The following is a 139,377-nucleotide window of genomic DNA, read 5'->3' as shown; positions in this document are numbered from 1 at the left end:
AGATTTCAATGAGTGAAATACAACTTGAGGTGCTTCTCACTACAATACGTGTACACACACAGATACATAAGCACACATTTTCTGCTGCAGGGATGGGTGTCATCGCCATGCGCTCGTTCATCACCAGCTATGGCTGCAGGTGTCTGCCGATGATAGTACACCTGCAGGCCTTTAATAACCGGTCGCCCCATTGGTTTGTGACATTCAAGCCATCAATTTCCAGAGATATCGCCGCGGTGACAGCGAGGGCTGTTTCATGCCAGAGAGTGTCGTCATTCCACATCTGGAGGGATGATGTGGCGACCGGGGCTTCTCTAACAACCTGAGTGACATCGTGGTTGTTTAGCCCACCAACGACACAGGATCAATTTCATATTTACAGTGTTTTTGCAGATACCTTGAATAATACTTAGAGAGTGGGGTATGGTCTATGTTTGAAAATGCAGGTGGCAGTGATGGGCAGCAGGTGGGGATAATGAACTAACCTGATCTCATCTGAATAATAATGTTTGAAGATGCTTATGAATCATATGATATCATAGCTTGTGACCAAAGGTAAAAACAAATTGACTTATGTGAATTCAGCAGCTCATTGGGCATGCTTACGTCACAACAGCCAGGCTACCAACTGTTTGAGGCTGTAATGACACAAAGCCTTGCTTTGAGCTAAATGCTAAAATCCCTTTGCTACTGTAACAGGCTGTTTTTTGTACTCTTGGGCTTCAGCTGAGGCTGATAGGAATGTATTTTGTACTTTAGGTATTTGGTTGCAATTCACAATTAATGGACAAAGGGACCGCATGATGGTTCATCGCGACTCACATGTTCAGCCGCATGTTGGTGCCAGGAGACCTCCAAAGTCATCTTCTCAGCAGCATGGAGGTCAATATCCTCCGAAATGGGGGGGGGGGGGTACACATCGGTTTATGAAGGGAAATATTTTACAAACTGCAAGCGCTTGTAGACTGGATTTGTGGACTTGTAGAATAACTTGCCTCCTCAATGTACATCAAACCTCACCAGATTGATGGATTTAACTTTGAAATGTACAAAATTTCCATTGTTTGAACATTGTTGCAAAGATTTGGTAATAATCTAAATACACAAGTCAGATAAATGTGTAGCAAAGGTTGAGTCGTTTATTATACTCGTAATTATTCTCTGTAGAAATGTATAATGTAATACTTAATAATTTGCTAATACCAGCTGATATTCATGCCACATATGAATAATGTGAGTACCGGCACGTGAACCACAAACTCATCATGGGGGGACGTTGTTGTTGAGATTGAGCACTGAACCAAAGTGGTATACCATGCAACAGTCAGTGCAATCCAGTGCAAAGGACTCCAATTCACAGCCATCTCCACTGAATGCTTCGATGTCGGTGTCTGTAATGGTTGAAAAGGCTTCCACGCATCTTTTGTAATTTGCCACAGATTGACTGGTAAGACAAACAGCAGCCATTGGCTGTCATTCAACCATTCGAAAATCCCTTCAAAATTTGTCTTTTATAATTCTTTAACAGCAGTAAGAATCTGCCCCATTTCAATACACCGCTGAAGAAACAACAACAGTGCTGCCTGTGAAGGTGGAGCAACAAATACCTGCTGTACGTGTTCCTCCACTGGAACTAATGAATTAAAAGTAATTTAATGGCGCTGTGCACATAACAGACAGGAATAGATGCAGGAATTTCCCGTGCAAGGAGCAAGTGGTGAATATCATGTAGAAAATATGTAAGCGAAAAAGGAACATACTTAAGTAGCTTTATATCAAATCAAATCTAATCATACTCTCTGTCTGTGTCTGGACTCAAAATAAGTCTTGTGTATTTCTTGTTTATATGTTTTCCTGTTTATGAGTGGTGCACAGCTTTATTTCCCACTGTTAAAAACAGCACATTTTGACACAGCTGAAACAAAACCACAGGTGAGTGCTTTGCCATGCAGTACAATTTTATTACAAAAAGGGCTTTATACAAATCGAACTGCAAAATGACAATGAATACTTGTACCCATCGTGCATCATCCGTCAAAAATAATCAGAAGGCAACATTCATTTTAGCACCATTCTTTTTCAAGAATGTTGACCATGAGCCCATGAATAGCATAACAACAATAATATCTTCATGATGACAGATATTGAACATAAGGCTAAATATGTAAATAACTGCAGTTCCACCAAACACAAAAGGACACATTAAGATTTATTTAGCAACAATAAACAAAAGAAAATGAAAAAGAATGAAAGAAGAGTCCAGTGAATCTTTGCAATTTGAATATCATAACATCATTATGACTGTGTTCATCATATTTTCCATACACATTTATGTCTGTGTCTTTGGATTGAAGACATGACCAGCTGGAGCTGTTGCTTTAAATAAAATTGTAAAAAAAAACAAAAAACAGTTTGCAGTCAAACGATTGATACACTTGTCACTTTACAATCCTGCTGGGATCAGTTGTTGAAACAGAAATCTTCCACATTGTTGAGTTTGATCGTCTGGAGCTCCTGGCTGTCCAGTAGCCGGTAGCTGAACGACACGCGGTTGACGAAGGCCCCGCTGGACACCATCCTCACCACGGTGTTATCGCAGCCAACCTTCATGTGAGCTGCAGGAGGGTGGAGAAGAAATAGCAAAAGTCTTAGTTCAACCAGTGGCTTTGTCTTATGACAGATGGAGAAGAAAAAAAAAGGAGACCGGGGGGTACTCACTGGGACCAGTGAAGGAAATGCAGAAGTCAGTGATGGGCAGCAGCTTTGACGTGTCGATGCCACTTCCTCCCAGCAACTGCACAGAATCTCCAGCCTCTGCACATCTTGGCGTGGATCTCTGTGAAGACCAGCACGTGGCTCATTCAATTCATCACAACGACTGACGCGGATTGAGTTTGTATGTGTGTGAGTCTTTGAGGAAAAACACAGCCGAACACAATAAATTTAACATAAATAGTGAAATAGTGACAATCCTGTCAGTGAAACTGCGTTTTGGACATTTCAACACCATATCGGACGGTGTGAGGAAGAGACACACATCCAATGCTTTCGTGTGTTTGTATCCAGTCGCCTTGAAAACCTTTTTGACATCCTATTATGCCCCCTTTGCTTTTCATTTTTTCATAATCAGCCTCTGAATAAAAGAACCCTTCTTTTACACTTGACAGGCAACTTCGTGTGAATAGTCACTGTGCACCACAGAGAACACCCTCATTGGTCATGTGTTAAAAAGTATGAGATGACGCAAGCTTTTTTTTCTTTTTGCAGGGGAAAGCAAAAGCAGCTTGATTTTTTCTTGGAAAACTGTTCTGAAGGAGCGAGAAGGTGGCGCCAGTGCGATGTTCCGCTTCGACCTCTTCAACTCAACCATTCCAACAACAAACAAAAAAATGTTCTCCTCCAGCCTGCATTAACCAACCTGCAACACTGAAATTGTCGGATTTTGAGTTAATATGATGAATAGCAAACAGCTGCCTTTTTAATTCTCCGAGGGTCGGTCAATATGAGCCACTTTGACATTTTACATGCAGTCTTCTGAGCCATTGTTGATATGACATATTGATTTTTTTTTTCCATACAGATATGAGGTTTTGCTGCTGTTTTGTTTACTCACCCGTTCATAAAGCATCAAAAGAATTACATAACCTTTCACGCAGTGACTTAAAACACATGCGGGGGCGTGAATTAAGGGGCAGTGATAAAAATGGGCGTTAATCACATGCAACAACTGTGCTCAACATTTGGCTTTAAAGGGTCACGTCACTCAAATCACAACAATAGTTTTCAAAGCAAAAATCAGTAGATATTGATATGTAACTCAGGCATTGTTCCCCGAAAGACATATTGCTGTTGTGCTTCCCCCCCCCCCATTATGTGGGGAGTGGTGGCAAAACCTTGAGAAGAAGAAAAAACATTGGCGAGGAGAAGAAAAACCAGAGCGCTGAGGCGACACTTTACGCAGATGCGCAGTGATTCCGTTCACCTTGGGGAAGTTGATGGTGTGTCCCAGGCTGAACTCTGAGATGTCGATCTCCACCGGATAGATGATGGAGAAGCTGCAGTTTCGGTGCTGCTGCGGGATCACCATTGTGAAACTGCCCTCTGGTGACTGCGAGATGACATTACAGGCTGCAAAGAGTACAAGGAGGGACGTCACAGGCAGGGTCTCCTCGCAAGGATGGGCACACACACACACACACACAAAGTCAGACTCTAGCAAAGCCTGTCAAACTTCCTTTGGGCATATTCACTTGTGAAAGTGTTTGCATTACAGGTTTTTTATACTGGCTTCACATTTCACAGAATTCAAATCTGGTACTTAAAGAGTAAAAAAAAAAAGATCAATTCATTCTAACAAATCACTGCACACCAATCATTTGCTCATGGTCCCAGATCCAGGAACTGTCCCCCGTTGGTGCACTTGATGACTAAAGCGCCCTGCCGGCCTCGTGTTGTCACCACAAACACCTACATTGGTGTGCCATGTATATGTATCCTGACCGTTTCCCCTGTGGTCATGACAAGTGTACTCACGGAAGGGGTTGACGTGTCTCCTGACGGTCAGGGTGAAGCTGCTGCCGGCGCTGTGGATGCGGAAGAAGACCATGGCCACGTTCTGAGAGGAGCGCACGCTTCTCCTCGGCGATCCCGAGTCGCAGTAATCCACGTAGCGCTCGTGCAGGGCCAGAGGGTGATCCTGCGAGCTGGGGAACTTGTCCCCCTTCATCACCCAGCCGTCAAACACCTGCACGGCACACATGGACAGGGAGAATCGGGGCGGTGGCGGGTCAGCTGCGGTCGAGGATGACTTTCTGCGAGGTTCTGTTTGGAGCGGTAAGGACTGATCTTGCTCCGATCTGAACTCGACATGTTTAGCATGTGGAGGAGGAGGGCTCTACGGCGGGGTCACCTTAAGCGAGTTGGTGTACATGCAACTGCTTTACATTTTGAAGGAGCTTTTTGCCTAATCAGGCTTAGTCAAGCAAGTCAACTGACCCCAGTGTGCTCATGAAAACCACCTGTACCAGAAAAAAACATACAAGTCACATCTTGACAACTATATGACGGAGCAAATAAGTTTCTGTGAAGCAGGAGATGCATGTTTGGAGCGGCAGAGGCTTTGTTACCGTGACAAAGTCCCCCGCCCCGCAGTCGACGTCCACACGGTCGTACTCCACGCTGATCACCTCGCTGGGCTCGGCCACGAGGAAAGCAGCGCAGCTGAGCTGAGGACGCTCCGCCGTGAAGGTGAACTGACCCTCCACCGCCACCATGTCCAGGCAACCTGAGGGGCACATTCACATCGCAAGAGACCTTTGATCGTGTTAATAACTGTTTATTACAGGGATAGTTTGCGCTTCTTTTTTTAATTCCAATGCCAGTTCAGCTTACTGAGAGTGGAATGAAATGAAATTGAGAATGAGTATGAAATAGTGTACACGTCTCTTTTTATATTCTATTTTAAATCGTGCACTGATTTGGATTTAGAGAGTGAATGTGAGGGATGAATACATGCAAATTTGTATTCTTTTTTTTTTAATAATCTCTAAAAGCTGCAGAATCATGTGTTACAGTATTGCAGGATACAGCCTGTATACACATATTTCATATGACTTACGCAGAGGTCGGCGGTAAATTAACTCCTCGGGTATTTCTCTCTTGAGTTCCGAGTTGAAAAATGAATACAGTTCATCTTTGGAGATGTCGTTGGGCTGCAGAGGGAGAAGGAGGAGGAGGAGGAGAAGAAGAAGTGTGTGCAAAGTTAAACGGCAGCTCCTCAACTGTGAACAACAGCCGATCCAAAGTGTGCCAGAGTGTGGCCCGACTCTTACCTCGATGTATCTGGCGTCTCCCTTGAGGACGGACAGACTCAACAGCAGGAAGAAGAGCTGCTCTCGGAAAGTGCGCTCCATTACGCGCAGCACTGTCTGGAATTGGCGCACCTGCAGCGGAGGGAGTCTGAGCTGCTCTGCGAGAGCGGCCGCTGCTTTTTATAGGGCCAACTTCTGCTACGAGCCACTGACATGGTCACTGTCACCCGTCGTGGACTCCCCCCCCCCCCCCCCCACACACCCCCTCCTCAACCCCTCCCGTACCCGGCCAATTGCGTGGCTGTGACGAGAGCAAGGATGGACAAGTTGACGCACGCACACAAACACAGAGAGAGAGAGAGAGAGAGAGGGGGAGAGAGAAGATACCAGCTGATGCCAGAAGATGCTAAATCAAAGGTCATCTCTCTCTCTCTCTCAGCAGCGAAAATCGTTGAATGACTGATCTATATAGTGTGAACTTATAGTAATGTAACCACTCACTCTTTTGATTGGATATTGATTGATTAAATCCAGTGGAGCTATTCAATGTCACCATATAAAGACCTAATACGGTAAATACTAATAATCACAACGATGGTCTTTCATGTGAAATGATCCAGAAACCTTCCTTTCTTTCAGCACTGATCTCAGTAGAACACACACACACACACACACACACACACACACACACACACACACGCACACACACGCACACACACACACACACACACACTTAAAGTGCAATTTTTCATTTAATTTCAAAGGAGTGCAATTACCAACTTTGCAATATTTACTCTCCATTATGTTTACTAATCTGTATATAGTATTTATATTTTATATTTTGTACACACCAATTTCTTTTTTTATATTCTGCCATCCGGCTGTAACAACCCAAATTTCCCCGCTTGTGGGACGAATAAAGGATTATCTTATCTGATCTTATCTTATCTTCATCTTCAGATGAAGATCATGTGATATCAAAAGCTGGACCTTTCACAAAGACCTGTTCATTGCAACAGTGCCCATGCTGTTTATTCATTAAACAAGGAGTTTGTTGTAAAATGATCACATTATGAAAACATATAAAAAATCTGTAGGTTGATCCTGAATGTTAATGCAATTAAAATCCACTGATCTTGCAGTGAAACAAGTTTACAACAGAGAAAGAATAATAATAAAAAAATCCAATACTCTTTCAAAGTTGTTATAATTAGAATAAGCATGGCCAACAGGGGTTAAAGGTCAAGGTAGCATTTATTGTCATTACTCTCAATCTACTTTCATTGCAGTGCTCATCACCAGTGGAATTACATTGCTTCCCGTCAGGGCTGCAGAGTACATAACATGCAAAGAAGGAGAAGACCCTGCAAAAAGGAAAAACACTGAGGTTCAATTCGTTTAGTTAAGTTTATTTATTTCACCCAAAATAACGAATTACCTCAAAGCCACTAACAATATGCACAACATACAACAATATCTAGATTGCTAGAGAGTAGACCCTTGATTCGGATAAGGAATAAAAATCCCCACGAAAAAACCTTCAACAAAAAAAATAAAAAGACACCTGAGGACACCTCAGGAGAGCGCACATCCAAATGTCACTGTAAACAGCAATACCAACAGAACAAGTTCATCATGGAGAAGCAAGAACATGAATCTGGGAAGATGTCGAGCCATGTCGAGACAGGACCTGAGCCACATACAGAACACGACCTCCGCGCTATCATTAAAATGTTGACATATAATAATTATAACAAGTGGACAGACTATACGCAGAGGCATAAAGGATAGTAGTCACAGAGAGAGCGTGAGAGAGAAGGAGAGACAAGACCAAGCAACGCAAATACATGTCCTGCAGTATAGGTGGTGCAGAGTTTCCAGTTCAGCCGCAGGGTACGGAGGAAACTCGAACAGCTGCAGTAAATCCATCTAAATATGACGAGAGCACATAGGTGCAGATGAGAGAGAGGAGAGGAGTGTGCGTGCTTATGTGGGATGGACATGGAGGGAGATGACCCTGTCTGGGTTCAGGTCAATGTTCCTGTCGAATCTGCTTTGTCTGTCTGAAAGGAAAACTGGATGATGGGATGTTCATGTTGACACAACAGCAACATCCTCAACTCATGTTGTAATGTATAAATTATATAAATAACATAAATGTTCATGTATAAATCACCCACTGTGATTTATACAGCGTTCACGTCACACCCGCTCACTTTTATACTCTATTATACTCTCACACCTGCCCTGTGTGACGTGGCCCTAACAAACCCTGGAGCCCTCAGCACAGTAGTCTGGCTTTTGGGGATTTTTGGGGGGTAGAGTGGGAGAGGACGCATGTCCGAAACTAGGGAGAACTACAAACCAACCATTTGCAGTTTATGAAAAATTGTGTCTCTTGTATCCAGGACAGGTTAATATGAAAGGTGAACCATAAACGGTCTGCAAAAATCCAAATTAGGCCATTCATTCATTCATTCATCGTCTACCGCTTTATCCATTTAAGGGTCGCGGGGGGTCGCTGGAGCCAATCCCAGCTAACATTGAGCGAGAGGCGGGGTACACCCTGGACAGGACGCCAGCCTATCACAGGGCCACACACAGAGACGGACAACCATTCACTCTCACATTCACACCTACGGTCAATTTAGAGTTTCCAATGAACCTAACCCCATTCTGCATGTCTTTGGACTGTGGGAGGAAGCCGGAGAACCCGGAGAGAACCCACACATACACGGGGAGAACATGCAAACTCCACACAGAAAGGCCCTGGTTGAACCGGGAGTCGAACCCAGAACCTTCTTGCTGTGAGGCGAAGGTGCTAACCACTACACCACCGTGCAGCCCAAATTAGGCCATGATAATCAAAATGGTCCGTGACAAATTCTGCACAAAATCAGTACTTGGTTATGAACCAGACCCAATAAAGCATAATTTACCCCATCAGGCAAAATAGACATTGTAATTACGTCCTGTTCTTCTTTTTTAAAACTACATTCCCACATCTGTGAAGCATAATTTGCTTTGCTTTTTTTTTTTTACCAATTAACATTCAAACTAAATGAGGGAGATACTGGATTGATGAAAAGTTCCAAGGTTGCATCCGTAGACTTTTCGGAGAGTCAAGGACGCGGCGTACCCGTCCTCCATGCGTCTGGGCTCAGGCCCTGAGGTCTGCAGGTGCCTCAGGCTGCTGAAAAGGTCAAGTCCATTTAAAAATGCAGAAAATTGGGCCTCGGTGTAATCCACACACACACACACACACACACACACACATGCACACGCAAACACACACACACACACACACACACACACACACTGAGGAGTGGTACAGAATAACGTCTCCAAGATAAGCAATGTGTCCCCACGAAAATATAAACTTCATGAATCAGAGCTTGGAAAATGCATTAAGATGTTTGTATATGGCTAGAAGGCAAATGGGAAATTATGATGAAGGTTTATTTTTGATTTAGTATGAATCCTTCAGCTGCTTGCAGTTTCTTCTGGAAAGATTGAATATTTTAAAAGCCTAACGTTGAACCCCCCCGAGTAGAAAATGATTACATGGTAAGTCTTTAACCACAATCTCCATGCTATGATATGTAAGTTCCTTTGACAGCACTTCTTTTTTTTTTCAGGAAATTTTCGGCAAAAAACAAAAAAAGTTCATACTCCAGTCATAAGCTTGAAACCTATTGGAACTGCACTGCAAAAAAAAACAAAAAACTTGCAGTGTTCACTCCTGGCCAGCCGCTGTGCCAATTTGGTGAGATTGTTCGCAGATTGTCGGTTTTGGGAACTTACAAAAATTGGGACGTCAAACTCCTTGAGTGCAAGAGGAGGAGGCGTGATTTCATGTGCTGCTTGACGATCCTGTCCCTGTTCACAATCTATTTAAATCAAAAAGAAACATTCAAGACCAACATTGTGGTCTGTAGTGTATCCTGCAGGAAGACTGAAAGATTCCCAGGTCCTTTTCAGTATGTTTCTGCATATTCTGTTTCATTTTTGATCCAGGGTGGCCACTGGATGTGGTTCCCAGCCGACTGCAACCTTCCAGCCGTCCTCCGCAAAAGAGCTAGCGCCACATCTCAAGCCTCCAAAGAGTAATTGTCCTTTGCATTTCACAAACGTCATCAAGGACAAACAGTCCTGAGAAGAAGGAAAACCTTACAAACTGATTGCCCAATCACATGTCTGACCTTTGACCGACCTCTGACATGAACGCGAAGCCATTGGATCTAAGATGTTTGCGAGCAGTTTAGGATGTAGGACTCACTCACCAGGACAGAGCCATAAGGGGCCCCAGATAGAGAATCCTGATAATGTGTCAGACATGTCATCTGTTCAGCCTGCTGAGTTGGACAGAGACCTGATTACTCTCAAGGCCAAAGTGTTTTCCATTACAGCAGATTGGAGCAGTTTTATGCACTATAGTCAAATATCAGTAACGTATATCTTAAATCAAAACCCACTTTTCATTTTGCACCCTGCAAATGTGCAGGCCGTTCCATTGAAGCGCCATTAAAACAATTTCCTGGCCCTTCGGTGCAATGTGTTGTTTGGCTTCTGAGTGGAATCCGAGTGATGCCGGCCACTTGAGAGCACCCAGAGCTTTTCATTTCGCCCTGAGAGGTCCAGCTGAATAGCAGGAGCCATTAAGTGCCAGTTATGAAGCTTCGTTAGGCCCCATTGTGTCCTCTCTGGACGGTATGTACATTACCTTTAAGTGGAGTGGACTCTGTCATAATTAATGTCCACTTTAGCAACTGGGATTTCTCAAATATGCGTTACTGCTCTGAGGGGCAAAAATACCTTTCCATATGGCGTATGTTTCTCTTCTATTTGTCTGTACTCAGGCAACCTTTTTCTTTCATCCATTTCAATCTGCACAATTGGTCTGATAACAGTGAAACAATTTGAAACAACCATGTCCTCGGACAGAAAGCGTTGCATAAAAGGTCAATGGAAAGACAATGATTTCTGATTTGGAATGATTTAGTTGCAGGTAGTTTTGAGCCATCCAACAGGTCACATCATCGAGACAGGCGAAAACAGCTGCTAGGCTTCGTGAGTCTCTGAGTGGAAGGTAAATTTGTGTGTCGTCCGCGTAGCAGTGAGACGAGACATTGTGGCGCTTAAGAATCTGAACAAGAGGGAGCATATACATGGAGAATAAAATCGGGCCTGAAATTGAACCTTGGGGTACACCATAGGTGACCTCGGAGGTAGATGAGGAGCTGTTACCTATGGCAACCGAACAGGTTCTGTGCCATAAATATAAGAATAAAACCAATTTAGTGCAGTGTCCTTGATGCCGAGCCAGGTTTTAAGACGGTCAATTAAATCAGTTTCTGTGCTATGTAATGATCTATAACCCGATTAAAAACGGGAGTTTGCAAATTGGTCTAGCATTGTTAAGAACAGATGGGTTCAGGTTGTCACCAACAAAAATGTCCTTCATCTGACCTTTTTGAGACTGTATTCATCCGTTTCTTTGTACATGGACATTCTTTGTTGTTGTTGTTTATCGAAGGACTCAAAACAAATAAGCGCAGACGACAGATAACGGCGCCACGCGAGCCGACGCCATCAGTGCCAAACATGCCGCCCTTGCAGGGTCATGAGCACTGTGACTGAGGTGCTGTGAATAGACTGTTCGATTTTTCTTCATATCGGCTCCCCTCTGACACCGATAAACGGCCCTCGCATTTTGTGGGAATTGCATGTTAATGGAAACTGAAGTCCTCAGTCTGCCAGGTGTCCCCATGTTTTCAGCAATAAGAAAATTGCATTTCTTATCACGCGGTAAACTGTCACAGCGTACTGATGGGCAGCCTGACGACACATGTTGATGCTCAGAGTAATGTAGAGTGTGGGAGAGGCAAGAAGACAGCCAACAGCTCCAGGTTCCAGCATGTCATGGTGAGCTTACTGGTAAGCTGTCGCTGATATGTCAGACGTGCAGAGCTCTGCAAGAACAATCTTTGTCTAACTGTTGGATGAGAAAGGGTTATTGGTGTGGGGAAAAAAACAGCCCTTTTTATTCAGAGAATTACGGTTTCATTGCAGACATCACATGTCGCATAAGTGGCGTAAAAACAGAGAAAACACAGAGCCATAATCAAACCCCAGGCAGCATTTTGAAAACGTGCCATGGCAACAAAATACATCTTACAGCAAGGGACCAAGTTGGAGGGGTTAAGAACCACAGTGGCCACTGCATTGTTGGGTGCCAACTGGTGCCAAGCAGGGTGAATTCAGTTGTTCAGGCATGTTCACTGTGTTTGCCACATTTGAGAAGCAGGTGAATGGATGAAACACATGCAGTGAGTAGAAAAATATGTCATGGAGTGTAAATGTTGTGCAGTCAGGGTCTGATTACACTCACGTCCTAATGGGCACTCCTATGCTGAAATACTATCCCACCCTGAGGGTTCGCCATGTGTCAATCAGTCTGCGCACTGTCGTCACATCATAAAAAAGGTTACCAGAAATAGATTTTCGCAACTAAATGCAACAGAATTTGGCAAAAGAGCAGGACCGGCCCTTAATATTTCAGTTTTATGTTGCTTTCATGCTGATCGCAACAAAATAAACCTGCTGCCTCGGGGCAACTTGGGATGTGTGAACAGAACGGAAAATATGGACCATCTTTCTTCATCCCTCCCGTGTACTCTGAGAAGACTGGGGGTTGCTTTTCAATGCACAACTGAGAGCCTCGCGTGACAGCCTCACGACCTGAGACCTCATGTATGTATATGCACACATGCATATATGGACTGATACATGCACACACAAACAAGTGTGAAAGCCTCCTTCATGCATCAAAGTGTGACATAAGCAGTCTGTATTGTGTGTCTGTGTGTCTGTGTGTGTGTGTGTGTGTGTGTGTGTGTGCGCGTGTGTGCGCGCGCGTATGTGTACGTGTGCGTACGTGTGTGTGTAAGACGGATTCAGTTCAGCCGTGCATAATTCAGATTTAGGGGAAACAAAGGCCTGCTTATGTCATAACAGGGTAAGCTACACAATCTTGCAAGTTGAGCAGAAGAGAATGAAATCCGTCTCCCTGGTAAACCGGAAGAGAGTGCATTCAGCATCTTCAGCTCTTTTTGTGTCTGCCAAGAAAGACTTTTTTTTACGCATTTATGTTTATTTGATACCGAGCATTCATTTCATTATTTCCATGAAAAAATATGAGCATACAGATAACAGATAACAGATTCCTTTATTGGTTTGATTTACCAACCAGCTGTTTTGTCTCATTTACATTATCATCTTCTTGCCTACAGCAATTATCGTATGATTCACGACCAACATTTATCACCCATTTGTTTTAACTCTTTTCACGTCATATTTGTTTTCAATGCTGGGATCTCTATCTGATGCCTTTGTTGCCAGGGGGGAAATGGCACTTTTTCATCAAGATAATCTCACTTTTCAACAAATAGGCATCACCTTTTTTCCACACAATGCTTAACAGTTTTGGGTTTTTTTCACACACATGCTAAAGTTCAGGCTGGATGTAGTTGATGTGCTAATCTTACCTGCTGTACTTCGTATGCCCTCTGCTGGACAGTTGAGGAACCTGCACAGGCGTTACATCCTTTTTTAATTTTAAATTTTTAACCCTAACCCCTAACCCACACATATATATAGATAGATAGATAGATATATAGATAGATAGATAGATAGATATAGATATAGATAAGGATGATGAGACCTATTGCACATACCTTTCTGTTTTCAAAAACAAAAACAAATGGCATGAATTCAATTCCACTGTTCCTCCTGGACTCTCTGAACGGCATAAAGAGGAATAAAATCCTACTACCTTTGTTTTAATAGCAATTGTGCATATTTCATGAAATAGCATTTCATGAGTAACTTTCATATCAAGTAAACATATAATAATGAAAAAACTCCTGTACACATTGAAGTTTTATCACAACCCTCAATATTTTTATACATTCACCCTGCCACCCTCACATAAATCCACAACCAATTGCCAATGCAAAAGAAATAATAGAATAAATTAGAAAGCCTAACATCAAACACTCATTACACCAGACAAAAGACATTTCAGAAGATACCAGATCAGGGGCATCAAGTGCAAAACACCGTGCTCCAAAAGAAGAACTATTAGTCATTTCTTACAGTGGACATTGTAAAATGTCTTTTTTGCAATTGGAGATACATATTTCCTGTATGCCTGACGTGTGGTAATCTACACAGATACACGGCATCCGATGAAAATGAAACACACAATACAATAAGGAATAATAGATGTGGTATTAGTAGCAGGGAAAACCTGTAAGTTGGTCCAAAAAGGATAAGAGAGGCTGTGGGGTAAACAATGAGTAACCTCAACATCTTTCCAGTTGAACACCAAATGAGCAGCTCTGTTGCTAAATGAATCACAAACTCCGAGGATGGTCAATAATGCGACCTCTGACCTCCATATGAAGGAGCAAGAAAAAAATAACATTATTCCAAGTGTAAAGAGAGAAGGTAGAATTTTACACCTGCAGAACAGCAAACGAGTGACATGTAAACTGAAAGAGTTAATGGTCACTGTATTTATCCTGTCCATAGTTACCATAGCGCCAAGCCCACATCATCATTTTCTTAGGCAGGGACCTTTCCAGGGCCATCACGGACAATTACAGCCACAGAAATCTGAGTGGCTGTATGCGTGGTCATGTGCAGTTAATAGAGACTTGAAGAACACATTCTTGAAGCCAGCGAGTCATCATGGTGAATTCTGATTCAGTGAAATCCAGAAAATAACAGTGAATAAATGATTTCAAGCTACATTTGGGTGCGTCCAAGTCCACTTGCATGTGTTATGTGAGCAGTTGGAACCTGGCTACTAAGCTGGTTAACAGTATGTGTTTACATAGAGCACATGTAAATCCATGCGTCCATATGCTTGAATATGCTTGAATAGCAAAAGAGTCTTAATCACCTTCAGTGACCACCAGGGGGAGATGATTGATCTTCTTTCATGCAGACCACGCATTGAAATGCTGCACACTGAAATGCTACTGTATTAATATTAAGTGTAGCTAAAGGACAAAGAAGAGATGTATTGGATCCTTTGAGTCACATGTGCAACATGGTCATGTACTAGGACAGACAGATTAAGCTGTACTAATACCACAAACTATGTCGTATTTGTAACAAAAAACCCTGATATGGACCGTTTCACATAACCCTGGAGCCTACTATCCCTACCTTATCTTAAGTTAATATTTACCTTTATCATCTGCAACAATACAACTTGTGTTAATACATTAGTGCTGATAAACTGCTAATCTAAAGTGTAAAAATATGAGAATGTCAACAGGCACTGAGCTGCATAGTTTAATTATTATTTAACTATTATCATAAATTGTGTAGATAACACATCTGTAATTTTTCATTTAGATATATAACTTATCCTCAATGAACTCAGGCCTCATCCTAACGTGTGTGTTGTTGCAGTGTGATCTGCCCATCCAGCTCAGAGAACAGCAGGACCACTCAAAGAGAAGATGCTCTGCACACCAGGTAGAGCCTGGAAGGAAGCACCAAGTTTCAGTCCATGCTGCACAAACAACCCGGTAAGACACTCGGATTGCAAAAAGTATCAGTGAAGAATTATTTCTATATTTTGTATCGACCTTCCCTTCGAAAAACTGGTCCTCTGTAGTTGTAGATTGTAGTTGTCTCGAGATGGTAAAATGTTGTTGTTAATATGTTTTGCTGCGACTGGCAAACTGTCACGTGTTGCTGACTTCAACTGATGTGCAATAATTTAACCCAGAGGCCCCGGCACTCTGGCCCACCTGCCCCTTTAGAGGAAGCAGAGCTCTGTGCGCCGTCCTTCCAGAATTTCTGCTCCATCTCCAGAGAAGGTGGTTTTCATCCAGATGCTCCGGCCTCCAGTCTCACCTGCTGATGCTGTAAACCCTGAAGAATCTTTAAGGACACACAACCACCCAGTGGAGCGGTACCAGCAAATCCACCAGGAAGTGGTAGGTGATATGCGGAGGAGACTTTTTCAATGACATCTTCATCACTTTTTTCAAATCTTTCAAATCTCAGTTGTTCAATAAACATTTTTGAAAAACTGATTCCTCAGCTCCTCATAGATTCAAGAATGGCCGGGTTGGTGCATACAGTTTAGAGCTTGGACGTGGGAGAGACTCCTCAAATCAGCCTCAACCACCACCTGTCTATGAGCCTATCGAAGAGCCATGCCCCATCCTCCACCTACAGCCTCTGCCTCCACCTGTAAAATCTGTCAAACAGTCGCAGAAACAAACTTCTCTGACATCAAAGTGTCCCGTTCCACCCTCCACCTTCCATCCACCATCGGATTTAAACTCTGCCTTCTCATTACAACAGCCGTCTGTCTGCTGCTCCAGCCTCCAACTGCAGACAGCAGCAATACAACTGATTTTGACCATAATCCGCAGCCTCCACCATCCAACTGTGGACCCATGCTCAACCTAGACTTTTGTTATACAACTGCTACATCCACTATGGCCTCCACCTGCGAATACTGGAAGAAACCGGATTACTCGACCGTTGTCTTTTTCTTGAACCCCCATCCGCCCCTTGTTCGTCTTACTCTTCCTCCTCCCCAATGTTCAAGTTCACCGACAACTTCTGCTCCTCTCAGCAACTGAAAACACCGCTTCATGTGGGCCCTTTCATTCACAACCAAAGTTTAAACCTAGCCCAACTAGTCCCTGACCTTTGACCTCTGAAAAACCCAAGTGTTTTCAGAGTTCAACATAACTAGAGTTTGTGATCCTGGCCGATATAGATAATGGATGGAGGGATAGCAGCACAGTTTCAATGTTGATGTGAGTTGTAGATGGAATTCGACTTTACTTATAAGACAGGCCAGTTCCCTGCCCTACTATTTTATTTAGAGCTTTGGCCAGGTTGCAGAGGAAACATGGCAGAGTGACACTGCAGGGTAGTCAGACACTAAATAGGTAAACACAGTTGATGCACAAATGTTTTGTAACATAGCATATCACATACAACATACAACGTCCATAAATCAATCAACAGTGGTGAGCACAGCTTATAACTGAGTAATATAAGAAATAAAATGAACAATAAATAGTGTCAAATGAATGAATGTATTGCTCAACCGTGAATCGGTCCGATGGATGTGGGCACAAAGCTTGACATGACTCTTTACTCCTGAATGTGAGTGACCTGTATCTCCTGTGCCAGAGGGTGAGTGACTGTCCTGGCTTTGTAATGTGTCACAATCCGCCACAATCACAAACTCCCGTTGAACAATAAGAACTCTCATTATTATTTGAGGACTCGTTCGAATTGTTCGTATATTCTTTGATTTACCTTTCCTTGTGTCTTTGCTCTAGTTAAGTTGCCTTTTGTCATTCCTCGTGTTTATTTTATCTTAATTAGTAATTAATTAGTAAAAGTAGCAATACGACTCTGTTACAAGTATAAGTTTGCTTTACTTAAGCAAAAGTACATGTAGTTTAAGTATGAAAAGTAAAACTGCTCCTCAAGAATGGCCCAACAAGCAGCATCTTTTCATCATGAATGGAAATAATTTCATCTGCTTAAAATTTGATAGTTTAATCTATCACATTGGATCATGTTTTATACCTTCATGTCTCGTGTCAGATCTCAAATGTGACAAAAGCTGTCGAATGCAGTGCAGTAGTGCAAAACGTATAGAAATAAAAAAAAACAAGTGGTAAATGTACTTTGTTACTTTTCCACTACTGCTCATGGTAGTGTCATTAAAGACTTCTTCTTTTTTCTTCTTCTTGTAATTGAGTGTTTTTTCGACATTGTGCAACTGTTTGAACCAGAACATTGTAGTTGCACAGGGAGGAGGGGGGGCACTAGGGCCGCACGGACACCGAGTCCGCCGGCGGTGCAGGCTGCAACACGGAGGTTATGAAGTTTGGGGGCCGACACCAAACTAACTGCACACCGCTCGGCACCTGTGGGACCCCGGCAGCTGTGACTGGCTTCAAGATCAGGTCCACATGTGTATTTTACATTCGGTACATCACAGGCTTGGGCGACTTTTCGATTTGAGGTTAGAAGGAGTAAACGCCTCGGCTCAAAGACATGAGTGGACTGACAAGGGTGGAAAGTGCTTCACTTCCAAACGGACCACGAAAGGTAGGAACTCACTCGTGCTTCGAGGGGAAAACTACATGAACAAGATAGAAGTTTATTTTTTTTTTTTTTTAAATTAAAAAAAAAGGAAAGGAAGAAAAATATATGTCTGATATGTTCAAACTGAATCAAACAGAGAAAAAGAAAGCAAACCAATGGATACATTAAAATTAATGTAAAACTGACGACTCGGGTGGGGATTTAAACTCGAGTAAGTGGACAGACACACACACACACACACATGCACGAGCTGTTCTTGCTTTATGCTCCTACCTCCTGGAAATATATTTTAGACTGGTAGAAACGTTAAAACTGCAACTAAATAAGCCCTGTTTACACCTCCAATGTCTACAGCATTCATAATAATAATAATAATAATAATAATAATCTAAATAATAATAATAATAAAAGTCTTGCCTTCAAGACACCCAAGGACACCTTACAAAACATTAATAAAAACATGAATAAAAGCACATCAAATTCATCCAGGGTAAATATCAAGGTGCCTAGTTAAATACATGTAAGTCAATGAAATCAAGGTGGGCATGGTGGAAGTTATGTCGGCTAAACTAATCTAATGTGTTTTAAGTTGTGATTTGATCTGGTCAAGAGAGTCCAGTGCTGTAACACAGAACTCAGAAAAGCTGATTCATATAGTTTATTGTGTGATTATTTATTATTGGGATTATTTATTATTGACAGCTAGTGATCTTGCCCGGCTATGAATAAAGCCCGTGGAGAGATGTGGCTGCACAGGACTGCACAGTTGTGGCGGTGGCCTCTGGCACGTATAGGAGGGCACTTCAGCTGAAAGATGCAGGTTTGGTAGGGTGCTGCTAATCCACCATCTGAACACCAGTGGATTGCAGTGTGTGAGGCCGGCCACCAGGGGGCTGTCTACAGTCTCAACAGGTGATAAGTACACAATGCTGAGCACGTTAAGTTATATATATATATTTATATATATAGCACACACTGTTCTCAGACACACAAAAAGACGTTCAGACAATAGTTCCTAGTGAAAGATGTTGAGGGATAAACGTTAAGCAGAAAAGATATTGTAAAAATACCCAATTAGAATAAGCATTATTAGCCAAACAGGGGTAAGAGTATTAAAAAGGAGGGCACTTGCTGCTGGAAAAGGCCCCTGTCAGTGTAATACTATTATAAATCACAGTGTTCATCACTGTGTATTGTATTACTGATGTATAAATGTGTTAATCTGTAACAACGTAATATTTTCATGTGGCAAATTGGATGATGTGACGCTGATAGATTTTTTTAAGTGTTACTCACTAAGATAATAATCTTAACCACATTAGCCAGGCATGTCCGAATGTACACATGGTGGTTCTTCTCTGAATTTGGTTCTCGTGGAAGCAAACAAAGTATTTCAAGACTTAGGCTTTAATTTCCTGCCTATATGTTCAGAGTCACGTTTCCTTTTGGTGATACATACCTGTGGAGTGTAGAGGACGTTATACTCAACCACACAGGCATCACTTTAATATTAAGGCATGCTTTCCAAAGGGGTTTATACATTATTTGTAACGCAAGCAATGGTAAATAAATCATTATAATCAATGATAAGTGAGTAGTGAGCGAAGAAGGATTTTTTTTTTCGTCCTTGAAGGTTCATCGTGGAATAACATGTATAAACAATAAATGAGTTCAACCCATTAGGCGCCCTTCATTGTTTGAGTGGCAGACCATCATGTGTTGTTAAAGACAGTCAATAGACAGAAATTAAATGTTTTGATAGTTCTCGTATCTGTGGCTCAGGTGTGGAGAGGGTTGTCCACGGACCCTCTGGTTAGTGGTTTGATCCCCGCTTCCCCCAGTCAGCGTGACAAAGTGTCCTTGGGCAAGACACTAAACCCCTAAATGGCCTCTGACGCCTGCGCCAGCAGTGTATGAATGTGACAGAAAAAGTGAGACCAATAACAGCGCTGAACGAATGTGTTTCTGTGTGTGAGTGTGTGAATGCGACATGTACTGTAAAAGCTGTGGGTGGTCGATAACGCTAGGAAAGCGTTGCATAAATACAGTCCATTTGGTTTCAGCTTCTCAAATGAGAGCATTTGCTGTTTTATCTTCGCCACGTGTCGTAGCAAAGCGAGTTTCTTTGCGTGTCGGACCATTGGTCGGGTCAAAACAAGCACCTGAAAGATGTCAGCTCGGACTTAAGGGAACTGTGATGAATCAATGGAGGAAATCATAGGATCAAATCACAATAAAAACCGCCATCAGCTGCGACCCTCTGTCATCTTCATTCAGTTCACACCCTTGGTGCTGATTTTTTTCCTTTACAGCACTGTCAAAGGTCAGATGTCAAAGGTCAACCCCAATCCGCTTGTCACCCTCCCGCAACGAAACGCACGTCGGACCGCTGCACTCTTTTGGCAAATTCAAGACATGGAAGATAATATCATATCGAGAAACCCCAGCAACGCGCACACTCGAAGAGAAGGTGGCAAGTGGTTGAGGCAGTAAGTGTGTTTTTGATCAAGCCTCCATTACTTTGACGGCGTTATGTGTAATTCAGCACAGTGAGGCCTCTAACCGACCTCTGGAGTCAGGGGATGGCCTCTGGGGAGATTAGAGGGTCGTGATGGAGAGATAGAAGTGATATAATGTCGGTATGATGCAGAGAGAGAGAGAGAGAGACAGAGAGAGAGAGAGAGAGGAGGTGGACCGTGGCCAATGAGTAGAGACACAGAAGAGATGTCATGAAGCCAGTTACTCTCTACAATGCGAGCATGTCACATGGGATGAGCGGAGATGCGAAGCCGGATGTGAGGCAAAGGGCGATGAGGAGCAGCTAGGCGGTTCAGTCCATTTATCCATTTCATCCATCAGTCATTCCCCAGATGCACCAGTGGGGCGACACGAGGCCGCCAGCGCATCCGCGACACCGCGCAGCTGTGTGATGTCGAGCTCCACGAGCCTCTAGCGGAGACCGCGGGGGAACCGGACTCGCGGGGCGCACGACCTGAACGCTCGCCTGCGCCGCGCGTCTCCCCCCCCCCCCCCCCCCCCCCCCTTCATGCGCTCAGACGGAGCCGTGCGGAGGAGAGAGCGATTCCGAGCCCGCGGGCCGATGCCCGGAGACAACGGCCGCCCGCGCGCAGGCAGCTGCGGACGACGGGAGGGTGGTACCCAAGTGTCTGCTGCCAGGGATCCGACTCCGGCGGCGCGTCGCTGAGGCATGGGCTGCGCTCCCAGCATCCACGTCTCTCAGAGCGGGGTGATCTACTGCCGGGACTCGGACGAGTCCAACTCCCCGCACCAGACCACCACCATCTCGCAGGGCACCGCGGCCACGCTGCACGGGCTCTTCATCAAGACGGACGCGGCCGAGACCATCCCCTCCGTCCTCGCCTACCAGAGCCGGCACTCGCGCGGCAACTCGTGCCGCGATCGCAAGGAGAACAGCGGCGCGCACATCCGCATCGAGGCCGAGACGCAGACCAGCCACACCGGCGTCAAGGTACGATACAGTACAGTACAGTGCAGTACAGTACAGTACAGTGCAGGACAGTACAGTACAAGACAGTGCAGTACAGTACAGTGCAGTACAGTGCAGGACAGTACAGTGCAGGACAGTGCAGGACAGGACAGTACAGTACAGTACAGTGCAGGTCAGGACAGGACAGGACAGCTGATGAACCAAGCGCGGGCGCAGCATCATCAGCAGGTCGTGATGGAAAAAAATAAATAAATAAAAAAAAAATCACACGTGAGGACGCCGTTATTGTTTGATTGTGTGTTTTGTCATCGGAAGAGGCCCAGGTCTGAAGACAATAATGTCATGACTCCAGTCTCTGCTCGTTCACCGTCTCCATCCAGCACCCCCCCCCCCCCCCCCCCCCCCCCCACCCCCCCTTGCAGCAGTTGGTGCACAGCGGCGATTCCGATTTGAATGACTTACGCGACGGTGCACGTTTGTGTCAGTAGATGTGATGAACGCGCCGTCGTACATTGCTACCACATGTCTCCATAAGAGGCATGTGATAAAGGACAGGGACTCACTCGCCCTTCTCCAGCATCTGTAAGCACAGTGCTCGATAGCGCACACTGCCACGGGGCTGCATTGTGTGCAGTTAAACGGGCCCTTTTAACTCTTCATTATAATGCACAGTATTTTGCAACAGGCATCATTTCTAATAATAATCTTATATCATAACTGTGTTCGATTGTATCGTCTGCCCACAGGAAGACCAACGCATTACTAAACCCTTGTATCCATGTTCAAGTACATTACAGGGTGTTATGAATCATGTAGTGAAGGTTTTTATGTCGTATAATTGCGAAGTCAGCAAGACTTTGCTGTTAAAACGAACAACTTTTTGCACCACAACTGCTCCGGTGTTGCCTGCGTTTTGACCACTTCAGTCTTTCCCTTTCCGTGCACCGTAGAAGGAGGTGAAGTCGCCCTCCAGGACTTTGCATTCGTCTCTCTCAGGAAGCAGCACTGTCCACATGCTCTTGTGCCTTATGTATTATAGAGGTTGTCGAGAGACCGGTGTTTATTATCACCAAGTGCAGCCCCGCAGCCCCGGGGGAAGGTTCTCAGAAACAGACTACTCTGACAAATGAGCAAAAATGTGCATCCCATTGATTTGTTCCTGAGCAGAAGAGCACAGAAAGTGTGCGTCAAAGTGTCGCCTGTGCTTCTCTACAACTTAGGGTTCATCCCTTGAATTGCATCCGTCCCGCTGGACAGCTCAAGGCTCACAGCTCTGCCGTCAGGGCAATGCGAAGAGGGAGGAATCATTTTTCACACTTTTGTGTAGCGACACAAAAGTCCGCTTCAAAGCAAGAACTTGACAAACCGAGAGACATCGTCCATTTCAGCATGGCCGTCATTGTGGGCACCCAGCAATTAGCCTATTAATCTAAATCATTTAGCCCAGAAGTAAATTAACAACCTCTAAAGCAAAAATCTCATGGTGCACTTTATTTCAACCACATGCCGAGGCCTTTTTTTTTTTTCCAGACAAAGTTCGCAATGAAATGTGCACTATCCTCACGACATGGAAAACTTCAGCAAACGCTCGCAACTGAACCCTGAAGTGTGTCAAGAGAAGGTGAAGAATGAACTTTGCAACACATGAATCAGCTCAGTTTCCATGTGACCGCTGATCACATCCAACACGGGCAACGCTCTCAACAGGATAAACCAAATGAATAAGTATTAAGAACTTAGTAATTAAGTTAATACGTATAATCCGGGTTTTTAAACGCCAGAGCTAGAACGGAGATGGACAGTTCATCAGTGTTCTGGGAATTGTTTTGAACTCGTGGGGTTGTGTACACGTCTTAGCATATTAATTGTGCGCTTTTCACTTGCGGGTGGATCCCTCGCATGAGGGAGCATGTGAACAGATACTTCCTTATATTTATGATCGAACCCCAGAGGATATGGCTGTGTTTTGGTAAGAAGTAGTGTTGCAGATGACCATGTCATCAGACCCTTGGAAGAGATTAACCCATTCAGGCCTCGATTCTACAAAATAAAATAGACACCTCTTCTTTCATTTAGAAAATTTTTATTTGTACCATTTGACTTTTGGACCTTTTAAAAAACTGGCATCATTATTTGTCGGATCTATTTTTGTAAAAATATAGCGTAACCAATATTACTCTGCACCAAGCTTTTAGCCTTTATATAGTCTCTGCCACTCCATTGCTCCATTGCTCCATTGATTCTCAGTATTCATTAATTCGTTACACATACTTGTCTTATCTGGTCTGAATATGGAGGAGAACTGGCACAGTGTGATCTGGATTGGATTGAGTGACAATAATTTTGGTCCAGCATTTGAATACCTTTTACAGATTTGTGTCATGAGTTTAGGGTAACACAGAATGCGTGTGTATGTGTGTATGTGTGTGTGTGTGTGTGTGTGTGTGTGTGTGTGTGTGTTTGGTTTGTCAGCTGTTCATTTGCTCTCCCTCAGTTCCCCTCTGTCTCTTAGGACTCAGAGAGGATCAATGATACCATTTATGTTTTTTTAAACAATCTGCCTTTCCCTGCAGGATCTTCATAATGTGCTGTGGTGTTGATCACACTCCCATGTGTGTGTGTGTGTGTGTGTGTGTGTGTGTGTGTGCGCGTGTGCGTGCATGTTTATATGCCCAAGTCATTTGTTTACCCCTCTGGTCAGTACGGCCGTGGTGTGACCAGTCACATGTGAAGGAGCTGATGCTGGTGGCCTGTACAGAAGCCCCCCGAGGGCCTCGCACACAGTCACTGACTTATATCCAGAGGAGAGCAGTTTGTCGGCATCGCTGCAACCAGCTCTCGTTCAGACGTACAAAAGTTCAGCGATCAGCAGCAGCACAGGTCCTGTGCGCTGAACGCATGCAGCTCTTCTAACCTGACAGTAGTTTCACAGGATGTATCTTTGAAGGGTTTTCTTCATTTGCTCATACTGTATTTGCCGACAGAATTTGCCTCGGCATTATGGAGGACAGAAGTCTAATCATAACACAAGACAGCATGCAGGTGACCGAAAATGCAAAGATTTCTCCTGCAGGAGAAAACCTGATCGATGATGACAATTCAATTCACTTAATTCCACTTTCATTTGCAAAGCGCCAAATCACATAATCTCGGGGCACTTTACACAGCAAGTTGGAGACCTCACAATATTGCAGAGAATCTTAACAGTTCCCACAATGAGCAGGCAATTGGCGACCGTGAAGAAGAAAAAACTCCCCTTTTAACAGGAACAAGTTTCTAGCGGAACCGGACTCAGTTGTGGGGCGGAGAGAGAAGAGAGAGTCCAACTCAAAAATGCTGATACCAGCACATGGTTTTGTGCTCTGATATTAAACCCATTAGTCCTTGTCGCATAGCCGTCGAAGTTTAAATGTTGGTGTACACATTAGAGTCATGTGTCTGTATACACCAAAGCTGTGGGCATACGCAAAGCCCTTATCCTTTGTGATTTCTCAAAAACAAGGTCAGAGCAGTGCCGGCCATATACGTGTATATAATTCTTCTAAGGTTAGACACACACACACACACACACACACACACACAAAAATACAGTTTAACGGTGCATTATGCGACATCTTACATGTCCTATTTGAAGGATCCCATGTAGGAACTGGAGCTACACGCAGACTAAATCTGAGAACTCTATCTCTCTGCATCCATCCCCGCTGAGCCACATTTCTCCACACTACAGCTTTTTTCTAAGATGCTCCTGAATGAAAACATTTGTATCTTTTCTTGTGTGTGTGTGGATTTGGAAAATGTTGACGTGTGTCTGCTCAGACACCCGGGCGGGGGTATCGAGCCGCAATGTGAGGGAGACCGCTTTCTGCTCTTGCCAGCATCATTTTGAATGCCTGTGTCGATAATAGTCCTGTATCCTGTGGCCAGTAAGAGGTGGACGGGACTCCACCTCGACCTAACATGGCTCAGGCCATGCACAGCCCTTTGTTTGCTGGAGCCTGTTGCATAATCCATCAGTGTTCGAGACTGTCAATTGGTTGCCTTTTAGTTAGCAATTTTTTTTCAGCTCCCTCTGTAAGAGTTATCAAATGAAAAAGAAAATGAAATCCTAAATAAACAGCCAGCAGCTATTTGAATGATCCGTTTATGTTCTCATGTTCTATCTGTTGTGCCAATCCAGACACTCAGTCGAAATAGCCACTACAAGACCCTCACTGCTCTACTCTCAGCACAGCAGATTACACAATACAGGTGTCTGCAGCATTCGTATTTCTGCTCATTTTGTCATGGCCACAAAATAGCTAATCATTTTGCTTATTGTTCGACAAAAGAAACTGATCGATCGCCAAATGAGACCACTTTGAGGTCGGTCGCGTCGGGGCACTAAGGAGGTGCCAATGGAGAGCAGCAGAGTTTTTAATGGGACATGAGACATGTTGCCGTTTTGGCACTTCAGTGCGGACCGAGATTTTGGATGCACGCTGTTTTAAACAGGATCTTGACATTCAGCTGACTTAGCGAGGACATAGTCTGAGCCTGGAATGGAAGAGGGCTTGCGAGAGCAGGAATGTCGTCCAGGCTGTGAAGTGGAACATAGTTGGATGTCGGTTTGGGGAAACTGTTTACATGCAAAGAAGTTCCTGTAGGTGTGTGTTTACATTCATATTATCTGATTGGAGCGGGAGCACAGTCTGAATCTCGACCAGCGTCGCGTCTCCATGTGCTTTTCTTTTTTTGTGTGTGCGTGTTTTCAAACGTGGTACAGAATAATGAAAAATAGCAGCAGAGATTGTGGCACACACGGGGTTTGGGGACAAAATACTTTTGCATTTCGGATCTGTTCTGTTAAGTCTTACTTGAAATTCCAGCTCACTTGAGACTAATTCAGATGCTGCTAAAATTTGCTGCGGACCGACGGACCATCATTGTCAAACCTATAGAATGAAGTCACTAGCCATTAGCCAAACCTACAACCGTGCATGGCGAACAAATGAACACGTCATGTGACACGTCATCTTTTCTTTTGGACAAACTATTATTTTGGAGGCACTTATTTCTAAAATAACCACAAACATCATGGACATTTCGGCCCCGCTGGTTTGTCGGTCCCATTCTACTTTGGATTGTGGGAGGAACATTGGGCGGGGGAAGGTCAATCACTGCACATCATGTGATAAAGTAGAAAGTGTTGGAATAGTTTATTATTTTCTACAGCGAATGTCAAAAAGCCATGAGAAGCTACAGCACTGTTAAATTAACGTCGTCTATGGTGTGCTATCTTTGGTAGCATGGTCACCAAATCTGAAGGTTGCAGTCAAGTAGCATGATTACATGACAAAGTTAACCCAAGTCAAACCATCAGTTGATCAGAGAGCGCTTATCACGTCTAAAGGATAAGAAAGGTGGTAACTGTGGCGGTGTGTGCAAACTGAGGCTGACCTCAGGCCCATCGAGGCGCCACCGAAGGCCGCCTGCACTGCTGATAAGCTGAGGCCTTGTTGCAAGGACTACGATTCATGCAAACGCCAAGGCCCGTTGTTAACAATGATGACTAATGAAATACGATGAAAGCCAACTGCTCGGTATTAATCTGGCATTGTCCGAAATGATTCAAAGAGCACGTGACTGTTGGTTCAGATACAGGCGAAGGTGACATAACGCATAAGATCAGGAGAAGATTTAGCTCCGCTCTGAAGGTCACAATAGAGTCCCACTCTGTCATTTCCGATTCCCAAACAGTAAGGAGAGATTTAAAGCAAGAGCCGCACGCAGGGTCAAGTCTCGATGAGAAAGGCACCCCCTCTTTGTCACTTTCTCAAAATGATTAGACATCGGCCTGCGAGTGTGAACAACTCTTTCTGCTCTCCAGCCATTGTGTGAGCTAACTTCTCATCTTCATAATCCGCAATCCTTGTAAACAGTGAAAACACCTTCAAAAGAATCCATTAAACATGCCCTAACTTTGTTAAGTTTATTGCCTTCTGAAGAACAAACCGCACCAATTATATGCACAATGAAATGGAGCAGGCCTCCACGATGACAGCCATGTTTAATCTGTGTCCTAACAATGTGTATACAGTATATGCAGTAACACGATGTACCTGGGCCCCAGTGAGTAAGTAAGGGTATATTTATACAGTACTATTCAAAGCTAACGTCACATAGTGCGTCACAAAAACAGACCAAAAACAAAAGAAGTGACAAAGAGAGGCAGCTCCACAGCGAGAAAAGCTTTTGCAAGTTTTGTGATTTACAGAGGATCTAAGTCGCAGGTTTTTCAAACAGTGAGGTGAGCCTAATAGGAGTTTGGAGATGTGAGGCAACGGTACTGCCGACAGACGTGCCCGCTGTAGTTAGTTGGTTATCGCAGTTTGGCCCACTGATTGAGTTACTGCGGTGGCTCCGACACGGCAACTCAGTCTGACACACGGCGGATTGTAGTCTGTCAGTTCACTGAGGCATCACAGAGAAGAAGACCCTCCGGAGGACGTTTTCTTCAGTGTCAAAGTAACGTGATTGTTGTCTGTGTCCATGGGCACATTGCGTACAGGGACATTTTTTAAATGGTGCCTACATATAAACAAATGTACATTCTTCAGAGTTGTCTGGATTTTCTCTGAGAGGGGGCCACGATCTTTGTGTACAGCTCGTGTGGTTGGGCTCTCGTTTCAGTTCACTTCAGATTTGTAATTGCTTCCAGCTCATCTATGTTCCTTTTCCACCTCACGGCTCCTTGCCGGATGTCTCAACCGATGTACAAGAACAGTACCACGTTGTCAGCTTATCGCAAAAGAAAGTTAGTTTAGTTCTTCTTTCCTCTCTTTCGTACTTCTCTGCACACTCGTCTATGCTCCAACAATGAATTTTCTCATCTCTCTCATCTCTGACGATCTCTGACTTATTTCCGAATCCTTATGTTCTCATTCTTCTCCACATGCATCTATCTTGCTCATCTAACCTCAGAGGCTCTTGTCTGTATACTCTATCCTGAATCTTCCCTCACTTCCTTCCCCCTCCTGTCTCTCCGTAAGGATTTCGTCAACTTCCCCCAGCAACTTCCTCCATCATCTTCTGACTCCACTGACTGATCTCCCTCCAAACTGTTCTCTTGTACCAAGCTGTCCCCGTTTGGACCGCTCCGCCCTCCTGCTCCGTTTCACATCCAGCTACGTCGTCGTCAAGGAAAACGGAAGTGCGGATTCTCTGTCATGAAGCCAGTCCTCACAACACACTTGAAATATATATGCTTCTTAAGCTTATTTTTTAGACATGAACTCCGGAAAATGTCCACAAACGTGTTATTATTAGAGTTATTATTATTTACAGTCATCGAGCAGCCCACTCGCTCCTTGTGAATTTTCAGGAGATTCTCCTGCTGCATTCTCACACGGGCTCACTCAGACATTCTCCGGAGACTACACTTCAGGGCTGGCAGAGAAACGTTCCAACATTTGCGGACATTTGCCTTCTCACATACAGGTACAGTTCAGGAAAATGTCCCGACTTCGACATGTATGTCTGAAAGCAGCTGTAGTTGTTTCACGGAGTGCCCACTGCCTTTTGCCTCCTTGCTTTGCTCCTCATCTTTCTGACTAATTCAGTGCTTCCTTGAGCCATCTCTTACTTGACTGACCAAATGTCTTGCCTTGTTAGACTTCACAATTAACATTGGCAACACATGGAAGTGATTCCCATTCGACAAAACAAACAGCTGTGATGTGAGGCCCACATGAGGTCCACATGACTTTGAAACCACAGTCCTACAAAGGCTCTCATCAACAATCTAACATAGATGGAGGCATCGTATCATTTGGCTTCTTCCACTTTTCTAATTCCACAATCAGGGATACACTCTTCACGTTTTGCAGAACCACCTGTGAGAGATCCCCAGACTGTAATCACAGCACGGCATTGTTTAAATAGTCCTTTAAACAATGGACACCACATTGGTTGTGTTTATTCACTTTTTTAAGTCTGTATGAGAGTTTCTTGATTCGGCATCAATTGTCAGGACCGTTGTCACTGTTGCAAAGAACTAGAAATGTACTCAGAGAGATGCTACACCCATGCTACATGTCTTAAGTGCTACACTGTCAAAATGTTTAAGAATAAAATGTTATTGTTTGACGAAATGAGAGGAAAGCAGAGGAGTAAAATAATAATTCACCACTGTAAAATTTGATTTTAATACCACATATTGGTTTTGTCGGCATATGTGGGGTGTAGCTATTGAGAGCTACACATAACACATGCTGCATTGTTTTTAAAATATTTTACTGATTGTATTGTATTTATACAATCTGTAACATGAATTTAAGACCATGTCTGTATGCAAATGTGCTTTTGCTGGATTTTCCATGCATTAGCATTAGGCCAAAACTTTGATCCCATGCTTTGACCTTGACCTTTTGATGGATTTGAAAAGAAAAAAGAGAACCATAACAGCGCAGGTCCCTACCCTAACCCCGATCAAAATGCCTATCCCCAACCAAGTTTAATCCAAACTGGATTAAAACTACCCAAATTATCATTGTGACAAGGGAGGATAGTGTCCACATGAAGATGTAGCCCAACTTCTGAGTGAGGACACAAATCTATCTTACAGTACAAAAGTCACACAGCACTTTCTTCAGCCGCTTAAAAGTGTAGAAGTCATAATCATTGTCCTCATTTGGCGAGTAATCTAAGAGATTCAGCGTCAGAAGGTGTTTTTTCTTTTGCACCAGCAGCATTCACACATCACAAACTGCATTTCCACACCCAATGCGCTTCCTGATAACGGGTACTGTCGCGCTTCAGCAGCGCTGCGTCTGTGACGACATTCAGTATTAGTGTTACGCCTTATATTGTAAAGGTCATGAACACTTATGTTCTCAATCAGCTTATCACTTTGAGTGAACATGAGAAGATTTTTCTACTGTCAAGTCACTCCGAGTAAAACCGCAGATTTGTTTTTTGAGTATTACAGAAAACAACCAATGAATAATTGGTAATGATAATCTAAGGACATATTTTACATCCAACAAGGCTCACTCTGCCAATCTATTCATTCATTCACACTACACCCACCAGAGGTAGACACAATAATGTGTATGTGTTCTCAACACTGAATGCGACAAATATTTTATGATGCCATGTTTATATGATATATGAGTTTTTTTTGATGCCCAATTAGTTTGTTCATATTTGAAGCAACATACCCAAAATTAGGCTATTGAGGTTTTCTTGTGCCACATCCAAAAGCTCTTGATGACAATTAGTGGTTAGATGGTGGTGGGTAGTGGCCGGTTGAGACTAGATGCTGGTTGAGGTCTGTCCACGTCTAAGCCTTAATTACCGCTGACAAATGCTGCTGTTGCCGATGACTGGTTGAGTCACCAACTCCTGTCTCACCTCACTTCTGTAGTCATACGGCTACTGCGCGGCTTAGTAGTGTGTGTGCGTGCGTGCGTGTGTGTGTGTGTGTGTGTGCGTAGCATGCATTATCAGCGAGCTCGTGCCTTTAGCAGAATTACCTGAAATTCCCCCTCCCAATCTTTTCTTTATCTCCCCGTTGTGTTTTTTCGCGAACACCCAACAGATATTTCTCCTCTGCTGCGGACACAGAGACCTTAATCGAGAGGATTCCCCTGTGGGCTATGAGCGTGTGTTTTAGGAATGTTGCACCTGGAAAAAAAAAAATCCAAAAACCGAGCCCGTTTCATGCAAAGAGTGACTCAACAACTCCAAACTTCGCAGGCATGACACAAGGCTGATGTCGTGTCCACTATGATACAGTATGTCGTGGTAACACAGCTGATTCACCCTGTGTTTCTAGTGTGGTGTGAGCATGCACACACACACACACACACATATATATATATATATATACAGCACAGTGTGTGGTGCTCCTGCTGTGGGATTATGCGAGTAAACCTGTGAGTTCAGTCTGTGGCGGGCTGCTAATACCTTCTAAAGAGGTTTTGCAGTGGACAGCTCCAATCTGGGCGCTAATGCCACGTGTAACTATCCGTGTCTGCAGCGATGCGATCGCAAAATCCGCGGTAGAGAAACCACGCGCAGGGATACTCATTGTTTTAGAAGGCTATCGGTGTCTCGCTTCGCTCGCGACGTCTGCCTCGTAAGAGGAAGTACCGGTGTTGTTGCCCCATGAAGTGTTGAAACTTAAAGTAGGAGGCGAGGAAGCAGATTAGAGGTGGTGCAGTGCAACAGAGACAGCAACATGTCAAAATGCTCCTGGACATCAATGGTAAAATGGTAAGGAGTGTCTACAGGTCTTGCTGTGTGTGTTTCGTGTGCTCAGACAGTTGCTCACACATTGTCATCTGTTGCCTGCAGGTTTCAGCTACAGAAGAATGTGTGGGACCAATGAGACTGACCCAAGAACCAATTCAGGTAAGAGTTAACTCTGACTTTTACTCACTCCCCGGTGTCTGATGTTGACAGCCGACAATTAGCAACATTTTACCTAAGAATACCTAAGAATGTGTAAGTACAAAATAGTGCAACATGCTGATTAGAAAATCGCAGTGTTTCTTCTTTTTTACCAAAGAGGATTATGTCAGAGAGATTCATAAAGTCTATATTTATCTCAGAGTGAATCCGCTGGCTGAGCTTTGTTGTAATTCTCAGTTGAATTGATTGTTTCAGTTATCGTCACCCCTTGCTCAGCGTTGATGTCACTACAATTGGTGTCTCGTTCCTTTCTGCGTTGAATGCAATGACAAATATTCAAGCAATCATCAACAACTGAACGAAAAACATTCTCCCTCAACACGGTGTCCCTAACGCGTTAAACCTACTAGTGAACCCACTTGCAATCCTCATCTCCAACTGTCTGTAGCTTGTGAATGTGTATCATTCCATTTAAACTATAGTAGGACACGGTCACCAGTCGACTACTCTTGTGCTATGTTCAGGTCAAACTGGGATTTGTCTTGTTTTATCGACGTGGAAACCAGCGACAGAAAGTTATCAGTATATCCATAAACTTATGGTGAATACAGCAGACTGGAAGCTGCGATCTCATTACACCTTATGGGGAGACCACAAACATGACACCTTTGTATTTTCCGGAGGGGACATGAATAATGTATCACCAACCAATTCCAGGTTATCTGCTACAACAGACACAGCCATTAATGTTAGCGAAGAAAATATATTCACAAGTCACTGTTAGGCGAGGAAATGTATCACGGGGAGACCCCCTGGTTCAGAGATGCTCCGGTTGGCTTCCACCCCACATCCATCGGTCCTGACTGGGTGGGGGACCGGGGACCGAGTGGGGAACCGGTTCTGATTCTGGTGGGACCGCAACTCTCTACTTCGTCATATTACTTGCAAGCGGTACCATGCGTCCTCTTCATTTCTGAGTATTCATTTTTTTCATATTCATATTCAGTTTTTTTCGGTGAAGTCATCGCTCTTTCAATTTTAATATTCCTTTTATTTGATTCCCATAAGTGGGTTTGTCGTTTGCAGTTCTTGTTTTTTTGTTCTATTGATTGGATTTTGTTAGTACCTCGTTTTGCTATTGGTAACGCCATCTGTCTTTAAATGATAAATTCTTTGTTGTTTGATTCCCACAAGTGGGTTTGTCTTTTCCGATTGTTTTTTTGTTCCAACAATTGGATATTGTTCTTTGATTTGTGTTGTTGTTGTTTGTTCTTTTCACTTTTGAGTTTTACAATTTTGTGGAGCTCAAATTGTTTGAATTTTTTTTTTTTTTGACTTCTAATTTGGTAGTTAAAGGCCTATTTTTCCGAACACATCTTCAGTTGACATCAACGGTGGATCAAATCCACCGTCGTGCTCTGTAGCTATTAGTACAATACAGCAAGCTCCACAGCCTGTTTGTACTGTACACCTTATTTATTCAGAGCTTCTTTTTTGTTGCTTCCCATAAGTGGGTTTATTGATTTCAAGTTTATTTTGTTTGTTCTTTCATTGTTCATTATCCTCACAAGACTTGGTTGAATTGAAGTTATCTTGTTCGGTTTTCAGTTAAGATGAGTCGACCGCAACTGCAGCGCCGTTCATTCTCAGAAAATAGGCATATGAGTATGATGAGCCAATCGTGAGTCATTTTGTGGTAACGTAGTCCAATAGCAAGCCAAGATATCGGGATTAAGTAAACGACAACTTCATTTTCCAAATTCCCACTTAGCCTTGTACAGCCTTGAGATCACCGAGCGGGATAAATATCATTGATTTATTTTTAAATAAATAATTTTTATTTAAAGGATGGGTTTTGAAGTCTGTCCTAAAACAGTAGTCTGGTCATATGAACAGTAAAAAAGGGTCTTGCTTGCTACAATCATTCCTCCTTTCAGACTGGCCCTAGACATCTGCCCTAATGTGATTGGATTGGTGCTATAATACGGGCCAATCCTAAAAACCTTATTGCACTGTGACCTGTCGCCCGTCTAGAACTCTGTAATATTGCAAGGTGAGGTAGAGTTGAGTCAGGGATTGCTCGTGCTCATCCTCCTCTGGTTAGGGATTATAGGACGTGTGCTCGACAGATTGGCCCTTATGCAACAAAGAAAGTAAGAGCTCCTGCAGGGTCACCAGCCGGTTGAGATGCTGGTACCGCAGTGCATTCCTCTGCCCCGGCACGTCCTGTGTCAGAGAATGAGCGACTTTATTGGGTGCTTGTTTATTGCTTTGATTTCATTTGCCTTGGGTTGCGCTGTTCTGGTTTGACCGATTTCCAGAGGTTTCTGGGTTCAGCTCCGTTCCCACTGCAGTGCAGTGATGTGAGAGGCCTGGCATGCCACTCATGTTCATACTGAGCTACAGTATCCTGCTCTATCCCTTTAGCCCCCCTCCTCCTCCTCCTCCTCCTCCTCCTCCTCCTCCTCCTTACTCCCCATGCCAAATAACATCGCACCATCTCGCGGCCAGGTGAGGGGACCAGGGGCTTTACTACAAAGCCTTCTCAGACCTCGTCCCTTGCCCCACAACACCGTTGAACTGCTCTCCCCGAGCAGCACACGTCCTCTGGATCCACGACCCAGCCTGACCCTCCCCTCCTTCACTCCTCCCACAGGAACAGAGGGATGAAACGAGAGAGATAAAATGCTACGCGGGAGAGAGTTGTATATTGTGAGTTTTCCTTGACGTTCGGCGTTAACCGCCTGCCAGGCCTGGAGAGCTTCAACCTCTCCCAGATACCTCCCTCCCGCAGCTCATCCAATGAGTCATGTGTTAAAACAGCACACGTGTGGTATATTTCCCATACATGCTCCTGCGGTGTGTATACATTCTGCTTTAAACTTTGTAGTCCACTTGTTTTCCGACAGGATGCCAGCATTATGTAGAACCTTCACTGACTAGCAGTACTAGCAGAAATTGCTAAAAGCATTTGTCAGTTAATCAATAAGATCAACTGAAATTTAACTTTAAAATTCTGATTTTATGGTTTTTTTGGGGGGGGGGGGGGCCAACACAACTATTTAAGGCGGTCAGCTTGGACTCTTGGAAGTTCTCATGAAGTTCTGAAGTTCTGATTTTAGTTCATCTTTTTCTGTGATTTTAAGATTAGCTGGTTAGTCGAGAAACATTCAAAATAAACTTTGTCCAAATTCAATGCAAGGATCTGAAAGAGAGAGTTTACCAATGTGGGCTATACTGATAATCTAAACTCCAGCTGACTTCACTAGCTTGTTCTACAGATTCCAAGCAGGCCTGCGAATAAAAGATATTTTCATTAGATAAATTGGACAAACTCTTTCTATTTTGTTGAAATAGGGATAGAAGATAAGTTAACGCATTCATACTGCTGAAACCAAGCAAAAATCCATATTCCACAAGTGTGAGTGCAAGAGTGATTTGTTTTTTTCTTTTTACTCGGGGAGTAAATGGTAAGCGGACCTTGTGTTAACAACTTATAATTACAACAAAAACATGGCACATCAGAAGGTTTTTTGTTTTGAGGTTTTGATCAAAATCTCTGTGGGGTAAAAAAAGAAAAAAAATCCTGCACACTGACAATAACTTGTGCTGACTTTATGTCTTTGACCTTCATGAGGTGAAACGGGGGGGGGGGGGGGCAACAGCAGCACCTCGCTGGTAACCATACAGACAAGGAGGACAATGAGCTCATATTGTATATTCCTGTTTTGTATAAAGTGTCCCGTGCGGTTCTGTGTTCTGTGGTACATAAAAAAACCTCTTTTTGATAGAAAAAGACCGAAACTCCGGATCTTTCTGGGTGTACTGGCGCAGACTGTGTCACACTCCCACACAGACAAAGTGCCCAGAGCTACGTAGTTAGCCCAATTACACCTCTCTGCGTTTGGGAGTCTCCCAGCGTCGGGCGGCGTCTGGCCTGGGTGTGCAAACATGGCGGATTAACCTTTGAACTCTGAAAATGTGAGTGAGCTCGCAGCACAAGTCCGGGATAATCTACCGACCGACCGAACGAACACCAACCAACCGAACAGTGTTCTCCTTCGAATCGGGGAGCCGAGAAAATATATTGAACTTTTTTTTTTTTTTTGTCTTAATTTTAAGGACACTGTAACCAAGTTACTGTGTAAACATAAGTTCATCTGTGCCCGATTAACGGTGCGTTAATCGGTCACAGATGGGAGTGTGTGTGTGTGTGTGTGTGTGTGTGTGTGCGTGTGTGTGTGCGACTTCTGGTGACGATCAGACATGATGGAGTGCAGCCATGTGTTTGTGTTTGACTGGGTGTACATCTGATGGGGTATTAAGACCAACGGCGCCTCCCACCAGGCCTGTCGCCGGTGATATTTGGGTGGCAGGTCAGAGATGTGCGCGGTCGGCGGCGTCCCAGGGTCGACCGGGTGCTCTGTGTGTGGAATTTCACATGCTAGCACCATGGTTACACAAAGCAGCGCCAATGGCTGCACAAGCCAGCACGGGATCAAAGACTGTGGACCTTTCACAGGCACTCACCAATACTAGGTCACTTTCTACCTCTGTCCTCCTCATCCTCCTCCTCCTCCTCCTCCTCTTCCTCCTCCTCCTCTTCTTCTTCTGCCATTCTCACCTGTTCTTTTCCATATTCCCTTTTCACTCAGCCTCATCCCCACGTGTGAAGGACTGCAATGCTAGATGTAACACCACTCCTCCTGGTTTGAAAAAAAAAACAACAAAAAAAACTGTGCAGGAAGTGGTGTGTGTGTGGGGGGGGGGGGGGGGGGGGGCTCTGACTTTGGCTCTCCTATTTTTCAGCTACTCTTTCATTCTCTTCACCCTCTGTCTCGCTCTGTGTCTGCGCTGCACCTCCATGCACTCCCTCCGTCACTCTATCCTTTGTTGTCCTTCGAGGGAGTCAGGAGGTGATGCTGCTGCGAGGCTGAGCTGAGTACTGTTGGTTCTGGCTGCAGCCCAGCTGCCTGTGTGTGTGTGTGTGTGTGTGTGTGTGTGTGTGTGTGTGTGTGTGTGTGTGTGTGTGTGTGTGTGTGTGTGTGTGTGTCTACTGTACGTGTCTCTTGCAGTGTTGTATTTCCTCACCACTGTACCAAAGGTGGCGGGTTTGCTCGTGGTCAAAACACAGTGTGGGATCAAAAACACGAGGCTGTGCTCTGCAGGCTTCAGGTCTGCTGGTGAGAAATACAGAATTCATTTTGAAATACTCACGATATTGGCACTGCATTTACACAATGCTCTCTGTTTAGTTGTGCCAATCTTCCCGTTGAACTTTCGTTTTGATATGAACTATTAACTATTTTATGGTATAAATTAGGCGGTTCTGCGAACTTTATTGGACGTAAAGTCCTTGTCCTTATCCTTGAGAGTTTCAGAGGGGCTGGAGCTGATGCCAGCTGACATTATATGAGTCTCCTATTTTAAAATGACCTCAGACTCCCTAGGGTTTTTGTCCCTACATGCATGGTAGTCTGGCAGACATGCAATGTAATAGATCTTTGAAGACTTTATGTCCAAAGTTATGGAAAGGGTTTAACAATCCTCTATTCAGTCTGATCACAGTCAGTAGCCTTGGTGCTGCTCACACATCGGTGTCGGCACTCTTTATTGCAGCCGCTGCTCTGGAGAGTGTCCGGTCTGAGTGGTCGATATGTAGACCTGATAACAGACCGTTCCTATTGCATAAGTAGAAGCAGCTTGTCAATCTCACCCAGGCGTCCCGTCCCTTCTGTCTCCTCAGGTCCTGCTGGTGTTCGCCAAGGAGGACAGCCAAAGCGATGCCTTCTGGTGGGCCTGTGACCGCGCCGGGTTCCGGTGCAACATCGCGCGGACGCCAGAGTCGGCCGCCGAGTGCTTCCTGGACAAGCACCATGAGATTATAGTGATTGATGGACGCCTCTCGCGCTACTTTGAGCCCGAAGCTGTCTGCCGGTGAGCCTCTACTGGGTGACTCATGTCGCTGCTTTTTTTAAATAGTTAGCTCCTTCTCTCACTTTGACGGACTGGCATTTGAAGACGGTCTTCTGCAAATTTTCTAAATGGAATTGTTGGTCATTTTTGGCAACTGCTGAAGACTGGTACCATACATACAGTGGGCTTAACATACATGTTCGCAAAAATGTGAAACGGGGAAACCAGGGGGAAACAGCGCTTTGCTCTGTACGTGCCTACCTCAGTAGTTAACTGATGCCCAACCAAGAGAATGTCTGGAACTTATGGGAGGTGATGGATAAGTTCATGTCCTAAGGTAGAAGGAGATGAGTTACAGGGCTCTTGTTGCGTGCACATGCAGTCCATCTCCATGAGCGCTTATGCAGTCATTTCTGTTTTGGGTTATACTAAATTGCAAGTCAGCACATGAGAAAATGTACAACCTCGTCCTCCGTGCAGTCATCCGCTACCCAAGTCTCAAAGGACTCATCACGCCAGGAGGTCCACGAGGGGAGGGGGGCCTCTTCTCTCACAGCATGATGAGGAAGGGGGCTGCTGAATTCAAACGTGGCAGAGAGAGTCTGGAAGATGAATCCCCGTCCTGGAAGGCCAGTCACCGTCACCCCGCTGGAGACCATTGACCAGATTCAACCTCTACAAAGAAGGGATCTGTATATATATATATATATATATTATATACATATATATATATATGTATATAAATATATATCTTCAGTTGTTGTGCAGACAAAAGGGATGAAGTACGTTTGAGGGCTTTAGAGGTGCTACCTTTGCAGCTTTGGACAAAGCCAGGATAGCTGTCCCCAACTATCAAATTATTCCTTTTAAGCATTCCACAGTAACTGTAATGTAATTTCTTCGAGAATTTGAGCTGGCACTGTAATGTGGCTTCTTTTCTGTTGCTGGGCTTCATCAGCCAAAAGGGTCAGTGAACTTTTATGACAAAGAGCGTGTGGTTAAAAAACTAAAATCAGTAATACAGAATGTCCAGAGTGTAGTGTGCTGTAGTGGAGGGCTTGTTGGCGCCATCTGGTGTTCACTTGAAGCACCACAGGTACATGCAGCCAGAAGCTGCACACACACACACACACACACACACACACACACACACACAGGCTGAACGCTGGAGGTGTAGTGGTCGCTAAAACTCTGTGTTCTTGTGCTCTTAAAAGGAGCATCAGTGGATAATACTGCATGTCACACTTTATGACAGGCTTTTGAATCAGAGTGGCACTTGAACTACAGATTGTGAGTGTGTTGACGCGAAAGTTGGATATTGGCCCCGGGGAACCAGGAGTTGTTCGGCTGTAGAAGCTTGAAAAACATGCATTTTCTTTCTCGTCACATTTTTCTCTTTTCCACAGCAAGAGCCCCCTGGCCACTCTTCAGAAACCTCATTCACTCCCTTTGTTCTTGCCAGCTGTCAGTTAAAGGGGCAGTAAGCGATTCCAAAGCAGTACACGGGGTTTTCCGCTCGGCCCTGGCTCTGTTAATCGAAAACTAAAAAAATATGGTGCGTACGACACCACTCAACACTGTGTTCGGTTTGTAAACGTCACTCCCCGCCACCTTAAGCGACATCAGGGGTTTGGGCCTTGTGGTGAGAGCATCGGACTCACGTTGCCGTGAGACCGATGCTCTTACAGTGTGCCCCTTTAAGATCATACTAGTCCTATTACTTTCTGCCGTGCGCGGTCATTTTGAAATATATTTAGGACGTTTGTTTTTTTTTTTTTACAATTTGGACATATGAAAAGACTTTGTTCATGTCGAAACATTGTCACCTTGGTACTATGCTGGAGAAATGGTGAGACTATTTCTGAGTTTAATTGTGTCATGAGTTCTGCAGACTTTTGGGCTGAAGTTATTGTAGGAGAGTGCCCCAACCCATCCAAAGTTCTTGGTCACACTAAAAGCCACCACCGTATATTTTGCAGAATGATTTATTGTTAGTGCTTCATTATTTCCCCAAGTAAAGGAACAGACCCATTCGTCTCTCCTGTCTAGTGATTACCACAGTTTGGTGGCTGCTCCCTGTTTGTCCGTTGCTCCATCACTCCTTTCCTCATCTCATTTTTTTTTTCTCCCCCCCCCCAAAAAACCCCCCTTGTCCCTTCTCTCTGCCATCACCTGTTCCCTCTGGTCCTCCTGTCATTCTCCATCACTGTCTTCTTGTTCCCCCTCCACCTCCGGAACATTTTCCCGTGCATCTTGCCAGCCAGCGGTGTGGTTTTGTGGTCGAACCTCTGAAGCAGCGTTTCTGTGTCCAGCGCAGAAATGTTCCGCCCATCTTTTGTGGCAATGACATCACCCCTCAGAACTTGGCCAGAACGTTTGTCCTGTACCTGAAATGAACTCCTGACTTTGAAGCCGCATCTGTTTTCTTTCCAGGTCGATCCGAGCCACAAAGCCTTCAGAAAACACCGTTATTCTAGCCGTTGTGCCACAAAAGTGAGTTTTGATATTTTTGGAGCCACATCGTCTTTCATATAGGTGTGGGCCACTCCAAAGCATGTTTCTGAAATATGACTGTGGTTGCAGATGGTAATAATTCCTTTTTCTTATGTTATAGACCGCCTGACCAGGACGAGCCATCTGTTCTTCCTCTCCTCTGTGCTGGATTTAGCCGAGTACGTCCATCAATTTGCCTTGGCTTGTGACCGTGTGTTTATAGCAGACAAACGTATGCCTCTCAATGGGTTGTCCTTGTTTCTCATGGATGCTTTTCTTTGGGCCTCTGAAAGACCTCGAGCTACGAAAATAGCAGCGCGCCGCCAGTATTAAAAGAAGCACTTATCGTCAGCTGTCTTTGACGGTGTGACGATGACATGGGAGGCTGCAAAACAGGTCGCCACTGAGCGAATCCCGACTCATTCAATTTTTCCACTTGTCTCTCCCTCTCTCCTTCAAACAACATTTAACCTGGATGGGCCTCCAGAGGTTTGTGGAGAACAGCAGTGTGACAGCCTGCTACAATGAGCTCATACAGATAGAGCACGGAGAGGTGCGCTGCCAGTTCAAACTCAGGTACAGCCGAAAGTGAAACGTCTTCAGCGCGCACATATCACACTGGCATGTCTACATGCAAAGACACATAGTGTTTGTAGCAAAGTTCCTAATCCTGTGTTCTGAGTGGAGGAGTTTTGTATTCTTCCATAGGGCTTGTAACTCTGTCTTCACTGCTTTGGAGCATTGTCAAGAGGCTGTGGAGATCACCAGTGAGCACCACGTAATACAGGTAGGGATAACACACACACACACACACACACACACACACATGAACACAGAACTCAAAACTTTCCTTCCATATGGCTGGTGATGTTTTCTCCTTTTTGTTTTCAATACTGTCAACAAATCCAATTGAATAACCCCATACCAACCAGTGTGTTGGTCTGTCTCGCAATACTTTTCAATTCCCTTGCCCCGTCTGTGAGACTCAGGCCCATTGGTGCCATAGTTCAGATGTAAGTTCTTTCAAAACAAGTCATGAATGTATACTTTCATAAAAAAAAAGGATACTTTGTTTCCTATACCAGTCATCTGTAGTCATCTGTCGTCATCATTCGACATGACTCAAAGTGGAGTGAATACTGCATTTGTTGGGGATTATTTTTAGCTGCGGATGTAATGCACTGAGAATGTGCAAAAGCAGGACATTATGGAATTAGTATATAATAGACTACATTGCCTGTGATTTTACGACAGACGAAACATTTCAACAAGGAGAGAAATATAGCATATTACGCTACTACTACTACTTAAACATTTAACACCCTAGCTGTTCTTTCCCAGTATGTCAACCCAGCGTTTGAGCGGATGATGGGCTACCACAAGGGGGAGTTGATCGGGAAAGAGCTGACTGAACTCCCCAAGAGCGACAAGAACCGGGCTGACCTCCTGGACACAATCAACACCTGTATCAAAAAAGGAAAGGTCAGTCACAGATCCGTCCCGCCATCCATCCGTCTGCGGAATAGGAGCTCTTTGTTTCACGGCCTGACTCTTCCTGTTGTCTCCGAAGGAATGGCAGGGCATTTACTATGCCAGAAAGAAATCAGGCGACAGCATCCAACAGCACGTGAAGATAACGCCCGTCATCGGCCAGGGAGGGTGAGAAGGCATTACACAAGTGATCCCAAACTGTGGAGTTCCAAGAGGCAGGAAATTATTGACAGACTCTTCTCTCTCTCTCTCTCTCTCTCTCTCTCTCTCTCTCTCTCTCTCTCTCTCTCTCTCTCTCTCTCCCTCTCTCTCTCTCTCTCTCTCTCTCTCTCTCTCTCTCCCTCTACAGGAAAATTCGACATTTCGTAGCCATCAAGAGACCACACATAGACAACAATAATCAGGTGAGTCAAACGATACCATTTCCTTTTGTTTTTGTTTCTTTTTTTTTCTTGGTGGGAATGAAATGCTGTGCCTCATGATTTCAGAAAGGTGTAACTGTAACCGCATCGCTTCTGGAGAACAGAGGTCAGACACGGGCACAGTTCTATAGGCATGGGCACGGGGGGGGGGGGGGGGGGGGCAAGGCCCCCCCAAACTTATCGGCTTCATCCTGAAATAAAAAAAAAACTGAAGAGTATTGTATTTTGTCCTTACAAAACATGCCACATCGAAATCACAAAAGTACTTCCTTACTTCCTTATTTAGCCTACTTTATGGTTTATGGATTATTATAACCCCACGGCTCGCGAGCCTACGGCCCTTTGGCTGCTTGCGTGCGGCTCGCGGCTTTCTACTGGCGTTGCCGTCTTCTTCTTTTTCACATTGCTCTAATGTGTGCGTTTTGCCCTTTTATTTCAGCGTTCAACTGTTTCGGTGAAGCTCGACTCATTACACAGAACCGGGGACTCGGCCGTTGTCGCGCGCTGTAGTTGTGAACGCACCGATGTTGTAACTACGTTGATGAGTTCACATTGTATCAATACTGAACGTAACACATGTCCAGATTCAACGCTGCACTTTCTTAGTCTCCTTAAACAACAAGAGCGTTAGACAGACAGGCAGGAGAGCAGGCAGATGGGCTGACAGACAGACAGTCAGACAGACAGGCAGGCAGGCAGGTTTTGTGCTCAATTTTCTTCCCAGGGGAGCATGCCCCCGGACCCCCGAGAGGGTCTGACGTCCACCCACCATAGTCTGAGTGCATGGCGTAGACTTTTTGCGGATTTAACTAGAATAATGCAAATTTTCGGGTTGGGACACTCAACACAGCAGCAGTTGGTTGGTGTCCGATCAGCATCTTTTCATTGCACCCCGCCCAGTCAAAGCAGTCTACGCCGGGCCTGAACACAGCAGTGCTAGTGTTTGGGTTGGGACCCCTCAGCCCCTTCAACATCTCTTAATTCTCCCCCGATCACAGCAGTCTGCAACCGGGCCTGGTCAGACAAGAGCTGTAAAACAAAAGCAATTAAAAAGCTCTGTTGTTGATTTAGATGTAACACCCTTCTTTGCCTGCCCTGTCCCGGCCCCATATTAATAGTGCCTGCCCATTAGCAGCACTTGAAACCACTTACTCTCAAATCTGTCCAAACTGCAGAGTGGCAGGCCCCGACGATGAACCCTCATCTTACGAGGCTCCAAGCAGCTGTTGGCGGGAGGCAAAATGCTTCGACAAGATTCAATTTACAAAAGCCTCTGACTTAAACAAGCCCCCTTCTGAGGATCACAGTGAGCTGGATTTGCTGTTGTGGAGCGTAAATAAATGTCAGTCCGTCATCAGTCCCAATGCTTCAGTGCAGCTTGGCCCAATCAGGCCTGGTAGAGAAATGAATGACTGGGTGCAAACTGGACGCGAGCGTTGACTGAAATCTCTGCTGGCAGTAGGTTTAACCATAAATACTTCAAATGAGCTGTAGGTTAAAGTGTCAGATTTAAAGTGCTCCAACCGGGCACGGAGCCTCGCAGGCTGCCAGCTCCGTTGAGGGAATAACTGTGTCCAGTTACTCCGAAGCAGGTGAGTCGCCGCACTCAGCTGGGTTCCGGGCCAATAGCGTCATTCTATGCTAAGCTACGGCTAAGCACCGGGATCCTCGGCTCAGGCCTGGGAGGGCCAGCAGCCAGGCGCCAGGGCTATTTATACCTCAGGCAAAGCTGCCCAGGGACTAGCTTTAGCTCATTGGTCCCTTTCATCGTGTGCACACAAGGTGCGTCAGCCGTTGGCATCTGCCTGCCAAAGCCCAAATAGCAATCATTCCCGGCTGGTTGGGATTGGGAATCCTTAGACATGGCAGCCACTGATCGCATTATTCTCCGAATCGTGGAAGACGTCCCCCACAACACTGAATTGTGCGCCGTCTAACTGAATGGTGTTATCGGGTCTGTCGTTTTCTTTCTTGCAGCACATGATGGAGGGCAAGTGGTGCAAAAGTGTGAACACAAGTTTAGTATTTGAATGGAACTTTAACCTACATTGCGACGGGAGGCATGTGCGCAGAGAAACCCTTATCCGGTTGAGAACCGGGGGCCACCGAGGTCCTTTCAGGATACCGCTGATCGGATGCCGTCTCTTTGCTTGGGACATTCTCCCTTCGAGCACTTAACAACCCAAACATTGTTCCTCATCTTTTCCCAGCCGGACGTTTGGCTGTAGACCTCGGTTTCCATTTCATTGTGTTGTTTAGTTAGCGGCATTTGTCTAGGCACTCCAGCCTCGCAGCAGCTTTAGGGTCAATTTTGTTTGTCTCTCCCTCTCAATTAAGGCTCATCATAATCTCAACTATTTCCCAGCTCCAGTGAAGTTGATTCAAAATATGCATTTTACTTTCTTTTTTTTTAGATGTCTGTTTGTGCTGCGCAGGCCTAGACGCCCATTAAAATGCAGCCAGCTAAATCTGGCAACCTTGTATGTCATTAGAAGTGTTTATACTGTCCTAATCCTATTTACTCAGTGCGGGACGCACTGGAGACCTGAGTGCAAGCAACTTCGAAATTTAGAAAGCAGGGCTGAAAAAAAAAGAAAATAAGCAATTATGTGACAGCGACACGGATCCTGAAAATTATATTTAATATACAGACATTTCAGGGACCCCTTTCTCCACACCAAAATTACATTGTTTCCTGATTCGTCTATATGAATAATGAATTAATATACTGTTCGTTTCTATGCAAGCATTGATCATCTCCTGATGATCGCACATGACGCACCGTCAGGAATATGTTAAGGTGCAGTGAGTCACTGGGTGAGGACAATCTTCTGTAACCGGATTAGAGACTCTATCCACATCTACTTATCCTGAGTGCGACTAACAGGATGTACTGTTAACGTTGCCGCCAGCATGAAAATATATTATTATGACCATGGGAAAATGTTTCAAAAGGGGTTCATAGTGGTGGTAAAGGTAGCTCAGAAACAACACTGTGCTTTACATCTTGGTAACTCCTCGCGCTGACAATCACGTGCTGATGACTGAACAGACTGTCCTTGTCCAATTTGTATCTACAAAGGTGACGAGAAGTAACTACTGTGCAGAAACTGATGAGCCTGATGCAGGAAGCAAACTGCATAACAGATAGAAAGTTTGATTGGATTTTTAGTTTTTTATCCAATCCATGAGAATGGTGAAACTGTAAATTTGACACGCTCTTGACACGGACATTATACATTTTTATGGCACAATAATAACTTTTACAAAGAAACACAGGTTTTTAGAAATTCAGATTCTGATCTGAACTCAATTTGGCTTTGTTAGGAAGTGCTGCCTTTACTCCATATCATGTAATAGCCTACTTTGTATTCTTGAACAGCTTCGCCATCACAGGGCATAGTTTTAGAGAATACTTAAAATTGAACTTAGATGGAGTCTCACAGCTTTTTAGGCGTAAAAAGAGCTTGCCAACGCAGTATTCAGTGTAAATTACCACTAGTCAACCAAAGCAATAATCCTGCCAGCGTGTTGCTTTCGAGGAGCAGGACATCCGGCTGATTATATTCCTCTCGGCGAAGAGGCAAAGTAACAGCCACTCTTGGTCACCATCCAGACTTTGACTCTCATCCACTCCTGCTCTCTGTCCACCAGGTCCACAAGTTCAACAAGGAAGAGAGATGCAGCGGGGAACATTCTCAGTCAGGTAAACTACGGAGTCCCAAATCTGACAAAATGTACAAAAAGGTTATTAAACTGGTAAAAACACAAGTGGATGCATATTTATAATGGAGTTTAAATATGAAAAAAAGCTGGTTTGCCTTTTTCTTGACAATCATTCAATCATTTATCTATTGAACCTACTGCCCCCATACGACATGGCAATCTCCTCCCTCTCCAGTTCTCCTTATGTGTATACCAGTGTAGTTATATAATATGCTAATGAGATGGACAGTGATATGTCATCATGTGTAACAACAGTGGAGCAATTCAGAGGTCGGCAGATCTTTTGTAACCGCAGCTGGAACAGTTCAAAGGAAAGCAAACACTGCTTGGAGGAAAATGATATTACAATCTAATGTGTGCCATGTCCAAAAAATTAAGGAGCAGTGTCTGAAGTAAATAGAGTAAATCAAATAATGGATTTTACCGACCGATTAGTAGTAAAGCAAAAGCACGAAGCTTTATCTTCAACATGCCATCTTGAATATTGATGGGGTTTGTTTTTTTACCTGTCTGTTTTTTAGTGAGCATGTTTCAGTTCTTGGCTGCCTACTAACCATCTGTTTTTTTTTAAAAGATAAATTAACCCAAGGTATTTTAAATAATGCCACTTTTCCTGTGTGAGTCGTATAGAATCCTCAAAGACTCTTCTTACCATCTGTAAGAAGCAAAACACGGCTGCCAGAAATAATATTTCTCTTTGCTCAGTTTTTGTATGATGTGGAAAAGAACAAAACATTATGAGCTATAATTCTCTGTATTGATGCTACTTGGTTATCTTATACCTTTATATACAGTATAAATAATGCTTGTATAATCTCCCTATGCCATACAAAATGAGCAAGGATATTCCCAGAAAACAAGAGTGGCCACTTGTGAAACTGGTTAAAAATTTGAAACTCTTCGGTTTTTATTTTTATGAATTATGACTTCAATTATTTTTTTATGAATAAATTGCCTCCTGGGGCTTTCTAAAAATGGCCAATATTTATTTCCCAGGAAAATGATTGTAATGATAACACATGAGAGGCACAGACTGGGGCAAGATTTCAAAGTGCTATGCAAGCAAAATGTAATATCTATCAAATGAAACAGCACTGTATCGCTAATCATTCACTGTACATGTCATATCCATTGCTCCCCCCCTGCCTCTCTACAGAGTGCCATTCTCTACGTCACCGGGACCGGAGGAAAGACTCAATTGATGCCAGATCGCTCAGCTCCCGCGGTAGTGACGGTGAGGCCATTCGAACTGCATCATCTGTTTGACAGAACTGAGGTAGAGTTCGAGCCAGATAAGGGAGGGCGAGCAGGAGAGGCCCAGAATGAAGGTGGGGAGACGAATGAATGAAGTAAGTTCACAACGGGAATACAGCTAAACATAAGAGGAGGAATGGGGCCAGGGAAGAGATGAAGAATGGAATGGGAGATGGCGAATCGGAGAATTCAGAGTCAGCCTGTGTTATGGGCGGCGCTTGAGCTGAAGAGATCCTGAGAAGAGATGTTGTGGGCTGAAGACGTCGGGGCACCTTTCAGCCGAGCGCCGCTTCTCTAATCGAAACACAATTCTTCTCACCTTAACATCCTTAGAGTTACGTTTTCTATATTTACATTTCCTCTCCTTTTGTCTCCTTTGATCTCATAAAGTCTTTCCATTTATGTCTTTCATTCATAACCCTTTTGATGAGGGTCCTGTAATCCTTTTTTTTATTTTTTCAATTTTCAATTATTTTTTGTCAATGAGGGAAAAATACAAAATGATACAACAAAAAAATAAATACTTTTTTTTTTTTCCCGATTTACAGCTCCCAGTTTACAGAATCGAAGATATTCCTCAGTCGCCAGGATTCACTCTATGACCATTGAGGCTCCCATCACCAAGGTATGCTGCTCTCAGCAGTCAGTCATTTCGTACATCTAACAGAAAAAAAAAAACAATCAACTTTTTATTTTCAGTTGTTGTCAGCTCATCACTTTTTTGAACACATTTTGTGCATTTTTTCCTCTATTTTAGTGAAATTAAAGACATTTTAACAGCACAACTTTGTACCTATAATCTCTGTTAATGGAAAAGTATTTCCTACTTCAGTGTTCAAAAATGTTGCACCACCCACAGTGGCTGGTTGGTCAATGTCCACATTTGTTTGTGCTTAAATGTGACTAAAATTGTTAGCTGTATAACCCTGGGTTGACCAGATTTAATCAATTTAAAAATTTTGAAAAAAATTGACGTAAAAAAAAAAAAGTAAAAATTGTTAACAATAATTACTTTTACCATTAATGGACGTATCTGATTAAAGTTCTCTTTGTGCCTTACATGCTTGAACAAAGTGACAGCAATGGATCACTTAGGTTGAGTCAACAGCACAAAATGTCCTCTGCCAAACCTGAACATGTCGTATCGCGCGGGATCATTTCAGGCAAGTGAATGCCTTCAGCGCTTTCAAAAAACAAATGTTTCTTCCAGTGAGGAGAAATCACTCGGCGCTCATTCCTCCGCCAGCCATCGCCAGGTTGCACGTGGTGCATTTTCACTGAGAAACTGAAGTTCTCTCGTGGCCCATTACCGGCTTGTTTCATCAGGAAATGCGCACGATGTCATTGTAGCACAGCCATTCAAACATGAGATCTGTTTGCTCAAATCCATGCCACTTTGAAGCATTTTAATGTATTATCCCGACACCACAAAAGCCATTCAGTGTCCATTAGGGCTTTCTCCGCTTCCTTAATGTTGTTCCACTGAGCCAATAATGGAGGCTTTGCCTCTTACAATTGATACCATGACACAACAACACATGTTCTTTGGTTCAGAAAAGGCCTAACAGACAAGTAATATGATATCCTATTAGTGAGAAGATGTGGCACGGCTCGTTTTCCAACAGATATTTAAACACCTTTGAAGATTAACCAGACTTCCATGGAAAAAACATACTTGTATGTTATATTTATCTTATATATTAAGAATTCCCGCTAACAGGACGCTGCAGTTGACAAATACATGACCCCCATCCAACCCCGGGCTGTCTGTCTGGGCTATTGGAGGCATTCTGGTGAGATAGTTAGTTTCAGTTTTATACAGTCCCAGGAAGCAGTGGGCTAAATTTCGAAAGGATTGTTTACACGACGGATAGATTTGCTGTGAAAGCGCGTCATCACATTTAAAGGGAAGCGTTCTGAAGTGTTTTTTATGATTGGTGTTCCCCGGGTGTCCCTACGGGAGCAGCTGCTGCGCGCAACAGTAGACTCAAGTCAGGCCTGTAGCCTGGGTCCTAATTTGATGATATAAAGTATACAGTATGTCACGCTCTGACTCCTGCTTCATGTCCTGTGATGTGCTTGTGTGTTCGGGACGCGGCTTTATTTAGCTGTTTTGCCCCAGTCAAGATTTCTACGGCATCACATGCACATCTCCGTGACACATGCACAGAGAAAAGAGCGCTCTGTTACGCCGCGTCTTGCGGAGGGCTCTTGTGCTTCCATTTGTATGTAGCGTCTGTTCTGCAGCAGAACAGCAACTATTTATTTTTCCCTCCTGCCCAGGTAATAAACATCATCAATGCAGCCCAGGAAAGCAGTCCAGTGACAGTAGCCGAGGCTCTGGATCGCGTGTTGGAGATCCTGAGGACCACCGAGCTCTACTCCCCTCAGCTCGCCTCCAAAGAAGATGACCCTCACACCAACGACCTGGTTGGGGGGCTCATGAATGTAAGGGGCCGGTGTCGATGCTCACTGTGCGCGCTGAAGTTCATTCAAAAGTATAGAAGCTTGAAACACTTTCATGAGGGAAGGTTCGAAATTGTATTCACATTGTTAAAAGAGTTCTCACTTCATGCGTGTGACACTGATCATGCATCACTTTTGAACAAAGAAGGTCTTTGTATTTTCAAGATGCCAATCTGTGTTTGCGTATTTTATGTTTAACCTTTTTTTTTATCAATTAAAAGGCGAGTCCCTGCACGCAGATGCTTGGTTGTTCTGAAAGCGCGTTTTTTCTGATCCATCCGCTGAGAGCAGCAACATCCAGCAAAGAAACACTTTCAAAAGTGTTACGGCTCTTTAAAAGACAACTTATTGCATGTTATTATTCATTATATCATACATTTATTCAGATATAATTATTGTCTGTTCGTCTAAAGCATATGTCTCATCGCTCTGTACTACAGGGCTCCATTTGTTGTCCAAAAACAGGTGACTTGGTCCTTCATCAACATGAACATCCTGCTGCTGGAAATAGTGTGCTCAAACACAACCGATAATAGTCCCCAAACAAATACACAATTTATTCCACTTTGAGTGATGTTAGTTACGCTGCCCAGCTGTTTCAGGGAATGACTTGGCTCTTTTTGAGTTTTTGAGCTCTTCAGAAAACAAATGAGAGCCTCAGACTATGGAAGTGTGAAACGAGAATTAGAGATGGACTAATATTGTTGGTTCTGGTATCTCGTTTGCAGCAGGGACATTTTAAAATCATAAAGTATGGAGCCAATGTACTAATTTAATCTGTAATCAACTGAATTGTGTACTTTTGTTCCTGTAGGATGGGCTGCGGAGACTCTCTGGAAATGAATATGTTTTCTGCAAAAGTAAGCTTTAAAGAACCAACGAATTATCACATCATGACACTGACCATGTATCATTATAAAACAATGTAACAATACAATTTACAGTAGATACCTCTTAGCCCTGCACATCCCCCAGGCGTTTTCACGTATTGTGGCTGATTAGTGCCCTTGTCTGGTTGAAGTTGGACGGGGATTTGCTGGGAACTTACTGATGTTAACCATTCTTAGAACAATGACGTGAATACATTATCCCTTTGAACAGGCTAGATACGTTAGCAGTGCTCGGACAATGACACACATTTCTTCACAGCTTCTCACTGTAAAAGATGACTCAGTCAAGCCAATCGCTGTTTGACTAATGTCAGAGTTAGGAACAGGTAGGAGTACTGACATAATAGCCCTCATCATAACAGAGATTATTGAACATGAGCTCTGGCACCTGAAGTGAATCTTGTGGATGAATATTTTAGTTGAAGGTGGTTATTGTCATGCCCAAAGCTGCACAATGTTCTGATGAGTTCTTCCATCTGATTGTATTATGTAACCCCATTAAAGATGATTAAAGTCACAAGAGCACTTCACTGAGAGAAGATCTAACTCGAGAGTCTATTTTCCAAGAATCTTCATCTTTTTCATCGAGCCGTCAGCTCTCATGCCATTTGTTCAAACAATGTTATCACACACCCTCTTTCGACCACAGTCTCAAAGCACCAGCTACTAAGTGAGACACCGAAGCAGTATGTTTGCACATTTCGGAGAGCCAAGATTGGTACAGTCGTTAATTATCTATCCATCAAATCTCACGCAAAGCTGCCTCTTGGTTTGCCCCCTTTTATGGTCAAATCACCTTGAACCATGTGTGTGTGTGTGTGTGTGTGTGTGTGTGTGTTTGTATCCTTGTTTCTATCTGGTAGATATGAGCCAGAGCCAGCTGGCAATACCGGTCACTCTGAATGACGTGCCTCCGCCCATTGCCGAGATGCTGAGTGATGAGGAGTGCTGGGAGTTCAACATCCTGGAGCTGGAGGCAGCGACGCATAAGAGGTACAAAGGAGACAGAAACTGACCAAAGGAAGCCAAAACAATTAGAAAGCCTGCCAATTTCTTCGGTTCAGAAAAGGCTCAGAAAATCCTCCCCCAAATAGGAAGTTGATATATTTCCATCCTCAACAAATTGGTTACATTTCAAATGAATAGTTTGAGATATTTGGGATAGATTTATCCACTCTGTCGGTGAGAGTTGATCTCCTAAGAAAGCAAATGCAAACCCACAGACAGTCAGCTTTGATCATGTGTCTAAACTACAGAAGATTGAAGATCAATTGATGATCCACTTGATTCAGGAGTGATGAAGATTTACATCGCTTACATCGTGTGCAAGAAAGAGACTTTGAAGTAGATGAGGATGCCGGCGTAAATGGGATAACAAAGATTACGGATGAAGCAAATATTGGGTAAAGCTTTGAAAAACACTGATTTGGTGCATTGCACGACCCCTGCAGACCGCTGACTTACCTCGGCCTGAAGATCTTCACAAGTTTCGGAGTGTGTGACTTCCTGAACTGCTCCGAGGCCACGCTGCGCTCCTGGCTGCAGCTCATCGAGACCAGCTACCACTCCTCCAACTCTTACCACAACTCCACGCACGCCGCAGACGTGCTGCATGCTACCGCCTACTTCCTACGCAAAGAGAGAGTCAAGGTTAGAGGAAAAACATGAAGCCGTAGCACACATACACCTTCACACATGCCTGCCTCAACAGTATATCGGCACTGTCACTGAGTAACTTGGCTCATGCAGATAAGGGTATCAGGACATGTGCCTGTTTGGAAAACAGCAACGGTGATTTGCAACAGGTGCAGAATGCATTTCGACAAATGTATGAAATATTGGACTCATTTGAATGAATGTAGGAATCAATGATAATTTATCTATTCACCCAATAGGCCAAATCAATCAACCAATTCAGTCCAGGGTGGCCACCTCGAGGCAGCTCACCCCTCCGGATCCTTCCATCCCCAATACTTAACCTAAACTGGTCCAGATTATGGTCAAATGTGCCAGTTCTTAGCTGAAATCTGTAGACCCAAAACCTATCCAAATCTGGCCACGATTACTGGGCCAGAGACAGCTCACCTTAGGTGAGACTCTGCCAGCATACACAGCCGACTACGCCGACACTAAGCCGTAATAGACCCAATTCTGCCTGCTACCTGGAAATCTTCGTTAGCCACTGCATCGGAACAAAGTATCATGCCAAGGTATATTCTAAATGAGAAGATGGCCGAGATACAAAAGGGCATCTATTCTAACTAAAAACTGGTAAAAGAAAATTATTGCAGAATGTCAAAGATCCAGAAGCCACTACACACTTTATGAGCTAGCTGATTTGAACCTATTGGCACTGTCGTCCGAAACAGACCCCAAAAAACTGGTTCATTATTAATCCACCGCGGAAATGTATTAACAATACATCTCCTGAACCCACACGCTGACATCAGCCTTCTGTATCTGCTGTCTCATTCAGAGCAGTCTGGACCAGCTGGATGAGGTGGCGGCATTGGTAGCAGCCTCAGTGCACGATGTGGACCACCCGGGCAGGACCAATTCCTTCCTGTGTAACGCTGGTAGCGAACTGGCGATCCTCTACAACGACACTGCGGTGCTCGAGAGCCACCACGCGGCCCTTGCCTTCCAGCTCACTGTTCGGGACAGCAAGAGCAACATCTTTAAGAACATCGACAGGTCTGTAGCAGCAGTTGGTGGTGATATTCTCCTATACTCAGCTACGGGTGGGGTTAGGGTTACTGATCGGCGTACTGTACTGATCCGAAGCGTTTCTTCATCCTCTTCCATGCTCCTCACTGATGGCAGGAATCAGTTCCGAACACTGCGGCAGGCCATCATTGACATGGTGCTGGCCACAGAGATGACAAGGCACTTTGAGCATGTCAACAAGTTCGTCAACAGCATCAACAAGCCAATGGCTGCCATAGAAGAGACCAGCTCAAGTGTAAGTGTCAGTGGCCTTGATTCAACTCCCCCATCAGAATCAACATTTGCCGGTCCCTTATCTGCTAATGATTCCGCGAAAGTTTCCCTGGAAAGTACTCAAGTGCAATTCGATAAAAGCTATAGGGAAAATTTACCATGTAGTAATTTTTGCTCAATTGTAACCCAAGTAGATATGAATGTATTATTAGTTTATTATGGTAAACTCTTCATGTTCTTGCATGTTCAGCTGACCTACTGTGCACTGACTAAAAAACTGTGTTACACTATCTTAGCAATTAATAAGCGATGAGTGAAATTAGGTATTACTGAACAGGACGGTGTCAGCATGCGCTGAATACTGTGCATTGTATCCATTAGCCGTGTGCAGGTCCTCATGTCTTGCATGTCTTTCCGACAGAGCATGAACAGCGACTGTGAGGGTCAGGCAAACATCAGGAACTCTCCCGAGAACCGTCTGCTCATAAAGAGGATGTTGATCAAGTGTGCAGATGTGGCCAACCCCTGCAGACCGCTCGAGCTCTGCATCGAATGGGCCGGCCGGATCTCAGAGGAGTACTTTGCACAGGTGGGTGGGCAGCACGTGTGCAGCTTGGTTTAATCGAGCAACGCAATTGAAATCTGAGAACAGCGCTGCATCTGTGAACGCTTTCGGGAGTGCGCATTCATCTTCGCCTCCGCTATTTCATTGGGACTCTGTGTGTTTGCCCTGCAGACGGATGAGGAGAAGAGACAGGGGATGCCAGTGGTGATGCCAGTGTTCGACAGGAACACCTGCAGCGTGCCCAAATCTCAGATCTCATTTATGGACTACTTCATCACTGATATGTTTGACGCCTGGGATGGTAAGAATAACTTCTGTTGTTGTGGTTGTTGTTGTTGCTGTTGTGAACTCTGCAGCTGCGTTTGCACGCCTCTGTGCTTCTCATCCCTGCTTTTCTGCATGTGGGGGCTTCTAGTCTTATTGACCACTCATGGCGCTTAACAGCACAAGTCACATTCACCTTTTCACACACATTCACACAGCAGTGTGTCACACTTACACACTGCTGCGAGAGCCGCTCAGGGCCTTTCCCAAGGACACATCGGCATGCGGACTTGGGGAAGCCGGATCGAATCGCCAGCCCTCCCGGTGCTAGTGAATGGCCGTCTCTACTTCCTGAATCACAGCCAAAATGTCGTCACATACTGTATATGTTTTGCCGTGAAGTCCGATCATATTGGTACAGTCTGACAGGTGCTGCGATGGCACCGTGCTACAAGCTTAAATGTTTACTCTCAAGGAGCCCGTTGTCCCAGATACAGTAATTCTATCGGTGGACCTTTTCTCAAGTGCTTCTAATCTGGTCGGTGGCCCGGCCCACTTCTATGAAACATTGATTCTGCTGAGTGCAATTTCGCAGTCCCCATCTTTTGGCGCTTGTCTAAAACTCACAAACCTCCTTTAGTCTGTGGAGTTTTGTTGTAAACTTGAATGAACCAGTCGGATGCCCAATAAAACCGGTTGAACTTCATTTAACTTCGAAACCTAGCTTTTGTTCCCCGTGACTGTTTACCTTGAACGGGCCAGGAGCTACTTGAGGCTCACGTTTTTGGACCTCCGCCAGCTCATCCTCATACAGATCCTCTGATCGCACTGTGTATGACATGGTAACATCACCAGGAAGCTTTGCTAGTATCTGCCACAACCTCTGCAGTTTGTTCAAAGGAACACAATATTTAACATACCACACAGTCAGGCATTTCACATGGATAGTTGATAAGCTTCAAAGGCAGACTGTACATGGGCGTACTGGTGCTTTTGATGGAATTGCTGCTAACGTGCTCACAATCACAGCACTAACGTTCTGATGTTTATCAGGGCTAGATATTAAAGTGTTGGTATTGATGGACAAATGTGAACTGTAATGTAAAGTGCATGGAGTGGTCATTAAGTCTAGAAATGCATCACATTAATGCGGACCATTCACCATGTCATATTATCTTGGTTTAACTTTTCTAGTATGTTGGTATTAAGCCAAAAAGGGGAGAGAAAAAAAGGTTTTTGACATCATGGTGGTGCCATATACACGGATTATTATCTCATAGTCTTTCCAATTCCGCCCAATGACGGAATTCTGTACAGACCACTTCAAAATGACGAGGCAAACGTTTCACTGCGAGCCACGGATATACAGTAAACCGGATGAGTCGACAGTCGACGACATTTCAGTCTGGACTGTAGTGGTGGACCAGCTGAACAATCAAATCATGGCAAATTTAGACTGGGGGCAACCATTGTTGCTTTCTATGAGGAGTGGTACGAACACAGGCCCGTCCCGGGACCCGCCCTGCGCCGTCTGTGTTTCCAGTGAAGTAGGAGCAGAACTAGCCGCTGAACCACCGCTCGCTGTTTCAATTTGTTCAGCAATTCGGAGTTACGGGAACAAAATGGCGGGAAGGTCAGGATAGAGCGGAACCTCTTAACATTCAGATATCCTCCTCGACCCCCCCGTTACCGTCTCCAGTTATTCCTTCATTTCTCAGAAGACAGATTTGAGCAATAGAAATGACAGGAACAGGTTGAGGAGGAGGAGGAGGACGAGTCAAGGGGAAAGACATGGTTCTCGGAGCTCCCCATTCCCACTGCATTTCCCTTTTAGTTCAGTCTTCCCAAGAGGGAACTTGTTTACCGTCAACACTGCTCTGATGTCACGGAAAGATTCCAAATGCCAGTGGGACGGAGAGAAGGGTGTCAGGGGAAGGGAAGTTGGGAAAATAGTAGAGGGGACGGGGACAGGGGGGGGTTTACGATCACTGGGTTTGGGGAGGGACGAGCAGTCGAGCAGAACACACACTGTAGACCAAAAGCTGTGTGTGTGTGTGTGTGTGTGTGTGTGTGTGAGAAAAAGAGGCAGACATATTTAACCCTAGCTGCCCTTTAATGTGGGAGCTACACACTGTGTACATAACATTAGCCAGTGTCCGTGAATCATCTTAAAAAAACAACAAAAAAACCCCCTCAGACAAACACACATCCTGTCTCGCCCAATAGCTCGTGCGGAATGATAACAGGAAGGGCCCGGTGGCAGGTGACGGTCACGCCAATCGCGGGCATTTTTCTACTGCAGGTGTTCATGTTTACTCCTGGTTTCCTGGACGAACCAAATGGGCTCGGTCCACTTGGAGTTAATCGCACAGATCGAGTCATTGTTTCCCTAAATACCTGTCCTTCTGATGGAAAATTCAAGACGTTTAGCCGTCGGTGACAGAAACACAAGTAGGGAATCTCTGTCTAATCTTGCAGGGAAAAAAAGAATGAAAGACGTGGTCTCTTTTGCATCCCATGCACTCTTCTTCATTGCCCTAACTGCATATTGATCTGATACGTCAAATCAGTGGAACGCATTTCTACATATGACAACCAAAATGGACGGTGGGGTTTATTACACCCACCAAAACCAGTTTCAATGTGGTCATGGGGGTATTGACAAACTCATGATTTAAATCAACCAAAGCGTTATTATCTGTCTGTCGTTTTCCTTCTCCCTTTAAACTCCCCTCACCCTTTTGTGTGGATCTCCTCACCAGCCTTTGCCAGCCTGCCCGGTCTCATGGAGCACCTGTCAGAAAACTACAAGTACTGGAAGGGCTTGGATGAGATGAAGTGTAAGAGCCTGCGCCCTCCGCCGCCCTCTTGACCAGCTCCTCGCCGGCCTCCCCTCCCCCGTCACCCGGAGCAGGGTGGGACGGTGAACGCGGCCCTGCGGTGGAGCGGTGCGTCTCGTCCGGGGGCCCCCGATGAACTCTGAGATGCCGTTTGCCATCTCAAACCACAGCCCTTTTGTTCCTGCGCGGCTCTAGTTCGGCGTTGGCGTTCTGCCGGTGGAGAACAAGGTTGCCATTCGAGGCGCCTGCTTTTTAATATTCCCAATAACACGTCTATGAAACTGTGCGGACCTCACGGCTCACCTGACAATCGGTACCGTACAGTCTAACACGCCAGAAACCTGCACTTTAGCCGATCAGGACATTTTCACTTTGAGCTCCTTCTTGCCTCCTTTGCTTTTCAACCCCCCCCCCCCCCCCCAGTTGTTAATTTTCTTCGACCAAATCTTCTTCTTTTTTATCCTACATCTGTCTATCGCTGTAAAAGAAACATGGTGAATAAGATGGTGACCAACGCTAAAAGGTACTGACAGAAAATAAGGACCCGATGAGATCCGTTCATACCTGACTGCCGGCGAATGTGTGCGTACTCAAAAGTTCGGTGGGGGGCCGGCAGTGTGAGACACACGTTGACTTGTGTGTCTGGGGCCCAATTCTTACCGACCAGAAGTCCCCTGCTCGCCACGTTTCCTACAGGTTGTCAGGAAAGGAGAGATCCAGGGGTCGGTGAGCGCAAGTACCAGGCTCCGGTTGGAAGGAGCGACCTATCCAGAAGCACACGGGCTTCCTAAGTGTCCGGCCCCGCATACACAGAGGTGGCTTCAAAGACGGGCCGTTTCTGTGATCGTGTCGGGATTGAAAGTTAAAGAGGCGGCGAAATACCTCGCCCAAAGATCGAGTGTTATGGTCCTTTTCTCTCCATCATCACGGTGGTACTGTAAAAGCAGCCAGTGGAGATCTTTGCCCGACCTGTGCATCAGGACGAGGAGAACTGCACTGTATCCGAGCTGCTCGGGTTGTGACGTGCACAGCTCCGTGACACTGGCTGTAGACATTTGTGTCCCAACGAATCTTACTTTGTATCCGAACAACGTGCAAAGCGCTAACACTGACTGTCTTGGTGCACACATCTTCAGTTTTTTTTTTTTATTTTGCACACTTGCATACGGGAGGCAGAAGTTGGACCTCGCAGCAGCCTGGCAGACGTATAACGGAGCAGCAGCTCTACATTTGGGCCAGTGTCCGACTGCTGCTCCTCACACGAATCAGCTCCGTGTCTCACTGTTTTTTTTTTACTGCGTTTCAAATCCCTCAGCTTGCAGCCATCAGCTCGTGTTCTTTGGCTTGGTCTTTCCAAGGATCTGGATTCAAAGTGTCCCGTCAGAGGCCATCAGACTGAGAGATTTTCTATGATGGGTCTGCCCTCTGCTGGCCCGATGGGGGTGTTGCAGGAGTGGTGCAGCAACAGCAACAAAAATAATGGCGCTTCATTTCAGGTGCAGTGAAAAGTCAGATCAGATCCACAGGAATTTAATTATTACCCCAGAGGGAATGGGTATCAAAAAAAAAAAAAAAAAGACTAGTCAAAGTCAGCATTCATACAGAAACTATCAGCTTTGATATTTCAGAGCCGAACCAGATACCAGTGTTATATTGTTGGCGAAATTATGTCATTACATTTCAATCCATTAGCAGTTGGCCCAAGGCTGCATTTGAATGATGGTTAGGAGTGAAGTAGGACACGTGTGTACGGTATTAACCAAAGGCACAGAGAGCTCTATACGGGTGCCTTACTCTTTGGTCATCTTTTACACAAAATAAGTCACTTTTGGCTTAAACAGTTCCCCCTCAAGGCCACCAGAAAAAGCCATACATGTTTTAGATATTAAAGAGAAACAACTTTAGGGTTTGTTGTGTCTGGGACTGCGCTGCAGCTTGACCTGGCGGGTCGGTGTTAATGGTTCTGTCGCCATGGCTTCGTTTATATTTGTACAACTGAGTTTTTTTGGTGTTTTTTTTTTTTTTTTTGTCACATTAGTACGACACAAACTGAATCAGGTGCCGTTTGCTCAAATGGGAATTTTCAGTTGTTTCGTGAGCTTTGATTTCAGTTTCATTCCATTTTCAACGTGTTCACTATGATGTAGTGTTTTATGTGTTATGTTTAAACGCCTTAATCTTGTCTCAGTGTTTGGGTCTGCTCATGTTGCAATACACTGTAAACTGTAAACCACCTCATGTAACTGCTGTTCTTGTAAATACTCAGCCAATATATAGTTGTTTTTTTTTGCTTTGCATTCTACAAAATTTGCGTATGTAACTTTTGTTTTGGATGTTATATGATGCTGGGGTGATTTCCTAAAATCTCTTAAAAAAAGTTTTTTTTTCCTTTTTGAAAACAGTGACTGGAAATTTGGCTCCAGCTCTGAATGCATCATGACTGCTCTCACTGATCCTGAAAAATAGAAGAAGATATTTTTGCTAGATTTCTACTCACAGAGACAAATTTGCCTTCTCTGTGTCGAGCGCCGACGGGAATGTGATGGTATAAATGAGACCGGATCACTGCCACGGACCACAGTCTCCCCGAGGCAGGGCCACATGTAGAACTGCTCGTTGTGTCACTTTCTGTGATTTCCTAATTTGACCTTTCACCTTTGACACTGGCGGCCGTGGCTGCGGCAACGTGCCAATTCTGTGCCGTTTTGTATAATTCATAGACGGGACAATAATAAGCGAGTGACATTGTACACAAATTATATTTCAAATTGGTCCTGAGCCCTGTTATGTGTGTTTTCGAAAGATTTTACTTCCTCGTGCATAGTAGCTACCCCACAGGCAGTCACTTTTACAATCGACCACGTTTGTCTGAAAGATTTCATGTATTTTTCTCTCTCTGGATTACGATGTCTTACTCTGATGTTCCCTGTCACACACAAATGTATTGTGAGAGAGAATTAAAGTATTCTTTACTTAGGTGAATGGCAGCAGCATGTTTAGACTAATACGCTTATTCTTTGCATTGTCCAGCACCTCTGAAGCCCACTCATTATCACTATATGTTGTTTGTTTAATTCATAAAACAACAACAAAAATGGGTTTTATGGTGGGTATGTGCTATACATAACATAAAGGGAGCCTTAGGGGCTGGACAGAGCCAGGCTAGTGGCTTCATATTTTATCTTACATACATGAAACTGGTTGCGATCCTCTCATCTAACGTTCAGCAAAAAAAAAATCAGCAACAATGTCAAATTCACCAATTTAACTGGATGCTTGCATGGCAACGGCTCATACGGATGTCGTGTCGACTCTTTGCTGACCATAATCGGATCGATCTGGTGTTATAAAGTAGCAGCAATCAACAACACACTCTGTGGCCACTTTATTAGGTGCATTAGTACTTCTAATGCAACCCAGTGCAACAGCTGTGCCATAGACTTTAAAGATGCCAAAAATTATTTTGACACTGTTCATTCAATGATGTTTTATCAGAGGTTGTGTGTATAAATAGGAAGACCACAATTTAGAAGCACCTCAATATACCAAAGTATAAAGTAACACACTTTTTTTAACTATGACCTCAGAAATGAACATTTAACTGACACATTTCCAACAATATCAACGTAAAAATGAATTTTATGAATGAGGAATTCATGGCAGAGCCGTTGTATGTAATTGCTAAAAATTGGACCAAACAAAGTGCCCACTCCATATACCAGCTAAACCCTGACAGGTCCCCAGCATATATTACACCAAACGGGGAACGTCCCCTAGAAATGACTGAATTCAATGGCACGGCGTTGAAACACACAAGGCTGGAAATAAAACATTTCTGAGATGAGGTATAATATTTCAAATTTAAGTTAAATACAGGTTTTCAGTCAACAGGCAGACAACAGTTACAAGTGCAGGCAAAACAACATTCATCAATATATTACAATTATGTATGACCAGCATCGACACACGACCTCCCACCCTCTTCTTTTAGGTTAAAGGTCAGAGTCCTCCGTTCTCCTCCAGTTTCTGGAAAAGCGCCAGGCTGCGGAGGCAGCTCTGCCTCGCTCCGTTCTTCCACAGGATCAGCAGGTGGTCCGTCGAGCACGTGACCAGACCGTTCTCCTTGAAGCTCGCAAACATCTGAACGGAATGCCAAAGGGATTTTTTTTTTTAAAGCGGAACTGTCACACCATTTGGAAGCAGGACATACTGTATGTGTCAGGCGTCGTGGCGTCGTACCTGGACCGCCCCCGAGTGTCCGATCAGGTCGCCCGTCAGCTCCAGCGTCCGAATGTTGGGGACATCCACGACCTTCTTTGTTGGAGGACCGGTCTGTTTGTTTGGTCGGCCAAACGTCCACATTCCGAAGAACCCTGCGTTGGAAAGAACAATTTTTAGAATAATGAGGGAAACGTTCATTGTTACTACCGAGCAGAAAGTCAACCAGAAAATCTGAGAGGTTAACTACTTTCGCAGTTGATCCGATTGAGCCTCTGAACCTGAAGCTGCTACAATCAATATATTTACATAAAAAAAATGATGAAATGATTACATGTAATGTGAAAAGCAAGTTGATGTGGATCCCATAACCCACAGAGTGAGAATGACCACATTTAGGGGAAATAGAGCAGATTTGAACATCTCAGAATTTTTCCTTTAAACCTGCAATAACTATTTTTGGTCACTTAATAATAATACATTTTATTTAGGGGCGCCTTTCAGGACACTCAAGGACACCATACATGTACAAATGATAAAAGATAAAAACAGATGTAAGGAAGTAAAAACAGACCAGACATAAATACAGAGCAGAGTAATAAAAGCACAGGTAAATACTAAAACATTTCAAAAAATTCTAAAGTAAGCCAATCAGAAGAAGTGGGTTTTGAGTTCCAGAGACTGGGGGCTGCACGGCTGAACGCTCCTCATCCCATGGACGACAACCGAGCAGGGGGTGTGGTGAGGAGCATGGAGGAGGAAGAGCGGAGAGTACGGGTAGGTGTGTAGCTGTGGAGGAGGTCAGAGAGGTAAGGAGGTGCCACATTGTGGAGAGCCTTGAAGGTGAGGAGGAGAATCTTGAAGTCTATGCGGGATTCGATAGGGAGCCAGTGCAGTTGTCAGAGGACAGCGGTGATGTGTTCGATGGATGGGGTTCTAGTAATGATCTGGACAGCTGCGTGCTGGACCAGTTGAAATTCATGGAGGAGTTTGAGTGGGAGACCGGAGAGGAGAGAGTTGCAATAATCGATTCGGGAGGTGACCAGTGCTTTGACACTGGTCACCTCACACCTCACATTGTATATTAATGAAAATCCTCATTACTCAGTGCAAACTGTATAAATGGCCACATTTCTGGATAAGATCCCAGGTTGAGATATACCAAGACCACAAGAGATGCATGTTATTTTGCTGTCCGGTTTGCCGGAGAGATAGTAAGCAAACAACTGATAAACAAGGGGCCCTTTCTGGTGGTTAGCAAGCAATACGGCCTGACAGAAGTCTCCACTCGGGGTCAGCTGCAGCCGGACCATCAAAGACAGAGCAACCACACAGACGAACAATAGACTTCAGAAACCCCCACTCAAGCAGGACACTGCCTCTCTGACCCTCTGAGTGCCAGGAGAGAACACTTTTCCACTTCTCCTTTGATAAACACAATACCACATCTGGACTGCATTAGTGTAGCTCCACACCAACCACGCGCCAAAACCCTCAACTGTAAACACACACACACAAGTGGAGTGGAGGCAATTTATTTCCTCAGTCTTTGAACTTTTCTGATTCATATTTATGTATGGGCTCTATCACTGCGAATGTCATCCACTTCTCTTAAATTGACAAATCCACAGGAGGAGCTTGGAGGATGGATTACTACTCGATATCTCTACATCCTATCAGCTGTGTTGGTGTTGGTGCGTGTCTCACCTGGAGAGGCGGGTTCGGCAGTCAGAGGCAGCTCCTGGATCTCCCACATCCTCACACTGCCGTCTTCGGAGCATGACATCAACTCGCTGAAACGGAGACAGTGTCAGAGCCACAGTTCAGTCAATCAGCCGCTTGAATGACGATCACAAGCTGTTCCATCTCTACGTGTGTCTCTCTCTCTCTGCCAGGACACAGACGTGCACCGTGTTGTACCCAGGCTCCCGCTTTAGCATCTTCATGTTTGTTTGTAGTATCTGCTTGCTGAGCTACAGGATTTCTGGAACAAACCAAACCTTAGAAATTGCATTCAAATCAAAGATGATTCCTACACAGAACCGTACATTGAATATGATTCACAGAGAGCACAGAGGCTCCTCTGTACCAAAAGGATGCTGGTACATTACCAAGCATCTGACAGAGGCAGATACCTTACAAAAGGCACGAAGAGCAGCGTTTTTTTTGGAATCTTGGTGTTGTTGCAGACAGGCCTGTCACGATAACTACTTTTTGGTACACAATATATTGTCCCAGAACCATTTTTTGATACTGAATCATGTGCGCTTGCAGTATAGGCGTATTGGTCTTTGCACATGCAAGTCCTACACGATTTGTGTTGCTGCTGAGAGATATGTTATCCAAAGTTTAGACTTGCATTTAGGGTCAGAAAAATACTAAGAAATCCACACTTTCTGACATTTTATAGACCAGTAAAAGATCAATCATACCACGACAACAGATGAGAGGAAAGAAGCAGCAAGACTTGTTGGACTGTTGTTGACAGTTATTCTTATTTCAACAACAAGGCATATAGACACAATGGCTGTTATTGAGGTCAATGAAAATGATTGACTTCATATTCATGTATTGTACGATAAGTCGTTAATGTAATTATCGTGACAGGCCTAGTTGAGGTTACATTTTTAGTTTCAATACCCCATGTGCAGTGACCTAAAGAGTTAAGCGTCCCCATTTGCTGATACAACCAATATATTTATTTGGCTTTTGATGAGAAAACTTCTGTTATGTGAACTAAATCTCATGCAATGTTCCTTTTTGGCCTTAAAGAACTGAATATTCTGGTTTACAATGTGATCACGTTGGGTGTTGCTCCTTTCAAGGACACCATTTGATGCAAGGCACAGATATAGACCAATCGATCAATATATAATAATCATGTTATCTGTTTTCTTTTGTTAATACAAAAAAAGAAATTTAATTGGTAGATACTTTGCTATGTGCATCTGTTGATTTTTTATTTGACAGGTGCACTAGACAGGCCCAGACAACAGAATATCACAGATGATATAAATAAACTATAAAAAATGTTGATAAGATTAAAAAAAATGGTACAAATCTGGATGCAGTAGGCCTGCTGTGTGATTGAGTTTCAGGTTACTATTAAACAGAACTGTGCATTTTACTGAGGGAACATACTGAAATGATCTGGACTCACAGCTTCTTTAAGATCAGGAAAAGTTTCTTAGAAAGAAACCCGTCCAGAAACTAGAAAGACTAGTCCAGACCAGTGGTTCCCAGCCTGGGGAAGGATAAATGGGAGGCGCTGTATGATGATTCTCAAGCACACACAAAACCCACAGCACATCATTTCAGACTTTCCTAAAGTCTTTGCTTTCAGTTCTTGTAAATAACTAAGTGGAGTCTAAAACTATTTACAAAAAAAGGAAGAAAATCGCTCTTTAGATGAACTGGTCACAGCTGGTAGAGATATCCAGCCCATGGAAAGGGGTCACAAGTAGGGACTTTTTTAGTTTAAAAAAAATATATATTATCCAAATATTTATCCAAAGACAAAACCTATCTTTTTAACTTAATCATACAGCAATCCTAAATTTTCTTTCCCATTTTTTAAAAGGGTAGCGACAAGAAACTGTAAGAGGATTGTACAATGTATTACCTGTCTGATAGCAGCATGGTGTGCAAGACATTGGAGTCATGGGCAACCTTCCTGTAGGCCACCACCGTTTTGGTCAGGATGCTGTACACATACAGACCGCTGCCCACAGCTGCCAGGATGAGCTGCAACACACACACACACACACACACACACACACACACACACACACACACACACACACACACACACACACACACACACACACACACACACACACACACACACACACACACACACACACACACACACACACACACACACACACACACACACACACGCGCGCACGCGCACGCGCACACGCACACACGCACACACGTTGCTTTATGGATCACAACAACAAAACAACATGGACATTTCTCAGGATAGATAAAAGGTCCATCCACCCATCCCGTTCCCAGTCACCTTTCCGTTGGTGGTCAGATGCTGAATGGACATCTCGCTGGGTTTAGGAGCCGCCAGTCGAATCTCAGCCTGGGCACAGGTCTGCGACTCCTCCCAAAGGATGTGCTCATACGCCAGGATGTTCCAATCAATCGCGTCCCATATGATCAACTCGCCAGCATGGGAACCGCTCGCAAAGAGCCCGTCTGAGAAAGACATGGCAGGAAACAGAAGTTGGCTTAGATGAAGCATACGCCGTTTCAGTTGCATGTCGAAAGTCGGATACAGTCGCTTTGATTTTCACTAGTTTTGCCCACATGAGACTGACCATTGACGTTGATAAGAGCTCGAATCTGATCCTGGTGGTCGGACAGACAGCGCATTTCAGCCACTGACAGGGTGGAATCAGTAGAAACGGTCAGCCTGTAGATCACTGCGAAGAAGAAGGAATACAGATTCTTTCAAGCAGTGTATTTGTCCTCTAGTCCTGCATAACACAGATAGTTAATATTAAACATCCCTGTCTCATCAAAATCTTTCTCTTACTTATTTCCTTATCCATGGCGGCAGCGATGCAGTTCTTGGGCAGCTCTATCAAAGCGGTTATTCCTGTAGAATGCCCAAAAAACAATGGCAACAACAATCAGCGTGAGCAAACAGCAGCGTCAGGGGCGAGCAAGCAAACCGACAAATGAGAGAGGCGTCTTGTGACAGTTTGTTTTTTAGTTTTTTTCTCCTCACCGGTGTCACTGTGGTTCTGTCTGTGACACTGCAGCTGAAAGTCTCTGTCCCACACACACAGCTCCTCACCGCCGGAGAACCACACACACAGCCGCTCCAGCACCAGCAAGCACTGAGAGAGAGAGAGAGAGAGAGAGAGAGACATGCAACTCGGTGAGCACATGAAATAAAGACCATGCAGACTCACAAAATATCAGTGAGGAAAAGAAAAATAATATAATTAGCTTATAGATGCAGCAATTAACATCCGTCTGTGTGATAGTAGTAGTAGTAGTAGTAGAAGTTGTAATAGTAGTATTAGAAAAATCTAATGTGAAGGACCAAGATGTATTTAATATTTCTGCAGCCGTGGTTAATATTTAGGAACCATTTCTCGCTGAACCACTTTCAGGTTTTTATTCGTTTAATCGTTTCTATAGATAAAAGATATTCGTATGATGCTTTTCAGAATAGAGCTTTGACAGTGATCACAGAAAGCAGATGCACTGTGACACCCTGAATTGCACCATGCAGATGTTTACAAATTAGCGGTTTTAGGTGGAAGATTTTTCAATGATTAGAAATCTCATACATTTCTCGAGTGGCCGGTAAAACAGAGCACAACTTTTGACTATGATATTTAGCTGCTACCGAGATGAAACTAGATATAATTTAGCATGAAGATCTGTGGACCTTGAACTAAATAAAAACGCACTCAAATAATGTATAATGAATGTTACTACTTATAATCGTCTTGCTCCTGTTTACCATAAGACTGACAATTAAAGACATTGAGCACAGTGTTCTCTTGGCTTTCGTATTATGACATATTTCAGTGCAGGCTGGTTAATCTTGAGGGTACCACTGTGTTTTACAATGATCTAAACATCTCCAGGACTAATAGCCAATCTGTTTGATATGTTATCTTAATTACAGAATGTATATCAACATATACTCGTTTTTATGACATGTTAAGATTATGGAAACACGAGAAATTATACAATAAATTTGTGGGTTTTGGGTTTGTGACACCCCCCCCCCCCTTCAATTTACGATGAACTTTATCCGTCCCATCCTGAGGTTACCAAGTTTTGCATTCAAAGCAGCAATATGGTCGAACGCTGATAATGCCAGGGAGAGGTGAGTTTGAAAGAAAATGTTCCTGTTGAAGTCTATTGCGAAGAGTTTATAGAGAAGAACCTCATCCAAAACTTAATACAGTATCACTTGCAGAATTTCATAAATTGTTTGGGTTCTCTTAATAAGACTTTAATGTATGCTGCTGCCTCCTTGACATTAATCTGACGGTGTTCCCTTGAGACCTGTGTTGTGTCAGATGACCTCCAGAGAAAGGTGCTGACACAGACATGAGACCAACATGCGAAACAGGGATCAGAGGTGCGCGTCTTGAAGGGATTTATCACATTACCTTTACAGAAGACTGAAGATCTGAAATGGTCTGAACCCTGTTGCCTGTATCAGGGTCCCACAACTGACAAAAAAGAGATTAAGGAGAATTCAGTTGGAATTACAAACACAACAATTACATGTGGGGGAAGTACATGTGTTTTGAAATGTACTGGTCTTTTGGTTCGAGGATACACTGAGACTTCTGTCTGACGAGGCTGTGATGAGGGAGGTGTGTGACATGAGTCCATTACTACAGGTGAACGTTGTTATGGCTGTTATTTGCTGGGAATGGCCCCTCAGCTCCTGCAGCCTCTCCCCGGTCTAGCAGCCAGACGAAAAAGAAAATGTTCAATTATTGCCACCGCGTTGTGTGCAACTTCCTTAAAATTACACAAGAATAATAATTATAATGCAACGCATTACCTCAACATTCCACACCAACACAAGGCCATCGTCCCCAGCCGAGGCGCATCTGGAAAAGACGAGATGAAAGGTATATGAGTTGTGTCTTGCAAGCATACTTGTGTGACACATATACCTCGGTGGAGGTGTGCACTTGGCAGGCCTTATTTCTAGGAGGTTTATCTAGTCAAACCCTGCGAGACAATCTCTATTTCAGTGAGGAATCATTTCCCACAGGTCCATCTCAGCCCGGGGAATCTTAAAAAACATGTGTCCTGGGGCTTAACACCTTCACTTGCCCTTTGACCCTCGAGTATCCACACTGCCTGCTCCCAAAATCAACAGACAAGATGAGCGGATGAAAAAAGAGAGGTACAATGAGAAGAGGAGGAACTGTCCAGGATACATTTTCAGACTTCAAAAGCAATCCGGAGAGAATTTTCTGGCCTTTGCCCCCGACTGTGGACCTGTGTGTGCGGAGAGGACACGACCCAGAGGAGGGGGTTATTACCGGAGGAGACCAAGCGTGAAGCGACCCCCACCTCCTGACACTGACACTGACACACACACACACACACACACACACACACACTTAGTTCTGTTATGAATCCCAATCGGACCACTTATGCAGACCCACTGTACCGTGCCACTGTGCAGCATGCTTCCACCATGCATTGCGGGGAAAATAGCAGGTGCAAATCCCTCATACGTGTGCATGCATGTGTGTATGTGGACTGCATTAAACAAGCTTTGGTTACACTGTACAGTGCACACACAATCACACAGTGGTGATGATTGGGGTCTTGTCATGCTCTGTAAGATTGCTGTAGGTGAGGATCTCCTGTCAATCACAGGGGGATCGAGGCCAGCCAAGGGTAGAGAGGAGAGGTTAGAGAGTAAGAGAGAAAAGAGGGAGGGGGCAGCGGGGGAGGGTTGTGGTCCGCTTACCTGAAGTCATCAATCTGCACCAGAAATCGAACAATGTCAAAATGTCCTTTCAGCACCTGCAGCTCAGTGAAGCAGTTTTTGGGCTGTTCCTCGCCAATGCACAACACAGGGCTTTTCTGCAGACGTAAGAGGGAAAGTGGGGAGACGAACAGGCTGAGGTACAGGGGCTGGAGACAGAAAGACTGTGTCTGGTGGAAGGCAACTCAAAGTAGGCTACTGTACTTAAGAACAATTTTAAGGAACTTGTATTTCCTTTATATTACTAGCTCAACTCCATTTCAGAGGGATGTGTTGTACTTATCTGACATCTACAGTTACTTTTAATCTCTCAAACTCTTAAATTTGCAAATACTGATCATCATCAGAGATTCCGCTGTGGTTTTTTTTCTTAACTATTAACTGATTTATCATTTTAGTCTCAGCAATATTAAACAACTGAACACATGCCCACCACAACCTCCCAGAGCCCAGTCTGTCTTCAAAAGTCTCACTCTGTTCAACCAACATTGCGAAACCTGAATATGTTCAGTTTTCAATGACTTGTGACAAAGAAAAGCAGCAAAGACTAATGGAAACACTTCCGTGCGTGACTCAACAGCTGACAGTGATGGTGTGAAAAAAAAAGAAAAAAGGGGGGTCTGAATTAGGGCTGCAACTAAAGATTATTTTCATTATCGATTAATCTGTCGATTACTCTCCCGATTTAATCAAAAAAATGTCATAAAAATGTCAATGGTGTTTTCCAAACCCTGAGATGATGATTTGTTTTTGTCCAGACAACAAAGTTATTGCGTTGACTGTCATAGAAGAGCAGAGAAACCAGAAAATATTCAATTAAATATCCATTTAACAAGCTGAAATCAGCTAGTTTTCATTAAAGCTACTTAAACCAATCAATCGATTATCAAAATAGTTGGCGATTAATTTAGTAGTCGATAACTTATCGATTACTTGATTAACTGTTGCAGCCCCAGTCTGAAATCTCAATTTACTGCCAAAAGCATATGTTGGTATACCCACCGGTCTTAAATACATAACTTCACATCCGGTGGATTCAACTAGATCCACGACAAAGCAACAAAGCACTAGAAATATTTCATTGTTGCGGCAGCTTGAGGTGGAGCCAGTTTTAACTACTTCAAACACTGTTAAGGAGTCTGATGGTTCCCAACACTGGGCTCAGACCACTCCACAGGGTCTCACGATAAATCTGAGTGCTTTGTTTACAGGTTGTTGTTGTTGTTGTTTTTTTGGATAATTCTCCTATTTTTCTATTTGTCTTTAAATTTATTGTGGAATGCTGGATTTCATTTTAACTGTTGTGTATTTGAAAACAGCTGGCAGAAATTCAGAAAATTATTTTTCTTTTGGTGTAAATCTCTGTTTTACAAACTGTTTTAACACTTAATTACAAAAATCAAGTCTTCTTTCATACGCCATATGCAATTAACATCAGAGGTGCGGCATTATGAGCGGGGTTACATTAGTAATCACCGGTGTAGATGAATAGTATTGCTTGTATTATAAATACAGCATTATTGTATGTGTTACTATGTAAGACTTTTTTCATCTATAGCTTTTAGATAAACGCAGCTAGTGGAGTATATGCCTCTGAAATGTCGGGAGCAGATGTATAAAGAAATGGCAAAAAGTACAAGTACCTGACTCTAGTAAATGGGAGTACAGCTAACAGTTTACAGCTAACACCTAACAGTTTACAGCTAACACCTAACAGTTTACAGCTAACAGTTTACAGCTAACACCTAACAGTTTACAGCTAACAGTTTACAGCTAACACCTAACAGTTTACAGCTAACAGTTTACAGCTAACACCTAACAGTTTACAGCTAACGGTTTACAGCTAACAGTTTACAGTTAACAGTTTACAGTTTACAGCTAACAGTTTACAGTTTACAGCTAACAGTTTACAGCTAACAGTTTACAGCTAACAGTTTACAGTTAACAGTTTACAGCTACCAGCTAACAGCTAACAGTTTACAGCTAACAGTTTACAGTTAACAGTATACAGTTTACAGCTACCAGCTAACAGCTAACAGTTTACAGCTAACAGTGACGTCTCACCTCCACGGAGCTTTGACCCTCGCGACCACCGAGAATCCACCGCAGCATCGTTTGTTAACAGCCGACCGTAAGCTGGAGACCCGAGCACGAAGCCAGTTTACGCGGATATCTCTCTCTCTGTGTGTGTGTGTGTGTGTGTGCGCGCTATTAGACACAACACGCACGACTTAATGCGACATTCTGCTTTGAGCCATCAAACAGCTCCGCGTACGAGCTAACGCAACAGGCGCGTGCGTCTTCTTCTCACCAGTCATCGGCGTCAACAAAAGCGCCGTCGCCCGATGTAAGTGTCGTCCTGTTCATCGATACTGTGGCAACATTTTTTTGGGCACAAAGTGGACGCGGATGATTTCGGCGAGCCTGATAACCGTCACGTTTTGATACTGTATCGTGTGAGCTGTGAGACAGGAATAAAGACGGAATTTCGCTCGAGACAACAACAAATCGTTCATGTGACCCCGCGTACGGAAGCTTCCGTGGGACAAGTTTCATGCCCTCGATTTGGGAAGTGAAAGTAACTGCTGCTGCAATGAAACATTTTATTTTTATGATGGCAATGTCAAAATGCCATGACAACATTTAATTTGGTGGTATTATTATTATTATTATTATTATATAAAGACCAATATGAAAATACTCAAACTAGTTTTTCCATTCATAATCCTGGGCACTCAGTATCAAAAGTAGTCGGTACTCCATCACCAGTAATAGTTCCGCATTCAAAATCTCACATGATTAAAAGTAGGAACATGAACATAAGCTATTAAAGCAAACATACAAGTTCTGCGCTGAATTCAAAAGTGATATTCTATTTTATATTATTTTGCATCAATGTATTTGTTTAAATTTTTTTGCCAATTTAATCTCCATTACTTCCACAAAAGGAAAATGAACAAAGGTATAAAAACAGAACTCTGAACTAAGTCACAAAATTAAAATGAAGAAACAAAATGAGTGTGAGGATTTGTCCAATTCAGGCAATAACAAAAAAGACACCCAGTGACCTGATGTGAAAAACTCTGCACATGCAACAGTCTCCACTGTGATGCTCAAACATCCATGTGAAGTTACAATGAGCAAAATAGATTTTTAAATAGAGGAGTCTGAAATGTTTGAGTGAGCTGTGTAGCTCATGTCTAAATTACTGTTGTTTTCCTTTTTACAACTAGATGGCAGTGTGTAACAGTCCCATGAGATCGTACCAGGTTCAAACCTCTATTAGCCCAAGCATAACCAAATATATATATTCTATTTCCAAATGTTCAGTTTTGCTTATATCAAGAGTATAATTCTAAAAAGACAAAATCATTTTTTTCAACATTCTCTCCCTGCAGTTTTTCTTGGTTCCCATTATTTCATCTCTCCCTTCCCATGATGTTGACCTGCTCTTCCCTCCACATCCTCTTCCTCCACTCTGCATTCTCTCCTCTCCTCTCTGTGTCTCCCCTGTTAACGCACAGACACACAAACACACACACACACACACACACACACACACACACACACACAGGCACCAGACACAGTAACACATCACCCTCGCTGTATCTACTCCTGCTTCCCCGATTGAGACGACAAGCAGTGTAGGGCCTGTGACCTTCATGGTGGCTCAGATCTGCGGCTGGCACTGATTTCTGATTTAGTGTCGATCCGCCGCGCTTGTCAGGGGCTGCAAGGTGCTTTCCATGTGGTAATAGAAAAGCTCAAGGGCAGCTGGAGAAAGGAGGAGGATTAGGGAGAGGGATTGGCTGAGGTGGAGGGAATGGGTTTTAGATGTGAGGACGGGTGATGCTCTGTTTGTTTAACTACCTGTCAGATATCTGAATGAATGGATCAAATGTGTCGACTCCAGAGGGAGTGTTTTGAGTCAGTATGTGTATAATTAAATGGAAAGATGTGAAGGAATGTGAAGGATCGAGACTGATGCTGGCAGCACTGCGAGGCTGCAGAGCTGCGCTTTGAGCTCCATGCAAACGTCACCATGTCAACATGTCACCATGCTCACCAAAGTTGTTACTCTTTATGTCTGTGCCAAATTTCAAAGCAGTCCAAAAAAAAAGTGTCAGCCTTATTTTGCCAGAGGTGTAGTCAGTGGTTAACCAAAGTCATTAGAGTACACAGTGAGCTAAACACCAAGGCCTGCAAAAACATTCGTCACAATGTATCCAGAGGATGATCAGATAGTTTCACAGAATGAACGAACATTTTTACCTCAGGTGGCACCCGATGAAATATCAATCAATGATATGTCAATCAATCACCAAAGTACAGATTTATCCTTTTAGTACCACGTAGACATACATTCATAGAAATCCATTCAGTGTTTGTAAAAATCTGTCGCTAAAAAACAAAAAGGAGGAAAGGAAAGGAAAGAGTAAAGGGACATTTTTTTTCCCCCAGCAATCCATCCCTTAGCTGCAGAGGTGTGTCAGTCTGGACCAGTGGTGGCCCAGCACACCAACATTGCCGTCCTGAGAGCTGCACCAAAAAATTTAACCAGTAAAAAAGAATATTACAATAACACGTTAAAAGGAGATGATGAGAGAAAAGACGAAGGAAGACGACAGAATCCTGGTGAGAACAGAAGCGCAGGCAACAGGGAGAAATGGAGGGGGCCAAAATACAGCATGTGCTTCCTGAGTGCTGCGTCCTCGATCTGGAGTCTAGACGAGGTGTCAAACATGACCTATGGCAGGAATCAGCGAAGAGGTGAAGTCATGATGCGATGGCCACCAAAGCACTCACAGCACTAAAGAGCCGCAGAGAGTCAGAGCAAAGAGAAAAGTCTGCCCGCTCCCTTCTGAACGCATCGCCCCCTTATATCCAGCCTGTAAGGAAAACAAATGGTTATGATGATGGAAAAGGAATTAAGCTGTAATTTAACAATGGGCCAACAACCGCATTCAATAACGGCCCCCCCCCCCCACCACCACCACCCTTCCCTCGCTGTTCGAAGGGGTCTTTTAGAAGAGAGAGGCTCATTCCTGACCAACACACTTCACTGTCCCTCTTCATCAGGCTTTCACTGTGTCCTGCTTTACCACACGGTGGCCTCCGCCTGCACACGAGATCTGCACTCGCAACCCCGACGTGTGTCGTCGCATCTTCTCAAGGCCCCAGCGGAGGATTTGTCTGCTCCTCATTTTTATTCAAAAAAATCGGACTTCCACGTTCCTGCTTTGTATGTTGTATGTAAAGCACACGTTCTTTTCGTCCATTCTGAATGCAACCAACCTGTTAATGACCACTTTGAGAACCAGACTGGTGTAATTCCACACACATATAATCCAAATAAAAAAATCCCATGGCAAGACTGAAATCATTGTCATTTTGTTTTTTATAGTCTGTGGTTTTTCAGTCCAAATCAATTTGTTCCTGCAGATGTAAATATATCTCTTAAGAGCGACTGGGCATTGCAGTTTTGAGCAAATGTTGCTCAAACTGCAGTGAATAGTGTATTCATTGGGGGGTTCACCTGGGAGGCGATGACACCTCAGGAGTCTTCAGTTACACGGAATAAATTTGGTATCTTTCCCAGTTACAGCTTTTTCAGCGCAACATTTCCTGTCAAAGAAATAGTCTTAAGGTCTCGGTTTGCTGCAAAAAAAACGCGCTCACACCGCATTTAATCTGAATACGCCAAGTATGACCTGTTCAGAATGACCACACTTGAAGGTAAGACAACAAGCCATCATGGAGCAGCGTGAGTTGCAACAACTGTCTCTCCTCATCCATGGTTGTTCACACACAAAGTAATGGAGGTGGTTTTGCTTCCTCCCTTCCCTCTTTCCTTCCTTCCTCACTATCACAAGTTTACCTGGTGCTATCTACCTCATTTTCACCTCATTTATGTATATATGTACATATATATATATATATATATATATATATATATATATATATATATATATATATATATATATATATAAACTGATCCTTGATGCTTCTGCTGCTCTTATGAAAACAAATGGTAAGTGTATCTGATTAGAATATATATGGCACATAATCCAGAGGATGACCAGGGAGGGTGTCTGAGTGTATTCAGGCGTCTGTCACTCTGATTTGTCACGTGAGTGTGAGTGTAATCGCTGTGTTTCAGTCATCACAGGTTAATTATCAGCTTTGACCTGTTACACACACACATACAGACCATCAGACAGTTTCCACGTGCGGATGGTAAGGTGGTTTTTCTTGTTGTTGTTTTTTGTGTGCAATCCCAAAATTCAGGGAGCCATTACGGAACAGCAAGGCAAGCCTGCCATTTCACCTTTACTCTGGGTCCTCCTCCTCTCTGTCTATCTGATCATCACTGTCTGTCTCACAGCCCTCCCTCCCTCCCTCCCTCCCTCATTTGGTGACCCACTAATGTTCTGTTCATTTTCTCTTATGAATAGATAATGGGCAAAAATCAAATCTCTTCATTTGCATGTAATACAATTAAGACCCTATTCAAACAATGACAAATGGAGGGAGCAGCGAGATGTCAGTCAGCCTCGACAGTGAGACAGCAAAGGCAGCAATCGGCGAACCTCTTCCATTCTTTTAACGAAAATTAATAAAACCTTCAAATGGGATTTTCTCGCCGCCATCTGGAATAACAATCACCAAGACACTCCTAGACTCTGCCTGTCAAGTAAAATTAAAGCTCTCATGAATTTGGACTCACAGTGTGGATGTGAAGTCGCCAACATGACTCTATACCCCAAAAACCCAAAGGATTGGATCTTCTTTTTTGGGTGGCCCAAACTGACTTCTAATATCATTTTGTTTTTTAATCTATCTATATATGATTCGGTTAAAGACAGACACTATATAAATGTGGGAAGACCAAAGTATTGGAGACGCCTGGCTCCAGGGTTCAGATCATGTTCATGTTACAACTGATAACTGTGAGCTGTTACAAAAAGGGCAGTTCACATTTTTAAGTCTGTCTCAAAACAATTCTTGCATGCCCAAATGCACATTAATACAGTATTTGTCCCTACTCTCCATGCTGGCCCTGAGGACAGACATTATGCCCTTCATGCTAAGCTAAACTGACTGGTTACTGGTTATAGCACCATATTTACAGTACAGTGATAGCAATCTTCTTATCTAATACTCAAATATTGGACTAAAGGATATGGGCTTTCAATTAACCTGTAAACACGTGGACACAAATGCACATGCATTTAAATGCACACCCATGCAAGCATAAACACTCACACACACACACACACACACACACACACACACACACACACACACACACACATACACATAAAAACAAATCTCTCTCTCTCTCTCTCTCTTTCTCTCTCTCACACTCTCACACAAACACACACACACACACACACACACACAGGGAAATTAATGAGCTCTCATTCATAATCCAGGACAGAGAGAGCCATATTCACCCTTGGATGGTTTATTGACTGATTTCATTTATTTGTGTGGAATAAATAGGAGGTAAACATTGGCTCGCTCTCACATTTTCCACTACACACTCGCTGCACAGCATTCTGGGAGAATGATCCCACCAACAGCAGGGTCACTGATTGGCTACCTCGTCAGCCTGTGACAAATTACCCAATGAGAAAGAGGTTGCCCGCTTTCACAAACTAATTAACCTGGGTGATAGTGAAACAAATTATTACATTTATGTAATATTATTTCACATCTGTCGCTAGACTGCAAAAATCTCTATCCCTGTGCTTCCCCGCCCCCTAATGGCCCCTTCCTGATTATGAACACATCCAGACATTCTGTGCACATCTACAGCATGCATGAAGATTTCTTATTTTATACCAGTTTATTCCTAGCAATTAATAAATCTGACATTAGCAAAAACTTTGTAGTATTTTTTTTTTAAATACAGTATGTTAAGAAGCACCTGAGGCAGTGATTTCCAGCATGGAGATAAGGAAACCTTCCAGGGTCAGGAGGTTAATCTGAGGGGTCATGAGATGATCGAGAAGATAGAAATAAAAGAAGAAACATATTTCTGCTACATAAATTACATTAAGGCTTTTAATCTTTGCTTCTTTTCAAGGTGTAATATTCTATAGTTTAACCTCTGCAAGAAATATACAAACGTTACAAAAGGGAACATGACTCTTTTTCTTTGACAAGTTGAAGTCCAGTCAGCTTTAATGATGAGGTGTCTAATAAAAACACTTCTTTATAACAACATTAATGGGTTAAAGTCAAAAGTAAAACAGTCATGGAAAACCCTAGATATTGGATGAGTTTAAATGTTCTGTACAGTACATGATCAGAGACAGCAAAAGTGTGTTAAATGCCTGATGGTTGTACTGTACAATCAAACAAGCCCCATGACACCTTTTGAATTCTTGCTAAGGTTTTTGAGAGCTTAATCTCATGACACAAAGTGTGTTGAGATACACTAGGATAAGATACGATACGATACGATACGATACGATATGATGAGATAAGATAAGATAAGGAGGACTGTATAAAAAGTGTTAATCAGGCTTTGTACGGTTATTATGTCATTTCAACACGCACCTTTCACCTGTGATTTACAGTTGATCAATTGCATCTTCTTATATTTCTCTTTATATAGATTTATATAAATGGATTATATGTGAATCGTACCATGGCCTGCTCTGTGAACCCATAACCATTCACAAGCTCCTGGTCCACATTCACCTCACGTGTTCCTCCATTCCTGTTACATGAAACTACACAACGCTTCTTGTTGTTTTTGGTCCAGAAAGTGGAACAGTTGTTTTTCCCCAATAACCATCCGCCGGAGCAGATGTCCCATTTGCCATTTGAGTCCACTTGACCCCTCTGACTGTTTGAGTCCTCAGTGTTTAATTCATCCACCTCTCTGCCTCTCTCCATCTTGGATCTGATACACTCGGCCTTTCGAGTGCTGACATAACCACATGACGAAACCATTGTGTTCAAAAAGTCGAGTTAACCCCAACAGGATCTATCTGAGGCCCATCCAGTTGCACGACCTGATGTTGAAAACCTTCTTTCCGCTCCTGAAAATATAGCTGAAGAAATGATGTACAAAACGACATGAAGATATTCATGTTTGAGCGGCTTAAGCGAGTCATATTTTCTCATGAGAACATTTTAAAAGTCTGCGCCTGAGTGCACTGAGATGTAGCTTCAAGAGCCAATATTGTGTATCTTAGGTTATTCTCTATTGAAACCCAGGCTGATTACAGTAATAGAGAAGAAAAGTGACACTGGATCAACACAAGGAATAATATAAGGATCAGAGTACATTCTTCACTTTTAGGAGCAGTATATCTAAATAAATAAATAAATTATTGAAAATAGAAAAATCTATACCCAAATGTCCGGCCCAGTTTTGGGAGATCTAACCTCTGCAATCTAACTCTACTTATTTGAAAATAGAATTCAAACATTAAATATTTTCTTTGTATATATTAATATGAAATGAGAAAAATCTTTGGTAGCCAACTCCTGGTTGAACATTGAATCCTGACACACCTACAACACAACAAGATTAAAAGTGGAGCACACTGTGGTTTGCCTCTCCTAACGTTTCGGTAACATGATGCACTCGTTTGTGGGTCCCACGAAAGAGCACGAGCCACACGGACACACTCAGCAACTCAGCAACAGATCCCCCCCCCCCCGTCAACCTGATTGATTCAGAACAATCTGAAGAAACTAAACATCGAAGCAAAGAATCAGAAGATATGACACACATTTCATTGACTAACCGGAGCTCAATTAATAGATGGTATGAAAAAAATTGTTTTACCTGTCTTTGCTTCTTTGCGTCAACACAACAGGAATGTCATGCAGTAGACCTCGGTGTCCATAGGGAGAATTCAGCAAGAGAAATTAAATCTGAAATGTCTTGCGGTGAAACATGTGCATCTCATCCACAGATGGTACAGAACGGTCTGTACCAGGAGAGACCTTTCCCGGACGGATGCAGACAAGACACCTTCATGTCTGTTTGTCCTTGTTTTATTTGATGATGAGCGATGGAAACGTCATAAAGGTTGTTTTTTTTATGATTTATTATTTCACTATTTCAGGTGATTAAACAGATTCATGTTTTTGGTTTGGCTGCATCGCGTCGCTTTAACTCCCACAGTTTAGACTTTATTAGCGGTATACAGTCATTTAATCAATGGTTTATTGTACATTATGATGTATGGCAGATGTAAGTGTTTATCAATGTATTGGTCGACTACAACAACTCATCCCACTGTGGACACTCATGAGTGGAGGCTGCTGTGTAAACGGAGAATGAAGGAAGAACATAATGAGAAGCTCTAGTAATTAATAATTAATAATATACAGTTAATAATATACTCACTGTTTGTGTCCAACTTTGTTTAACTGAGTTAAAGCATTTACGTTCTGGACTGCAGCAGAGTCGTGCCAGGTCCACATGGATTTCCACCTCGTTTCAGGCTTACAGCAGATATCATTTTGTATTTTCAGCCAAAGGTTACCGAAATGAAGAAACACACCTTTGACCCCTCTGCTAATTTGTCAGTTTGGTCCAAATATTGACTTTGACAAATTAGTAATTGGGGGTTGAGTGTTTGTGCGTGGAGATGCTCCGTTGATTATCCGTTAGTGCGGTCAAACCTTTTTCAGGATGATTGATTTTGCATTTTACAGGAGCTGAACAACATGCGACTGCTTGCAAGAGCTCACGCCAGGACGAGCTGACAATACTTCCCTGGGAAATGTAGTAAAAATGTTGTAGTACTCGTACAAATTATACAAAAGTAAATGTTCCTCAAGCAATACTTTCGGAGAGGTTTGTATATTTCAGAGGTGCTGCTAAAAAGCAGCATCTTTAAAAACAAATCAGCAAATTGGCTTTGCAGGGTCTTCACACCGACTTCGCCACGTCTGTAGAAAGGATCAAGGCCACCTCTGACACAGGAGGTCCCATGACTGAGCACGAGATTGGACGCTGAACTCCATGGTAACCACAAATGTTTGAAGGAGATTTGTGATCTGGTTTGTCTTGGAGATGTAATGAAGCGCTGGAGAAAAAAAAGTGGCACATGTGTCAGACTGGATGAAAACTGCATACAGCCACAATTTATTGTTTGGTTTTTTTAATTAGGGTGAGGATTAATTGTTTTAGAGACATGTGGTTTTCACAGGAATGAGACTCTCCCTTCTACAGTACTTCCTCCAACTTCCAACTTGAGCCCTCACATTTCTTTGGGGGGGGGGGGGGGGGGTAAAAGGAGGTTTGATTCACGATGTGACATAATCGAAAATGTTGGTTTTTTTTATTGGATCATTTACATTTAATTGATATAAACATGTCCATGAAACAAAATGGTTCAAACGTTCGAGAAAGTCATATTTGATAATAAGCACAGACAGAATTCTTGGAAACATAAGTTTATCACAAACTGACCAAACGGGAACGAGAGCGCTTCCCCTACACAAAACATCCTATATGACAGAGTATAGTTAGAGTCAGTTCCCATGTCTTCATTTGTAGTATTTCCCTTCAATATTTTTATTTATTATCATCATTTTTATTTTTTGCCCTGGACAGCACATGCATTCAAAGTCCTTTTCCATGTTGTCCTGATTCCTGTCAGACCCCCCTCCCCCCCCCCCCCCCCCCCCTCTCTCTCTCTGGTGAATCTTTCATGTGTTCACTCTGTTAAACTTCCGGGTGTCTTGATGCCGCACGTCCACCGTGCACGCGCCTGTGGCCCTTCACGGTTACATGCTGTGCAGCAGGTTGGGGAGAGAAATAAAAAGGGGGAAAAAATGTCGCCTATAGTTTTTTCGTATTTCAAAGTATCCACAGAAAAAGAAAAAGAAAAAAAACGTCAGTCACCGAGATCCCCGCAACAACAAAGGCTGCGTGTGCCAAATAAATATATACTGAGCAAACGAATAAGTTAATTTAAATAGACAAATAAATAGTCGTCATATAAGGCTACATGCGAAATAATAAATTATAGCTTAAAACAGAAGCAGCCCTATGCTTGACAGAGGCCAACGGGCCTGGGTAAATAGCTTCTGTTTTCCCTCTTGTCTGTGATTTGGGAGAAGGGGGGGGGGGGGGGGGGACACGCCAGGCGTGAAGCTCTGCGGAGTGAGATGGGAAGTATCCTGCTTGTATTTCTCCCGGTGGATGAGTAAGAGGTGAACGCAGACGATTCTCCGCGCGCGTGAAAGGAAAAAGCTCTTCGCACTAGGTGAAACTCATGGATACTGTGTGCTCCAGCGCCTTGCGGCGCAGCGAGGCGATGCTTGTCCCTCTCCAGACGTCACTGTCCGGGGAGCTACACAGCTGAGGCGAGCCGGTCACGTTGGTCGGGCCGGATAAGGACGCGGGTACCATTCCGGGGAACGTGGGCTGGTACAGGTGGGACTGCAGCCCGGAGCCGTTGGACGACATGTTGGACAGACCCATGGAGTTGTGCGGCGGCCCGGCGCCGAGGCTGCACTGGGACAGGGACTGCGCCATGGCCTGTTGGCGGCCCAGTGCCGGCGGTAGCTGCAGCTGAGACACGCCGGGCATCCCGGCCGTGGCCCAGCGGGTGTCGTTGGCGTGGAAGGAGCACAGGCTGTCGCCCATGGCCGCCGCTGCCGCCGCGGCGGACGGGAACTGGGGCAGGCCGTGGTGCGTCGGCAGGAGAGTCCCCGGCGCGCGGAAGACATTGGTGGTCTTCTTGCGCTTCTTCCACTTGGCGCGTCGGTTCTGAAACCAGACCTGCGGACACAGAGAGAGAGAGAGAGAGAGAGGGCGCGTGAGCGGGGGCACTGACAGGTCACGTCATCATCAGAGCTGTGAGCGCACATAAAAAAAAGGTTATGGCACCAGCCTGTGATCATCACGATGATGTGAACGACCAACAATAAATCAGTTCCTGGAAAACACAGATTTTTTCCAGGATCCTATCACCTTACATCAATTTGTAATCTATATTTACACTGCCCAGAGTTATGGCTAAACGTTCCCAATTATTACAAATACATAAATAACACGTTTTGTTTACTTCAGTTATTACTCCAAAAAAAAAAAGATGAGTTTACATACCTCCAAAAAATATATGTCATAATTATATTTTTACTTGCAAAATAGTGGGCATTTTATGTTTCAAACATGTTGTCATGGTGCGTCAGTGACGTGGCAGAATTTCCATAAAGAATAGGTCACATTGATATAAGTGGGTTATCGATTTTTCAAAGATTCTTTTTCCTTAGCCTAACAGTTGTATGTTTGTCCAAAATACATATTCTTCCACCAGCCTCGCGCGACCCCCCTCCCCTCGCAGTGGTTTGGACCGTTCACAGGCACTCAGATAATAAAGATAATGTTATTATTGCTGTGACAAATCGCCCTCGCCGGCAAACAGACTTCATTCGCCGAGTCCTTGAGGCTTTTGCTCGTGCGCGGGGGCGTCTGTGATTAATGTGGAGATTCGGCTGAGAAAAGTGGGGCGCGGCAATAAGAGCGGGACGATCTCGCTCTTATTCCACCTCGCGTAGCCAGCCGTGAAATCCGGCCCGAGACGCATTACACTTCAGAAATAAAGAAAACGCCAATTTCTCATTCAGTTTTTTTTTTATTTTAAATGTTAAAAAAATAAAAGACAGCGCGCGCTCCCGACGCGTCCGTCTTGGAGCCGTGGGGGCGCGGCGACAAACGGACTCTGGACCCCACTTCTTATTTCCAGCCCTCTCGTAATTGCAGATGAGCATCATTACACTAATTCTCATTTTATGTAAATAGTGTATAGAAACTGAACTGACTCGTATAATAACGATTATTGGGCCATTATCTCACACGTGAGCGACCCAAGCATGTGCCATATAGTTAATAAGGCGGTGCCACGGATGGGGGCGATATAAGGAATTATTTTGTTAAATGTGTGCAAGGTGGAAGTGACTGTACCGGTGATAAAGAACGGCCGGATGAGGTGTAGTCGTGTTGCTGACTTGCAATCGTGGTCGCAAGGTTACAAAAAGGTTGATAACAGCGCAGAGACAGTTTTTTTTTAATGCGAGGCGATTAAACGAGTGTAATGAAGATTATCATTTGGTTCCCCTCTGGATTAATTACACTAAATGGGCTGGACACAAAAATTTGGACAAGTTTCTTTCATTTTTTTAAATCAGGCAAAATGAATAGGTTGTATACTAGGTTGAAATGTCATGTCACAGCCCAGAATTGGACGAGGCAAACAGTCAAAACACAGTGATTCAATATCATTACGTTTTATGTTTTCTTAATTTCTAAATTGATGAAAGGATGAAAGAAATCTCAACCTGCTGTCAGACTCAAACCTTGTTATGTGTAGTAATAATCCACAAGGTTGCAGGTTAAATCTGGGTGAGGTTCTCAAACCCAGACTGCGATTGGGCAAGGCACACACACACCTGACAGCCTGTTTTTTATATTAATAGTTTATATATGCATTACAATAAACCAGTGTGACCTTACTGACAAAATATATGCGCTGCTATGTTGAGTGTCATATGAACTTCTGGACTGTTTCTGATGAATACAATTAATTCAAAAGTCAAATCGGGATGTTATTATAATGTGAATTTCGCATTTCATTTATTTGGAGATAATTATTTCAGTATAACAGACATGTTCATTAAGATTAAACAATACGATTTTTTTAAAAGGATAGGCTATCAATTAAATAACACCTTAATCATTATCAAATATCATTTAACAGCTTGAAAACAAAAAAAATCTCCGAAAATACAGTCAGAGACTTAAATTATAAATCCATTAAATAAAAGGATTTGAGAAATTGCAATGTTGTTGAAGCAATTTTACTTTTGTTATCTTAAGGAAATTAGATTTTGTGGATGGCGCGTTTGCAATAATTAATATTAAAATGAATTGGACACATTTTGCCATAGTCCATGCAATGCCATGAGTGAACACAGTAATTGGATTACAGTCACGAAATGAAGAGATTCAGATGCTGAAAGTTATGATTTCAGTACAATATTTTCAACTTTTGATTTGGGTCCTGTATCTATTGATGTACATGATTTACTGTCACAGCTCTTGTGATCGGATTTACTTTAATTTTTGGAGTTGTAATAAACATTTTAGAGAGAGACTATATATAATAATAATAATTCACAGGTGAATTAATCCTGCCATAAACTGCAGCGCGGGGAGTTTGCTGCTGCTTTACATTTCTCTTAAAAAAACAAACAGTGTGTACATTTGAGTTCTGTTTCAATCTTTATACATTCTAGATAGATAAATGAAATCAAAACGAGTGTACACCTGCAGCCGCCGTACCTGCACTCGGGACTCCGTCAGGCCGATCCGCAGCGCCAGCTCCTCCCGCATGAAGATGTCCGGGTAGTGCGTTTTGGCGAAGCTCCGCTCCAGCTCGTTGAGCTGCGCCGGCGTGAAGCGGGTTCGGTGCCGCTTCTGTTTCTGGGACTGCTGCGCTCCGGACTGGTTCTGGTTGTTGCTGTTCTGCTGCTGCTGCTGCTGCTGCTTCTCTTGCTCTTTGTTGTTGCCCTGCACCGGGTTGGGTCCTCCGCCGCCGCCGCCGCTGATGTCGTCACCGGGGAGCATCGTGGCCCCTTCCACGCCGTCCGGGCCCGGGCCGAGCTCGCCGGAGTGGCCCGGGTCGGGTCCCCCTCCGCCGAGCCTGCACTTTAAAGCCTCCCTGTGGCCCAGGAGCTCCGCGGCGGCATCCTTCATCCCTGCACAGACAACCAGAGCTGGTGAGATGGGAACAGAAAAACACTTTCTCTACACGGGAGGGGGGGGGGAAACACATGGTTAGGCATTTTAAACTGCACACAAGCAATGTGCCACATCTCTACAGAGGGAAAAAAAATCTGCAATAGTTGAAGCATTTTCTTGCGCCTGTAGAAAAGGATGCCACAAAAAGCGGCACATGCATTAAACAATCCAGGCAAAACATTTCAAGCAGAAATTAAAACAGCGTATGAGCGCGGCTCTTTAGGAGAGACAACAGCATGCACACATTACAACCTGCTCCTTAAATACTCTTAATTCAATCCGTTCACACCGATATCTCGGGAAATTGTTAAATCAAATTATGCAGTAATATAATAATAATAATTACTTTCCCAATGAATTAAGCGAGTTTAGTTCACTCCAGCCACATTAAGACAACGCAAGAAGCAAATTGACAATTTTCTGAACTTGATTTAAGATTAAGAAGTGTCTCCAGCTTACAGTAGAGTTGAAGACCGGAGTTTGGTGACGATAACTCACCGAGGCGAGCATCCAGGAGGTCGGCATGAGATAGCATTGCGCACCGCTCCAGGGCGAAATGCTATTCCCACAAAAAAAAATCTCTATGACTTTAACCTATTTAAGAAATATATATGGCCTAAATGAAAGCAAATTCGGTTTGTGGTTTAAAAAGGGAGGTTGGTTGCATTATAATGTAGTTTAGAGGAACGGGGAGGCGCTTAGCTGCGGAATGAACCCATGAGCTTCTCCAAACGAGGACCAATCAGAGTTGAAGCCTGAGGTATGTCAGCCTCCAGCGCGAGACCCGAGCCCCCCCCCCCCCCCCCCCCCCCCCCCCCCCCCCCCCCCCCCCCCGCCCCCCCCTCACATCCCACAAGTTCATTCCTCCTCATTCCCGTAATTGGCTTTGATTTCTCCTCCAAATTACATCCAATAAAATAACCCGAGCTAATATCTGTGTGAAAGCTTCGACCCGTTCGAGAAATGTTGGATCACCGTAATATTTGTTTAATTGTGCGTGTTGCCCTTATACGGCGAGCACAGTGGAACAGGAAGTGGAGTGGTTCATACATGAGGCCTACAATCACATGGCTGCATTAGCAGGCACCCCAATATGGATAATATACCCCACCGCCTTGGTCACGAGCTCGACTCTATCATATGAAATTGCATTTATATGATTATCATCATCGTCGTCTTTTCTTCTTTGTGGGACACATTTTTTTTAGTCTCCTTGGTGACACTGTGACCTCTTTACGTCACTGGGTGAACATCTTCCAATCGCCCTGATTCCCGAGTCAGCCGAAAGACAACAGACTCAACCAGGCTCATTTTCAAGACCATTAGGCTTTTATGTAATCAGTGCCAAATCTATACGCCTTTATTGCAAAAAAAAAATATCAGAGCGGGGGATCAGTATAAATTAGTGCGTAATTTACTATTATTTAGGGGGCGACTGTCAGGATGGGAGGGGCCTCGGTGTAAATGATGTGTGAGCAAATTAATTCGGCGGAAAGTGGAGGGAGTTTAACGCGAGCTGCGGCTGCTCGGCGCCGACGAGGGGACACAGTTAAGATACACACCCGGGACAGGAGCGCAGTGAACGGATCACACGGGTAAACACGTGATCACGTGCGGACGCTCGGGTGTTCCAATGAGACATTCAAGACAAAGTTTAAAGGAGCTCCCCTTCTCACTGAATAAGACACTATTTGCTCAACACATGCCACAAAATTTTTTTTTCGACAGATGTCAGGACGTTTTGAGAGAGCACGTTTATTTTTTTTTATCTGTGTGTGTGTGTGTGTGGGGGGGGGGGGGGGGTGTACAAAGGAGGCGTCCGAGCGTGAACCCGGGGCTCGTTTGGGGCTCTATTCTTCATCCATCCAGGCTTCAATCGCCTCTGCTCGTCTTTTATTTGTCTGCAATCTGGTGGCACGACCAACCGGCCGACAGACACGCAGGCAGGGAGGCAGACAGGCAGACAGGCAGACAGGCAGGCAGACAGGCAGACAGGCAGACAGGCAGGGAGGGAGGGATGGATGAGAGGAGTCGTGTGCGGGCGTCTGTTTCGGAAGCATCAGCGGGACGAGGGGGAGATTTCGTCTTTGCGCCGATGTCTGCGTCTTTCTTCGGGAGGAGGAGAGAGGAAGACGCGCGGCTGGTGGTATTTCTCGTCCTCGCCCTTGTCAAGGCTCTCTTCTTTTAGTTTATTTTTAGAAGACGCACCTGAGGTGTATACTTTAGGGGGGTTTCAAACTGGAACTATACCTGCTCAGGCTATTGGATATTTTAGGAGGCTACATCACACATTTATTTTCCAGGACTAAATGAATGTCTATTTGTACAATTCTGCAGGTTGTGATTATCCGAATTAAAGATAAACACAATTATATAGTATTTCCCCTCTGTGTTTCCACGTTTGTTCAGCGATTCCTGGTGCGCCCGCACGAGCCCGTGTGGGTGATTTAGAAATCGTCACATTGCGGGATGAATGGATTGCGCGCTTCATGCAGCGACTTTGCGTCAGCTCCGCACTTTGACAGCTGTACAAACCACAGGAGCGAACGACTCCTCTCTGGTGCAGTTAACCCGAACACCCGACTAGACATAAAAATATCAACTTCTGTTATGGCTCTTTTCAACTTTCTTTTTTTTTTTTTTGCCTCATGTCTCTCTTTGCCATTTGGCAACATATTTTTTCCTTGATGGATAAGTGTTTTTTCCCCCTTACCAAATACACTTGAAGCGTTTTATTGTTCCCAACGAACTTGTCTTTGTAGCTATAGATAGGATATTATTAATATATATATTAATAATAATTATTATTATTATTATTATTATTATGTGTTTCTTACATGAATCAATTAGCTTTTTTCTACCATCTCTGGAAGTTGATATTCCTGTTACATGCAATGCATTTAGTTACCCTAATTCAAAGGCAACTAATTTAGTAGTCCACAGATGCAGTGTGTGTGTGTGTGTGTGTGCGCGTGTGTGTGTGCGCGTGTGCGTGTGAGGATGTAATTGGGGTAAACAAGGACCAAAGCACAGTTCGCCTCATCTCTCCTCGTGCTCACATCAATCTCATGCATGATATAAATAAAAATAGACAAACAAATTCGGCCGCTGCAAAGTTAATGCGGCGCATCTGAGTGTAAAGTAGACATTTTCACGCGTCGTGGAGATGAGGAGTGACTTTTAATAAAACTGTGGAAGAAAAGAAAAAAAAATGTACGTCTGATATTGTCAGTGTTGCATTGGAGCGTCGGTGTTTTCAGGCCACTGCGTTTACCTGCGGTCCATGTGGTCGCTGCTGGACGCACAGTAGGGCGCTGGTTGGTGGCTCTTGGACCCTCAACCTCCTGGTGCAGGCTCTTCACCAACCACCAGGCCCGCGGGGATTTTGACTTCTCCCTCCCTTCCTTCCCTCTCTCCTTTGCAGTCCGTATCCACTCAGTTGGAGATTTCTGAGGAGAAAACACAATCGATCTTCCATCCGCACAAGCCTCCGGTTTAACAAATTCTTGTTTCACGCAGCTGATTTGGCGACAGCCGGGGGGGGGGGGGGGGGGGGGGGGGGGGTGGGGTGGTTAGGTGTAATAAGTCACCGTGTGCCGGGAGGAGAGGATGCTGATGCTGCAAATCGGACGCAGCCGCAGCCACACGGCGGCCTTCTGCAAAAGTTTGACACGGGCAAAGTTTAGCGACAGCGCCAAAAAAAAACAACCCAAAAAACAAGTTTGCGGCAAACGCATCCTCCCTTATTGTGCCGCAACCGCCAGGCTGTCATTGAGGTAACTGGTGGCGGCCACTTACACCGCTTCCATATCAACATAGATGGACTGATACGATCTTATATCATTATAGTTTATTTTATAATAGTATATTTTCAAAGCCTACCAATAAACCTAAAAACAGTAAATCATCAGCATAATCAGTGGTGGAGGAAATGGCCTCTGTCAAACGTGAGTTATACTAATGATTGTTATTACTTATGCATTCATATTTCTCACGCATGTCATTAAAGAGGTTGGCTGCTGTGGAGTTAATTTTGTACCCGTTTTTAAATTGTTGGGTGGTATAATTTGAACGTTGTTAATCTCTAATACATAAGGATGTAAAAAAATAAAATGAACTATTGAGTCAATAACGTGACTTTGCACAGGTGCACAACATAACCTTCGCCCTCTCGTTATTGGAGTGAATATGGCGGGTCTGTTTGCTCCCAGGTCAAGAGCCATGTCAGTCACGTGCTGCAGGGAGGACACGACTTCAGAGAAATGTTTGTTTTCCTTAAAGAAACTACTGAGATGCAGATGCAGGATGAGTGACTGCGGCACAGGAGGCACAACAAAGAGTAAAAACACATCGCTCGCGAATCACGTGACGAGCGATGTACAGTATCGCAAAAGTATTACTGTAGTGCTCGTCAACAACATTCAACCTGACAGCTTTCACCTTCCACAGGCCATAATCCGTTTTTAAAATAAAACATTTCGATACATTCAATGACCCCGGAAAAAAAAAATTTAAAATCCTGTTTTTACACTGATGCGATACAGCAAGAAATAAATAAGACTTTCGCGCAATGGGCTCCGCGGGTGCACGCCGTGTGAACGATGCCTCCATCACCGAGGCGACGTCTGGGAGGGGTCGGAGCACACGAGTCGCCGTGTGACTCGGGTGCAGGACGCGGACGCTTCCCCTCTCCAGCCTCCGCACGTCCTCCGAGCGGCGGCGGCCCGCGCCGGCACATCGGCCCAGGTGCGGCGCGCCGCCGCCGCATCTCATGGCTCAATTAGCGCCGCTGGCCTCCGCGCGGACTCGATTAGGCCGTGATTTATCCGAAAGAAATATAATTATACCTCCAAATAAAATAATCAGCATTGAAGAGCGATTTCCTTAACGAGATGGAGCGGGCTAGATGTCACGGAGTAGCAGCGCCTCATTAGGGCGGTAATGAGACTTTGGGGGTGATCCCGATAATGATCGAAATCTGTAAAATAAGGATCAAGTCAGATGCGACCTTAATTTGTCCGGCAATTGAGTTCATTCATTAGTGCGACTGTTTGGGCAGGAGTCCCCCAGCATCCGCGCGAGGTGTCGGTGTGCCAGGGGCCCCGCGGGGAGGATGGACGGAGCCGCGGCGGGGACGCGAGGCGGTCACGGCCACGAGCAGCGCTCGTCACGTGACTGACGGGGTGCTCTCCCTTTATTGTAGGTATCCGACGAAATTCATTTCACTGCTGTTAACAGGACTAGCAGCAGGCGACTACACACTGTGCAAGTGAACCCATCAGTGTTCCTGATTAATCGATTAGTTGATTGAAGGCCAACAATTTTGATCCATTAAGTGTTTCAGGCCTGCACCCCCCCCCCCCACAGATTCCTCGATAGCTTTCCCTATTGAATTTCTATTATGAACTTGTGATGGGGATTTTTCAGAATTTTCTGACATTTTACAGACTAAACAATTAATGGATTAATCAGAATAACGTGTCATGTTAACCCATCATTAAAATAATTGAAAATTGCGGCTTTTGGAACTTAGTGAAACATCAAGGGTTAATAGCCAGTTAAGGTCCTGTAAGCTTTAGAGAGGTATGAAACAAAAGTCAAATTAATTGAGAAAACATTGATGGAAAGTATCACTCCATGAAGCACTGCAGCTTCTGCAGCGACCTACTGTTCCTCTGTGTTCACAGCGGTGAGCGGTCGACTTCAAATCAATCAAGCTGTGGACCCAAACTAAAACTGATGGTTATTAATAAAAGACATACATTTGTTTGTACTTATTCATGACCAGACTGTGTATTAATATTACAAATAAAAAATACAGAAAACATCCACTCCTCTTTTTCAATCAACTCAAAGTTTTATGGTTTTCTTGTGGGATTTTACATAAGGGGGAAAAAAAGTGTGATGAGACGTGGCGGCATGTTAAAAGTCAACAGTAGAAAATAATTACACGAAGAATAGACTGTGAGTGGATTCAGTCGGCCTCCGTGGTTCCAAACGAGGCCTGATGAATGGAATGAACATTTAAGCGAGGGGGTCTCACAGAGAGAACAAGGAACACATCAGAAATCATCCTTCAAGCTCCACCGAGTCCAACACGTTCCGCGCCTCTTTGTACTCCTCGGATTCGGCCAAATCCTCTTCTGTTTCCTGGGAAGACACAAACACGCACACACACAGTTTTGTTTTATTGCCATTTTAGAAAAACACTCCTACACCCATCATGAGGATTTACAGCCGGCTTCTTATCATAAATCCTCTTTAACTTTTTTTGAGTAACTCTGTTCAAACAAAAAAATTTAAACAAATCAATTTTGGACGTCACTTCGTTGACATAAAACTTAAAGCTGGAGGTCACCTAAGCATGGGGTCTAAATATAGCTATGGACCAGGTGCTAATGTGACGGTATGGCATCCGTGTCCTTTAATCAAGTGTGTGTGGGTTTCAGTGGTGGTCACCAGTGACAGCGCTGCTAATGAACTGTGATGAGCGCGTGCATATGTGAATGTCTGTCTAAAGAAAGGCGAAAAAAGAAAAGGGAGGATGAATGATAGGGAGGAGGTGGTGCTGCTAATTGCAGGTAAGCTCCCTCTGCCGCTACCACGCAGCGCTCGTGTGAGCATGGCGGACGGACTTGAACGCTCCAAGTCCATGAAACGACTTCAAAAAAGTAACATTTGCGGGAGGAACATTTGCGCATGCACAGGACGAGCGCACCGCCTCAGTCGACCGCTGGTGTGACGTTGTACCTGGCGACCCGTAAGATTCAGATAATCTTTGCGACAACTATTTGCCTTCAGGTTCCTGTCAACTTCACAGTGACTGGAATATACCAGCCATTAATTGTTATTAGCTAAGTGATAAAATTGAACAAATAATACTTCCATTGTGGGTTTTTTTTCTTCTTTAGCTTCTAAAGCTTCTGCAGCTGCAACACAGTGTGGTGATACGTGGTGAAACACGTGGTCCTACAACCCTTCAGCTCCCCATCATGTCTAGTGTGGAAGTCTTGCTTGTCTGGTACTTGTGTTTATTTGGTTATTAACTCAATGAGAACAAGTTAGATATGTAAATATAGCTTTATATCGCTGAGTGAAAGAAAAAAAGGAAAATTTTAAACAAATAAATGTCTTAATTCCCAACTAATCAAACTACTGTACTTGTTAACCAATAAGGGATACAAAATGATTCCATAAAATGACTGAACTCCATCTAAATAACTGGGAACAGGGTTGCCGTTATGTTTTTGCAACTTTTTGCAATAGCATCAATATCACATTATTTAAAAATCATTATGAAGTACGGTACATAATAGCATTTTTTTGCCCATTATTTTAGTTTCACATTTTGACCAGCAGCACTTTTTTTTAAAACCGGATGTAGAATTGGGGGTGGGTCTGACAGAGCTTGTCCACTGCTCGACCCCCTACACCTGCAACCATGTACCGATTTGACGGACCAGCTGTCAATCATCCTGTATCCATGCTACGCTGCTTTATCGTCTCGTTTTACTCTAAATGAGATTGAACCATAAACTCCTCAGGAAAATGTTAATTAATGTTATAAATCAAGTGAAAAGTGGAGTCATTTTCTCATTGACTTCTATAGAAACGGACTTCTTTTTGTAACCAGTGGAGTCGCCCTTTGCTGGTGATTCCAGAGAATACAGGCTTCAGGCACTTCGGCATGGGCTTCATTTTTCCGGACCCGGTGATTAAATATACAGTCCATGGTCAGGACTGTGCATCTGTCAGATGGTTTTTATGTTTTCCTGCCTCTAGTGGCCGGTTACTATCACTGTTCTTTGTCTTTACTTATAACAGATTGCTGCTTTCCTTCAAATTTCTCAAATTTAAAAAAATCTAATGTAGAGCTATGAGTTCTCTCTGTAGGTTCAAGGTCAGCTTCGTAATACTACCACAAAGCTGATATACAACTACTTCCTATCTTCCAACACAGGAGGAAGGAAGACGACTGAAAGATAAGTACATTTATGAAAAATAGTTTTTGTCATCGTGTGTCCATTATACAATAACATTATGCAGTCCTCCAACGATGCTGTAAATGAGATACACACAGTTTGGTCCGATTTAAAAAATCCCCTTAATGGGGAATTATTTCATCAATTACTTACCAGTAACTGAAGCAGATCTGCGTGTGCTTTGGCCAGCCGGCGGTGGCAGTCTGGGACCATCATTTTGGACTCCTGCAAGACTTCTTTCTGAAACCACACAAGAGACCAGGTCAGTGCCATCACCATCTCCATCAATCAGTATACCCTCATTCCTGATGCTGCTGTCATTTCTCATTACCTGTCTTCACAATAATCAACACTTTACTGAACATGTGTTGTTCAAAGTTTAGAACATTCATTGAAAACAGCCAGACACAGGAATATTCATTCGCTGTTGCCTCGTTCCCGACAGTGGCATGGCAGGGTGTCCCACATACGCGCTGCTGCGGTTAACATCTACCAACAAGCTGGCGGTATGAAAAATGTTATTGAGTTATCGATCGGGCGGGGAGTTGGGCAGCGGGGGACCACCTCGATCTGACTGCACACCTGAATGAATGCAGAACCCTGAGCCGAGGGAACTGTGACCAGGCGTAAACAGGTATTACTACGCCTGGAGTGAACCTGCGCTGTAGCCCGGGGAACTTTCACAGCCACGGCTAATGTGGAATCCCCCCAGCTGGCGCCCGAAAGAGCAGAGAAGAGTTGGCTAACGCTGTCAGACACACTCACTCATGACAGATGCTTCCTCACCTAGCCCTCTGTCGAGCTGGAGAGTCAAATCACGGATTCCGTTACACCCAGGTACATTACACGGCTGTGTACACCAACAGGCGCTCAGATTAACTCGTGCATAGGCTGGCTGGCAGACTAACTGACGTGTCGCAAGACTGTAGACAACTAGTCGAGGCGGTCGCCATGTAGATGTGACAAGGTGAGCCAGAATAAGCGGAGGAGTGCTGAAACAGAGAAAAGTCATGGTGCCCTCCCAGTGAGGTGGAATGATCCCATCAGCACTGGATAAAGATGACACTTACAGTGTATTGATTCCATTAAAACCAAAACCCCTAATCCATCCTGCCTCAGACCTCTCATCTCCAACCATAATCCATCTGGCCTCCCAAACTCCCCGTTTAACACCGGCCAAGCCTGCCGCTCAGCCAGAGCCGTTGCTCTATGAATGAACAAACAAAACAAAACACAGGCAGAATTTTAATGTCGCCAGGAGACATAATCAGATGTGGTGTCTGTGTAGCCGCTCCAGTCTCATACGTGCAAGTCAAATCCAAATTTACTGGGACACAGTTCTCTTGCTGGAGGATGTGTGGACCATGTCCACTTATTTTGTTACTGCCCCTAAACTGCGATACAGTTGGGCACTTACTGGGTTATTTAGTATGGCGTTTTGTTTATTTTCTCTCTGGAGATATGCCTAAAATGTTTGTACACATTTTAATATCTGCCTGCTGAAAATGCTCACAAATGCTGGCTTCAGAAACAGCCCTTTGGATGTTTTCAGAGGCATTGCCATCTATAACTTCCCGCCTTTAACTATGGAAAGACATAGGGAAACAAGACTGAGTTCATGCTTGCTAAATCTTTATTTGCACCTTTTTTATACCAACATTTTTTAATCTTGTGTAAACATGTTAAAAAAAGGTGATTGACTCCTTTCTCATTCACTGTAAACAAGTTTGCCTGTCTGTTTGGAGAGTGAGCTGCTAGCTGCCATGCAGACTGGTAAAACAGAGCAGTCGCTTCCCAGTATTTGCGTGAGCCTCTGTGTGGGTTAAACCTATTTCGGGGCTGCGCCAGTGAGCAGCAGACTATCCGCAGGCACTCACTGCGGCTAGCAGCTAGTTAGCAGAGCTATGCGACGCTAGCCATGTTGTTAGCAGCCCAAAGACTATTAAAATAAGGTGTTGCCGCAGTGAATCTGGGTTAGCAGCACCGTGGTGGGCAGGTGACAGGTGTGTTTACAATGTTTGTCCGCAGTGAAATACTTTATTATTTTCATCACAACTGATCGGAACTTAAGATGATAAAAGAGTCGAAGACGAGGGCCAGATGTTAGCAGGTGTTGCAGTTTTTTGTCCAGAGTGAAAGGGGCGTTAGAGGTGCGTTGAGCTAAATGCTAAGGATTTCCAGGTACTTTTGGCAATGCAACCAATAGCTGTAGAGGCATTTCACCCAAATCTACAAATGTCAACCTCGTGGTGGTGGTAGAGAAAAACTCAGTGGATCAAAAAATTGGGATACATCCTCTGTCACAAATGTCGGCACAGAATTTCATAGCAATCCATCACACATTTCAGTGTGGCCCAAGGTGACAGACCGAAAGGGGGCGAACATTGTCATCTGTTGAGCCACACTGGGAGCCTGGCTAAAAGAAATTCTGTGTGTCTGTTATCCTCAGGAAACAGACACTGTTTAATCCATTTTATTTAGAATTCTTCTTTATTTCACCTTTTTGTCCAAATCCCTGTCGTTAACTGCGTATCTGACTGTCAATCGATGACCCTGTCTTCGGCTTTCGTGTCTTCAATTTACTTTTCAATTTCAGAAATCTCCACGTAAAATTTGTGATTCAGATGCTACCAAGACGTTGAGCAAGCTAGCAACACATGTTGTCACAATTTCCACGACCTATGCAGCTATCAGGCAAATGATGGAGGGCTGCAGGCGGAGAGAGAGAGAATAGAGCAGGACATGGGCCAGTGATCTGTTAGGGGCTCTAAATAGCCAGCATGTGTCAGTAATTATCAAACTCCTCCAAAGTAACATGATATAATTACATCTGCATCAAGCAAATTACTAAATCACTAATGATTGTCCTCTGGAAACCTAATTCTTCATTAAGACTGGGGACTGACCTCATTACATGAATGAGAGGCAACTCAAGTCGTCGAGATACAATTGGATCCCAGACTTTGGGAGAGAGCGAAAAAAACTTGCCTTAACAGTCGGTGATCAATGCAAAGTTTTCAAATTAAGACATGAAAGGAGCAAAGCGTGGGACCAACATACCTGTTTCCTGAGTACATAAAAATCTTCCGCCTGTGCTTCCATACGCTGAACCTTCTCCTCTTGCGCTTTGGCCTCGTTCGTGTACGAAATCTCCTCTTTCACCAGCCTGCGGAAAGCGGGAAGCGAGGAAAATACAGTTCAGAGTTGAAGGCAGTGGCACAGTTGTTGTTCCGTCAAACATGAAACATAAATGCACAGCCTCTCAAGACAGATAATATAGGCTGAAGCATGAAAAAGGCAGGCTGCGATGGTCACCTTTTACAGACAAGGCCATCCATCCTCATTCTCTCCTACGTTACTCTGACGGAGGGGACACAGCGAGATCATCTCCCGCAGGATGGCAAGATACACACCTCAGTAACGAGCAGCGAACCCATCACTCTCCTCGCTGCTGCGGGGCCTCACAGAATCCTGGTCAGCCTCAGCTCATGCTCCCATATGGAACTGTGCTTATTATTCATACTGTGATCTAAAACCTACGCGTGAAACTGGTGAACTTGATGTTTTACAGCTATAACAAACACTCACTATTACACCAAAATAAAATGCAGCTTATAGCTCCTTTGGACAGACACAATGATCCATGCAATACAAGGTTTAAGAAAGTCTGTCAAATCAAAAGCATTTATGCTATCTTTTAAATGTCACACCAACAATAATGAGAAGAAAATTATTCTGTATAACAGTCATTTTGAAATATTGTGCAACACTGTCACTTACATATGTACTTTGTTATTTTCCTCTTAAAGGGGCAGAAAGCGATTCTAAAGCAAAACATGTTTGTTAAAAATCTGCGATTTCGTGTTTTCAGCCATGGCCAGGCTCTGTAAATCGAAAGCCAAACGAATGACTTGGGTCGCACCAACAACACTGCGAGTGCAGTGCAATTTGTAAACATCAAGCGTCGACACTTGCTAGCGGATGGTGCTGGAACTCAGGGCCTAGTGGTCAGTGAGACTCTGTCCCATACCCTAGGTCGCAGGTTCACTGCCCGGCCAGAGCAAGAACGACAACAATAAAGATGGAAACAAGCTTTCTTCAAAATCGCTTACTGCCCCTTTAATTTGGCCATGTGAATTATATTCAGTGCATCTAGATGCATCTTTCTCCCTGTGAATTTGTTCTTCCAGAATGTTCCAAATTCTTTCCAAGATAACTTCCAAAACACTGATGACCAGAATTTGGTCACAATCATTTATCAAAAAAATATTTTCCTTCATCATGAGTAAACAAGGGGCAGTTAAAAAAAACACGAAACCTTTTCTGTCCTTGTTGACTCTAAAATGTCTTCCAGTTCGCACCTTATCTCTATGCTTATCTTACTCTTGTATCCACCTCTGTTGTCTTCACACACACACACACACACACACACACACACACACACACACACACACACACACACACACACACACACACACACACACACACACACACACACACACACACACACACACACACACACACACACACACACACACACCTCCTTTTTAGAGATTAATTGATCATCAATTTAGTCCCTAATTTGAACCAAGTCAGGTGGTAAATGGGCCTCTTTTCCTTGATTGTTAGTGAAAATGGGCTTGAGTACATTGATAAATTTTGATTATTTATCAATTACGGGCCAAATGGAACAAAATCTATTAAACAGATTCCGACCCTGATTGGCATAATGGAGTTTGAAAATATCGCTATTGATAATAATTCCCAGCTAATAGTCTTTTTCCGGCTGCGCCTGCTTATTGGGATGACAACACAAATTTCATTTTTCATAAAATCAGCTGCGTGTGCATAAGTGAGTGATCCTTCATTAATCAGTCGAATTACTGGAGACCCTTCCCTCCGTGTTGCACTGCTCCTTGCTTAGCCAAGGAAGCCAACAGCACTCTGTCATATTTTACATCAATTACCACTCATTCTAATATAGTTCCATCAAGAAGCTTTTAAACAGGCACCATATGCAGCAGCAGCAGCAGCCCGAGCCTCCCACTCTCAGGCTTGATCCAGAATGAGTGATGTCGTCTGTTTAGAGTAAAAGGAGGAGGCAAAGAGAGGGCGAAAGATGGAGGAAGGAGGGCTGGAATAATTTGAATAAAACTGAAGGACAGTCTAATAACAAAATGTCCATTCCTCCCCTTCCAGTCCTGATGTTAATTTCTTATTTCTCCCAGACTTGGAGCACAGTGTGAATGAGGGGTGGGGTCGTGGCTGGTTTTAAATAGACCTGCCACCTCAGGCTTAATGGAAAAGGCAGCTCTCTGGAAAATAGAAAAAAAGGAAATTAGAGTGAGCCGACACACACATACACACTCGCACATTCGGCCGCCTCCTCCAGCACTGTATTTTTGAGCCACTACGTAGTCTGTGCTGGGACCGGAATGACAAAGGCAAATTACTGTTGTCATTTTATTAAGGGCATCCGCATCGCTAGGGCAGAAAGGCACTGACTGGAATGTGCAAAAGCCACTGGAAATAGGCCGGGCTAAGAGAGCAGGCAGGTTTCCTCTAAACTCCAATATATAAGAAGGGAGGAGGGACTGAGGAAGGCAAGAGGAAGAGAGAGACACCAGATTATGAAGAGACAGAAAGCGATGGCAGTCTGTACATTTAAACCAAACAGCTTGATTAAGGGTCCACATCATGGCAGCACTTTGGGCCAAGAGGAGGTGAGATGTAATATCTCTTGCCTTATGTCCAAATCGTATTCTCAGACACATCAGTACAGTGGTTAGGGACAGCGCTGACGGATGAAGTACACAACTGCGCCGTTGTTTTTCCTACACTGCACACTGTGACATTACCCTCTGTGGGAAATCCAGCCTCCATCATTACCACCTCAGGGGGCCTGATAGGAATCTGACCCTCATCAAAACACAATCGATAGCACATTACACAAACTCCATTGACAGTGGGGAATTAGTGGTCTGCCTGATCGACCAGAGATACACTTAGACCATCACACACAATCCTATACTGGGCGCATCACCTCCACGACACCTCAGAATATCATTTTCCACTCCACATTCAAATGTCTGTGGAGATTCTCATCATCTCAGAATGGATGCCATCTCTATTGAAAGGCTGGACAACTTGGATGATGAGCTCAAAAAGGTCCATTTTCTCACTTTGCCAAAACACAAAAGTTGAGACAGGGATGTCCCAATCCAAGTCTTTCAATATCGAGTATCTGCCGTTACCAAGTCCTGGTCCATTACTTGTTTTTTCCTAGATAATACAGTTGCACACTAAGTACATTTAAGTTTTTAATATCACCCTAATGTATATGCTTGACAATTATATAGCCCGGCAATGCTTAAGAAAAACAATTGCCTGCATCCAAGCTGTTCCTTAATGTTTTTTTTGTTTGTTAAAAATATTTTTATGGCTCTCATCACAATTCAACTTAGTGGAGCATTGCTTTCCATTTGTTCCAATAAAATCTAAATAACTAGCTCATGCAATGAGTCTATATTTCTGTGTCGGTCCCGCACACAGAGCAGAAATGCTCCTCGCAAGTATGTTTTTTACGCTTGCGGTGTTTATCTGTTCTCCTGTATTATACGTAGTGACAATGGCGTTTATTTAGTTTCAAAACTTGCGTTTGTACGTGTGCGAGTTTTGAAACTTAATAAACGCCATTGTCACTGTAGTGAGATATACGGATGTACTTGAACGAACCTCACTAGGTGGGTCGCAGGTATTACGTCAGGTGTGCAACAGTAGAGTATACGACCGAGTCAGGAGACATATGTACCAAGCCTTATTATGTCACATGTTTTCGGTTCAAGGGTGAAGCTCCACAGCTGCAGCTGACATAGGTTGGCCTAGGTTTCGTGCTCAATAAAGCTGATTTCGATCAGTTAATAAAATCAGTTGATCGGCCCTGATACCAATCGTTGAGATCGGATCGGCACATCCCTATTTACCAGCAAAATTTATCACCAGCAAGAAAGGGTTAGATTGGTTTTGTCCAACCAACAGTGGAAAAGGCTAGCCTGACGTAGCCACACTTATACTCAAATACGTATTAGTCTGAAACCTCTCGGTTCATTTTCGATTTCAAAGAGGCGTTACCAAGGGACGCAGACGAATCATGTGACGTCTGTTGAGCGATGCGAAAATTTCAACAGACTAGAGTGTGCAGAGAGGAGATGTCTGTAATAATGATTCCACAATGTCTGTGAACGAGTGTTACCGTTTTTGTGGGAGAAATTTGAAAATATTAGGTGCTTTAAGTCAAATGCTCGTTCATCAGCGGCAGCCTTGGTTGTTTTACATCAACCAGTCGCTTCCCTCTGTGTGGTGGTATAAACACCGCCCATTATCAGATAATCTGTTCTGATTGGACCAGCAAGTTTTCTGCCGGGGAAACTACTTCCCAATGGAGGGGATCCAGACTCTGGCATATTCTGGCAGAGCAAATTTAAATGAGCTCCCAGAATTTGTCTGGGTCCCATGCTAGGAAAAAGCCATAAGCGATTCACTTTACGATCACAGAGAACTAAGGAAGACGTCAAATAGTATAAATAATAACAAACATATAATCAATTAATCAGTCAATTAAGTGTCATTTGTTTCTGGTAATTATACAAACGCCATCATTGTGGGTACAGCTCCTTAACAATGACCTAGTCAAGAAAATAGTCATTAAGGAGAAATACGAGTAAGAAGCCTTGGGTGGAAAAGTTTACTAAGCTGAGGTTAAATACTGGATGGAAAATACACAATATAATTTATGTGATCAGAGAAAAGTCAATTTACACACAATTTAAATAAATTAAAAGAATTTTTCAAAAAATGATCAATGTATGAGTATTTTGTGTATGCTGAAAAAAACTATATAAAAACACTGATTCATGGCCTGCATCTACTGTACGGGCCTGATGAGCCAGGGGTAGACGTGATCCTCTTGCCATACAGCAGAGTAGTCACAAATACTTGAGAAAAGTTAATATTTCACAGTTACATCATCGTGACTGTGCAGATATTCATTCATTACATCACCACCAACATCCACCGCCGGTTCGGACTGGATGAGTTAAGGTATTTGTTCATGGCGATGAAAAGAAACCAACAACTGGACAGGACTCTGTCCAAGGCAGCGGTGTTAGCCAACCGAGTGGCCTAGTTTGTTTTACGTTTACAACCAATTGAGCAAATGTAATGTCACAAACACACACTGAATGGGAACTTTGCTCTTCCCGTGAGCGTATACGACAGCAGGCATTAACTCACAGACGAGCCGGATAGCCTGCTTGTTTTTAGCAATTTGTTAGATAGCTAGGCTAGCTAGGCTAGCTGACAGCTAGGCTAGCTGACAGCTAGCATGAGTCGACCGATGATAGCTACCGCTACGAGTAACGCACAAGGCGTTTCAAACGTTACTTGCGGCACAACGGTGGGCTTCCGTCGTCGCACGAGAAACACCACCTCGAACTGAAAGTGACTATTAGCTCCACGCAAAAAAACCAGAAGACATCTCGTCACTGACCGCAGGCCACGACGAAGCACCGGAGGAAAGCTAAGAACATCCGCGGCAAACGAGTCTCCCTGGAGGGGCGTGTCTCATGCTCCCGCCGTTAAGCTAACTAGCTAGTAGGTAGCTTCCTTGACATGCTAACGACTGCAAACTGGAAATGAATGACAACAAAACGTCCTCACCGCTTAACGATGCCGGTTTTGATCTTAATTTGCCGAATTCGTGGCTCTGCCATGGCCGCAGGTGGTGTGTTGTTTTGCTCAGTCGTAACGTGCAGCGGCTGAACGTGTGGACCGAACGCTGTGCAGCCGGAAGTCAGTGCTGACGAGCTGCTTGCAGAGAAATCGATCCTTTGCAGTGGATTATCGAGCGTGTGGATCGGAATCAGACAGGTTCAGTCGTGGGGTTCAGGGGGACCACACTTTGGGGACTGAGCAGCATTTAATCAAACCTTTCCTCCGTTTAGATTCATACAGAGGTGGTGGGAATATTCATTTAACTCAATTATAAGCGCAAGTACTGCAATGTTAAATTGTTCTGCATTCATAATTTAAAAAAAGTCTACAAGATGCACAATGTCCTAATATCAAAAATAAAAGCACGCAGCAGAATGAGCAGGGTTTCAGTGATACACTATCTATGGCATTTTCATTCTGTAGTTGCTGGAGTGTGAATATATTTTGGGGTAGGTAATTATGTATTAGTGTATCATATTTTACAAACGGATGTGTGTTGTGACTAACAACTAAAGTTGCAAAGTAAGTAGTTACTATTTAATGTCTGACAAATGTCGCGGAGTAAAAAAAAAATACAATAGAATGGAAATGTAAAGTAACATAAATCACAAGTACCTCAGACTTAATTGCAATACTACAGTAAATGTACTTAGTAACATTCCACCTCTGCCAAGTTTTCACGTTATGCTGTCATAAATTAACATTGCTTTATGTAAGCTTGTGTCTGGGGTGGGGGATTAACACATCTTTCATATTTTAGTAGTAGTAGTAGTAGTGTTTCATGAATCTTTCTTATTTATTCATGTTGATGTCTGTGTCTGTGACTTTTACCCTATGAGAGACAACTTACAGTTGAATGTTAGTGACAACTTCCGGCAGCACTGTAATTTAAACTTTTTTCACTTCTTTATTGCAGATACGCCAAAAACATGAGGCAATAACCTTTTGGAGTGCATGTTTACTACATACTCTGGAAAAGCTGAAAAAGATGTGGCCCTAATGGTACAGGAATGCAGTAAGTAGTAGTCACAAATATATAGATGATCATCAAAATGTTTTCATGTTAGTTAGAATTCAAAAAGGTTTAAATAAGTTGGAAAACTGTTGGAACCAGTAAACCAACGGTTTCTTTATTTGCAGGATGAATATTCTATTGAGTAATATGTGTAATACTCATGTCCATTCGTCCTTTTTTACCTTAAAAAAACATCGGATGAAAAATATAATCACATATCTACACAAGTCTGATCTAAAATTTGTTTTCCAATAGAGAGACTGTAGTCTTTCAGAAGACCTCAAAAGTGAAATATCTTCTTTTTGGGGAACACATATACTCGAGTGAACAATTATATCACAGGCTACATCATGTTGGTTGTTCTAGGTCTAAATGTAACACAGATCTATATGGGTCATGTGTATTTATTTATTTTTGAAGTAAAGTGGCTTTTCAGTTTGAGTTTCGACAGACATTAAACCCTATATACAGATGAACATTTGACACTGTGTGAGACTCAGAATAATCCAATTCCTTCATTCATACAATATATCACTTAAAATAAACAATTGACATGGCTTATAAAGCTGTGTTACGAATACAGCACGTTCAATATCATTTGAATCTTTGTGCATCTGGTATTGATTTGTGTGATCTGTGAAAAAAGAATCAATTTCATAGTATACCTCAGGGCTACTTGTGTGGAAATGTGTCTATAAAGATATATATTTTATTATAATTGAGTTTTTAGCCTACCAATACAATTAAAAGTTTGTTACATTTCTGCATGTAGAACATCTTTAACACAGTGTTTTTTTCCATATGGAAATGATACTAATTGTGTAAAATATGTTAAAAGCAGAACATTGAGGTCTTAATTGCACATCACAACTTATCATAACCCAGGGAGATAATTCACACCTTCCCTCATGCAGTGAAACCTGTTGTTGTAGCATGGAAAATAGGCCATATTCCAAATCCTGTCTGAAAAAAAACACCAAAACGGTGTTAAACACGTCCTCACCATTCTATGTTGTCGACCAATTGGCAATATTCATGACATCTGCCAACTTTTGTTGTCACCAGCAGAATGTGGGATATAAAGGTAAGATATGATGTAAAGGTGTTTGAGTTTTTCAACTTTGATGATCAGAGCATGAAAACTGGCAAATGAAAAAGACGAGGTATAAAAACAAAAACAAATGGAACCATACAAAGAGTTGGTTTGTTACGAAGAGGTTGAATTGGCTTTCAGAGCAGCCATAAGCGTTGGACCAGTGGTGGTGCTGTTTCATGTACAGGATTCATTTTTATTATTAATAATAATAATAATAATAATAATAATAATAATAATAAACTGCATTTATAGAGCACTTTTCATTGCTATAAGCAATCTCAAAGTGCTAACAATATCACTTAAATATTAATTTTTTTCTCAAACAGAAAACAGTTTATGTCAATACATTCAAACAGAACACAGGACAAAATTCTACAGTAAATTTAAGATTACCTTTATGGTACCTTCTTACACTCACTGTGGGAATGTTCTTTGGTTTTTCCTTTCTGGAAAAGGGTTTTATAGTAACATTCGGAGGATGGCCCAAGAAAACCTTACCAGAATCTCCCCAACTGTGTCTACTGGGAGATAGATCAGAATTACCACCTTTTGAATTGATGATAGCTAAATTAAATGAAAACAAAGGGAAGTTTTACCAGGTCTGGGATAATTGTGTGAACTATATCGATGGTAATAGGTGCCTATAACATATGATTATTTTACTTTATTTTACGTGATATTCTTAGAGAGGGGTGGGGTACAGTATGTAATAGCAAGGGTTGATAAGGTGCTGTGCTTTGTTCATGTGCTGATATTGATTTATGTTTCTATGTTTTTTTGTGTTTTTCTTTTTCTTTCTTGTTTGACAAAAATTGGTTTGTACTGTTCTTATTACAGTGATTGTTGATGCATCATATGTCTGACCAAACAAAAATTCTAATCCAAACCTAAATGACAAAAAGATTAACTTCATGACGCATAGGTTTGTTGGAGGTATACTGACACGGAAACGTAAATAATGTATCAGGTATTATATTAACAGCTTTATTTAGTTTATGCCTATGGGTTGAAATATGGAAAATAAAATTCTGCACCTCGGGACAAATTTGAAGAAGTTGAATATAAAAGAAAACAACTTGTTTGTGCAACTCAAAGCTGGGTCTTTGCACATGCAGTTTGCACACAAACCAGGGGTGAGCTCATAAAAGGCAAAGCATTGATAGATTAAACTATTTACAGTGTATGCGCATGTTAAAATCCACCAGCTATGGCGTTCAAATTTTGGTTGACAATAGTGCAAATGCGCCGGGACGAAATAATCCATTACATTATAATAATGTAACAAAGACAGGACGAGTGTGACGCTTTTCTCCTGATGACACTCACATTTTCAATGCAGGACTAAATGGAGTAATTGCATTCTGATTAAAATTCTGATGTAAAGTATCTGAACCTTTCGTCCTCCCCGCACTCCATTCTTCTTCCTGCGCAACGCATGACGTCTGTTATTAAAGAAACACGCGGGGCCAGGATTCGCTTTTGAGTTGCTATTAATTTCTATCACACCACGACTAAACGGTTTAACATACAGAGGGCGGGGAACCCCACCATTCTCCCCGCAACCGGAACGATCTAATGATGTTAGATTTGAGCTTTACCATGCATTAATGCAAGTCATTACTTCAAAAACTGCCGAAAGATATGTGCTTGTCCAATATAGGTCTCCCCCCCCCCCCCGCCGCCGCACACTGTAGACGTGAATAAAGAGTGATGGAGGTTTCCGGGCCTGCATGCATGGGAGCGTCGGAGAAGTCCTGTACCCGGGCAAAGCTCGTGTGCGCGGCGGGAGAGCCCTGGGCTCCTGTCTCCGGCGGCTTCATGGCCGTCGATTATTGGTATTTTCCGAGTTTTCCAAACTAATAAGTGGCACTATCAAGCATTTGGAAGCGCCGCGAGACTACAGACGGGCTGCTGGACTTAATTGATATTGAGCGAGGCTCTGGTAGGCGCGGACGGGGCCGCTGCTGGGTAATTTGCAGTTTAATCAGCGTTCGTAATGAGAGGCGCTGATTAGCGCGGGGTGGAAATAAAAGAGAGTTACAAGGAACGTCTGTCAGAGTCCGGTGATAATTCACGACTAATTGTAATGATTAGAGCAAACTGGATGACTTTGGAGTTTTCTAATGCGCTGCCGTGACCGCACGTGTGCGCGTGCGTGCGTGTTTGTGTGCGTGTGTGTGTGCGCGCGCGTGTTTATGTGTGTGTGCGTGGGTGTTTGTGTGAGTGTGTGTGTGTGTGCGTGCGTGCGTGCGCGTTTGTGTGTGCGTGTGCGTTTGTGTGTGCGTGTGCGTGTGTTTGTGTGTGTGAGTGTGTGCGTGCGTGCGTGCGTGTAGTCTTATGTATTGTATGCGAGCATGTGTGCGCGCGTCCATATGCATTCGTATAGTAATGTGTATATGAGCATGCAAGTGTGTGTTTTTGCGCACGGCGTGGTACAGCGTTAAGTGTGTGTGTGTGTGTGTGTGTGTGTATGTGTGTGTGTCTTCGCAAACCTATCCTTCAGATATCAATCCACTTTGGCAAATGTCTCCATCAGACATTGCGTATGCGCGCCCGTGTGTGTGTGTGTGTGTGTGTGAGAGAGAGAGAGAGAGAGAGAGAGAGAGAGGCTGAATCCCAGTGATTTTATTATCAAACCAAACAGCTAATTTATATCTGGGGGTTGGGTCGTTGATTCACGGACTGGCTGCTGAGGCCGAGCTGTATTCCTCGAGACGTGCCTCGGCCACTGCTGGAATAGCAAATGTGAAATTAGCGAGAAATGTGCGTATGAACGCCGTCGGTCAATTAGTGAGAGGCGAGAGGAAGAGGAGGGAGGAGGCGAGGAAATCAGATGGTGCACTCTCACAGTGCCGATGAGAGCACTGTGCGCGTGCACACACACACACACACACAGAGACCCACTCACGCGCACGCGCGCGCGCACACACACACACACACACACACACACACACACCGCCTTCCCAGCCTTAGATTTCCTCCGAAGTCTATAAGATTAGGAAAAATAACATCTCTGACTGTGATGACGACCAAGGAGAAGTGCATTTTTATGGGATATTTATCTGGTTTCATTTCTTGAACGGCTTTTTATTTCCAGACGGAGACTCGGGGAAGAGATGTCGCTGTTGCAAGTTTTAAAAACAAGTTCATTAAAGTGAATCCAATTAAACATGAAGTCAGATTCTATTGTTAAAACACTCAAATGCAGTAAAAAGCAGTAAGTGGTAACAATAAGTAATCAGCATCACAATATTGCTAAATAAAACACTCAATTACAGGTAAAAAAAAAAATCTGCAGTGAAAATGTTAATTGAGTAAAAATGCATATTATCAGCAAAATGAAGCCATTATTCATAATTGTAAAAAAAAAAGCCCCCTGAGAGTGTTATACTATTAGATATTATTGGATTATAATTGCTGCTGCATTATCATGTGAGCAGCATTTTAATGTTGTAGTTGTTCACAGTGGGGCCTCAAGTACTTAATGCACTTTCGGGAGTTTGTCTGTAAAAAATGGAACATACTTTAAAATCTTAATCTGTAAAATGTCAAATTGTAAAAAAAAAGTATATTTCCCCTAAATATCACAGAAAATGAGAGTACTCAAGCAAAGTACTTCAGCAATGTGCTAAACTACAGTACTTTAGTAAATGTACTTAGCTACTTTTAAACAAAAGTCAAACTATGGAATAACCTGTACAAAAAAAGGAAATTATCGATAAACAACACTGTAAAACATGGACTGTCTTGCGTGTAACTACAGTACACTAGTGATTTTATTCGAAAAAGCACCAGCCCAAGGGGAGTCTGTTTTTTAAAAAAAAGGCTTTAACCATCAGCACCTCATTTTGTTCAAACGCTTCCAAAGAAACCAAATATGAATATTGTGGAAATGTGTCTGAAACGATGCACACAGGCATCTGGAGAGTGTTTCTGTCTGAAGGACTGGTGCAGTCATGAACACGCGGAGTTACAGGGTTTTTAATATTTCATTATGTATAGCTTCAGTGAACAGCTGGAACAAGCTCACACAGAACATATATACTGTGAGTAATATGGTGTCAGGAAGAGGATCTGAACAGCCTGAGGTTAAAGGAAACAGCATCAACTCTTCTATCTAGCGGGTGTGTGTATGTTTTCCTCCTAACAATGTTCATGAGTGTGAATCAATTTACTTGTTTTATGATCTGGTTGTTCAGTTGTTTTTTGCTTCTTTTTGATTGACTTCTGTATTATTATACCATGCTACAAGACCAAAGCTTAGTACATGCACAATTAATAATAATCAGTCAAATAGTTTTGCGTTGTTTTTTTTAAGCGGCCCTCGGGCGTCTGTCAATAACCGATGGAAAACCCCCAGCTTGTTTTATTTAAAGCAACATAGATTTTGATATTTTTAAAACTGTGAATTATTAATATTTAATAATTTGCAGACATGCATTGTAGAAAGAGTACTCAGGACAGAAAAAACATTATATATATTCAACTCAATCTATTCCATAGTAATATTTTAGATGAGTATCAGTAGAGTTGTGGGCAAGTGTGTGTGTGTGTGTGTGTGTGTGTGTGTGTGTGTGTGTACACATGAGGCTTGTAGCTGAGTTTGTGCTGGAATGTTTCTGTGATTTTGAGGAGTTGAAAAGGTAAACAAAGGTGAAAGTGAATGCATAGAAAAATTTACCATTATTAAGCAGGTCCATTTTTTTAAATTCAACCCTGCATTTTTCTGAAATTTAAACAGTTCCTCGCCTTGTTGCCAGGCGGCATCTCGGTGCCCGCCCCATCTCAAGGACACCACTGGCACCCGGACACCGTTTTGGGGCATTAAAATGCATCAGACCTCCCCGAGTGCAGCAGCAGCAGCAGCAGGAGCAGCAGCAGCAGCAGGAGCAGCAGCAGCAGCAGCAGGAGCAGCAGCAGCAGCAGGAGCAGCAGCAGCAGCAGCACGGATGACCTGTTTGGTATCAGGTGTGATGTGCCACTATAAGTGACCTTCTCCATCTGATCCTCTGGTCCACTTCCCAGGGAGACAGAGCTGGACGGGCCGGCATGCAGCCCGCCATCGATTCTCCAGCGAGAGGTTATCTATACGTGGTATTTTAATGTCACGGAGTCAGGCCAAATTGATAGTGATAAATATTTGCCGGAAGATTAGGTGAGGGGAGTGTGTCGAGGGCGCTCCATCTCAGACCTGTAACCCCGGGCAGAGCTGTTCCTCTCTGTGTCGGATTAGCCCCATCCATCCAGTGTCAATGGCTGTCTTGTTGAGAAAATCAGTGAGTAAACACGGCTGACAGACAGACAGAGCGAGAGAGATGGCGCAGTGAGTGTGTGTGAGTGCAGCGTGTGTGTGTTAGGTGATACATGGGCAGCTGATTACTCATACATATAGACTCAAAACTCTCCAAAATGTGTGGTTTTTTTGCCTCTGTTCAACTGCTCTCCTCTCTCCCACATTTACTTCCCCCTGCTGTCTCCAAGGATCCCCTCACCCCCCATCCTGCTGTTACCACTTTGTCCCTCATCAATCACTGCAGCATTGTGTCCTGGATGTTATATAGAGTGACTTAATATCCCCTCCTTCATCTCTATTCACTCCCAAAATCATTCTCCATGAGGGTGTTGCATGCCGTGTGTGTGTGTGTGCGTGTGCGTGTGCATGTGCGTGTGTGTGTGTGTGTGTGAGTGTGTGTGGTTGAGGATGGGACCATCAAAAGAAAAACATTTTGAGGCAAACACACCCCGATCGCTGCAACACAGGAATCCTCTCCACGTACGATCCTCACATGTTCAGAAATTTTGATCTGAACTTCTGACATAAAAATGACTATGAATGAATGCAGGCTATCGTGGATATTAATGCACAATGATGTAGGGCTTGTTTGTCTTTGTGTGTCATCCGTTAAAAGACTTGAAAGGTCTCAGTAAATGTCTCTGAAACACGACGATGTGGTGAAATGAACTTAAACATCCTCCGGCTTTAAATCCTAGATTTAAAAAGATCACCTGACATTGTGGTTATAGTCGCTTCCTCGCAGAGGGTTGGATGAAATGATGATCCTCAGGTCTGTCTGTTAAATGAAAAAGGATGTGGCCATTAGCTTAGCATAGCATCAATGGTGGAAACAGGGAGGGCACTAGTCTGACTCTGTCTGAAGGCGCATGTTGTTGTTTTTTTGTGATTAATAAAAATAGAAATAGAACATTTTTGGGAGTTTCAGTGGTGCCAGTGGATTTTGTTACATTCAGACAGGTCCCCTTGTTTTCCAGTCTTTTTACTAAGCTAAGCTAAGCTACGCAAAGCGTTCATACACAGAGTGGTACTATCACTCTTTTCTATGAGAGTCTAAACAAAACCATAAAACGGTGTAATTATGCTGTAGTCACCACAAAGGGATATTGTACTGGAGACCAGGAAATTTGAAAAAAAAATAATGAGGCACATTATCGAAGGGAATAATAATAAAGGCTGAAAGACTGAAGTAAGTAAGGTAAATAAACCCACTTTTAGTCAGTATTTCGAGAAACGCAAATTACAAAATCCAATTTCCGTTAAGTAATTATCTTTGCTGGATTATATCCAAACGTTTTCTAACCAGGCAATTAACTTGAAAATACTTTCATGCCATCTGCTGACTGAGTACCACCACATATTTCTGCAGCAGCACCCACAATGAGCTAAAAATTCCTCTCGTGGCTCAATTCGCCAGAACAGTCCTTTTCTTTTTTTTCGCCTCTGCGTAAAATGAAGACATCACATCTCCAACACCATCCCCATATTTTATCAAGGGTCCCTGACAAATAGGGCCCTCCCCGCTACGCTTGGATGGCCACCTTCATTCTGCACTTGGCTTGTTTACATAGCACCAGGACCATTTCCACGGATTAAACAAATCACTGCCCGAGGGGGACATCCATAATCCGCTAAAAGGGGTCACCAGCGAGACAGTTATAAATGCCTGCGTCTAGCATTAGGGGCAGAATAGATGTCCTTGTCCAAAGATGACCTTCCCTGAACGCAGCACCAGCCCCTTCCCTACAGTTTATTGTAGGATGGGGGGGGGGGGGGGGGGGGGGGAGCTTTGTCACAAAAACTCTGTTTAATTTTTGGTTATTAAATTTGTCATTTTAACAAAAAAAAAAGGTATTTCTGAAATCAGCTTTACTGCAGAAGGAGTGAGAGTCGGTGATGAGGGCCCTTCAACTTTTATCAGCTTCTATCACTCTCTGCGAGACTTGGTGACACCCACAGTAATAGTGGGAGGCATTTTCCCACAAATAGAAATGCCAGTGAAGGAGATCAGTAAAATATTGTGTGGATCTCGGACCAATTTACTTCATCATTAAACATTACAGCCTTATGAATTGTTCAAATTCGATAACAAGCACTCAATTCGCTTCATTATGTAAGTTGAATTAGACTTTGCAAAAAAGGAAAAATTGCAGCGGCATTCAGTGGCTCCTTGGATAAAATGTAATTTGTGTGAGAATTTGTTGTATCTGTCACAAATATTCACAATTAGTGGCGGTAATTATTTGATAGTTTCTGCAATTACGGCTTAAACGGTTAAATTTGGAACTGTGTGGAGCCCTAATTGGCCTAAATGCGATATTTTGCATATTTGCATAATGAGGAAATTGGTAGAAAATTGTGTTCATTCATTTGTGAAAAACCCTATGAATTTTATGAATTTGAAAGGTCTGTTCCTGCAGTCTGTGACTTTGCTGGCTGCTCCCCGAGGGGCCCGGAGGAAAGTGGGGCACAGGCGTCAGGCCAAATGGAGGAGGGTTTGGAAGAGAGAGGGAGAAGAAGTACAAAAGGTTTTCACAGAACTTTATGTCTGCAGTCTGGGGCCAGAGAGAATTGAAGCACTGCTATTGAAAGATGATGCGATAGCATTTAAGGCTAATTTAATGTGGCTGAGAGGTTAGTGAGAAATTGTTGGTTGTGTGATTGTTTTTTTTTTTCACTGTTTGTCATAAGCAGCGATGATAATAATGTTTCCGGGGATGGAACAACTGCAGACACATGTGACACATTCATCTATCCTTTAACTTGTGAATAGATTCATCTCTCTTTAACTAAATGTAAAGCACAATTTCATTTGTTGCGTTTAATAAGCTTTATAATTAGTGTACGTAGTATACGTAGGCTTGGGTAAGTATATTGTTCTTTTTCTCTATAATTAGTGCTATTGTTTGAAGTGGAGTTGTTCTTTCTCCTTCTCTCTCTCTTCTCACGTTTAACATCCACATTTGGTCATACTCAGTGTTTTTTTTCTATTTTGTCAACAAATCTCATGTTAAGACCAAATCTGACAACGGATTGTGTTACAATAGAGCTCCGTTGCTGTCCATCGACAACACACCAGGGAACCACGTTGTTGCACTTGGTGACATGCCCCTTCATTACCCTGAAGATGGGAACAGTGCCACACACACTGTCCCGCTTCTTAATCTGCCACTGCAAATAGTACGTTAGTATGTTTGCTGAAAAAGTGCAGTGCCATGTTTCCATGTTGAGGGAACGTTTTTTTTTTTTTTTTAATGAAACAATATTTCTGTGTCAGAAGGTAGTGAGTCCTTTTGGCAATACATACTGTACATCCTTATCCGCGTATTATTTTTTTGCAGTTTCCACTATCCTAGTATATTTGCTAAATAACATCATATTATTAATACCAATGTCCTGCCACTGCTTTTCAGTAACAGCAAGTGAATAGAGGTTCTTTAAATGAAATTTATTATTATTATTAGTAGTAGTAGTAGTAGTATTAATAACAACAAAATTCATACCGTTTGTGTCTGTCTGTGTGTGTGTGTGTGTGTGTGTGTGTGTGTGTGTGTTTCTCTTGTGAGCAGAAGTTATTTATCTGATTTGCATGACATTTTTTTTATCAAAAATAAGTCTCGGGCATCTTACTGGTGTTTTCATTTTGGGAGGGATTTTCTGAGGGATTCTTCAGAGCTGTGAGACAAAGATTTGGCTGTAACAGCATATACTGTAGTTGAAGTAGTGCTCAGGCTCTATGTTTTCTATACTGCCGGATGGTCGTTATGTATTTATTGATGTGAAGTGCAAACAAAGTGTTGACAATATGTATTTTATGTGAATGTGGACCCCATGGTTTAGTGCCAAGGCAACAACTTCTGGGGCTCACCATGAGGTTGCCAGTTAACTTCTTCTATGCGATTTGGTTCGGGTACGCAACTTGTTATACTTGTGTGGTCAGCAGCCGTAATGGGGCCATTTAAAAATGTTGGATTTGTCAGTGTGTGGACGAGGATTCATTATAAAAGTTTGATGAAACAAGGGAAACATTACATGGTCTAGATAGAAATTCAGAGTAAAATAAATCCATCCCTTTGTGCACAAAATGTTCAGATTGTACCTGGTGATGTCCTCTACAGGGGGCCGTGGTCACTGCAGTTTGACCCCCAGTCTCCCCCGAACGGGAAGGACATCTGCGTAAGAACACCTATGCCAAATCAAATATGCATATGATAATCAACTCTGGTGACTTTTCACATGAATCGTATGACAACAGATATTTATTTATTTTCAAAAGGGGGGGCTCAAAACTCAGATTGCATTGTTTTCATTTTAATGAGAATCTGGTTGTTTATGTTTTGTGATTTCAGGATCATCCACATTAAATGAAAATTTGACAGATCCAATTAAAATTGTAGGCCCATCAGGATGTGATGGGGTTGCCACCAGGGGAGCACCCTCAAAACAAACAGCACTAGTTAAATGTAAAGGTTGAGGGGCTGGATCACGGAGCCTTGAAGAGGAGACTCGAGTGCGAGTGCACGTGCACGTGGGCCTATTTTCCCACATAGTCGCTCCTCTCTGCCATTCCCCAGAACCCTCATAAAGCTCATAGACAATAATGATCCTGCCATAGACTGTAATGATCCTGCCATTTCATGGGGTATTACACTATAATGATGATAGTCCTCGACATTTGCATCCCATCCAGGCTTGAGCTGCTGAGCCGCACCTCCATCTTACCTGGCACGGGTAATTTATAGGGCAAAGGCGTGAATAAGCCGCTCTGGAATAATACAAGCCACACTTAGAGTCAACCCCAGAGATTTATTACAGGACGGTGAAACCCAAAAGGCAAATAGAGTCGGCCTGCTTAGTGTGTTTGCGTGTGTGTGTGTGTGTGTGTGTGTGTGTGTGTGTGTGTGTGTGTGTCTCTGTGTGTGTGTGTGTGTGTGTGTGTGTGTGTGTGTGTGTGTGTGTGTGTGTGTGTGTCTGTGTGTGTGCGCGTGTGTGTGTGTCTGTGTGTGTGTGTGTGTGTGTGTGTGTGTGTGAGTGAGTCTGTAGTCGGTGTTCAAGAATGAAGACATCCATGAAAACCTACCGATGACAGCACATAAAGGATGATGGGGAGGTGGGTGTGAGACCTGGGAGGAGAGGCGGATAGCAGGGGGTGTGTGATGTGGGTGCGGATGTGGGTGTGGTTGAATCACAAAAATATTTGTCATCAGGAAAAGAAAAAACGTTGGACGGGGGAAGAAAAAAAAAGAGCCAACTCCATCATAAATATGTTTTCTTTGCCCGAGAATTTTTTTCACCACTGTTCTCTGCCAACACAGAGACACGTGCAACACAAAGACGACACACACTCAAACACACAAAATCACTGGAAGGAGGGGGGGGGGGGGGAGAAAAACAACAACCCTCGCGCGTATTTTACTCTGAGAGTTAATGGGAATAAAATACCTTGGTGGATGAGTGCAGATGTGTTTGATACAAATAGTCATTTTCCTATTTGCTGCCTCATTGAGCATGATGAATGATGGGAGTCAGGGAGGCGGCGTGATGAATGGCAGCACCTTGGCTCCATTGCATGCCCTATTGATTCTCCTTCTTTATTACTCCTACAACCCAGCTGGCTGCTCCTGCCCTCCCTACACTCCCCTCTCCACTGAGGGGGGGGGGGGGGGAGCAGGCACGGAAAGGGCTGGGGTGGTGGGGTTCTTCTTCCTACAGTAGGGCCCCACCCCTTACAGGAAGACGGTGTGTGTGTGTGTGTGTGTGTGTGTGTGTGTGTGTGTGTGTGTGTGCCCGCTCGAGAGTTGCTTCTGGGAGTTGGTGGATGCAGGAAAAAATGAGTTTTGTGATTAGCGGATTTAGAGGCCAACAGCGGGGACATGTGTGTGCAAGCCGCTTAGTTAAGAGGGGGCCCTCAGATCGGGAGGACACGCACGTGTACTTTCCACAACTTGTGTGTGAGGGATGTGATTACGACCGTCGTCCCCGTGGAAGCAGACTGGGGGGGACAACAAGTCATTTGCGAGCATAAAAAGTCCACATGTAAGCATTGGGACACTATAAGTTATGGGAAATAGAAATAGATGAGAGTTCGTACAAAAATTTGCACAGTAAAGTCACTTAACAACTATATCATGGTGGAAATGTTTGTAACTCTGAATTAGGGCCCCCCCCCCCCCCCCCCCCCGAGAACTTTTAGCATTACATATTACCTTATCCACTTCTTAGTTTTTGGCATAGTGGAAACTATCAATACCAATGTCCTGCCATTGCTTTTCAGTAAGAGTAAGTGAATAGAGGTAATAACAACAATATTCATTCGGTCAGTCATATAAGTTGTGGGAAATAGAAATAGATGAGAGTTTGTACAAAAATTTGCACTAAATTTACATGTAATGACTGCAGCTAAAATATGCTGAAGGAATCACAGAGCCTTGTGGTAACTCGTGACTTAAAGCCTGTTTATATCCAGCACTGACTGTTCTTCATGCACCGTATAAAGAGAGATGGCCTCTGTGTTTGGTTAAAACCTTGATTGATTATGAACATGTCACCTCATGAAGAGCAGCCACAGAGTACCGCCTCGTATTGCTACTGAAACAAGTGGGTTTATACCGACAAGGAACGAGTTTGTTTATTTTCTGTTTTGGCTGAGACTGAAGATAGGGTCTGTTTTATTGCTCATTATGTGATGATTAAAAAGGACAATCATTTCTCCCAAAAAAATGATGTGCAAAAAGGTAAAGAACTAGATGACTCCACAATATTGCAATTATAGGGACGTATGCTGACGAGATCTTTGGAGTAAGGCTCATAGTGATGGAGTAAAGAAATATTTGCTCATTGAAGGATGCAACGAAAAGTGGTTCATAGTTAATGAGGCAAAAACTCCTGAGAAACACAAACAGTACAGTTATATAATCAGTAATGTAATCATCCTGTGCCTAATCATGTCCTTCCGAAATGCCAGTGCCTTAATTTTGTGAGAAAACTTCAAATGCTAAAGCACAAGCTATAGTTTTTCAATACCAAGGCCAGAAAACAAATATCAAACAGAATTTGGTTTTGTTTTGCTGATTTTATTTGTAGGAGACACATTTCTTTGTAATGCAATATGTAAAGAATGATGTTCCTCTCTTGAGGGCCATGAGGGCTAACTATCTAACCAATATTTAGGTACATACATGAAACGTTTAATATCAGAAGAATTACCGCTAGATGTGGGAAACGATCAGGTTTCATTCAGAAATGTAAAGCTGTAAACATCACGCCTGTTTGTCAACAGAAGTTCCACGTGCACCAACATTACCCTCATGCTTCGTCAGGCAAACCTGGCATGGCAGCTAAGTGCATAAATACCTTGTGTCCTTTGAAACTGGCGACGAAATATTCAAATATTGTTGTTGCTGTGTTTTTTATAAGCCGCTTTTCCTGGTGATGTTGAACTCTGTAGATGAAAGTGTATTTACAATAACACCTAATGTCATGTCAACAGTACAGACGAAACTGAAAATCCTAATAACACAGATATTAATCAGTGAAAATCAGTGGTCAAAGCCTGATCCATCGTATTCCTCTGTGGCACTGAGCTCCATTGTTTCCAAAAACTATTAGAAACACTTCAATGAGCCGCACTGTTGCTGGGTGACACGTTCCTTCATTACCTGGAAGATGGGCACAGTAATTCATTTTGACCCAGTCCCACGCACGCCACCCTGCTGCTGGTTATACTTTGCACCAAAGTGCGTATTAGTCCCAGACAAGTGCATCATTTACTCTTTAAAACAATGAAACTATTGGTGGTTTTCCTTCTTATATTATATCTTTAATAATGACACTGTTGTTGTTGTTGTTGTTGTTGTTGTTGGTGGTGGTGGTGGTTTTTAAATTTGCTGACATTAAGAAATATATAGGTCAACATTCACCCTGTCCATTGAAGAGGGACTGAATTCAGTGCATTGTTAGAGAATTTCACAAGTGCTTGATGAAATGTAATTGTTTGCGAAAATACCTCACGTGTACCCGGTGGATTAGAGAGGGCGTCGAGGTGTGTTAAGTGAGAGGTAGCGCATCTGTCGTGTTACGCACCTGAGTGACAGCGCTGGGTCTTCTGTCGGAGTGGAGCCGACAGAAGATCAGAACACACATCTCGCCGCGGACTCTAACCCCAGTCCCCCCGGCTCTGTCAAAAGAGAGGGCCTGTGCATCCATCCGTCCAGTCGTCTGAGTCCCCATCTGAGGGGCCGAGGCCTCGTCCTGCACAACGGCCCCGCGGGGGGGGTTTTTTTGGACGTATGAGTGTGTTGTCACTGGTTCGTCTGGATGACAGGGGGAGCGGCGCCGGTCCGACTCCAGCCTAGCATGACGTCATTGGCTACGGCCATTGACACGGACGACGATTCGGTAGAGGTAATGTCGGGAAATACGTGGAACTCGGGGACAGTTGTCGGACTTGTCCAGCTTCATTTCCAGACTCTTTTGGCGTCCCGCTGAAGACTCGTGTGAGGTTTATGGTCAATTTCCTTAAGCAGTGGCCGCAGAGCATGACAAAATACCTCAGTGTTCAGCAGAAAGTACATTTCTGTATGCAGCATGCGCTGCACTCAACAAGGGTTCGGCAATTTCAAATCCAGTCCCTGATTTCAAAAACAATACTCATTGAAAATAATGGGCAATCTCTGCAACTGATGAATTAAATTTCGATTCATTTCCTAAATGGGATAGGCAGAGATAGAAATGATCCCAACCAATGATATGCAAAACACACATTACCCTCGGAGGCTAATACACACACACACACACACACACACACACGGCTGCTCTCACACACGCAAGCATATACACACAATCATCTTCCTCTCAGCATGGCCTGTGCAAAGCTTCCCCGACTAAATTACAAATGTTTCGGCGGATTGGAGTTGCAGGACATAATGAAGCAGTGCGGCACGCTGAGAGGTAATTACCCAGCAGCACTCCTGCGGTTCTGCAGCCCTGCGAGGTGAGAGAGAAGATGAATAGCCAAAGTACAAAACCACTGACCCTTCAAAAGTTTCATTTACCATCTCCCCCTTCTATCTCCCTCCCCTCTGGTTTTTGGGGAGCTTGGAAGAGGTAATCATCTAGGGACAGTTTTGGTAGGTTGATGAATGGTGTGTGTGGCTTTGGTGCTCGTACGCACACGCACACCTATTTATCTGCCCCGGCCTAAACCCAGCCGAGCAGGGCTGGGGATGTGGAGCATGCTGAGCCTTATTGAGTCACCAGGGCTAGTCGAGTGGAGAGACAGGCCAGTTGAGGGGGGGGGTCGGGGGGGGGGGGCGGGGGGATGGAGCGATGGAAGGAGGACAGACCGCCTGGCTGGGAGACGTGGAGTCGATCAATTCTCCCCCTGCAGCCTATCAGTCATGTCCTCTCACTCTGTCCGTTTCTGCTGATGACACACTTTCTCTGCCCATCGGCCCATTTCCCGGCCGAGAGCGAAAGAGAGAGTCTCGGTGTGTCTATTTGTCTTGAATGTGCATGTTTGTGTGTGTTGTCAGTCAGGGGCGGAGAGAGAGAGAGAGAAAGAGCACACACCGGGGAGGGTTGTCCGAGGGGATCGGTGTCGAAGGCGGCGGCGGCGGCGGCGGCGGGGGGGGGGGGGGGGGGGGGGGGGGGGGGGGGGGGGGTCTGGCCTCTGTCAACGTTTCCCTCTCCCAGGACTGTGAACGAGGTCTGAGGACTGAGGAGCAGGGAAGGGGTAGCCGGAGCGGAGGCCCCTCAGGTGAGCCTCCTCTCCCGGGCGTGCCAGGGAAGGTGGCAGGATCCAAAGCCTTGTCAATGCATAATGCATTAGAGGCCTCCCTCTACTGACAGCCCCCTCTGCCGCCTTCCACTCCCGCAGCCCGCCCGCTAATCAAAGACGACACATCCCAATGTCCAGACGCACACACGTGTGCACGCTCGCACACCCAAGCGCGCGCGGGGCAGAAATTTACTAATCAAAAAGTGTATTTCCTAGAGGCCGGCTCCCAAGAGAAATCCAGCTGGAAGAAATTGGAATAATTTATTAGCTTACAAGTTTTCGCTGACAGTTAGCCCGAGGCTATTTATCTCAGTAATAGAGAACGTCTCCAATGTGGCAAAATTGACCAAATCAAACAGCTTTGATCAGAAAATGAATCTGGCAAGGCTGTCTGTCTCTGGGTGTCCCACGAGGAGAGGGGGGAAACAAACAAAACTGAGAGACAGAGAGCGAGACTGAGAGAGAAAACAGAGGGATTACTTAACAAGTGGCCATGTGAGCAAAAAAAAAAGTAGGGGGGGGGGACGGGGTGTGCTGGTGAAGGATAGGCTCACATTGCAAGTCAAATCTCTCACTATAAATGATTACTAGTCCAACAAAAGGGGGCGGGCGAAAATTCAAAATGGAGGACATTGCTTGATAAATAATGTGACACGTGCGGAACATCAAGGCAATTTGGGGAGTTTACAGTCTCTCTTCACTGGGCTTTTCGGAATGGCGAAACAATTGTCCTGCTTTTTCATATTGCCGCGGCGGGATAGCTAATTCGCTTTGTCAGCTCCGAGAGGCAGCGAGATGGAAAGAAACAGAACAGAGACGACCGTCTGACGGGTGGGGGGACGGGACGGGGGGGGGGGGGGGGGGGGGGAGTTCCCGTCGCCCACTGTGCGACGCCACTGCGAGAGGCCCCGCCGCCGCTCTCGCACGCGTGCGCTGACGTTTCAATGCGGTTCCCCCCCCCCCCCAGGAGGACAAGCGGTGCTCCCCTGTCCGCCGCGACGCAATCGCCATCCGCCAGCTCCACACCCCTGGAGGGATCCGGCGAGGCCTCCGGAGTCAGACCTATTTCCGCCCCTGCACGGTGTGCGTGCGTCACTCCGTCTCGGCGACAGAGACGCTGAGGCGAGCTGTAGAACATGCTCTTGACATGATCCCCAGGCATGCCTCTCGCGGCGGGGGACACATTCATTTGTCGGCGAGACTGACAGACGGTTCAAAGGGTCGTCGGGCTGACACCGAGAGGGGACAGTAAACACACCACAACCGCCTCGATTAGCGCGCGGGGCCTTTGATTCACTGTCGCCGCGCGGCGGGGGGGGGGGGACGGGACCCGGAGATGGGTCTCATTCTGTTAAATGCGTGTCCATCACACACGCCGCAGGAGGCGGGGATGGAGAGAGTCGAGTCGTTGTTGGTGGTGCTGCTGCTGCTGCTGCTGGTGGTGGTGGTGGTTATGGAAAACCGTGGCCTGATGTGGGAGTTTAAACCGCCGAAACGGAGGTGGAGGTTCGCGATACAACAGCAAACTCCATCGAGAAGTGGAAAAGCCGCACGGTAAAAAAAAAAAGAAACAATGATTGGATCACAGTGGGAAATTTCTCCATAGACTGGCATCAGCATTGACCCCCCCCCCCCCCAATCCTCATCCCGCCTCCCCCCTCCACCTGTTCCGCTCGGCACCTCCTCCCTCTCCTCGTCCTCTCCAATCTATCTGCCTAATGAATTTTTACCTGGCACAGACTGTTTTAAACTCCATTTGGACTTGTGCCTACAATTACCTCCTCAGAGTCTCCAAAGTAACTGCGCACAGCCTAATTAGTATGCATTATCAATTAACAAACTTAATAGCTGGCAGATTGATTGGATCCTCTGTAGAAGGGGGCAGAGCTGGAGCGAGGCACAAAATGAAAAATCATCTCCCTCTGCACTTCTCATTTCTCTTGCACACAAATTCATGTACTGTATGGATATATGTGTGTGTGTGTGTGTGTGTGTGTGTGTGTGTGTGTGTGTTTCAAGATGGGAGCAGTTACATAATGTTGCACATGTGAACATTAGTATTGGTTTTATTAGGTGGACTCCATAAAATATGGGCAACATATTGCATCTATACGAAAAAACTGTGGTGAAAGAAGTATTCAGCTACGTTACTTGAGTATAGAAAACATTACAACAATGTAAGAATACTCTTTTATAAGTAAATGTGCACCAAATATTCTTAATTAATTCTTGAGCATAGCAGAAGTATTATGAGCAAAATGTTGTCTAGGTATCAGGAGCAAGAGCAGTCATTATGTCGCAGAGTGGCTCCTGTCAGTGTTATAATTTATGTTGAAGGATTATTATTATCATCTCATTGTTATTATTATGTATAAGCAGTGTTTATGCGGTCGAGTTGGAGCGAGTTTTGATTGTTACTACTTGAGACTGTTAGGTACTTTAATGGTAATAAAAGTTAATCACAGGCCTATTGGATAAAACGATAGCAACCGAAGCACTGTACAATATATGACTGAATGTCGTGTGAAATAGAGCATAGTGCAGAAGAAGAATAAAGCAGTATGAAATGTAAACTCTCAAGTGAAGCAAAAGAGCTTCCAGTGAGTTACCACAACTGTACATGCTTTTACTTATTAGTGACTTATAAGTGATAAGTAAAATACATATTGCAGGATAAACATATACAAAGAGGTTGATTGTTATTTCCTTGACTTGGGCATGAAAGTAATATACATCTTCTCCATTATAAAAAAAAAGTCACAAGTTACAAAAAGTAAAAGTTCTCATAGTCCAGAAAAAAGTAGTATCATTATCATTGTGATTATTATGAGTATTATTATTACTGAAGTATTAATGTGTTAGTAGTATTGTAATGTCGGTGGAGCTCATTTTAAGTGCTTTGGAATGTTAGGTAGTTTAATCTATTAAAATATATCACATTATATCACTGGTCATAGTTTTTAAATCTAAAAAGTATGTTGTGATATTTTCACAAAATTGTATTTAAAGTTATTGCCCTATACCTTCTGAAATGTAGGCCAGTATAAAGTCATATGAAATGGCAATTATTTGGTAAAGTTAAGTACAGTACCTCAGCAAATGTTCTCGCTTTCAACCGCTGTTAAAAAATGATATATATATATACATAAGTACAAATATATGTATATATATTGGTTATATATACACATATATAAACACACACACACCTATAGATATATGTATATAAATATATATCTATATATATTTGGTGGTATCTTGGTGGTATATTGACACTTCTTAGTGGTATTCAGATACTTAACATACATAAGTGAAAGTAGTAATACTGCAATATAAAATACTCTACATTTATTATGTAAAAATCATGCATTAAAAATGTTATTAAAGTAAATGTCTGTAAGTGTATTAGTAGCAAAATACGTTTAAAGTAGCAATAGCAAAATGATTCCTAATGCAGAAAGATGCCACGTGTGTGTTTTACAGATAACATTGATGGATTATCTTTGCTGATGCATTAAGGTGTAGGTAGTATTTACCTGTTGCAGTCGGCCAAGGTGGCACCATAGTTTTTATCATATAGCAGTTGTATCTTGACATCATGCTTGAGTACACTACTTAAGTCAGTGTACTCAGTTACATCCCATCACTGCAAATCCGTGTCACATGCAGTCAGTCGGTGAAAAATGGAATAACACAAGCGCGTGCTCCCCGGGAGACGTTAAGTGGCAGCCATGGAAGACACGTTATAGGCAAAAGATACCAACGTGTCAGGATGATGAAAATGATCGTCAATGCGAGCGCTCGTGTCCTGGACACTGACGTCGCCGTTGAATTGTGCTGTCTGACATAAAAGTCGCTGAATGGATTGGAATGTCTGCATTTTTCACTCTGCTCCTAATTGATGCCCCTTGTTTCCCACTCCCCAAAAAGCCTTTTTTACAGCTGCTCTTAAAGGAGGGAGAAGATCACCGACTGTGTTTTCTGGTGTTGCTGGCCCGTGTTCAAAGCGTGAAAAGCCAGCAGAGGTTCAAACAAGACACTTTTTTCCCTGATTTTATCTTATTATGTTGATGCCACTTGGAGAGACGTTCCTCTTTGTCAGTGTTAGAGCCCTTAACTTTAGGCCACTTTGGTGTAGCTACTTAACAACACTCTTCCAGTCCAGACTATTCAACTGCGGCGAGGGAACATAATCCACCTTAATATTCCTCCTTATCCACGGCACTAATGCCTAAATAACACTCATAAACGCATTACCAAAACATGCTTGACAGAGTCGTTTTAGATGCAAATTGGCCAATGCGTCCTCAGATTTTAAGTGCCATTGTCCATGGGCCTAAAAATGAATGCTGCACTTATTCTCCGCATGCGCATTCATAACGAAGCCCAGCATTTCCCCCCGATTCAAATGGTGCGATTAAAGAAACTTGCTTATTTCCATAAATATCAATAAGAAGACATTATCACAATTACCCGCCCAATTGGGCACAAACTTTATATGCTTGAAAATATACTTTATTTTCATTAGGAGGCATGAAATCCAGTCATTAGTGCATTAATTAAGGCCACTTTAAACGATTATCCTGGTTAGTTTTTTCAGTTATCCTGTAACGGGTCATTGTTGTCATAGAATCAACACTGCGGCGGGACTAATTTCTACACAATGCCACTCAGGGGCCGAACAAAGGGTGTTGAATTCCTACCTACAGCAAGAAAATGAACAAATAGAATAATGTTTGGTCTTTTACAGGTTGGAGGAGGAGTGTGTGTGTGTGTGTGTGTGTGTGTATGTGTGTGTGTGTGTGTGGGGGGGGGGGTGTTGTAGAAATGGCTTCTCAGCACATCAGCAGTGGGGCCCTGAGGATAAAAAAAAAAAACAACAACAAAAAAACCCCAATCCATTACCTGGTGCAAACGCCGGTTGTCCAGATAGTTCATAGCGTGGTAATACAGCGGCAGAAATGTGCTGTAAATGCGGGGAAGCGGTGAAATTGAGGAGTCACATACAATGAGCGTCACCTCAGGGAGAGAGAGGGCGGGGGGGGGGGTGTCAGTGGCCTGAGGGGGGGAGGTGGGGGGGGAGTTGGGGGCCCGGTTTCAGCAGCACTTCCTGAAACACTGCGGCAACTTTGGAAAAAAAAAATCTGCGAAAGTTTATTTTTTACCAAAAAACAAACAAAAAAACACAGAGGTGAGCAAAAAGTGTGATATGGGGCAAAGGTCACACTGGAAAAAAAATGATCTTCTGGATCAGAAGGGTAAATATTCCACCTGAGCACTCGTTGTACTTGTCGACAGTTGATTTATGATTAGAAATATACAACAATAATCAATCTGCAACTATTTTGAGCATTGATTCTTCAGCAATCATTCATATCGTTCTCTAGTTCTGGCTGCGGTGAGAGGAGTATTCAGATGTTTTACTAAAGTAAAAGTATAGCAACGACAAAAAAAGAGAGTCAAAATATTCCATTTGTAGCAAAAGTACTGCATTTAAAATATTACTAGTGTCGTATTATTATCCGTTATAATGTTGGATCATTAATAGTGATTCATTGATGTGTATGTTGCATCTTATTTATTGCAATATAATGTCATCATGGGTTTTCTATACAAAACCTTTTTCTCTTCAAGTTAAGTAACCATATGTGAAGTATTTATACTGTAAAATAAATGTAGTACAGTCAAAAGTATGATATCATTTCCTTCTGGTAGTAGAAGTATAAATATAGCAAGAAACAGTCAAATTCAATAACACACAATTTAAAATTGCACTTGTAGTTACTACCACTGATCTATTTTATTTCAAGCAGATGTATTTGATTCCCAAACTTTCAAAAATATATATACGGAGAGCAACAAATTACCAGGCACAAAGACGATGAGGGTTTATCTTCCTTCAATACCATCAATACCAGGTCTCCATGGTGCATATTGTTTATATAGGCTGGGGGTGTGGAGCACAGGCCAATCAAGGAGGGGGCCCACGGGTCCCTGTCCAGTTTAGCTTTGAGATTGTGTCTAATCGACTGAGAGCGCGCTTAAAAAAGGGCGCGAGTGAATGACTTATCACGAGACCTGATTCGATTTGTAGAGCCAAATGAACATTTGAGGCTTTCCAAATGGCCGAGAAGGCTCAAGTGGCACAGAGCAGCCAGGTGCTGCTGCTGCTGCTGCTGTTAGAAGAGACCCCAGAAGTGAAGAACCGCAAACTACAGAATCACAGTTTGGATTTTTGTTTTTTTATTCCAAACAACTGCATGGAAACACCAAGGCCAGAGAGAGAGAGAGAGAGAGAGAGAGAGAGAGAGAGAGAGAGAGAGAGAGAGAGAGCATGGCCTGCGTTGCAGCATGTGGCTTTACAGGAGCGTCACTTTTGGTCCCCGTCCCCCCCCCGCCTCCTGCCTGTCTCCCCTCCCTCACTGATGTATATTTCGTTGTCCGCGCCGGCCCCTAATTTTGATTTATAGTCCGTCCATAAATTAGAAAAATATGTTTTAGAATTCCATCCCGCGGAGAGAGAGGGGGGAAAAAGCGGCCCCGGTGATGTCAGGGGGATTGGGTGATATTTAAGATGTCAGAAATACATATTGGATTAGTGCGCTTTTGTTCCCCGCGCAACAGCAGGTGTTTAATCACGGCTGATGGCTGCGGCGAAATGCGTTAGGACAGGCCGGGCCCCGGGAAACACCCCCCCCCCCCCAAAGAAAAGAAGCTGCGTTCCCTTTGAGATAAATCATACACGAGCCAACATTGTTACATTCTCTCCCTCCCTCTCTCTCTCTCTCTCTCTCTCTCTCTCTCTCTCTCTCTCTCTCTCCCTCCCAGGTATGTGCGGCACGGCCACGCGCCTCTCACACCCTGTTTTGCGCCTGCGGGTTAAACCAAATTGATCAGCGGCGTAATCCTTATTACGTGGGCCCGACGCGACGACGGCGCAACAATTACGCGCTAATATTCAATTTAATGAGGATTTACACAACAACGCTCTCCGCTGTTTAGTCTTATAATTTGCTTCGAATACCTTTTGTCCGTCCTCCTCCTCCTCCTCCTCCTCCTCCTCCTCCTTCTGCCTGTCCTCGCCGTTGCGCGGTGTGGGTGAGGTCTGTTGTTAATTTCACCGCGTTAACGCGCTTATAAAAAGGCCTTTTCATGAGAGGATATTAATCTAAATTGCATAAACGAATGCTATCCATCACGCTAAACTTTCAAGAATAATAATAAAATAAAAAAAAAACTGAATTCACTCTGGAAGTGTCATTGATTCTACTTGTGGATATTAGATTTTTGGGTTTATTTTTCCACCTTTACACTCACCGTGTTGTCAACACGACTATTATTATTATTATTATTATCATTATCATCAGGATTATCTATGAGGTGACCGGGTAACGGCGTGAGCGCGTGCGGCCCGGCCGAGCGCGCCTTTCCGCGCGGCATCAGCCGGGGATGGATGAGAGGAGGGGGCGCATGGGGAGCCGCGCGGGGAGGGAGCGGGAGAGAGGGAGACGTTCAGGAGAGCAAACATTCTCAAGGTCACCCAGTGAACTGGAACCGGGGAGGGAGATGCATGGAGAAAATAGTGCGATTTGACACCAGCGCGCCGTTTGATTAAAAGGCAAAGTAATGGGTTTAAACACACGCACCGAGAATGCCGCAAGACTCTGTTGGCTTTTTTTTCTGCCCCGCAAATTACTGAACGGTGCAGTGATGGAAATAAGGTTGTAATGTTTGGTAATGGAAAAGAAAGCCCCATATATATTCTCTTTTTTTTTTCTTCTCTTTTCTGGTCCTCTTGCTTTCTGACACGCGCGCGCGCGCGCACGCACACAAAATAAATTGCCCGCGCTAATAACCGTGGCGCGTGAGATTTTCTTTTGTATGCGTTCGTATACCAATGAACAATAATGGTCAGAATGATGAAACATCAGTCTTGTAATGTGACATTAACACTTGTGACTGGTGAGAAACAAAAGCTTCTGTGTAACTTGAAAAGAGGAATTAAAGAATAATAGATGGGGGGGGGGGGGGGGCACCTGCAGAGTGAAGGAACCTGCAGAGCAGAACAAAGAGGATTGAAAAACACACTGGAAGATGATTTAATGGTGGCTGCGTGGGGAAAACAACCTCGAGCATATTAGCTCCCGGAGAAAAGTGCTAATCATGCATGCTCGCCTGCGGGGACACTGAGCGGCTCGCTAAATATAGGTTTTGTTGAACATGGAAATTCGATAATCAAAGCGCCCGGAGGGAGGAAAGGGAGAGGAGGAATCCACAGAGGGGCCTCGGAGGAAACCGGATTCCTGTGCGCCCTTCGATCCGTCTGTGAGTCTGTGAGTCTGTCTGTGGGTCTGTGAGTCTGTCTGTGGGTCTGTGAGTCTGTCTGTGGGTCTGTGAGTCTGTCTGTGGGTCTGTCTGTGAGTCTGTCTGTGGGTCTGTGAGTCTGTCTGTGGGTCTGTGAGTCTGTCTGTGGGTCTGTGAGTCTGTGAGTCTGTCTGTGGGTCTGTCTGCGAGTCTGTCTGTGGGTCTGTGAGTCTGTCTGTGGGTCTGTCTGCGAGTCCGTCTGTGAGTCTGTCTGTGGGTCTGTGAGTCTGTCTGTGGGTCTGTCTGTGAGTCTGTCTGTGGGTCTGTGAGTCTGTCTGTGGGTCTGTGAGTCTGTCTGTGGGTCTGTCTGTGAGTCTGTCTGTGGGCCTGTCTGTGAATCTGTGGGTCAGTCTTTCTGTCTGTCTGTCTGTTAGTCTGTGGGTCTGTCTGTTAGTCTGTGGGCCTGTCTGTGGAACTGTCTGTGAGTCTGTCTGTGGGTCTGTCCGTGAGTCTTTCTGTGAGTCTTTGAGTCTGTCCGTGAGTCTGTGGAACTGTCTGTGAGTCTGTCTGTGGGTGTGTCTGTCAGTCTGTCTGTGAGTCTGTGGGACCGTCTGTGAGTCTGTCTGTGGGTCTGTGAGACTGTCTGTGGGTCTGTGAGTCTGTCTGTGGGTCTGTGAGTCTGTCCGTGACGGCCGCTCCGTTTGTCCTGGAACCTCCTCTTCAACGAGTCTCTTAATTCCTCTCTAATTCCGCGTGTCAGGGCCTCGTGTCCCCGCTGTCCCGCCCAGTGGCCCTCCGTCGCCCCGGATCCAGCTCTCCCCCCAGCATTACTCAGCTCAATGACACACGGCAAATTGCATTTAATAAATTAGCTTAATGGATTCGACGATCGGTTAGCGGGTACAGTGTTTCCTCTGGTTAAGCAAAACATTTATATCCCCACAGCCTCCCTCTCCCTCTCTCAAACACCATTTTCTGTTACAGCGCGCACGCGGGCCCACGGACGCATCTCGGAGGAAACGTGAACGTGCGCGTAATGGGGCCACCGAGCCGTGCGCAATCATTTTGTTTGGCTGATTCATAATCAGAACCCGCTTCATTCATGAGTTCTGCTCTGTTTTATATAATACAATCTCAGGCTCAAAGAGAGCTGCCTCAGGTGGCTCTGCAGCTCATGGTGTCACTCTTCTTCTACGTCGCTGTGCGTAAAGGTGATTCCAGAACGTGTAAGCCTACAAATCACCACCACCTGCATCATCATCATCATCATCATCATCAGTGTGAGCCTCACCCTCCTCTCGTGATGCCACGCTGACTGCTCGCGGTTAAATGTCATGATCCCTCCCGAAGCCCCCAACCCAACCCACCCCTTCCATACCCGCCACGACGATCCTTTATGGCCTCTGCATGTTTGGTTGCGCAAAACAATCTCATCGGACATTATTGATGTTACAGATGTTGTAGTAATCAAATTATCGGCCTGTGAAGGGCCCCTCTGTCACCGCGCTGTGTGATGAATTATGGTAAAGGTCACAGCCTGCCGGTGCTTTATGGAGGGTTTGTACGGTAACGCTCAGGTGGGCGCCTCCAGGGCCGGCCGTGGTCTCTCTCTCTCACACACACACACACACACACACACACACTCATGCGCACACTCATCCGCACATATATTCGTTCAGGTTAAGGGGTTCTCGCCCCTCTGGAGACGAGGGGTGGTGGAGATGGTGGGTCACTCGTTTTTTCCCCATAACACAACTTTCCCTTTTGCATTTACAGGTAATGGAAAGCTTGGCTTCCCATGAGCCTTTGGCGCCCAGAGAAGAGAAGTTCAATGGGTGGAACAGATAAGGTGAAGCCTGTTGATTTATGATTACTTATTGTTTATATATAGTGTTGGTTTTGTCTTTTCATGGCTTGAGACCTAAACCAACAATTAATTGATCCCAATAACACGTACCATAAAAATAGATCACCAAACCAAACTGTTGCTCTGGCTGACATGTTCCGTCATCACCATGAACAGTACCACTGTATTTTACTTTTCATCAGTCCCACAAAATCCTGCTTGCAGAGCACCAAACACAGTTTGATGAAAAGTTTGTTTCAAAAACAATAACAACAACCTACCATTCCCAGCTCTTCAGGAAAAGACTCTGCCATTTTTTCCCCCAATTAAATGCAACAAAACATTTTGACTTATATTTTTTTTTTAAAGATTCTGGTTTTCAGAAGGAACAACAAACATTCATGGATTTTTTGGGGGGGAAAATATAGAACAATGTCAGCCTTATGCATCACAGAAAGACAACATTGAATCACTGCATTATTTATATACGCTTATATATATCTTTCATTTGTCACTCATTTGCATGATTAACCTTTTGCTGTACACTGTTTTGATGGTTTCCCATCACTTTTGTGCTTATTATAGCCTAACACCAACCAGTGCAACTTTCACTAAACATAAATCAGTGGAAAACACAAGTTTGTGATTTTGTTATAGCATAAAACAAGGACCATCACTTTTAACATGGCAGCATTGTGCAAATGCGTGGTTATCGTAGGATTAATGCAGAAAACAATAAGTCGATTAGCTAACCGACTGTTGCTCATGTACTTCCTGGAAGAACGATGGAGTGTGAAGGCGATGGAGCTGCAAAGAGGCTGTCGGCAGCAATAACACATGCTACTGATATGATTGCAACAAATTCTTAAAACTTCTTCTTCTCTTTTTTAAAGTCCATACCAGTCAAAATGAATGTAACCAAAAGTTTAAAAAAAGAACTGTAGCCAGCTTTCATTTTGTCTTGGATGATGTTGAGGACTTCTGCTTTTCTTTACTGCCACTTTTATTAAATAGTCATTTGAAAGTCTTTAAAATGTTTTAACCAACAAATATTGCCTAATATTATGCTTCGTAAAAATGGCTATAAGACGTACTTTCTGACCATCTATACTCTATGTTATCATACAAGAAGCTTTATTTCTTTATTTATTTCTGTCCCTTTATGTATAATCCATTCTAATGTGATGGTTTTAACTGGTTGCTCACTTACATTTGCCATTCAATCAATAACTTTGTCCGTGTTAGTGCAGTTTTCAATCAACCGATATTTGCTAACTGTACAGTGCAAACGTTTCCTAGAAAATGAGATAACTTTTTCTTTTAAATTGAATTCATTGAGCTGACGCTTCTGTTCAAATTGACTGACAATAAGTGCATTCAACCATGGAGATATTACACAAAAGTGCAAGAATCAAGAGAGTACATGAACATTTCTCAAACAGGCGAGAGATGTGTTAAAAGGCTGAAGGCCTGATAAACTGAGTCGGAGCTCCAGTGGCTTTTGAGAGACACGTCGCCCAGTTGACTACAGGAGCACCACCTGCCATAAGGTCCCATCTAATACAAATAACTGTCACATGTGTCAAACTGAGGGGAAGAAGAAAAGATATCAGTTGGTTCAATTACCATTCTGCCTGAACACTGACGTTAAGGGGAGTTTAGTAAATAGAAGTGTATGAAATCTGAATCCCAAGGAAATCAATGATATTAAATACCTGACCAAGCAGTTCCTCCATTACATGAGCGATTCTCATTCTAAGTCCTTCATCCCATTAAGTAGTTTTTTTAGGTTTTTGTGCCGTTTAGCAACTTGTGAGTGGCTTTTGCACGTGTATTATTTTCAATTAATATACACAATGAATTTCACATTGGGTTTCAGTATGAGCTTATGAGTGTGATCAGTCGTGCTTTTCATTCATTCATTCTTCCATCTAATGTATTTGTTATTTCCACTGAGCTGCTGTAAAGGATGAGTGACAGATGTGATCAATGATTACATCGAATTATGATAAACTACATAATGTACATTTTCAAAACCCATATTTTTTTTATTGCAATGGATGTACAATGTATTTATTTCCTATACAGACTGGTATTGTGTTGAAATTCATGGGTGACATGTTAATTGGCACAAAAATACATACAATGAATGGGATACTGTTCATTTTGGAGAGCACGCCCTCTGATCACACCTGCGCCAAAAAAAAATACCCCCTTGCACGTGCGGGTAAATTCAAACCAGCAATCCATGCTTTGTTTCCTCTTAAGTGCTCATAAATTCAGTGGCAGAATGTCCATCGTCTTTGCTAAAGAGCCGATGCGAGCGCGCGGCTGCTTTTTGGAAGGGGAAGCTCTGCCGTCAGCGCAGGCCACATTAATCCAGGCGCAATTAGGTGTCAGAGCGCCGCAGCTCTCGGCGTGATGATGGCCTCGGGCCGCGCGCGGCGCACACACAGCCCCTAATCAGGAGAGTAAACTCCGCTATATTTCAATTTGGGAGGGCGCTCTTCCGCTCCAGGGGGGCTGTGGCACCGGTGATAAATAAAACGCCCATTTACCCCCCCCGCGCGCTCCCACCGCAGACATCCAAAGCTGCACTTTCCGCCGGGCCCGTAATCATGGCCCGCATTTGGACGGCGCACATAAATCACACCATGGGATGCGCCGCGATTACGGCTGCCAGACTCAAACAAATGCGGCGTGTAACCTTGTCAGCGCGCGGCGCGCACGCGAAATCATCCCCGGTGAGGAATGAAACAAAACGGAACGAGTGACACTCGTCCACAAAAAAAACCCAACCAAAACGTCGGCTCTTCGTGAATTTAGAATTCGGAGCGCAAACAACTCAAGCAGTCCACGCCCCCCTGCCCGATCACAGTTGTAATCTTAACCTAACAAGATTACCAGCTCCTCTTCGCGTAATCCCCCCAGTATTATGACACATCTGCTATTAACGCGCGGGACAAAGGTCGGCGGCACGAGTGCGCCCGGCCGTGGATTCCTTTCAAATGTTAACCGGCCTGTTCCCGAAGCCGGGGAAAGTGTTAATTGGCCGATTGAGTCCATTTATCTAATCCCTCGGTTTCCCCGCCGCCCTCGAACCCCTCAGAGAAGCCGCCAGTGGATTTGGGTGAAGTGCTGCACACGATCTCTTTTCAAATATTTCCATATGACAACTGCTCACGGACCACTCCAATTAAAGGCCAGTCACATTCTATGTCGGCGGCCTCAGAAGATCGCCGCCCGTGTGCGTGGCGCAAACAAAAGGCTCTTTCCAAAGCATTTAACTCCCCAAAAGTGACCCGGGACCCGCCCCTTCAAAGGCACATCTCGGGGGATTAGATGCTGGATTTAAGAGGAGAATTGGGGCTCGCTACACTACCCCCAGCCCCCTCCTCTTCTCTCTATTCCCTCTCCCCTCTCCGCTAAAGAGGCGCTGCCTGTGCGTGTTCGGCAGCGTGGAAATGAGATGCGCATTTAAATCTGAGAGAAGGGCCGTCCGCCTGTGGCCATGCGCTGCCAAGAAACCTGCCCGCCCGCCCCCCGCCGTCCGGCCGGGGGTTAATTAAGCGGCCTTCGGGGCTGCGGGAGAAAGGGAGGCCGGGCTCGATGCTCTCCATACATCTGTGATTTCCAGCGAACTGCATCCAGCCTCCTGCGAAAGGGAGGATTTCTTTTAAACAGCAAATTAGCATTCAGATGAGAGGCCCGCGCGCAATGCGGCGCTGCGCCACGGAGCGCGACAGCGGAAGAGTTAAAGATATACAGTTCAAAGTGTGGAGGAGGATACTGACGACTGCGCCTGTGACACAATCTGTACTCGGTGGGGGCCAAACGCGAGTCTCACCATCCACTGCCCAGTGTCTTTTGGGCCAGTTTAAACCAGAATTGTGCATTTTTTTCTGCCCCCACAAAAAAAAATTGCGCAAAACTGTTGGTTTCCAAAAGTCTTCAAACCTCATCTCAGGTCTTCAAATAACAATTACGGTTTGATTTTTGGATTGTTTTTCATTGATAAGACAGAATTGTGCATTGTGATGATTTTGATTTTATTAATGCTGCCACAGTTTTACTTCAGCCATTTTGTGTTATTTTATACTTATATTCCACTAGTATTTGACAGGTTTAATTACTGGTAACATTTCTGATCTTTGTAAGGCTACATAGGAACACCTGCTAGGTTTATAAAATACATCCAGTAGTGGAAACAGAGCCGACCCTAGCCTATATGGGGCCCTAAGCAGAATTTGATTCTGCTTAGCCCCCCCCCCATTGTAACTGATTAATTGTTCGCACATCTTCTGTAAATCGAACTAACCCAAAACAACTTTATCAGTTGTGGCTGTGTTGCGTACATTATACCAATGTCAGCCTTTATGCTTCTATGATTTTAATCTTAAAAGAAGCCAACTCACAATAGTGGTCTAGTGTTGATTTTCACCTCAATATTCAAAGTGATTCAGTACGGAGTGGCCTACCGAACTTGTTATGCCTAATAAGTATCAAAATAAACCAGTATTAACAGTAAACAAGTGAACCATTTGAATTGCTTTTGGTTTGAAAAATCCAACTACAAATACCATCGACCGACCGACTGACTGACTGACTGACTGACTGACTGACTGACTGTGGTTGTATCGTGCCTATATCGTTACATTGCGCGTGCATGAACGTGACCTCTGACAGAGGAAGCTGCAATTGATTAAACCGGTGTTAGCTTGCCAGCTCGTTAACATAGGATTGCATTTTTGTATGATTGCCATAATGTAACATGTCAATGATGAAATCAATGACATGACAAAAATATCAAGCTTTCCTGTGGGACATTGCAGGGCTCTTGGGGGCCCCCAGGTGACCACCTTGGCCCTAAGCAGCCGCTGATCCTTACCCACTGACCCTAAAAAACTGTCAACAAAGTAGTTCAAACTACTCTAGCTTGACCTGGTACAAATGGAGACTCTCCACAAAACTGCCAGAAGATCCACCACACTCCAAAAACATTCACCTAAGATGAAGAAAAGTCAATTTGACTGGCGTGATTGTTGGTGCCAGTCCGGCTGATCGGAGTGTTTCTGAAGCTGCTGATCTCCCGGGATTTTCTCACACAACGGTCTCTAGTGTTTTTACTCGACTTTACTCTGCCTCCAGTGAGCATCATGGTCACGCTGGCTGGACGGACAACACGTCTAAACCATCGAGGCGTTTGGTCACGGACCGCGTCAGCTTCCGCTGCTGTGTGAGCCGAGAACAGAAACCTGAGGCCGCAGTGACCTCCCACTCCCCAGCACTGGACAGATGCAGACCGAGAAACGTAGCCGGGTCTGATGAATCCGGATTCTGCTGAGGCTGCAGATGGCAGAGGCAGAATCAACAGGATGAATCCGTGGAGCCCACCTCGAAACGCACAGTATAATTACTGAACGTGTTCATCCCTTCACGTCCACAGTTCACCAGCTTCTTATGGCGACTTCCCGCAGGATAATGATCCATGTCACACAAGGAAAGTCGTCTCAAACTGGTTTCATGAACATGGCCGCGAGGTTCCGTGACCTTCAGCGACCTCCCCAGTCACCAGGCGTGAATACAGTAGGACAACTTTGGGATGTGGTGGAACAGGAGACTGAATGACGGTGATGATCATGACGAACGTGAAGCTGACCACCGGCCAGCATTAGTAGCAGGGTGCGGTCGAATTGTCCTTCCTATCTACTATTCCTTGAACTGAGTGGAAAAGGTCATGAGGTCAAGGAAAGGTGTAAAGGAGGATTCATAGGACTTAGGAAAAGCCGACAGCGGCGCTCAGAGAATCCGACTGGACTTTCACTGAACTACGTCATCACGCGCCGGCGGATGGTATTGACGCGCGTCTGTCTTGGGGAAAGATGGACTCCAAAAAAACGCAGCGGCTCCATCCAGCATTTTTTCAGTGTGTTTTACCACCGTGTGACATCAGATGTGAATTATTATGTGTGAGAGTAACTTACATGATGACGTGCGTCACTTCTGGGTCATATTCATACTCTTCTACTTCTTCTTCTTCTATTTCGGATTGAATCGTTTACGTTGGTGCATGGCGCGTCACGTTAAATATCGCTGCCGCAATGAATTGTGGGGCGTCTATATCTCCTTTCCTTTCGCATAGGAAGCTCCAGTGTACCCTTTGCTAAAGGAGATAGGAAAGGAAGCACTGAAGATCCTTTCCTATGCATTTAGAGAATCTGAACAGATCTTATCATGGCCGCTGATCAAATACTTCTGGGTCACTTCAAGATTTAGGAAACTTCATAATCAAATTTGATTACCCAGTGTACGCCCAGTGTTCCTGATAAAGACCGCGGTGAGCGTATATGTCTTGATGAACAAATACATGTTATGAGAAAGATGTAATCATCAGTATTTATTATTATTAAGATGAATATTATTATTATTATTATTATTATTATTATTATTAATAATAATATTATTATCATTATCATCATCATCATTAGGGCCCGAGCCACTGACAAAGTCAGCAAGGACCTACTGTAATCGACGGAATTATTGTTATTACAATTACGCAATGTAATCGCGTGATGTGAGGGACTAAACATGCTCGAAAGGTTTTTAAAATTTGCACGAGCATCAGATCTGGTGAAAAACTTGATATTTTAGGGGTCTCGGGTAGGGTGTGCCAAAATGACTCGATGGAGCCCCTTACCACATATTCCCCGCCTTTAATTATTATTACTATATTATTATTGTCATTATATTGTCCACTATCCATTATTACTGGGGCTGAAACTACCCATTATTTTTACTAGCAGCTGATCTGCTGTCTGTTAGTAATTTTCTGCTCTGTGAATCATCAGGAAAAAAAATTGTGCTCACAATGCTCATGCCAGTTTCCCCAGTCACAAAATCTCCATTCAATTCAACTTATCACCATTTCAGACTTAGAAAAGGTTTTTTTTTTTTTTTTTTTATGGTTGGAAAACCATAAACTATGAAATGTTCGTTTGAAAAAAATAAAATAAGTTGCAGGTTTCCGGTGTTCTGTCGAACTGCCGCTCACTGCAGCTCTGATTATCCCGAATCGTCCGGGGACTATAATGAGCAATGTGTTCACAAAGGGCAGAAAGACCCGTGCAAACATAATGCACCGCAAATCTGCAGATGCGACTGTGGCAGAGGACGCAAATCATGGCGGGGCAGGGGAAAAAAAAGAAGGAGAGAAGAACGGCAGATTCCATTTTTTCTAAACGCAAGTTAATTCCTTGAATGAACAGTGCGTTCATTCAGAGCAGAAAACGCAGACAAACACAAGACAAACACAGGGGCACTCTGTGGCTTTTATAATCAGCGAGGGGACGGAGGCTGCTGCGGATGCAAAGTGTTTGCGGGCGGAGAGCCTCCGGGGGTACTCTGCTCTTCATTGTGCGCTCGCTCGTCACACATAGGTCTTCGTTAGGGGCGCCGGGAGACTTTTGCGAGGGGCTTTTGTGTGCGCGGATCACCGTGGTTTATGTGTCTCCTGCACCGCTAATATGCCCCCGCGTCAGACGGAGTCGGTTTTAGTGGCAGGCCTTTATGGGGGCAAATTGGTGGCGAATGGCACGGCGGAGCACTTTAACAGCACTCACCGTCCCCTCACCCCTTTTAACTTATTAACTTGTGTTAACTCATTTTAACCTGTCAACAGCATCCTGCACGTGTGTCGCAAGTGAATCACAGTTGTGGGTGCAGAAAAAAGGCGTGGAGCCGGGTGCAAAATGTGTTTACGTCTGTGTGGATCCACACACACACACACAGGCTTTTTACCTCCTAGTCACTATTAATGAAGCCAGTCTCCATTTTGACGGTGTGATCACTTTTTAATGCACTTGAGTGGTTCTTAAAGTGCAATCAAATGTTAATTAAAGGCTGGTGGGCTCTTCCCCCCCCCTATTCCTTTTCCTGCCGACTGTCCATGAATGCTTTGTTTTCTTTTGTGCATGCTTCCACCATGGGACAAACACAGGCGCGAGTCGGATGCACCTGCGAAGACGGCCCCTCGGGGAACTGTGCTCCTTCGAGAAAAAGGGTCACACAAATGGAAGGTGAACAATGTGATGAAAGCACAGCCTTTCAAAGAATTTGCAGTGATTCCCTTTTCCTGGATCGCTGCATGGATCCGTAGAGCCAGTGCACTCTCAGCTATTTTAGAAACAAAGAAGAAGAATATAAAGTTAAATTTAAAGATATAAGAAGCTAATTATTATTTGAATGCAAATTCTTGCTAAAGTACACTTAGGAGAGCGGTATGGTCTGATCCAAGGAATCACAATGCTCTTGTTTCACTGGGAAACATTGATTGAACGCGTCGGCCCTGGAACCTGTGTGTCAGAGCGCGTATGACCAAAAAAAGCGTGTTTCAGCGGACTGCAGATTGATAAAACCCAAAAAAGGAAAGTGAAAAATCAAATCAGCAGAAACTGAACCGCGCCTGTGGCCCTGACCGTCGGCTGATTGAACATTTCGGCGGGGAGACATGCAGTCGTTAGTGGCCATGCTCCGAAGAAGCATTTAAAAGAAACTTCAGTGGAGGGAAACAAAATATAATTACTATTACAGGAGACACAGGAATAGTTGTAAAGCATCAATTTAAGCATAATCACCGCAATCACTGTTCCCGCGGGTCTGCTGGAGTTACACGGTGAGTGTTTTTTTGGGGGGGGGGGGGGGGGGGGTAGAAATTGTCCCTGCGCTTCCCCGTCGTCGTTGCAGGTGAGGGAACATCATCGGTGTTGCCAGAGGATGAACTGTGTTAGTGACTTGTGAAATGATCAGTCGCAAGATCGCTAACAGTCAGGGTTTTTTTTTTTATGAAACCAGTCTGCACACACGACTCATAATGTCAGATCACACAATTCATTTTGTTTTGGTGTCAGAGTTTAAAGGGTCAGTTCACCCAAAATCACAAAAATCACTTTGTGTTCACTTAGCCTCTGGTGGTGTCGTAAAGGTTGAGAGGTCATCAGCAGCCCAAATACAAGGCGTGAAAACAGAACTTTAGAAGTAAAGAAAATGATATTGATATAATGCAATTTACTGAGACAGTTTTGTGAATCTGTATTCCCTTTTAATGTGACATTGGATGTTTCAGGCAGCTGAGGCAGGTCAGTGTTCTGCTAGTTGACTGGTCATCATCAGCGTCAATCTCGACTTTGCGGACATCGACACAATCTGCAGATTATTATTCATATGTGTACAATTGCCTCTTAACCTTTAATTACTAAGAATCTTACACGTTCGAAAATATGAGAAGTGGTTTTTTTGTGTGAGCGCATTTTAAGATTGCACGTCCACCTCGTTTGACATAAATACTATTCATGAAATTAAACAGCTCAACAACTGATTTCTTTTCTGCAGAACTACAGTCTTCCTCACAACCCTTTGTATACACTACACATCATACACTAATCATTGTGTTCTGCCTCTTGCAATTGCTCTTCAATCTGTTTATGTGCTGTAAATATCCTAATTTTATAAAATATAATATAAACATATAATATTATATTATATATAATATAAAAAAATGAAGTAATATAAAATATTTTGATCTCATTGAAAACACAAATTGCCGTCCGCTGGTTGAACTTGTGCGTTTTACGTTTCGGAACCAAAACATAAAAGGAGAGGGAGGAAAGAACTGTGAATGAAACGATTGCTGAAGAAGCAATCAGCAAGGCTTACACGTTTTTGCGGCGCAAGCTGGAGGTGAGTCGGACGTAAAGCTTTACGTTAGTGCGCAGCGTCCGGTTGGTGCCCCCCCGTCATTGGCTGTTGCGGGTTTCTTCTCAGTATTCCATCACTGTGCTTTTCAAACCGCTAGACTAGTGGATTTAAAGTCGCAAGACCAAGTCAGCAGACCCGTCGATATTCAGTTCAGAGCAGATTCCAATCGGGAACGACCCCAGAGCCAAATTCTCCTCTGGCGCAGGGCCAGAACGATTTCCTCGAAATCAGCCACGTGCCGGACAGCGCGTGAAGCCCGCTGCTTCTATCAGACATTCCAGACGTGTTTTGCAAATAGCCTGCGCGCCACAGGCGCCGAAGGCGACGCTCAGCCAACGCAACTCGTTAGTGTTACTTCAAAAAACGAATGGGTCACAGCCGCGGCGTCAGTGATGGGAGGAAAAGGAACCCGCGCTGATTAAACGGTCTGCGAGACGTGCGATACATCATACATACTGTAGATCGCAAAGTGTAACATGAACTATAATGGACACGGAGTTCCTCCACGCTCTTCATAGGCAGCCCGCTTCTCTGAAGATCACGTGAAACCTGAAATGCTGCTTCCTAGTCGAGAATGTCATCCTCTCTTTCTTTCTCTCCATCAGACCCACTGATGCGTAACTCAAGTTTGTGACACTTTAGACGCTCTGGGGAAACGAGGCCCTGCACCCTTGAACTCAGTAGCGGGGAAGAGGATGACCATCAACTTTACCCTCGATGGCGCGTTGGTGGTTAATCGACGTGGTTGGCTGGTGGGAGATCATGCGACGGAGAACAAAGAGAAGCTGATTGAATAATGTCCCTTTCCAACAGCGCTGTCACCCGAAAGCGTTTCGTTCCTCGTCCCTTCTCCCCTGTGTGACGATGTGAGAGGGAAGCGGACGGGATCAGACAGCCGTCGCGCAAAAAGGTAAATTTCAGCCATT

At 43.9% G+C, this 139,377-nt stretch overlaps 5 protein-coding genes and 1 long non-coding RNA gene across 12 annotated transcripts; 2 read left to right on the top strand and 4 right to left on the bottom strand.

The window, feature by feature from the left end:
- Positions 1–1,937: 1,937 nt before the first annotated feature.
- On the bottom strand, positions 1,938–6,022 carry LOC118301521 (corticotropin releasing hormone binding protein). The gene is made up of 7 exons (XM_035627115.2): positions 5,832–6,022; positions 5,618–5,711; positions 5,127–5,284; positions 4,534–4,744; positions 3,983–4,128; positions 2,719–2,836; positions 1,938–2,615 (listed from the first exon to the last, which is right to left on the bottom strand). The coding sequence occupies exons 1-7, from the start codon at positions 5,910–5,912 to the stop codon at positions 2,461–2,463; spliced, it is 963 nt and encodes a 320-aa protein (XP_035483008.2). The 5' UTR covers positions 5,913–6,022; the 3' UTR covers positions 1,938–2,460.
- Positions 6,023–17,785: 11,763 nt separating this feature from the next.
- On the top strand, positions 17,786–60,091 carry pde8b (phosphodiesterase 8B). 3 transcript variants are annotated; one of them, XM_035625717.2, is made up of 22 exons: positions 17,786–17,981; positions 31,786–31,842; positions 37,589–37,779; positions 40,192–40,251; positions 40,373–40,430; positions 40,739–40,827; positions 40,960–41,038; positions 41,593–41,733; positions 41,822–41,910; positions 42,092–42,146; positions 45,819–45,870; positions 47,047–47,124; positions 47,693–47,769; positions 49,428–49,592; positions 50,425–50,470; positions 51,364–51,493; positions 51,952–52,150; positions 52,977–53,194; positions 53,324–53,462; positions 53,862–54,029; positions 54,177–54,306; positions 57,032–60,091. In XM_035625717.2, the coding sequence occupies exons 1-22, from the start codon at positions 17,928–17,930 to the stop codon at positions 57,139–57,141; spliced, it is 2,385 nt and encodes a 794-aa protein (XP_035481610.1). In that variant the 5' UTR covers positions 17,786–17,927; the 3' UTR covers positions 57,142–60,091. The 3 variants fall into 3 exon arrangements, with proteins under 3 accessions (XP_035481610.1, XP_035481609.1, XP_035481611.1); XM_035625716.2 differs by lacking the exon at positions 17,786–17,981 and adding an exon at positions 21,033–21,468; XM_035625718.2 differs by lacking the exon at positions 17,786–17,981 and adding an exon at positions 31,622–31,704.
- An 866-nt stretch (positions 60,092–60,957) lies between these two features.
- wdr41 (WD repeat domain 41) lies at positions 60,958–71,375 on the bottom strand. 2 transcript variants are annotated; one of them, XM_035625719.2, is made up of 13 exons: positions 70,893–71,369; positions 68,811–68,926; positions 67,884–67,932; positions 67,653–67,781; positions 67,480–67,542; positions 66,072–66,183; positions 65,877–65,939; positions 65,659–65,763; positions 65,352–65,536; positions 64,950–65,071; positions 63,035–63,120; positions 61,349–61,482; positions 60,958–61,249 (listed from the first exon to the last, which is right to left on the bottom strand). In XM_035625719.2, exons 1-13 carry the CDS (start codon positions 70,938–70,940, stop codon positions 61,109–61,111), a joined length of 1,353 nt encoding a protein of 450 aa, XP_035481612.1. In that variant the 5' UTR covers positions 70,941–71,369; the 3' UTR covers positions 60,958–61,108. The 2 variants fall into 2 exon arrangements, with proteins under 2 accessions (XP_035481612.1, XP_035481615.1); XM_035625722.2 differs by lacking the exons at positions 60,958–61,249; positions 61,349–61,482; positions 63,035–63,120 and adding an exon at positions 63,127–63,311 and having other exon boundaries at positions 70,893–71,375.
- An 8,754-nt stretch (positions 71,376–80,129) lies between these two features.
- otpa (orthopedia homeobox a) lies at positions 80,130–90,315 on the bottom strand. Of its 3 annotated transcripts, XM_047330447.1 has the most exons (4): positions 88,206–90,315; positions 87,890–88,064; positions 84,157–84,572; positions 80,130–81,594 (listed from the first exon to the last, which is right to left on the bottom strand). In XM_047330447.1, exons 1-4 carry the CDS (start codon positions 88,350–88,352, stop codon positions 81,073–81,075), a joined length of 1,260 nt encoding a protein of 419 aa, XP_047186403.1. In that variant the 5' UTR covers positions 88,353–90,315; the 3' UTR covers positions 80,130–81,072. The 3 variants fall into 3 exon arrangements, with proteins under 3 accessions (XP_047186403.1, XP_035482035.2, XP_047186404.1); XM_035626142.2 differs by lacking the exons at positions 87,890–88,064; positions 88,206–90,315 and adding an exon at positions 85,114–85,250; XM_047330448.1 differs by lacking the exons at positions 87,890–88,064; positions 88,206–90,315 and adding an exon at positions 85,075–85,239.
- Positions 90,316–90,450: 135 nt separating this feature from the next.
- Positions 90,451–101,473, bottom strand: tbca (tubulin cofactor a). 2 transcript variants are annotated; one of them, XM_035626144.2, is made up of 4 exons: positions 101,316–101,473; positions 95,658–95,763; positions 92,751–92,837; positions 90,451–90,765 (listed from the first exon to the last, which is right to left on the bottom strand). In XM_035626144.2, exons 1-4 carry the CDS (start codon positions 101,366–101,368, stop codon positions 90,685–90,687), a joined length of 327 nt encoding a protein of 108 aa, XP_035482037.1. In that variant the 5' UTR covers positions 101,369–101,473; the 3' UTR covers positions 90,451–90,684. The 2 variants fall into 2 exon arrangements, with proteins under 2 accessions (XP_035482037.1, XP_035482038.1); XM_035626145.2 differs by lacking the exon at positions 101,316–101,473 and adding an exon at positions 95,913–96,963.
- On the top strand, positions 100,564–109,684 carry LOC118301065. Its single transcript, XR_007030393.1, has 3 exons — positions 100,564–100,697; positions 102,286–102,384; positions 108,222–109,684. It is a non-coding gene; the product is annotated as an uncharacterized LOC118301065 (long non-coding RNA).
- Positions 109,685–139,377: the final 29,693 nt, after the last annotated feature.

The sequence above is a fragment of the Scophthalmus maximus genome, chromosome 2 (genome assembly GCF_022379125.1).
Source record: "Scophthalmus maximus strain ysfricsl-2021 chromosome 2, ASM2237912v1, whole genome shotgun sequence".
Taxonomy (NCBI): Eukaryota; Metazoa; Chordata; class Actinopteri; order Pleuronectiformes; family Scophthalmidae; genus Scophthalmus; species Scophthalmus maximus.
This window is presented reverse-complemented; position numbering and strand designations above follow the sequence as displayed.

Bases quoted from the DNA above. Each gene is read 5' to 3' on its own strand.
- LOC118301521 (XM_035627115.2), bottom strand. From the start codon at position 5,912: ATGGAGCGCACTTTCCGAGAGCAGCTCTTCTTCCTGCTGTTGAGTCTG. The intron at 5,712-5,831 runs GTAAGAGTCGGG...CTCCCTCTGCAG, and splicing joins GAGACGCCAGATACATCGAG to CCCAACGACATCTCCAAAGA. The intron at 4,745-5,126 runs GTAACAAAGCCT...TGTGCCGTGCAG, and splicing joins GGGCGGGGGACTTTGTCACG to GTGTTTGACGGCTGGGTGAT.
- tbca (XM_035626144.2), bottom strand. From the start codon at position 101,368: ATGGCAGAGCCACGAATTCGGCAAATTAAGATCAAAACCGGCATCGTT. The intron at 95,764-101,315 runs GTGAGGACGTTT...CGCTTTCCGCAG, and splicing joins AAAACCGGCATCGTTAAGCG to GCTGGTGAAAGAGGAGATTT. The intron at 92,838-95,657 runs GTATGTTGGTCC...GTGTGGTTTCAG, and splicing joins TTTATGTACTCAGGAAACAG to AAAGAAGTCTTGCAGGAGTC.
- pde8b (XM_035625716.2), top strand. From the start codon at position 21,187: ATGGGCTGCGCTCCCAGCATCCACGTCTCTCAGAGCGGGGTGATCTAC. The intron at 52,151-52,976 runs GTTAGAGGAAAA...TGTCTCATTCAG, and splicing joins TACGCAAAGAGAGAGTCAAG to AGCAGTCTGGACCAGCTGGA. The intron at 54,307-57,031 runs GTAAGAATAACT...TCTCCTCACCAG, and splicing joins TATGTTTGACGCCTGGGATG to CCTTTGCCAGCCTGCCCGGT.
- otpa (XM_047330447.1), bottom strand. From the start codon at position 88,352: ATGCGTTTGCCGCAAACTTGTTTTTTGGGTTGTTTTTTTTTGGCGCTG. The intron at 88,065-88,205 runs GTGACTTATTAC...TTTTCTCCTCAG, and splicing joins TCCTCTCCTCCCGGCACACG to AAATCTCCAACTGAGTGGAT. The intron at 84,573-87,889 runs GTAAACGCAGTG...TTGTCTGTGCAG, and splicing joins AGCGACCACATGGACCGCAG to GGATGAAGGATGCCGCCGCG.
- wdr41 (XM_035625719.2), bottom strand. From the start codon at position 70,940: ATGCTGCGGTGGATTCTCGGTGGTCGCGAGGGTCAAAGCTCCGTGGAG. The intron at 67,933-68,810 runs GTAAGCGGACCA...CGTCTTTTCCAG, and splicing joins GTGCAGATTGATGACTTCAG to ATGCGCCTCGGCTGGGGACG. The intron at 61,483-63,034 runs GTGAGACACGCA...TTTCCAACGCAG, and splicing joins TGCCGAACCCGCCTCTCCAG to GGTTCTTCGGAATGTGGACG.